At 43.0% G+C, this 112,493-nt stretch overlaps 4 protein-coding genes across 6 annotated transcripts; 3 read left to right on the forward strand and 1 right to left on the reverse strand.

Moving 5' to 3' along the window:
- Positions 1-707: 707 nt before the first annotated feature.
- tmem108 (transmembrane protein 108) lies at positions 708-28,499 on the forward strand (the record flags this gene model as incomplete). Its single annotated transcript, XM_079234228.1, has 5 exons — positions 708-877; positions 14,537-14,620; positions 23,920-25,200; positions 26,344-26,495; positions 28,383-28,499. Exons 2-5 carry the CDS (start codon positions 14,581-14,583, stop codon positions 28,497-28,499), a joined length of 1,590 nt encoding a protein of 529 aa, XP_079090354.1. The 5' UTR covers positions 708-877; positions 14,537-14,580.
- A 4,550-nt stretch (positions 28,500-33,049) lies between these two features.
- On the forward strand, positions 33,050-35,863 carry cdv3 (carnitine deficiency-associated gene expressed in ventricle 3). Of its 3 annotated transcripts, none has more exons than XM_079234357.1 (5): positions 33,050-33,254; positions 33,997-34,073; positions 34,491-34,627; positions 34,912-35,074; positions 35,166-35,863. In XM_079234357.1, exons 1-5 carry the CDS (start codon positions 33,069-33,071, stop codon positions 35,293-35,295), a joined length of 693 nt encoding a protein of 230 aa, XP_079090483.1. In that variant the 5' UTR covers positions 33,050-33,068; the 3' UTR covers positions 35,296-35,863. The 3 variants fall into 3 exon arrangements, with proteins under 3 accessions (XP_079090483.1, XP_079090484.1, XP_079090485.1); XM_079234358.1 differs by having other exon boundaries at positions 34,000-34,073; XM_079234359.1 differs by having other exon boundaries at positions 34,006-34,073.
- A 6,839-nt stretch (positions 35,864-42,702) lies between these two features.
- On the forward strand, positions 42,703-49,678 carry kif9 (kinesin family member 9; the record flags this gene model as incomplete). The annotated part of the gene is made up of 20 exons (XM_079234229.1): positions 42,703-42,792; positions 44,121-44,292; positions 44,477-44,583; positions 44,680-44,907; positions 45,158-45,241; positions 45,360-45,455; positions 45,707-45,854; positions 45,974-46,038; positions 46,117-46,194; positions 46,355-46,423; positions 46,716-46,820; positions 46,925-46,980; positions 47,107-47,194; positions 47,296-47,396; positions 47,598-47,676; positions 47,884-48,121; positions 48,618-48,782; positions 48,909-48,988; positions 49,200-49,310; positions 49,592-49,678. The coding sequence occupies 20 exons, from the start codon at positions 42,703-42,705 to the stop codon at positions 49,676-49,678; spliced, it is 2,247 nt and encodes a 748-aa protein (XP_079090355.1).
- Positions 49,679-50,925: 1,247 nt separating this feature from the next.
- scrib (scribble planar cell polarity protein) lies at positions 50,926-111,313 on the reverse strand. Its single transcript, XM_079234382.1, has 42 exons — positions 111,153-111,313; positions 88,397-88,514; positions 87,049-87,127; positions 86,368-86,457; positions 85,394-85,450; positions 85,001-85,064; positions 84,040-84,114; positions 83,688-83,832; positions 82,806-82,924; positions 82,451-82,650; positions 81,753-81,919; positions 81,355-81,482; positions 80,984-81,109; positions 80,599-80,784; positions 80,123-80,497; positions 78,221-78,283; positions 75,812-75,901; positions 75,648-75,725; positions 75,214-75,531; positions 73,558-73,638; positions 71,338-71,580; positions 70,788-70,898; positions 70,534-70,710; positions 70,327-70,443; positions 69,912-70,100; positions 69,660-69,779; positions 68,627-68,683; positions 66,861-66,941; positions 62,190-62,261; positions 61,993-62,046; positions 61,404-61,460; positions 60,772-60,894; positions 59,556-59,606; positions 58,131-58,290; positions 57,803-58,022; positions 57,635-57,724; positions 57,361-57,543; positions 55,350-55,489; positions 54,966-55,003; positions 54,403-54,477; positions 52,790-52,844; positions 50,926-51,876 (listed from the first exon to the last, which is right to left on the reverse strand). Exons 1-42 carry the CDS (start codon positions 111,309-111,311, stop codon positions 51,740-51,742), a joined length of 5,268 nt encoding a protein of 1,755 aa, XP_079090508.1. The 5' UTR covers positions 111,312-111,313; the 3' UTR covers positions 50,926-51,739.
- Between the last annotated feature and the right edge of the window lie 1,180 nt (positions 111,314-112,493).

The raw sequence follows: 112,493 nt of genomic DNA on the forward strand, positions 1-112,493 counted from the left end.
CTGAGAACAATACTTGTCACCGGCTGCTGTTTGCACCGTGATACTAATCCACATGATTCCCCGCTGTCACCTCCTCCACTGAACTGGCCTCAGTAGGGTCTCACTTCAAAATGTCAACGCTGTCGGGTCGTTATATCTCCTGTCATCTCCAGGTGAACGTCAGTCCCGGGGCCCGTCATTACAGACGCGGCTGCCATCGCTCCCTTTCCATCAAGTTTTACACTTCCAGCTCCAAACCCAACGCCGCCTCTCTAATCACTGCGCTCTCCTGTGGTGGCTTCAGAAGAAAGGTCACCCCTGTCCGGATGGAAGACCCCAGGCTCGATCACTCTGAAACTATATCTCCTCCGGAGTCTGCCGGCCTTGCACGCATTGTTGTGTGTGTGTGTGTGTGTGTGTGTGTGCACATGCAATTTAGTCCTGGTGTAATTGGCTTATTAGGCCTCTAGTCTATTTGGAGAATTGAGCAACTGGGCGGCTCATCCATGAGTAAATTCTCCACTTTCAGGCCAATTGTCCTTGTCATGTTTTTGCTGAGCGCATCTGCCTTCCTCCGTCAGCCTGAATCGCATGGAGAAGGCGTAATTGATGCGATGTGTGTGTGTGTGTGTGTGTCTGCATACAGCGAGCCAGACACACTCTCCGAACTAGCAGCTCTTGGAGTTAATCCGTCTCACTAATAGTGGGGGGTGGAGCAGAGGAGGAGGCGGAGGAGAGAGGAGAACAATACAACATCTCTCCCCCCGTCTCCAGACACGTGGTCATCGCCCGGCGGGAAATCTCTGGACCTTGGACGTTCTTTACGGATGTTGCTCCTCTCGGTCACTCGTCCCAGCTGGCTCTCAGCGGTCTCTGCTGCGCCGCTCAAGGAAACGAGGTACAATAGCCGCCCTCCCCTCCCAAAAAAAACATCCTTCTCCCGTGCTTTTCGTTCCTGCCATTGTCACCAGACAAGAGGTCGCGTCAAGGGGTACAGTGAGGAATGTGTGTGTGTGTGTGTGGAGTGAGGAACTTCCTGGACTGAGGTGTGTGGAAACATATGTATTTCCCCTTTAGCTTTGCAAGCTGTGTGTCCAGCACTGGGTTGCTGCGTCTACCTCATGGACATTCCTGAATGCACCAAAGGACCTTTCCCCTTGTCCTGCTCCTGTGTGATTCATACTCTTATAATAGTAAGATTATCAGATCGTATGTTTACAGGAAACGGGTGAATTCCACTGCCTACTGTCACATTTTTGCTCCCTGACATCTTGAAATATGTATATTGTTATGGAACAAAAGAATCTTCTTGGTTAGTTACTTCCTTTTGGGGTTTCCTTTGTTGCGTTTGAGTCTCAGAGGTATAAGACACTCAGCATATTATCTTTCCCAACATTTTTGGGTTGTTTCTCTTTGAAGCGCTGTTGTCCGACCAAGAGAGTTATGTTGTATTGTCACATAGTTTCTTTTAGAGACCCGAACTACACCGTATTATATTTGAGCGAGTTCATTCTTAATCTTGGGATCAATATGTTTGACAAAATAATCTCAAAACTCACTATTTGTTGTCTTGTGGTCCTCATCAGCAGTTAAAATATTACATTATTAGGTCAATTATCCAGTATTTCACAATTTAAAGCAACAATATGTTTTTAATCTCGTAGATTATCTCATGGCCCCTCTGATTTATCTGATGACCCCACAGGGGGTCCCGATCCTCTTCTATAGCATCAGTCTCTTACGCCTCACAGCATCTTTAATAATAATGATGACTTGAGTGCCATTAGACTTCCAACTGCTCTGACACAACAGCCCAGGGTTTGTTTTTCAACCCCTCAGCATGTTGAAATAAACCCAAAGTCCCGCCCTGTTAAATCTGTTATGCTGATTTGAAGGGATTAAGCTTGTTTGTGATATTATGCCTTCTTTGTTGGCGGCAACCCGGGGGCGTCTTATTTTTTGCGCGGAGTGAAAACCAAGAAGAGTAGGGCTGGGTCTCACGCAGAGTCGGTACACCCGCTTGGTTTGTCACCTTACGCCACTACATCTTTTAATCTCTCACCCTCGAGGCAAATACAATTGCTTTCATGTTCGTGCACGATACTTTGTTAGATGACGTGAATCATTTACACATGCAGCTTGACTTCACCCTTCTTACATATGCGAGTATCCATCCTCTCATCAGAGCTCGTCTGGGTGTGAGGGGCAGTTCACTTTCAACTTTATCGATGTGTGAGTCATCGTTTCTTCGGAGGCCGGCGCAGAAGACGACTGACTCCTCCCCTCAGAAACGGCTTCACTTTGGGGACTTCTAGGCAGAAGCACTTTGACAAATGCTCCTTTCGCAGTTTAAAGTTGCAGCAGTTGTGCCTCCACACTCACTGGTTCCGTGCGTGTGTTCTCGCTCTCTGTGACGAAGTATCGGCGGCGTTAATTAAAGATTCACCTGCTCTTGTACGAGAGGGTAAAGGTCAGGGAGGCCTCGTGTTAACTGTGAGGCACGCTGGGAGGCTGCAGGGCAGACTGTGGCTCACAGCACCCTTGGCGTTGCATTGCTGTGTCATGCTGTTTTTGCTGAAGTGCTGGCTTGTCTGTTCGTCTCAATTTGAAACCTCTGGAGAAGTGTCTGCCTTTATTGACGATCTGGAGCTAAAAATACCTGCTGCCTCACCAATCGGAGAAGAGAACAGGTTGAGCAGCGAGACGATTGGCCGGGATGTCCAATGAATGTTGCTAACGGTTCTCCAAATCTCGGAAAATATATAAAAAGGCATTAACATGCATCCGATGCATACATTAGAAGTGAAAGTTGCACCAAGCAAATACTAGCAACGTTATTTTACAAATTATTCTTGAATGAGGAATTCTTCATCTTGTCCTCCTGTTTTTTTGTGTCATTCTGTGGAGAAAATGTTTGACCATAATTTGGAAATAATTAGTTCAAAACGAGGCAAATGTGCAGAGTTTTATTCAGGAAAGTGGCTCTTCTTCTATGGTTATATAATTACACACAGATTTCCCGTCTGTTGCAGATTGAATATATTCCTTTTAATCCCCCGCTCGGATGTTAAATCTCACACATAAGTAATTCAACCTTTGAAAAATACAAACAACAAAGAAACGTGACTCATTTTTACAAAGCTTCTCCAGCTGAGTCACTCTGTTTTCGGCTACCACCGGCAGGTCGGCCGTCGCCTTGACTGGCAGAAAGTGAGGTGTGACAGGTGTTCAACCTGCTGCAGACAGGCTGTCAGGTGGAGGACACTCACGTCACCGGCTTTACAGGGACATCTGACGTAGCTGATTTGTCTGCAATGCCGACTGTTCCTCTGACTTTGTCGTCAACCGTCTGTAGTTCTGCTAATCTTTGTAATCAGAAGTCTTTCCAATGCTCACGCACAGCTTACATACGTCTAAACAATTTCTCAATCATAGAAATGTCACTTTTCAGTCACAATAGCAGCTTGCGGTTTTCTTTTGTGAGCAGATATTTGCATGATGACTGTTTTGTATGAAGTTGCAAAATCAAGACTTAAATTGTTTCTAAATTAAAACACTATATCTTGAGTTTTAAGTGTATTCGTGCAGGAGAAATTACAAGTACAATCAATTGTAATGTTCTGTCGTGTGTGTGCGTTTTTTGTATCCACTTGAATGCAGCCGAAAAAGATAAAAACGCAATACTGATTTATTATTTTCATATGAAGTTGTTATGGTGAACCTGTCAGCCATGGAGCTACATTAGCATCCATTTGCAGCTGTGTTTCCATCAACACAACAAAGAAATATCTGGCTGTTTAGCCGCTTGATGTTCCCCCTCATCTTATCGGCTGTTTGCTGCTGTGCAAAAAGCATTGAGTGGGATTTTAGATTTAGATTTTTTACTGAAAATATCTGCCAGCTGCTGCTGGTGAGAGCAGTAAGAATGAACCAAAACAATGAGCTAAAAGATGCTAAAACACTGCAGGGTTGGGTAATAATGCTCTGTGGGTTTGTCACCATGAGCAGCCTCTTTGACATTATAAATAGTAATTTGATCTAATGTTAACGTAAACATATTGATCAGTACAGATTTAAAGCGTTTAACTTGTATGCTGACAAGTGTCATCTCTGTGCTGTCTCTTAAAATGTGCACAGAGAGACGTAGAGCTTTAATAAAGGTTGAGATTTCTTGTTTTCTTGTTGGTTCCTATATATATATATATATATATATATATATATATATATATATATATATATATATATATATATATATATATGTCCCATAATTGATTGCCAGCTTCCAGACTGGCAGCTTTACAACGTCCCCTTTGGTTCAAGGGACTCAGCACAAGAAGACCGAGCGTGAAGTAAAGATGAGAGAAGAGGAAGAGGAGGATACGTATTTGGATGAAAGCTCGACATGACATTAAAGAAGTAGGGAGCAAAGAGAGATTGGAGATGAAGGCCCTGCAGCTCATGGCTTTTCTACAACATCAAGCCCCGTGTTAGAGCCGCTGAGATCACTTTAGAGAGCGGTAACAGCCTCCCCCGACTTCTGGGAGTTAAGACAGCATGTATGCAAAGTACGTCTATCATCCTCAGCCTGCCAAGGATCCATGCCTGGAAAACACACAGCAATGAAAGTTATCACTGAACAGACTCGCAGTGAACCGCTTGTCTCAGCCTCCGGGACGTTAAATCAGGAGCTGTAGTCAAAACCACATTAGTTGAGTTTAAATCAATTCTGAAAATAGTCCTTCTAAAAGGAAAAATAATGCTTTTGAAGTTGGAGGAAGAAGGAGCGTCTACAGAGGCGTATCCATCCAGCAGCGATAGAATCTTTGATGGACGAGGTCAAATACTTCATCAAAGGTCTCCCAAGCTATTTTCCTGGTGTAAATTTAGATCTCTGACAGCCATTACGGGGAGGATTATGTGCTTGTTATCCAATACTGTGGCCTCATTGAGCGGCGCTGGTCCGATAATCAATGTGGCCAAGCGGGAGAGGCACACTTTACATATCAATCTGTTGGTCGGCCTGACAGTTTGCAGCCGCACCGTCAGATGCAACGCTCTAGAAATCTGGCTGTGAGACAGAAGCCAAAGATGAGGCTTTGATCGAATGCTTTCCCCCGGGTGTTTTAGATATGAAAGAGAAAAAGGGCAAAGAAAGGGTTGTGTTCATTTTAGCAAACAGATTTCTTAGCTCCATATGCAGTCTAATTATTCACTTTTGCTCAAAGCTGCAAAAGTCTTGTAAAAGATCTTTTTTTTTTTACATTATTCATGCTGCCTTCTGACCTTCTCCCCTACTGTTCTCTTTTCAGTGAACAGAAAGCGACGCATTGTGCACACACATTACATCATTTTCGCTTCATTAGTGCAGATTCACAAAAGGGAAAGTAGGCAAATTAAATGTCCCCTTTTGAAAACAAATGCTGCTCAAAAATACTATGTTTTATCTAGATCTGTATTTATGTCATTTTGCATGCGTATCAGCTTCATCAGTCAGACAATCTCTGGTGTGATCATATATTTATATTCCTAATATGGGGACATGTAGATCTGCTCTAACGTGACCTTTGCAGAGCTGGGTTGTGTTAAAACGAGCGTTTCCTTGAGTGTCTGGATTGTGTTTCCACCGCTGCATCACAAAAAGCGAACGTCTCTGTGCGGCGGGTGTCATTATGCGTCCGCATATGAATGTAGGTGAATGTACCTGTCATCTTAAGCCCCTTTCACCTATTTTGCAGTGATGCTCCTTTTTGATTGCGTTACCGGTTGTGACAAGCGTGGCGGGTTCGTGACACGCTGTAGTCTCACGTTACTCTTCATCCCCCGGGCCGCTCGCAGTAGCAGTCAGTCACTCGCTCAGTCAGGGGGGGTCACACGAGGACGGAAAGAAGAATGAGGGAGAGAGAGAGAGAGAGAGAGGGAGACAGAGGGAAGGATATTTACGACTCAGACAGTGGCGAGGACTGAGCTGAATCCCAATGGCTGCTCCTTTACTACCCGAAGTGAAACGCGCTTGTGCAGAGTGTTTGCAGGTGATTCAGGTCTCCAGGTGTGTGAGTGTCACACAAAAAGACAAATATTATCTATCCACTTATAGGATAAATCCATCTAATCAGATTCAGCTTGTCCACATGTGATACATTGAGGTGCTTCGTGAGGAAGCATCTCTAATTTAGCTTTTTCTGGTTGTGCAGACTTACTCCCAATCTGTTTCTTCTATTTCTGTTTTAGTTGGTTTTGTACTCGCCACTCCTTTTCTTAAAATGTGTCAGAAAAGGCGTTTGTCTTTAATGGATTCCAACGTGAGTGATCATTGAAACACAGAGGACATCTCCGGATAAACTTTTCACTGTGTGCAGTTGACCTGTCAGGTCTGACTTCCACGCTAATCAAATGCATTCACTGACAGCGCGGCTTCAATCATCCAAGTGCTTGATATTCAGTCGGTGGTGTCGTCTTCCCGGTGATATAACAAAGTCTGTCACAGGTTCCTCCCCAGGGCTCTGTTACCTGTCTCGCTCTTTGTTCCCCTGCTGAATCTCTCAGACAGTCTGGCCTTGGTTTTAATGAATGCCTGGTTTGATACGGTGAGTCTGGCACCGACTCTCATTGTGTAAAAACACACCGGCGCTGGTCGACGTGACTCCCTAAAGATTTGAGACTCGAGTCTGATTTACGTTATAAAACTGAGGTTTAACTTGACAGATGGAGCTTGACTTATCCCAAAAAAGACAGGATTTGAGACTTGGGTCAACAAAACGAGGACTTGACTTGGACTTGACTCCTGTGAGAGTAGCACCCATCCTCCGGTTCCCCTTCAGGTAAACACTGTTAGCTCTGTTAGCACTTTTTTCATAGTTTGCACTATTAGCGCTGTTGGCATTGTTAGTTATGAGTCGACATGTTGAGAGGTAATTACAATGCTCCCTATCTCGGATATTTACCTTTAAAAAAAGACTTGAACTCGGGAAGGACGTAAGTCATCAAATAACAACTTGAGACCGCACTTGATTGCTGAGACTCATCTCCCGAAAGACTTGAATAAGGAGGTCAGTGTTGAGTGAATACATTGAGGACATGAGTCTTGACTTGAACCATTGTGGGACTTGTCACTTGACTCACGTGAGACTTGACTCTCTAAAGACTTGAAGCTCGAGTTACAAAGGTATTGACTTCAGACATTAATTAGACTTGAATGCTGTGAGGCCTGAGACTTAAGACCTGGACTCCAGTGGGACACGAGTCACAATAATGACTTGGATTGAACTAATGTAAGATTTACTTGAGACAATACTTCCTAAAGACTTGACTTGAGACTAGAGACTTGAGTCTTCGGTTGGAATTGACTCCTAGGCATTAGTTCAACCTTGACTACGTCAGCTTTGACTCAGACTTAAGTCAACTAAAAGATGACTCAAGACTTGTTCTGTACTTGATTTACTTGAGACTTGACTCATTGAGGACTTGCCTTGATATTCTGACTTGAGTTGAACTTAAGTCACAAAAAGTAAGAGATCAGATTTTGACTTGAGCATTATAAAACGTAGCTTGCTTGGCTTGATACTTGAAAGCAAAAGCCTACGTTTTATAAATTGGTAAGATCTTGACGTGCACTTTGCAATGACTTGACGTGGCCCTAAAGGACTTGAGAGCTCCAAAAGATGTAAAACAGCTGTGACGTACTCATGCTTTAAAACTCTCTTTGTGAAAATGGACTCCTTCAGATGGGCAGGAGATCGAGCCGGCGACCATTTATCTCTCTATCTGTGTCTCACGTGTGCTCCCACGCCCACAGACCGGGCTCTGGCCATGATTCCTCTGATGAATTGCTTCAGTAATTGATCGTGGCCGTGTGTGTGTGTGTGTGTGTGTGTGTGTGTGTGTGTGTGTGTGTGCGCGCTGAGAAATGAAGAGGCCGGTGATGCTTTTCTTCTCCTCCTCGTGCCCCCGAGCGCAGGAGCTCTTCCTGTTGTCCTCTGAACAAGTGAGAGACTGATTCATCCTGCGAGAGCCACAGCAGCTTTCCTCTTTGTTGGTGTGATGAGAGAGTGAAGCTGAGATTTCCTGCTTTTTTACTATGTTTGGTGGGGATTTTTTTATAAACAATCTCAACATTTTCGGGATAAAATCTTCCATGATAACGATGATACATTTATGAGATTTATTTTAATCTGTTTAAAAGAAGTCTAATTCTTGTTTTGAGTGTCACAAATCCCCCATCCGAATTTGATCAAATCAATCCGATAACATTTGGAAACTCGAGAAAAGCTGCACAATGGGATTATTTTATCTCCATTCAAGTAAGGATAGGGTTTAAACGTTCTAAAAAATCAACTCAACAGTCAATTTTATGTTTGACTGTTTCGTTACGTTGCTGTTGTTTATTATATGACTTTAAAAAATTATATTTATGGCCCTTTTGTCACTATTATAGTAAACAGAACTATAATAGTGGTAAGTACTCGGTCCTGGCGTCCTCAATAATTGTAAATTATAATCCATAATTTACCTTCTAGTTTCTTTAGGGTGCTGTTCTAAAGAAAATACTCTGCTAACTGTAAACCACTTTTGTATTTAATCCCGTGTCACTATATGAATGTAAGGTGATCACCTTAATGGACAGATGAAGTGAGATGTGATATGAAATATTTCAGTTATTTATTTCCCATAATGTTGCCTCCATAATGAATGTAAAAGGGGTGAAAAATACAAATTTGAAACAGAAAACTCAATCAATGGTAATGTGGTAACATTTTGGACGTATCATTCATAATGATGAGGATAGAGGGCTTCAAAGTAAGTTAAAGAAACCAAAAACAATCCCGCTGATATCTGTGACTACATGACGAACACACTCAGAACAGTGTTCCAGTCCTCTGCTGTTCTCCGTGGCTTCGACATTAATGACTATTGACAAGCGCATCATCTTTACTGCTGCACTGTCCTGCCTCCTCAGCACTGGCATATGAAATATGTTAACTTGTGGACGATAGCCAAGACATAGATGTGACCTGACAGCTTGCTCACTGAGCACATTAGATCTGTCAGTATAAGCATGATGCTGGCATCCTCAGACATGTGAACATAAACCTGGAGGTGTTTTTCTTTTTGAAGTTAACTGGTTCATAGACGGAGATTGGTTTGGAAAAGCTCTAAGTGCTTATTATTATTGGTTACTTGAACTCTGCTTTTTGGTAACATTTGTTCTGAATTTACTCTGACATCATGTTTGGGTTTTCTCTTGAGAAGAGGTTGTTGTTTTGACCGTCACAGAAACAGTTATCTCAACATGTTTCACACTGGTTGAAGGAATTTGCAGATTTAAAAGTTGACATTTCTGTCACGCTGGTCCCAGTATTATTCCCCTTTTCCTTGTCTCAAACTCACCTCAGTCACACCCAAAAAGCCTTGACCCTGACATCCCCAACAACTACAGATCCATCTCCAATCTTTTTTTTTTTCATTCCAATATTCCATTGTATAGACCCAGTGGCCTAATGGATAAGGCATCAGCCTCCGGAGCTGGGGATTGTGGGTTCAAGTCCCATCTGGGTTGGATTTGCCTCCTTTGCTGTGGCTGTAGTTCATTGGGATAAGTGGTCTGAAACTGCAAGGTTTGCATGTTGAAGTGTCCTTGAGCAAGACACTGAACCCCTAGTTGCTCCCTTTTTGCTTTTCAGCAGCCTCCCGCTAAGAAAGATTTGTTGCTATGACAAACAAATACAGTTTATCTTCCTTTTCTTTCTAAAATATTGGAACCCACCTGCACTACAACCAGTCATTTCTTAACAAAATGGAATAAAGTGAGTAGGTTTGTGTATGTAAAGAGTTTTTTTTAACATGTTTTGATGATTGGGATAATATCGTGAACCACAATTATTTGGGCCAGAATAATCGTGACGTTCCTACTCGCATCCTGTCGGCCTAAAAGACGGCTTTCAAAAGTTTGTATCTTGCTCTTTCATGCCTGTCGACATCTGTAATCAGCTTTGCGTTGACATTTACAAAAGATTGCAGCGGTGTCCCCGATTCACAGGAAAAAAAATACAGAAAAAATTCAAAATTTACGGGACGAGACAACGATAATAGAGAAATAAAGCACTTCAGTACACACTGTTCCCCTGAGGACCAATAGGTGCTCTGAAGTGGTCCTACCTGACTTTTGTCCACTTTCTACATCTTCAGTATTTCTTTTAATAAACGAATATTGAAGCAAATCTGCTGACGTACTTGCACAGAATAACAGTGTTTTCCTGCTTTTGTGCTACCAGATGGAGTACAGTAGTGGCTGACGGTGACAGGGAGGGTAGTGCGTAGCCTCCGGTGGTACTTCACAGTGAACGGCATGCTGGGAGTCTAATGCTCTTTTAATGGCAGGTGTGTTGCTGTACCTGGAGGGGAGTGATGCCGCTGATTGATAACTTGCACATCCTCCTCCGCCAGCCTTTATGACGCAGCACCTGCAACTCATCCCGCCAGGTTTAGCATCCAGGGCCACGACTGACAGCGCTCCACTGTGACTCAGCAATATGGCCGCCGTCAGGGATGGAGGGATTAGAGAGCTCCCTGGAAACCTATTCCTGCTTTGTGGTTCTTGCTGCTTGCATTTAATTTAGGCCTGTTGTTGGATGGAATCAATACTCGTAATCATTCAGTTGTTGTGTGTATCCTGCAGGACAATTAAGTTATCAAAGCCCCAGAGTCTCTCTTGAGTCATCGGCACTGCTTTTCAACCCTCCCACTGACGGAAAATGGTCTCATAACAGAATTGTTCACAGCTGTAATCAGTAATCAGCCTCCCTGTTGCACAATAAGCCACAGTCTCACATGATTGGTGCCAAGCAGTACGTTGTTTTGCAAGGTCACCAAGATGGCGTCAACACTGCCAGAGGTAGCGCCTGAATTACAGCCACAACCTTTTTGTAAAAAACACGTGGACAGAGACAGAAACGGAGCGATCTGGGAGTGTTCTTTAATTTCCACCAAAGGGTAAAACAAGCATTAACGGAAAAATGGGCACCATCTGTGTAAGCATGTCCCCTGGGTTGCTGTGGAAGGGCACGGCTGAGGGAAGTTTGCCTCACACAACTTGAAGAAAGTCTGGGATTGATGCAATTCATTCAGCATTGACGTAACCAGATTCTTCAATTACGTCTCAGCCACAGGTGTCACGCTTCACCTCTCTTTGTTCTCTACAGAGAGAAGCGGCACGACCAAGAGATAAACCGAAGCGTGAGAGCGCGGCGTCAGAGCTGCAGAAAGAAAAGCGTCAGTCAGAACAGTCGTGATTAGAGGTCCAGTTATCAGTTGACTGTGAGAACACAACACTGTAGTTCGCACCGTCGTTGCCGCCTCCCACACTTCCCTTCCCTCCTCCTCCTCTCGTTATGGAAAAGCTCTCAGGCTGCAGCCGCTGTGGGCAAGCAGCCAGCCTGCTGCCACGGCTCCTATACATAACCGCAGAATAGAGGGAAGTCCAAAATTAAAAGCATTGTTATCCCTGCGGCCGGTGGCCACGGAGAGTTGGAGTGATAGGCTTTATTTCATTGTGACGTCCCGGGTGACCTTGGCTCTGGCCTCTAGTCTGCGCCCCCTCCAGACACACTATTCAGACCAGGACCAGGTCCTGTCAGCAGGACTGGAAACACAAAGCCTGCACGGGGTCCCATAGAAAAGCGTGTTACTGGATTTCTCACTCTGCCTATGGGGAGGGAAAATTTTCGGTAATTCCAAAACCACTTCTCCCCCCACCACCCCGGTTCAGTTTGGGCCCCGAAAATGTCCTTGTGAATGAATTTGAATGTAATGTACTATTAGGGTTGCCATGGTGATGGCTGCCATCTGTGTGCATGTCAGTTGCCATGCAACTTTTCTTTCCCTCTCCAGTGGGAAGCTAGGCTGCTATCTATGTGCACAGTGCTACGCTCCAGATGTATGATGCCTTTCTACAGCGGATCTATTATGGTTGAAGCCAGTGTTGTTGAAGTTGTCTGCAATAAAAGGTTTCATTAATTTGATAATAATAAATATATATATATATATATATATATATATATATATATATATATATATATATATATATATATATATACAGTATATTTTTTTTTTTTCGAGGGGTGAAGTCAGAGTGGATTTCAAATTTCCCCCATTTTCTTTCCGTGTCACTCCTGGCGCTATTGTTGACTCGGAGAGGGTGTAGACATCCGCCTTTTCTGACCCACAGGAAGTTGCCTTCCTCTGTCACATGCTGTCCACAAAGTTCCTCACCTCCATGTCTCCAGGTTCAAGCCAAAAACAGCACTGTACAGAGGGCTGTAAATGTACCGGTTCAAATATGTGATCCTTGTAGTTTGAGTAATACACCACTGAGGTTGAAAGTTTATCAGAGCGTAAAATACAAGTATTAAGTGTAGCCAGGCTTAATTTTTCCAGATGACTCTGCATATTTTTTGTCTGAGCCCCTTTGTGTGTGGGCATGAATGAGGGGGCTGCGCTTTGTAACGGAGCAGCAACGTCTGAGTGAGCAGACTCCACCTCCATGCAGGGCCTCCATTCACCCAGTAGGAATACCTTGTGTAGCAAGGGACACGATCCCTCACCAGCTTCCCATCTGCGAACAAGTCCAGCGGTACTGGAAGTGAATCCAGGTTTCTGTGTTGGTGGGAGAGTGTTAAGCGTTGCGGCAACAAAGTGCCAGCAGCAGCCAGGGAATCTCTCATCCTCTCTGAGGTTGTAGGGCCGCGACCCTGACTGTCATCTCTTATTATCTTCTACCTGTGTTCGCAGCAGCAGGAGGCTTGTCTTTTGTCCGTGTAGCTTGTCCTCCTTTCTCAACAAAAACCTCGCTCTGCTCTGTAGTAACAAGTACAAATCAAACCCTCCGTGCCACTATCTCTAGTCTCCCCCGTTCGCCTTCGCTTGGCCTCACCTCTTGTGCCCTGCAAATTAAAGAGCGTGTCTATGAGGCGGAGCTGGCCTGGCAGCGCTGATGAGGTGTAATCACCGTGGAGAGGCTCAGCTGCTCTCATCGCACCCTGCCAGTGAGCTCATTAAGCCAGGAACATGATGCTAAAAAATATAAATGTAAACACAGGGAAGGAGTAAAGCTCCAACGGTACAGAGCTGCAGCATTAGTTAGACGCAATGATGCGTTTCGGGACGGTTGCAGCTAGTGTCATTTCCTCAGGAAAAACTCATCTTCTGCTCTTACTACTGTATTCTTGCAGCCTCGACTCTTTTGCAATCACCCGCACCATATCGAGTCTGAGCCCACGGCGTTATAGTCACAGCTGTGAGTTAAGCTCTGTCAAACACTTGGAACAAAATTGTGTGTGTTAGTCATCTAAACGTGTGCCCTGATAACAAATTTAGCTTCTTATCTTTCCCTGTTGTAACAGTATAACGAAGTCAGGAGGAGGGATAGAGAATTGTTTTTCTAAATTGTCCTTTGTAACAATGCTGTGACCGTTATTTGATGCCTTTGATTCTCCCTCGAGGCAAACACTACAGAAATCCTTTAAAATATCTGACAGACAGTAGATGGGTGGATGGGTAGATGGATGTAATATCAGTTATGTTCATTCAACACATTTTTCTAAATATTTCAAAACAGATTAAGCGTTGAAAGGTTGCTGCAATGGCAGCAGAAAGAACAGGATGACTCAGATGTAGTGTGTTGCCTCACAGCGGGGCTCCATTTATGAGAAATAAGGCCTTATGAAAGGATCAGCGCCCTACTACCCTCTGCTTTTGTTATCTGTCCTCCCTCATCTCACACGACTCACACACAGAAACACAGGTTGCCTGAAACCAGACCTCTCATTCTGGGGGGGCGCAAATCCAATTTCACATGTCACAGTCACAACAGATTATTCATGCAGGTAGGTTGAATGGTGTTTAGGTGTGTGTGTGTGTCTGCTTATGCGGACTATTGCAGGTGAGAGGTGTGGGCATGTGTGTTGCCCAAGAGCACTACCACAAAGGGAGGCGAACACACACACTCCTCTAGGGGTGAAAGGAGATGTGTGTGTGTGTGTGTGTGTGTGTGTCTTTCATTTAACAGAAGGCCACTAGTGAGTCATTCTCCTAAAGAGCACCCATGGGTTTTTGTCTGGCTGACATGCACGCAGTGGAAGTCTCAGAACAAGGCTTACTGGTCAATGTTTAATGCTCCATAATCGGTTTTGCTCACCAGCGCAGCCTGCAGGATGCCAACGCCGATTTGAAGCCCGAGCAGCGGAGGCTGACCGCCGCTGCACATAGTGTTTTATTGTGACATTTCAGTTGTGTGTAATTCATATGATCCGCTGTGAGAGGTGTTACTGTTTTCTGGCAGTCATTACAAGGATTAAAGTGTCAAGGTTAAGCCGCACAATCTTATCTGCAATGCCTTCGTTCCTTTTTTGTGTCTACCCTACTTAAACCTGGCCCGGCACAATCACAGCATGTCACACTGATTCTAGACAGTGGCTTAAATGTGATTTTGATATCTGAGCGCTGAGTTTCTTCTTACCTCTCTTTCTTTTTCTGCTCCCCCTCTCTCTCTCTCTGTCTTCACTAGAGAACCATGAGCACTGTGGAGGAGGAACCGGATCACATGATACCATGAAGACAAGCCTGCAGGTCCTGCGCTGCCAGCTGCTGAGTGAGTAAACCCAGGGGGGGCGGACGAGGACATCCAGGGTGATGCCTTTTCTAACCACAGGCCTCGCTACATTCTCAAAATATTCCTTTATTGCTGGAGACCTGATGAATGCCTTCAAGTAACCTGTAGAGTTCAGATGCTGTACATACAGTGTTGTATTCCCTTAGTTCTTGTTCTAGTTCTAGTCTGTGCTGCTTCAGATTCAGAGGACAGGATCACGTCTCTGTACACAGCTCTGGCAGGCTACCAGCGCAGAATGTCACATGAATATGGAGCATGGAGGGTCAGACTGGGACCCACCAGGCTGCCGGACGGTTAGCTAAACAGGCCGATGATGATATCTGGTATGCACCCCCGAGCTCCACCTCAGGCCAGTGGAGCCAAAGGCTGTCTGACAAATCTGCCTTAATCCCTCAGAAGTGATAAACTCGACTGGACTGCTGTGAGAGAAGTGCTTTAAGCTGTAAACAGAGGTGGAGCGAGGTCACATCGCAGCGGTCTGAGTCGAAATTGCGGGCTAGCTTCATATCGAGTTTGTATTAAGACCATATCTCTCTTTCTCTGCTCTCTTTTACTTTGGATTGAGTTCCGCCGGAGGCCTGACTGTCCCCGGGCACAGTACACTTCCGTCAGGGGTTGCCTCTTTTACAGTGTGCAGAGGCCCACCTGAGATTCTCTGCTTCTGTGCTATACGGAGACATTTCTCATTTATCTGTCTGTACCAGCCATCTGCAGGAGACAGATGTGCCTTGACATCCTCAGGCTGCATGCAAGAGAAGGGATGCTGCAGATAGAAGTGAACTGAGACAGGTGATGCCGCATCATGACAGGTGACAGAGCAGGAAGAGATTTCCTCGGTCTTGTTTTTTGTTTGTTAGTCTGCCTTGTCAGTGGTCCCTATGTCCCAATGTACTTTAAGCGAGCATGTTGTGATGACATTATACACCTAGAACAATGCAGAGAAGTTACTTGTCTGGCAGCTCAAAGCCTGACAAGTGAGGCAGTCGCTTGCGCATCATGTTTTTTAAGTTGGCGTGTTGAAGTGTAAATGACTACAGAAGGCTTGAGTAAACCTCCCAGTCTGACTTTGTCTTTTCTTGTATGATTGAAGTGTGTTGTTGCAACAGTTAATAGTCTTTTTTAAAGCCGCCAACAACAGAGTAAACAGTAAAGTACAGTGTAAAGGGTTGTATAACTGCAAGCCCGTAATTCAGTGTTCTCCTCAGATTCCAGACATCTTCCTGTTTAACGTTTCTCCTTCCTGTTGCCGCTGTCAGTCGCTATAGCTCAATCATTATCCCAGTAAACGGCACCAGGACTCTTTGTTGTTCTTGTTTTCACATTCTCCCTCTGTCTGATTCTCAGATAAACGTGTCTCTGTTCAAAGCCGCGGTAACCCGACAAACAATTTGCGGAGCATTCAAACAGGAAGCCATTATCCTGTTACGAAAGCTTTCCCCTCTTATCGCAGGGCTCACATCTGTAGGACCCTCCCCGCTCCGCCTCTTCACCCACTCCGCCCGTCCAGTCCTCCTCCACCAGGACGGTTCCAGAGGTCCACAGGACGTGCCCTATCTGTCCGTTTCCCCCCACGGGACAGACACCCAGAATGACAGGCGAACACACCCAGAAGCAAACCAAAGGAATGTGTCTGTTTGTCACCGTAAAGACAGCCTCCACATGAGGATGATCTCATGAAGTTAGAGGATGTATTATTGTCATCATACAATACAGGAATACACAATGCAATGTAGTTTAGTCGTGAAAGAACTGTCAGATGAAAAAACTTGCTATTCTATATTGAAAAAGCCACATTCATGAACGATGAGTGTACTCGTACAACATCATCAAACAGAGAGGAAAAGCTTTTGTTTCCTTTTATGGATCATGAGATCACCTGACTCATCCAGTTTGTTATAGCTCTGCAGTTTAACGTATTTCATTTTACCATTTGTTCATTTATTGACGGCCTTGACCGTCGATAACAACACATTTCATCAATAATAATGCGTGTGTAAGGATGACACAACCTTTATTTACTGTTTCAGTAACAGTGGCAGGAGGAAGAGGAGGAGGATTAGCAGTGCCGACACATATTTACGGGCTCAAGCCCTTGAACTGGAATGTACATTTACTGTACTTAAAGGACCAATGTGTAGAATTTAGCAAGATGTATTGGCAGCAATGGAATATGATATTCATCTTTTTATTTTCCTTAGTTGAGAAGGAGCTGTTCATATTGACATATAGGCAGCAGAAGTACGCCGAGTTGCACCGCCATGTTTCCACAGAAGCCCAGAATGGACAAACAGAACACCGGTTCCAGAGAGAACCGCTCATTTTTCCTGAAGTCCGCTGTAGTTCCCTGTAGTTCACTAGACACACTTGGTAAATGGTAAATGGAGCTACGGGAGCATCTCAGGGTTAAGTGTCTTGCCTAAGGACTCATCGTCACGGCTATAGGAGATCAAACCGCCGATCCTCTGATTGAAGAACGACCCTGCTTTACCACTGAGCCACAGTCGCCCCTTGGGGAAGGGTTGAGCGGCGGGGTATTCATTTAGATGTAATCTGCAACCGCACCACGAGAAGCCACTAAAGCCATTACACAATGCTCCTTTCAGTATAATATGGAGGTACTTTACTCAAGTACTTTCTACTTTTGCTCCAGTCAGGTGGCAACCTCTGGGTGTGAAAAGTTAAACCCATGCTGTAAACTCCTCAGGTTGCAAAAAGAAGTCTGATTGTATCAAAGTCTATGGAAAATGACGCTACTTCTCACTTAAATTATTACCTCGGAAAACATTGTGAACAAGAGTTTATGGTCTCAATTGTCCGTGTTTTCGTTTCTAATCTACTAGATTTATTTAGCCCAAAATGAAGGGTTTGGACCTTCAACAAAACCCCCCATTTAAGGCTCATGATCGCTTTGATTTGGGTTTGTCAGCCGTTATCCCGGAGCGTGAGATATGAAACTCTTTGGCGTGGTGTGTGTGCGGCGCTATGATGTGATAAAGGCTCATTGGTATTCTGATGAGCGCTGTAGATAAAGCCTCTCCTTTTGCCCCGAGGGATTTAGCGGGAATCCCATGGTGGTGTGTCCACTGGTTGTGATTAGCATAAACGAGGCTAAACGTGATCCATGGGGGGCCGGCTGGGCGGAGAGGAGGACATCCTTAATTATTGGTTATGTTCCAATGCCCTGTGGTTCTCCAACCAACAGTAATACATGCTATCCTATTGAGTAATGAGGTGGACATACAGTGATTCCCTTTAGTTCTCATTTACATTTCAGGCATTCATGACTATTCAAAGCAACTTACCAAGCAAGTGTAGGCAGAGGGTTTTTCCCAAGGGCACATTGAGATAGTTATTGATGCTGTTTATATTCATCATTCAAACAACCTCCCTCTAGTTCATAGATCAGGGAAATCCTAAATAGAACTTCACAGGTGCTGGAAAGCTGTTTTAGTACATTTTATAAAGAAAGTCTCCTTGACTGCATGCATTTTAATCCTCACACATACAGTTATTCTTTATTGTCGCTCACGCTGCCTGAGCATGGAGATGACGGAGCAGGAACAGTTCAGAAGTACCGCCTGGCGAACCGTCACCGGTCTTATTGATGGATGGTTTTGCAGCTCCTATTTTTGGCTTCCCACATAGCCTCCCATTCAAATAGTGCCACTGCCAGCTGACGACGTGACACGACCGGCCGGGCTCCAACACTTGCCTCATCCGCAGATTGTCACTGTACGCACATTCAAGACCACATCTTTCTTCATTGCATGTAGCATGAGGTGACCCCTGGAAAGAAAGATAAATACTCCAACCTTCCACAGTGAGTAGTGGCCCCGCCCCTCAGGATTGATGATGCATGCACGCTAGTGCATAAGCACTGCATACCACACAAGTGCTCCAGTATGATTGATTAGTGCACCTGAACAATATGGTTCTTTTAAGGCAAACAGAACTTCATCAGCAGAAGTAAATGTTGTGTGTGTGTTTTTTTTTTTTAGTTCACAGTGTAACTTTAGATGCAGTGACAGTCGCTTTGGCCCCTGTCCCCTGACATTGAATCTAACAATGAATGATTGGTGGGACAAAGCCTGCATTGGGTCAGTGCGCAGGATCCTGCTTTGCAACATGATTTATTGATGTCCCTGATAGCATCAATGGAGGACTTCAACGAATGTCACCAGCTTCCTATGCATTGAAAAGAGCCCCAATTCAGCAGGTTTTCCTGCATACATTGCCCCTCCCTCCATACAGCCCGAGCCCAGAAAACAGGCAGCATTAGTCACATCAATTGGAGCATAATCTCACAGTAATATCTCCTGGGAGTTGTTTGTCTTCGTATTATTAGCATGTGCTATTCTGAGGTGATCAGTCAGCTGGGTGATAGAGATAGTGAGGGCAACATGTTGGTGTGAGTGATAACAGTGTGAGCTGTGTGTCTCCTTCCGGTCCAGACAAGGACAAAGGCCTTTAATTCAATGCCACCATTGAGATTTAAAACCCCACTTTTGTTGTTGTGGTTGTTGTTGTTGTTTTGTGTCTTCTCTTGAGCAAAGATTGAGAGGTTTCTTGTCGTCCGCCTCCGCTTTTGCGTCATCACTGACAATGGACCGATTCCTTTTGTGGGTGTTTACTTGTGAGAAAAAAATCTCTCAGGCCACAAAACAACCAACTGAGTAATATAAATGTGCCTCTTATATGCTCCAATCTCTTATCCCTTATTTTCCTCTTGAGTGTCCTTTTTTGGACCTTGGTCTAATGTGTCTTATCCAACCTTTTCCCTTTTGCCCGTGTCTTATCACTAATGAAACACCCACACACATCTCTCCGCTACACCTCTGGCCTCCTCGCTGCACATTTTCCCACCCCGTCCGACCTCGCTATTCTGCCCCTTTGCCATCCAATTTTCTTATTATTTAAGTTGCTTCAACTCAATAATGGATGTTCATAAAGCTCAATTCGCTTCTCGGGCCTTTTCAATCATTTCTCTAGTTAATTCACCCGCGGCGCCTGCTTCCCCCTCCATGCATGTCTTTGTGGAGGACGCGGTCGGGCTCTCGGTCTGCGTTCCCCCTGCTTACGCTCTCGCTCCATCAGCCAGACACACAACCGTTGTGACAAATCACACCCATTCGCCTCAGTGTGCAACACGCTGTGCATGTGTAAGAACACACAGATGCTTATGTAATCGCTGCACAGAGCAGAAATTGTGCAATATTACATGGTCAAAAATAGATGGATTTCTTGTTTACAAACAATGAAGGTTGAAACACACTGCCACAGTGTAATGATAGATTGGATGGATATTATCCGTCAGCTGTTTTTGTACACGGTTTTGTGATTGTTGTCTCTCTGAAAAATTACGAGCGATAACAATGTGATGCTTTTTTCTTCCCAAGCCGTCAGTGAGCCACATCTATCAAACTGATCACCTCAGCATTGGTCTGACCAACGTTCATGCGATCCCTGCAGTAACAGTGAGAGTAGAACAGATTGTGTACAAATGCTATTTTTCTCTCTGAGCTAACAGGGACATTATGCATTTTCTATTTATTACTTTTTTTGCAGCCCTTCCATGAACTTTAAGGCACTTAAAGAACTCATGTAAATCCCCTCATAAGCTCAAAGTAATTAATCTTCCACCAACTCACTCATACCTCGCTGTGTTATGCCTTGTTATTATGACCCTCAATAATGAGAATATTATGAGAACAACAGCGTCTGATACAGAATCTCTTATCAGCACTAATGAATATGTGGGCAGTCAGACGTCTGAGTGCAAGCAGATTCTCCTCTTAAACATTTTAGATATGATCTTTAATAAAACATGATTTGGCAAAACTGCAATGGCCCAAAATAAATATTAATCTCCAGGGTGAACCCACACGTCTGAGTTCCTGATCAGACAAATCGGAAGAATATGTTCCTGTGTGTGTGTGTGTGTGTGTGTGTGTGTGTGTGTGTGTGTGTGTGTGTGTGTGTGTGTGTGTGTGTGTGTGTGTGTGTGTGCCTGAGCATTAAGTTTGCCCGTTTGTGATATGACTTTCTTTTTAAAGGGAGCCTGCCTGTTTTGTTTTATTCAGTGTAGCACAGTATCGGGTTGCCAGGTTGGGACTTGTTGGTACTTTTGGCGTACGTTTGGGTGCTGATTGAAGGTATGACTCAACATCCTCGCTCATACTCTTTTTTTTGCATTGAAAAGCATAATTATTACTCTACCTTGATTGCAGCTGTAAGTATTTACTATATTAATCGTATGATTTGGTCGTAATAATGCCTTTATTTATTATTTAGCTTTTGTCTTGTGTCTTTTTGTCTCTCTTCCTTTGTGTTTTCAGTCTTCCATTTACAATAATTGGTGAAATGCTCTTCTTCTTTTGAGCATCTCAAAGGTCCTTATCTTCTAAACGTGTGCTAAAGTAACCACTATTCACATTTCAGACGATCAACAATAGCCCGGATACTTAAGCTTTGATAGCTTGGGTTTGTCTGTGTTCCATTTCCCTGCCTAAAGGATCATCTTAGGAGAGACAAGCGGTCATAAATCAAGAATGGCCATGTGTGTTATCTCCTCAGATATGAGTCTGGAGTGGGCTCCGTGGATTAGAGACGTGACAGGCTTGGTTAATGGAAGATGGGGCCTGGACCCTCGATCCTGGTAGTCTGTGTTATTGAGTATGGAGGAATATGATTAATGATTCAAGAGGCTCAGTTTAAATAGTCAGTGCTTTGGGATTCTGCTGCTGTGGTGTATTTTAAATCCTCCGGTGAACAAAGAGGAAAGAGGATGAAGAAGCTTTCTCCGTCAAAGACATTTCAGATTACTGATATTGACATTCGCCTGGGCTGTTGTCTTTTTTAAAGTTCATCATTTTACGAAATATTCTGTTCATTCTACATGTTCAACAGATTTTCTCACCTATTCTCTTGACTCCTCCTCTGCCCATCTTGGTAATGGAAACTTGGTTTCCATAGTTACTAAGCACCCTTATAAACGTTGGCCACGACATCACAAAGAGAGCTTTCGGCTCTGTGCGTGTTTTCTATGACTTCTTGCATTTTGGGAGTTTCATGAATCTCAGAACAATGCGGTCTTAATTATTGTCCTTAATTCTCTCTCTAAACCCCTGTAATGCAGAGACCCCTGAATACCACCCAGACACGTCCATGAATTAAAAGATTTCCCTCATCTATTTCATGTTGGCACCTTTTCTTGTGCACACATCTTGGAGGCTTTTTCGTGTCACAAGCATACAAGCATTCAGGCACATGGTGTGTGTGCCTGTAAGAGCTCACATGTTTTGGTAGTCTTTGACAATAAAGGATACTGTATATATTGTGGAATTTATGCATTCTCTTGAATGGCTTTAAAAATAAATATCCAACATGCCAGTCTTGAATAACTTTGAATCTGTACATAGTGTTTAGGATTTTAGGGGATTTATTCGTAGGAATGGAATATAATATGCATTACTATGTTTTCATTAGTGGATAATCACCTGGAAATAAGAATTGTTGTTTTTTGCATAGAACGAGCCCTTCATATTATAGGGAGTGGGTCCTCTTTACGGAGTCCTCCATGTTTCTACAGGAGCCCACAAGGGACAAACCAGACACTGGCTCTGGAGAGGGCCTTTTGCATTCTTACGTTACCTGAAGGCCGCCTTAGTTCTCTGACATGTTTGGAAAAAGAGGGGTGAGATTTTCATTAGGTTGCAATCTACAACATCACCCTAGATACCACTAAATCCAACTTTCTGGTCTTTTATTCATTATGAGTAATGGAGTGGGTGCTTTTAAAGGATAAGACGGGCGATATTCTACATTTGTCTTGATTTCAACAAATCCCATGAAAAGAAGAAAAAACAAACAATTATTTAAATTCATTCTTCTGAGCCACAGAGCTCCATTGCTGCCCAAAAAAGATGAAAAACGCTTTAATGAGCCACGTGGCCGCTGTCCTGCAGCCATAAACACTCAAAAGGAAATCCGTTTGAGTAAAGTTTGCTAAAAAGTAAGTTTACATTACGTTAAGTTTACATCTTCAGTAGGAATGAATGCATGAGTTCCACCGAACAGTTTGGAAGTTGGAAAGTGTTTCGACAACCTAGTGGATGTTGGTTTTTGGACTTTTCATGGGATTTGTTGAACTTAAAAAAGGAACATAATATTGCAGCATTATCCCTCAAGCAATAAAGCAATAATGGTTCACACAAAATGCAAAATAATCGTGTAGTAAAAACATGTGTTATAACTTCATTCAGACAGCAGTTTAGAGAACGTCACCTTTGTGTTTCTGCATGTTCTGTTCTACAAAACACCCGCTGGGAGTGTTTTGCTAATATGTCACATTAGCAGCGTTTAATAGTGCCAATAAGGGAGCAAAGGGGAAATTAATAAGCCTTTCCACGTTCTTCCCTCTTTGACTTTCTTGCTGTCTGGATAACATAATAGGACCAATATTCCCCACAGGCACCGACTAATGGCTTGTCTCGGCAAAGCCTCCGTGTGGAATTGAGCTTGAGAAAGTGAATCTGTCAAGTTCTCTGGGATGGTTTTAGCATGTTAAGTGGGCTATTGTGACTGTCATGAATCTGTTCAATGTAAAGAAAATGTCAATACATCTTGTCTAGTATTGAGCATAAAGCAATTGACGATTTCACTGCCTCTAAATGCATTTTTTTCTTGATTATTTGTTTCAGAAAACGTACTAACTCAATCATTAAAGACATCTAATTCCACAGTGCTGAAAATGATCGAAACCATCTAGAAATCCATTAGAAATGTACTAAATGAACCTTTTCCCGTGTTATCTGGAGATTGGAATCAAATAATTGCTTGTTATATATTATGACCTTGGTGAAAAGTGAGCTCTCTAAGAATTTCTGCAGAGTAACATAGTCAGAAGATCCTTACATCTTAGACATGCATGGGTACACACGGTGAATAATGCAGCTGATAAAGAACTAGTGAGTGACAAACACCGCCGGTTATGTAGATAACAGGCAGAGGAGAATAATGAATGCGGGACACCTGAGTTTCAGTTTCAACTGCCGGCTGCGCTCTCGCCTCGCTGTGCGTGGATCCTTGAGGGAAATTATGTAAAGACAGACAGACATGCTGAAAAACTCACCCACAGGGAAACAAATCCAATAACTCATGAAGCTACAAGTATATTCTGCATCATCATCCTGTGCTAATCACCCTCTCTCTCTCTCTCTCTCTCTCTCTCTCTCTCTCTCTCTCTCTCTCTCTCTCTCTCTCTCTCTCTTTCTCTGCAGGTGTTCTAGCATTCCTAGCACTGCCAGTAGGACTGGTGTCATCAGCACAGGAGCTGTACCTCAGCCGGACATCCCAGGACTCCGTCTCCATGGCAGCCGCCCACAGCAGCCCCCTTTCTGCCCCCGAACCTCCCGCCCTGGACTTGCATCAGGAAAGCTCCAGTAGCGGGGAATGGCCACCCAAAGGAGACCCTCAACCCTCAAACATCATCCTCCCGACTGTCGCCCTCCACCCTCTGGCCCGGCCTCTCCAAGCCCAAACCTACAGCCTGGCTCATGACGACCCTCCCATCCACCACTCAAGCACTGTGAGCACTGAAAGTCATGAGAATCAGCCCCTGGAGCCGAGCTCTGATATTGTAAACCAAGGCCACTTGCACAAATTGGTCAGGGTAACTCAAGTCCATAACCCAGTTACTGTCAGCACGAACCAGGCCAGCAGCAGCGTCCTTAAATCTCCCAGCACACCGGCCCCAAATATAGACGTGGGATCTACTGCCAGAGAAGCTCCGGCTCTTCTGTCCATCTCTGAATCAGACAGAGGGGATACGCTTGCTTCTCACCATGTCGAGCCTCAGAAGTTGAGCGTGGAGGAGCCCACCGACCCCAGCCGGCAGCGCGTTCCAGGTCTCGAGCGCTCCTCCCTTTCCTCTCCGTCGATGACTGCCGACCCTGCAGCCGGCCTGAAACTCAGGGAGCGTGCTCAGGGCGCCTCAGAGCCGGCCGCGCACCACACCATCACCCTGAGGGAGCTGCATTCGGTGAACGAGCCCCCCACCGATGAACTGGTGACAGAGCCGAAGGAAGGGTCCGTGACTCCAGTCGTGAGCCCGACTGAGAAGCTAACGCCCACCGCGTCCACTCCAGCGCTGTCCACCGAGGCCGAACTCCCGTCACAGACTCCAACAACCATCCCAAACAACCACTCTGCACCCAACGAGACCACCGCTGAGGAGGGTGGCGGTCTCGTTCAAGGTAACGGCACGGACAATGCCCCTCAGGATCCTTGGTTGGGGAACGTGACTGCACACAGAGGGCTGCTCTTTAACAGCAGCTCAACCGAGGAGGGCCCCGCTCCGGGGAACAGCTCGGAGCCCGCCTCCACCGCCAGCGGGAACTTCCTGAACAGGCAGGTGCCCGCCACCACCGAGGACCCCTGGACGCCCGGCAACAGCTCAGGCCCCACCGTCGACTCCCCGCTGTCCCGCATGACCATCTGCTTGAGCAAAATGGACATAGTGTGGATCGTGCTGGCCATCAGTGTGCCGGTGTCCTCGTGCTGTAAGTAATGTCAGAGTAGCTTGGAAAACGGGGAAATTTAATAAAAAGTAAAAAGTGCCAAATTACTTGGCTGACCTTGACGTAAAACCTATTATACGATGGCTAGTATCATAAAAAAGAAATCTATTTTAAGGAATACTTCTACATTTTAAGAAGTTGCCTCATTTGCTTTATTGTGCAGAGTTGGATAATAAAATCATTTCTACTCTAACATTTGAAAATCTAAAATACACTTCTTCCTTTTACCTGCGATGCTATTTCTCAATCTAGATTGTTTTGGTGTGAACTGCTCAGAGATATCCCCCGTAGAGATGCTTGCCTTCTTTCCAGTCTAATGGGACTACATGGCACTCAGCTTGTGGTGCTCAAAGCGCCAAAAGAAATACATTTGAAAAAACTCACCAGCAATGTCTCTTTCCATAAATCATGACCCGGTTACTCAAGTTAATCCACGGGCTTTGTTGTGAGCAGTTTCATGTCAGAACTATTTCCACCATAGTTCTGACATGAAACGGCTCACAACAAGGTCTGTGAACACCCGAGGTCACGGAGAGTTAATTTGTAGTAAATGTTGTGATGTATTAATTTAATACCCTCTTGTTTTATTCACCTCTCAGGCTTTAAAGTGGCTTCAGGAAGTGAGCTCGCTCATTTTTTTTAGAATGCTTTTTGAAAGCCTCCAAACACCCTGCAGGACTAGATCCTGTTGCATTAAACTGGAGAGAGTGCATGCAATAGCATACTAACAAGACGGGGGAGTAATTTGAATCGAGCAGTAGAGTTCCACCACAGGAAGAGCATTTGCATTGTGGTCTGTTTCAGATGGAGGAATAAGGATTTCTTCCCCTTGGATAATAAATTACTTTCCTGTATGAGTCCTGAAAATGTCTTCCTGCGAGACGGGCAGCTGGGCTGTTTTAGATAGCTCAAAATTACTAGATGGCACACCCACCAGTAGCCATTTCAAGCAACATTTTAAGGCGGTATTTTTCTTTTCCAAACCTATTTCTTATAACAGCTTCGTGTTGTTGTGAAACATGGCAGGCTTTACCTCTGCAGCGAGTGTGGGCGCTTTCGGAGGCTATTTGAAGCAGCAGCTCTCAGTTTCTCATTTTCCTTTCCTCTCTTCTGCCCTCTCTCTAGCTGTGCTCTTGACTGTGTGCTGCATGAGGAGGAAGAAGAAGTCATCAAGTCAGGAGAACAACCTCAGCTACTGGAACAACGCCATCACCATGGACTACTTCAGCCGGCACGCCGTGGAGCTGCCCAGAGAGATACACACTCTGGAGAGCGAGGTACAATACTACTGGCACACTGATGCTCTATTAGTGTACAGCACTGCACACAGAGGTGGAGGCACGTTTACTTGATGTTTCTCTATCAGTCAGCAGAATGGTTTTAATGAGTACGGAAACAACAAGAGGATCCATGTTCAATCTCTTCTGTCAGCAAGCCTCAAGGCCTACTGAAGCATGACACTGTATCAGTGCAATTTACAGAGATGCATTTGAAACAAGCAAAAAGAGGAATTCCCTGCAGGGAATCTATTAAGATCACTTGTTAGTAGTTGGTTTTTCACACCTAGGGAACGAATTTCAAGGTATTAATTTATCAGTATACTAGTATGCTGTTATTAAGAATGCATACTGCTGCTGGATTAAAACACAATTTAATTTAAAGTACAGTTTTTAGACTAAACATCTTGTGACATGCTCGTAAAATTAGGACACTGAGGTTGTGTCCTCTGTAATATTTCTGGGAATTTGGAGGGTTTTATGACAGGAGGAGGGGTTGACATGATTTGACACATGGCATTGAGTTTTTAGGCACAAAAAAAAACTTCAGGGATTTAGTATTTTCAACATAATTACATACCAGGCAGTGCAGAAGAAATATAAAGGAGATGTTACATGAATATTCGGTTTTATGCTCAAAAAAGATTGCGAGCTGGTCAGAAATGTCTTAGGCGGGTGGAATCCTCTTCAGATGAGAATATATATTATAGTCCAGTTTGACAAGAATATTCTGCAGAGGGTGTTTTAGATACAGCCTTTAAATACAGGAGCAACATAGACAATTACATATTACATTTAATACATTCCAATTAAGATTATGTATGTGTTTGGCATGCTGTATATTGTTTTTTTGAGAATCATTCAAACCACAGAGAATATGGCGTCCTAAAGTGTCATGTTGGTTTGAAAACTCATATAAATCTTGTGAGATGCTGCTAATCGGCTGTTTTTGGAGTTGAGGACGTGAATATGCCGCCTCAGCTCTTTTCCATGAAGTGTTTTAATTATTGTGTTCATCCCCCGTTTATTTTTGCCATTTGGTTTACTAAGAAAAATAACAAGATAAGACTTTAGTTTTTAGTGCAATACGTCGCCATCTGGTGGAAGTGGTACTACACTTTTCCCATCGATCACTATATACGTATCATTTTGATTGACCATTGTTTTGCTCTGTTTGCATGTATTTTTTATATCACCGTCTCTCCAGTGACCATTTCACTGTGTCTCCTTTCTTTTACTCCGTTGCTCAATTTGCATTCCTTTGCTGCCTGCGGGCGCATCAGCAGAGGGAGGCTGAGGTTGGATCATGTGTGGGATGCCCCTGGTGACACCCAGGTGTTGTTCCCCTGCTTTACCTGTCTTTGTAGAGCAGCAGCCTCTTAGCTTCGCCTGCTGCTTTGGGTAGATGACAAGGGCTCCAGGAGATTATATAACCTAAAATGACAATGTTAGTTGTGATTAGATTAGCGATAAAAATGACCTCACACCTGCTGTAATACAAATAATTTAGTTTTTCACGCATCCCTCCTCCAGCAGTGCCTGATTACTGCTGACTCACCATCAACAACCATTTCTACATCCCTCCGTTTCACATTAAGTCCCTCTGTTGTCTTGTTTCTCTGACTCATCCCTCCTTTTTTCACGCCTGTTCATCTATAGCTTTGTCAGGTATCTTTGTTCGCTGTCTCCTTAAAAGCCCCGGCCTGCACCAAACCCATATTTTATTCTGTTCGCTTCCACACTAGATGGCCTGCTCATTGCCTGTAGAGTGAGTTAGATACAGTAGACTGCAGCGTGTGCCCTAATGGTGAGCCCTGAAGCGTGAATCCTGAGTCACAGCTATTGTTTAACTGATTTCTTTTTCTTTTTCTGCATGTGCATTTGCAGGATCAAGACTCCTGTCTCCCCCCGAACGGAGACTACAGCGGCAGCAGCGTGGTCCTGGTTAACCCGTTCTGCCAGGAGACGCTCTTCATCAACAGAGACAAAGCTTCTGCCATGTAGAGACAGGAAAAGAGAGACACTGTCGGATTCTCCTCTTCTACTCCCCCTGCTGTTGTTGTCTATTTTATAAATGTGCTAAATATTCAGAGACTTTGACTTTATACTGTATATGACAAACACAAAGAGGCAACCTGAAAGAGGAGAGGTGTGAACAGACACTATTCGAGGATGCACCTGCATATTTTTCTGATGTACATTTTCTACAAAAGGCTTAATTGTGATAAAAGGTTTTTATTGTCTTTATAAAATACAGATTATACGTGGTTTCGTTTCATTACAGTGAGCGCACTGTGGATGTTGCCACGTGAAATTTGCTTTCGAGAGAGAAACGTATTATGAAAACATTAAAGCTGTTCTTTGTCATTTTATTTTTCCTTTAAGATCAATCCTAAAATACTTATAGCCTGTTGAACTTGAATATAGCACCTACGTTATGGGGGGGGGGGAATGAAACTGTATGTGGGATCAGGGCCCATATCTATCAAACTGAGAAACACATTTAAGAATAATTTACAGAGCAATCTTAGGAGTAAAAAAGTCATTGTAGAAGCCAAGAATAAGACACATTTATTAAGCAACGTAGATCAATGTGTAGGAGCAACCTTTAAGATCAACTCTCAAGTGATCACATGATTAATCATAAAGCTGGAATACTGTACATCTGCCCCATTTTTCATTCTTTTCACTCTTTTTTATCCTTACATTTGACCGTACACTTTAATTGAAATGAACAACAGAATATATTTATGATATGTAAGTAATAATAAAAGTACCACATTTTATTTATAGTACGCATTTGTAGATGCATAAAAAAATGCTTTTTAATGCATGGAAAGTGATCGCAAGCAAATTCAAGCATTATTCGTGTTCTCTTAAATGTAAGAGCATTGTTATGATAAATAGCTTTTGTTCTTACGTTTGCAAGTTTACGTGAAGGATAAGTCAAACATTTTAACTTTAAGCAGTTTGATAAATATGGGCCCAGATTTCAATGGTTGATTTGGGCAGATTATTTGGGTGATTTGGCGTATGCATTCAGCAGCTTTGAGAGATGTTGGTCAAATGACTTCAGGTGGCTTTCCCCCACAAGTCACCAGCTTCTCTTAAGAGGGGCCACATAGATGTCTTAATTCCTTACGTTGAGAATACGTTATATATATTTATATATATACACAGTATGTGTGTGCTTGAAGGCCCTGTTTGTGCATGCAAGCTGCTGCCCCCCGTAACCAAGTATCACTGTTACTTTAAGTCAAACAAGACTTCGTATCACTTTCAGCTCAGTTTTATCTGTTTCTCTGTCAGTGTCTGTGTGTGTGTGTGCGTGTGTGTGTGTGTCTGTTTGTATCTTGTCTGTATCGTGGAGTGGCTACTGGTTTCAGCCCAGGTTAAGATCGAGTTTCTCAGCGCTGTAGGAAACCCTTAGACCAACCTTGCTACTGTAAATGTCTCCCTCCATAAACAACGTGTTTGTCCATCAACGCAAACTGGATTCGTTGAATGATTGTGAATTAGTTGCTGGACCACATATTATGTGTTAGAGGCTGTCAAAAATCTTGACCAATTGAAACACTGAGATAAATAATGTATGCTGAATATTTACTGTGAGCACATACAGAGGCAGTTTAATAAAATAAAAAAAGATTGAATATGTTTGTTTAATTATTGAACCTGTGGTCCTTCTATCATCAGTTTTTATGTTTGCATTGCTGCAGTTGTATTCAATAATCAATGCTGCCTGCCTCTAACGTCGCTGAAGATTTTGTGCGTTGTGAGATGTTGTTCTGAAATCACAGATTCAAACGGTGATGTTGCATTACACACCTAAACATATTGATATTTCTCGCATTGGATGCTCACAGCTGGGCTTCTTGTTTTGCACGCTCAAAAGTGGATATTTTACAAAACGTTCAGTGGCACGATGGAGCAGTGTTCAACATTATGTATTTTTTGTACTGTAGTATACACTGTACTTTTTACCGCTGAGCAATAAAACAAAGAAAAAACTCTGACTGATTTGTTTTTAATTCAATCAACGGACATGTCCTCATATGACCATGGCAGATGGAGTTTTAACACAAGTTTTTTGGTCTAATATTTGACTTCCTGCACTGCACGTGTTAGATAGACAACATACTTTCCGACCTACTACATAACAAAGCAGTGTAAACAGTCTTGCCGACCACAGCACATCCATTGTTGTGGCTGGAATTTCCTCTTTGTGCACCAGTGCTGCGTGTGATCAAGTGACCTCCAGCTCTGTGGATATGACGTCAGTTCAATAATCTGTTTACAAGCCTGCTTTACTGTTGGGGAGAGGCTTAATTCAAATTACCGATTTTTAGGTTTGTTCAAATCTGGCAAAACATGACAGTTTGACTTTTGTTTGTCTTGTGTATAAATGACAGGCCTCATTCTGTTTGGCAAGTTTGATCCAAATACATGCGGGAGTTTAAAGTTTCTTAAAAAACATTATTGAATGTTATTATCAGTCCATATACAGTATACAATGTGTAGGTGCTGTTTCAACTTCATCTATTTAGAATTCCCTTTTTTAGCCTCCTTTGTAAACTACGTCATGAATGCATCCTGTCACTAAATGGTCAGGCTGAGAATTCGGTCTTGAAATAAAAATTGAAAAGAAAAAGAAATGGCAGGCATATGAAATATTTGATATTCTTCTGAGATTCATTTGAAGGTTATATATATATATATATATATATATATATATATATATATATATATATATATATATATATATATATATATATATGGCAGCTCAATTCTGACAGGAACAAGAGATAACATGCTAGGAATGACAAATATAAAATACTCATTGTATTACAAGTCATGATTATCAAAAATAATTAGTGTCTTACAATTGTTTTTAAGAAAGTGAGAAGACTGTTGAGGCTTGTGATGGAGGCCATGTTGTCTGCAGCCACCATCACTTTGATTCAACTTTACACAAATTGAAATACCCAACATGATATAAAGAACTCATACAATATTTTATACAGCACTATGTTATGACATTTAGATGTAATTGGAGAATAAAGAACAATTGAAGGAAAATACAAATATTAATGAAATATCAATAATAAAAAACATTGTAAGTCAAGTATGACTTAAAGTCAAAATTATGAGATAGTTAACCAAAAGCCATATTTTAAGTAAAAGTTAGGGGCTGGTAAATCAAAGCTATAATCATATATTTTGTATATCTTTGATATTATTTATTTGATGTCGATTAGACATCCCTCTTGAATGGAATTAGCTTATAACTGTATTGCTCCTGAAAGTTCACACATTTAATTAATTACACTATTAATTAAATGTATTTTCTTATTTTCTTAAAATAAGATACTGTGCCTAGGTTGTCATGTACCCCAAGGTTATTATTTTTATATTATGCAACTCAACACTTTCAGCAGTTGCAGGTAGTTTTTGCTTTTTACAGAAATAAGACAATGTGATGCATTGCTGTATATCAAGGCACCACCTGTATTCCTTTACTTTAGAATACTTCTGAAGCAAGATTAACAAAAAACAACAATCTGAAGGGGGACATTTCGAAACCTCTTTAATGTTTGCTTTGTTTACTTTATAATATGGCACTTTTTTAGTTTTGCTCTCTAAATAAATCTTTTCTCCCCGCTGCGGTCAGGCTGCACAACCAGCTGAGCTCCCAGTAGACCACTTTGACAATCGAACACTTGATCTGAACTTGGTCACTTTAGCATTCACCTGGTGCAATATTACGTGCAATACGTTTACGTTTAAGTACTTTTTTATATATATATACTTTTCTATTCAGTCTGTATATTAATATTATACTGTTTTACTGCTTATTTATATTTATTTATATTACTTGATTTTATTTTATTATTCTTATTATTCTTTATTCTTTATTCACTTGTGAGCAGTGCTGCTGTAATCCTGTAATTTCCCCACTGAGGGACTAATAAATGATTATCTTATTTTATCTTAAAGTCTTCTATACTTAATACTTTTCTACATGTTTTATTACTTTTACTTGATTATTTTTTCTGAAGATTAAATGTATGTTTTACAATCATATATACTGATTATGATATACATTAGATGGAATTATTGCAACTACTAGATAGTAGATAAATAGCAATAAAATTACTTATGACTACGTTACTATATTTGAAAGTTTATAAAAAAGTCTCTTTCAACAATTAAAATGTAATTAAATATGTCTTGCATGTAACTTTTAGAAGATTTCGAAATATGGACTGATTTATATGAGAAAATGTTACAATTTTTCTTTTGACTCAAACTGCTTCCGGTGTGGGGCCGAGGTACTTCCGGGTCACGGTACAGATTTGTCAAATAGCCCGTGCATGGCATGGTTGTCAGGATTGCCTTCAATTGGGTGGACATTTTTTTTTTATCAGCCTGTAGCAGAAGTTAAACCGTCAGAGCGAGAAGCGAGCCCATCTCCTCCGTCCCTTTGAACAGCTGTCCCGCCTCTCGGAGAGCAGTTTTCCCACATTTGTCATTGCTCGGTTAGCTCACGAGTTTAACGTTGCTCTTTTGAAAATGGCGGATCTACCACCGGAGAAGAGCCTGGACGATTTCTTCGCCAAGCGGGATAAAAAGAAGAAGAAAGAGAAAGGAAAGGCCAAAGAGCCCGTCGTCGGGCCCACGACGGCTATAATCAAAAAGACCAAGAGGGAGAAAGAAAAACCCACAAAAAACGACAATCAAGACGCGCCTATTGAGAAGGTAACTGCTATCGTTGCTCTCCGGCAACTTTTTTTTTTTTCTCTCTCTCTGCCGTCTTTTCCAGATACCGGTGTCGTGTCAAATTTGGCATCTCGTCATAATCTGCTTCCTGCTTAATTTTAGCCCGCTTGCTCCAACCTCTCTAACGTTTCCCCTACCATTTAATCCAGGAAGATGAAACGCGTAGTGTAGCTTTATTCTGACGTGTAGGGAGGAAACGCCGGCTGCTAGCTAGCATATGGTTCCTACAGGCACACATTGTGGCGTCACACGACGGTTATCTCCGCGAGCTGCGCCTCGCGCGCTCCATTGTTACGACCCCATCTTCCGCTTTGTGTCTACATTATCTGTTACGTGTAAACGTTTGAGGCCCGGTTGTGAACTCGTGCAGATAAAGGCCTTGTGAGTGCATGACGAGGCTGTCATCCCTCTGAATCGTGGCTGTCCAACTAACGTGAGGCCGAGCCGCCATTTGTAGTTTTCAGTGGGCTTGCCGGTCTTTTTTTTTTTTTTTTTGCTTTAAACATTATTATGATCACGTAATAAAGCTTGGTTTTCTTTATTTAAGGTTAAAGAAGTAGTCACTCTGCTGGGTGACGTTGACCCCCAAACTGTTATGGCCCGTTTTTGACTATTTATTGTGTCGATGTGACTGAAAATGGAAGAGGCTTGGCTTTGTTGCAATGCTGTCAATGTAGATGTGTTTTTTTTCTGTTGAGATTTAATGCGCCCTTCTGTCCAGAAGGATGAGGAATGGAAAGAGTTCGAGCAGAAAGAAGTTGACTACAGCGGGCTCCGGCTCCAGGCTCTGCAGATAAGGTAAGGAATATGTATGTGGTTGTCATGATTTACACTTCATCCTTGTGCCATCCATTTATTTTAACTAGCTATACTATTGTTGGCAGCAACAATTATGAAATGGCCATTACTCCCCATTATCAAGCTATGATGAGGCTTCCTTACTATTTGGATTGAAGATTAACTGCCAGCAGGAAATTCTTTGAGAACATTTTTTTAAGCATAAAATGTGTAAACGCTATTTTCTTCCATCCTTAGTTAGTCCTTACTGCACATAATGGTTTACGTAATAGATTTAAGTGCGAAATACAAAACAATATGTGCCCTTAAATTGAATAATCAACTTGTTTTACAAGCCGATCTACATTTTAGAAAAATGCATCCTTAATAGCGAATCCTGGGTTCACCTTAGCTCAACTGCCATTTGGCTGTTTGCAGTGACGAGAAGGACGAGGACGAGTACGAGAAGGAGGAGGTCGGAGAGGATGGAGAGATCATTCTGATCAGCGGAGACAAGATGTCCGGTCCCTGGAACAAGTCTGGTGCTGCTCCGACTCCTGCTGCTGCACCTGTCGGTGAGTGAACCAACTTCAACGCTCGTGTGCTTTTAAAATATGCCCTCGTTGGCTTTTCCCACCCTAGTGATGTCATTAACACTGAGCTCATATATATTGAGCACTCTTGCTAATTATGGGTGACTGTATGGTCACTGTCTGGTGATGGGAGCCTATGACTTAGCTGGATTTGGCCTGTGTTCAAAGCCATAAACGTTTTTTTAATTGGTTTAATCATAAACAAAATATTCTGTACCTGGAAAATCTGTTCTTCTTTCAAACTAGTGTCATATTTTTAATTGCAGAGGAAGTAGAAGAGCCTGAGTCGAAGCCTTCTGGCGTATATCGCCCCCCGGGGGCTCGGCTGACCACCAACAGACGAGGCCCCACCCAGGGGCCCCCTGAGATCTTCAGTGACACACAGTTCCCCTCTCTAATGGCCACCTCCAAGCATGTGGAGACACGCAAGTAAGTAGCGTTCAGGGACAACAGCTGGTTTAAGATGGCGGCGTACGCCTTGTTGCCGCTTTGACTGAAGCGCTGCCCATCTGTGTTTCAGGGACAGAGAAATGGAGAAGACCTTTGAGGTGGTGAAACACAGGAACCGCAGAGAGGAGACCGGCACCGGTACCGCCTCTCTGCAGCACTTGCAGCTCGACAACCAGTACGCCATCCTGGGGGATAAGTAGAGCCGCTTCCCTCCGTCCCCTGGCCCCTTCAGCAAGGTCCGGCCCAGCCCCTCGAAGGAAGCTGATCTCCAGCTGTGTTGACTTGCAGTCCTGACGGAGCTCACCGTGCCACCATCACCACACTGGTTACTCTCACACACAGCCTCATATACATGCACCACACATACAGTGACACTCCCTTTTAAAAATCGAAAGTAACACACTTTACAGACATTGGTTGGCAAAACTGAAGGACTGCATCTGAAGGGGCTGTTGAAAGAGGGAATAATTGAAAAGGAATTGGCAAAAATACACCCAAACGTACAAAACTGCAGCAGCTACAGCAGACTTTGTGGATTGTACTCAGAGCAGCAGTTGTGTGGCGCAACTTTTCTCTGGACTTCAACTTGCTTTGATAAAGCCACAGAGGATAACTTTAGGCGAGATGATTTTACAAACTTCTGTGAGAATATCTATTTTTTTGCAAGATCGTTATGACCCAATCGCACATGGTATTTTGGGGTGTGTCTTTGAGTTGCTGTGGGGAGCTTCGGGAGATACCGCCACAGCAGCATAGCTGGTGGTGACAATGTGGACTGAGTTTTTTTTTTTTTTTTTTTTTTTTTTTTTTGCTGTGGTGGCGAATAGGGCGAACACCAGCCCACCCCCACCCCTATATACAAGCCAGCCATCAGGCTCTTTAATTTAGAAACTTGAAGCTTTGTTTATTTCCCTTCGTGATGATGACACTCTGCAAAGATCTATGGACAAGAAGCGATAGGTTGTGGTCCTCCATTTAGAATTTCTATATAAAGTGGCCTTACTGATAGAAACTGCTTTGTCATCTGAAGAGAACTTTGCGTGTTGTCTCACGGGCTGCTGCCTGCCTCTGGATCTCAACACTTTGTGACAAAAAGAAACCCCCATATACAAATGAAATAATCCCTCTGTTCAAGAATGTAGTGCTGTTGTAGTTTGCCTGGTGATTGCAACGACTAACTGTCTTTTATATCCACTGTTAGATTTTGCTGCCCCTACTTTGTTTTGGTCTTTTTAGACATCAGATAAATAGAAAGTAAAAGCTGGTTTCTAATCTGAAACCTTTTCTCTTTTCTTTTTGTAACAAATATTTTACTGTGGTTTGACACCAGATGTTACACTATCAAGAAAAATGACGGGAAACCACTTTAAAAGCATAGTTTTTTTGTCTTTTTCTTTGGGCCATACTGAGTTCACAAGTTATTTTATTATTTGTTAAGTGCTACATTTCAATCTCAGTTTTAAGACTTCTTTTTTTTATTTTTTTTATCAAGGCTTCCGTCATAAGTATACGTGCTGTGTCAGCCCTTGTAGAGCAGGTAGCTTGTGCATAACTTAATTTCTCAAGAGTTACAGCAACTACTGATCGGTAAAAACATACAGTCACCAAACCAACAGAGTACTACTACCCACTTCCAACACAGTGGTGCGCCCCGTTAAACATCAAAAGGGTTTTTACTACAAGTATAGTTATGTTTAAAAAGGTAAAGAACTGGATTTATGTTCTATGTTTCTGTCCTTTCCATAAAAGATGTCAGGGAGAGATGATCCCTGCTGGAACACTTTGGGTGGACGTAGATAATATTTGTGACTAAAAGAGAGCCGAACACAAAAAATAAAGTGATCCTTGTGATTTGAAGTCTTGTCTGAATCTTTAAATGTTGAAATTGGGGATTTACTGTAGACGGTCCTTTTTTTTTTTTTTTTTTTCAGAAAAGGTGGTGTCCATTTGTAAACTGAAGACCTGTGTTAACCTGCTATCCCTCCTCCCATAATCACTTAATTGGTGTCTCATTTTGACAAAGCGTGGAAAAATTATCAAAAGTTTCAGCTCTTTTTGGAAAAAGTAGACGTTTCAAATGACCTTATACCAAGCATATTAACAAATAAAAACCTTTTTTCTCACACAACGGACTTGCAATGTTTATTTTAAAGGAGACAGAAACTCCAACAAATCACTTAAATTGTCATTTCGATCTGATTTAAGACATGCTGCCGTCTGCTCGGCCCCGCTGCCGTCTGTCCTCAGTGGTTCCCCTGAAAAGACAACGACTCATTTAAAGTTCTGCAGCTTAAAATCACAAACGCTGATCGTGGCGAGTGAATAGTTTCTTACCTGGATCACGGCTGCGTCTGTTGGTTCAGGCGCGAAACCAACGTTGTTGTCAAGAAAGTGCCAATGACCGTAGGGATGTCCAGTGGGCTGAAGAAAACAAACATCTCAGGAAATTACCTCTAAAATATGAGCATGCTATATGATAAGGTGTCTCTAAGTTAGTTAGTTGTTTTTCTTGTAGATAAACGAAAGCATTTAGAGACTGCTTTTGAGAATATTTAATTCTGTTTCAGTGCGATGCCCCGCCATAAACCCGTGCCTTCATTTCCCCCGTTATCCAGAGTCGTGGTGCGTTTTGATCTTTGCCCAGGGAATGCTATGTGACCGACTCACACGATGAAATTCAAGTTTCCACGCATTTGTGGGCATTGTATTCATTTCTGTGGGGTATTAACCCTTTAAAATGAACATTAGGAGACACGTGAGACCTGCTTATGTTGTAATCATCACACCGAACAAAGTCTAAAGTTTATGTAGTGCTTTACAAAACAAAATTATGAAGTGTTTCACAAGGAGAATACACACATAAAAACAAGCATATTTAAGCGTACAGGGAATAAAAGGGAAAGTCAAAAAACAAACAAACATTGTTTTTAAGATGCTTTTTAAAAAAGATCAAGAGTGTTAATCTACACACAGTTTATTAAGTCCACCAGCTGCAGTAAAACTAATGTAGTTTCAGACGCCACCGTGATGTATATTCTACTTTCATGAAGGTTACAATCTTGATTATTGTTTTAGTCTAAAACCGTATCTCTTAATTTGTTGACGTTGCTCAAGTCCACAGCTTTAAAGTGAAATACATCACCTCACTTTTATTGGTTTTACCTTTTAACGGTGAACAAAATAATAAATGCAATGTTCCAAATACTTTAAAAGTCTCCATGTTTTTCTGCAGTGATGCCAACTGCCTATAATTCGCACCACTGCCGAACACTATTAGAATAATTCAGCAATTTTTATGCTCCTCCACTGACTACTGCTTCCTCGTGCACGTTCTCCTGCGGCCATGCTTTTCACCTACCTCCGGTGGCGTATTTGCAAGCGGCGCCGTGCCTCCTGTAGGCAACTGAAATTGAAATATACAGCACTTGAGTTAAAATATACAAAAACCCTAAACCAAAGACACAACATTGACTGTTTGCTTAATATCCTTTTGCCTTTTTTTCCGGTTTCTGCAAGGTCATTGACACAAGATGTCCAACTAAGCAGCAAAATGATCAGTAAACCAGTTTCATAGAGACGGCAGCAGTATGATGAATGCTCCATTATAAATGCAAAGGTTCCCTTCTATGTAAATCCAGGAGAAGCCACCATCTTAACACACTGCCTTACCGAGGCTGCGAGGATGAATCCCACCAAACACAGCAGTGTGACTCCTCTCATCTTGATCCTAATTCATCCTCCTTTCTGTCCAAACACCTGCTTTATAGCGGCCGTGTCAGTAGGTGGAGTCTATTACACAACGCGTGCTGATTTAGGTTAATATCAAAGTCCAACTGGGCATATTTGTTAGCAGATGTAAAAATCGCTTGATCACACAAAAACAACTGATTCATGTTTTTGTCTGAACTTTATAATATAGTGAACAATATCCATTCAGATTTCCCAGAGCCCAAGATGATGTCTCCAAATTCCTTCCTTTACTCTCACATGTCACAAAGAAAAGCAGGAAATCTTCACATTTGAGAAGCTTGAATTTAGACAATAATAAGCATTTTTGATTGAAGGAATTTGATTAAATTGGACGAATCTCTTTCGACCCCAAAGGTTTACTGACCGGCTATGACATGCTATTTGACATGCAACATTGAATGATAAATATATATTGGTGCTATTTATGCATTTAGTTTTCCTTGAGTCCTGAACAGTTTCCTACCTGGGCGTCCTCTCCCTCAGAAGGTGGTGGGAACCCATGAGAATTCTTAATTGCCTTCCAAGTACCTTCCCACTGACGGAGAAAATAATCAACAACACAGGGATGTAAGTATTATCTATTAATTCAGCAAAAATATTATTATGATGCTTCATTATGAGATGAAAAGTCTACATACTTCTGCACTTGTATTATCTGGACCATGTCTCTCTGGGACCTGAAATGGAAAAGCATTGCACTTTATTAAGAAGGTACCGTAAATATTGACCCTAATCCCATGACCCAACACTGCTTGTTTGCTTGTTTCCGCAAAAGGTCTGCAGAAAGTGCTAAAAGCGGTAGACACCCTTTGGGTTAGTGTCCTCTCTGTAGGTCACACACACACACACACACACACACACACACACACACACACACACACACACACACACACACACAACATTGTCATGCAGATGGAACCAGAAAACCATAATTTGTTGCAAAATTACAACGTTTGACATCTCAGGAATACATTACAGATCAAGACTTGAAAACTTTTAACAGCTGTAGCATTTTAGTCAATGTATGCAAAAAATAAACAGTTAATAGACCTGTTTCATCTTAAAAAAAAGAAAATGTATATCAGAATTGAAATGTGATGTCTGAGGCCTGCAAAGTAAAATTCAAGTAATATTAAAAGAATGTACGTTAGATAAAAAACAAGAATTACAAAATTGTAAAAATGTTGTAGTAAAAGGGCACGGTTGGATAACTCGAAAAATCTTCTTTGAAACTGGCAGATCCTGTAGATAACACAAGATAAGAAGCACTACTCATGTCAAGAGAGAATGCTGAAAAAAGTATTTCATCTCTTATGACATCAGATGTGTAGAGACATTAGTTGTAGTTTAATTCTGTTTCCTCTCTGCAGCGGCCCTCAACTAACCTTTTGTTTGAATTGGAGATCAACTTTCACCGAGACAAATCAAACTGACCCCGTCGCCAAGAACATGTGGCACTTTTGGAGAACAGGGACATCACTCCCTCCCACACAGAATACCCACCGTTGATGAGTTTGTGTTGTTAAAGGTCATATCGGCACTGCTCCACGGTGTGTGACCCCCTGGTGGCAACCGATCACGAATATTTGAAGGCTTCTTACGGTCACGGATAACCTAGAAAAGTCATGGAATTTTAAAATGGTTATTTACAGGCCTGGAAAAGTCCTTGAGAAAAATAAAATCCCAAAAGTTTTGGAAAAGTCATGGAAATGTGTTATATTCATGTGCTCATGTCGTTCATTTACGCTGAGTTTGAAATAATGAATATGCTTTTCAAAGAAAGATGCTCAAAATATAAGCAGGCATACATACAGGCATCTATATACATGTTTATTCTTTTAATCAAACTATTGTCTCTCATTCATTTGTGTCATGTAAGGTGTACTGTATGCTTTGGAATTCTCATTGTTAGTTTAAATACTACATTTTCTCACTTTTTCCATGTATACACAACAAGATTTCAGAAAATATTTGGGCATGGAATTTTGGTTTAAAGTCCTGGAAAAGTCATGGACATCCATTGGTCAGAATGTGTATGAACTCTGCATTTAGAATGATTCAGTTCAAGGACACGGCCGTGTTTACTTAGTCTGCATGTGCCAGATTGTCTGCAAAGGACATTGACATTGGATTTCAACAAACAAAGCAACTAAATAGAAATAGCACCAGTATGACACATGCCTCTCGACCTCTACTGATTAGTTTCAATCTTTAAAAAACTATACAAAATAAAATGTATTTCTGCACTGCCCACTGCTCCTAAATGTCTATGGATGGGTTAAATGCAGAGACCAAATGTCATGTATGTATGTAAAAAGTATGTAATATAACAAATAAAGTTTCTTCTTCTTGTTGTTTTACATCAGAGTAGTATCAATATACATATTGACATCTATACGAAAGCAAAGGAATGACGTTAGAATTATTTTACAGTGAAAACAATCTGAAGTAAAATATTCTAGAGTTTAAGTTTAGTAGTACCGGTATATCAAAGTATATGTTAAAGTTAGCGTTTTGTCCTTTTAAATATCTTTTGAGGTCAGATCATCTGAAGGAAATCACCAGTTTTGACTCACCAGAGTTGATGCTGTGAGAAATAATCCCAAAAAACAGAGCAGTGTGAGCCCTCCCATGTTGAATGTATCAGCCTCCTATCTGTGCATTCACCTGCTTTATAGAGTCCATGTCAGTAGGTGGAGTTTTGTGCTTCAGCCTAATTACAAAGTCCACCTTTTCTTTTTGAAATTTTATTTATCTATTCATTGATTTTTTTATTTCAAACGTCCAACAGTCCTTACAGGACCTTTCTTTAAAAACTGTATGGCTGCCAATCCAAAAATACCAAAAGACAAATTGTCATCCATAAACCTCATTGTCAGTCAAACTTTTCCTGCCCAGACTTTGTGCCAGATTAGTCATTGTGGAAACTGGCAGGCAAAAAAAACTCCTCAAGTTTTATTGAAACAAATCAAACTGCCCAAAGCAGGTGACACCATTACCAAGAATATGTAACACTCGCCACACTTTGACTTATCTCATGGAACATGGCGAAATGACTTTCTCCCACATACAGATGATGAGTTGGTTATTGTGTCAAGTGGTTTCCATACCACCCTGTGGCTACTGAAATCAGACATACCGGTTTGGATAGTAAGGACATGGACATTGGATTTCAAACACAGCAGCTACATAATCAATAAGTTAACCCGTTCCATAATAGAAAGTGAGTAAAAAACATAATTTATCAAATGAGAATTAATTCACAGAGTTATACAATCAACATAATTGGAAAGTTACATTCTCTTCCATATCTTTTGAGATGTTGCAAAAAAGCAGTGCGAGTCCTCTCATCTTGATCATAGATTAGCCTCCTATCTGCACACCTGATTTATAAACACAATATATTTATTATTTAAATCCAAATGAAAGTAATAAGTGCATTAACTTAATCAGACGCAAATGCATACATTAATCAATGAATTCATAAATTCCAGGTTCAGCTCTGTTGTCATACAATACAGTATTTTAAAGATCCATTTCAATTTACATTCAGTAGTTTACTAAATAAGACATTTATATGATATCATTAATAATTGATTTGTTGAAGAACAATATACTCATAACTATTGTTAATTATATATATTTTAATTTTACAACGCGCGCCGCCATTGCCACTTTGCCACGCTGCGTGCGCGCTCCCGATGGTTACCATGACGCTGAATGGCAACCACAGACGGCGGCCACGGAAGATGGTAAAAAACACACACAACAACCCTCTTCCTCGTAGTTTGTGTGGATTTAGTTCACACATTTAGAGAGTGACGCAGCTTGTGTCGTGTTTCTGGAGACAAGCTGGCATGAAGGCTCGCGAGGTCGGAGTGTTTGTCCGGATCCGACCGACGGCCAACTTCTCCCGACACGTCGTGGAGTGTCTTCCAGACGGACAGGTGAGACGCAATTAAGTCACAATGTCGGAAAATATGGCAGTCGGAAATACAAATAAATAAAATAATAATAAATGATACATAATCATTAATATTTAAATTAAATAAAATAAAAAATGCCAGTCGGAAATACAAGTCTAGTTGTAACTTTCAAGTTAATTTTAATAACGGCCATTGTTTTTGTTTTAAAGGCTTCAGATTCAACATGTTAATCTGTATTTCCGGAAGAAGAAAGTCCAAACCACTTTTAAAACTGTCTGAATCTGATTGAAAGGTAGTTTCCACCCAGGAAGCATGCACTAAATCCACGTTTACTGGATTAATGTGTGTCGTCATGCTTTGGTCAACTTCTACAAATCTAACCATATTAGCTTTGAACCCTTTTTCTTTCATGGCAAACAATTTAAAGTGGCATAACCATAGAGGCACAGGTGCAATTAATTAGATGATTGATTACCAGGTGTGTAGTTCCAGGGCAATGAAATGGACTACAGCCATCATTAATGGGATTAGGTTACTTACCTATTGCTTTGTTGATAAATCAGAAAATACATCTATTTTTTAATCTCAGTTTTTTATGTCGATATATCTTTCTTTTTATTTTGGGCTGATGCCGTTTTCAGCATCTCAGATTTAGTGGTTCTTTTAGTCTTTGAGAGTGAATATATTGTGGTATTAGACTGTTGTTTGGGCAAAACAAGCCACTAAAGACACCCCTTTGTTCTATGTCATAGACCAGACAATTAAGTAATCAACAGATTAATTCAAAATCACAATAACCTTGGTTATTTATATTGGTTTTATGTTTATTTATATACCGTTTTTTGGGTATACCTAGTTAAAACGAATGCCGTCTGTATCAGCTCTGCTATTAATCCTGCCTTCATGAGGACTATGATTTTCATTCGTTTACGCCACTTTGTGTTGGTTGTTCCTTTAATTTATCCCCTCTTGTATCAATATTTCATCAAGATAAGGATTTATAGATGAACAGTCATTGAATTATCTCAGTTTGTTGTCCAAGACGTTTTGACCTTCAACTTATTTATTAAAGTGTGTCAAAACGTGTGACATCATGTCCTTAATGGATAACTTTACTCCAAATATTGACATTTTTGCCAGATATTACTTATCTCCTAATATAATTGAGCATATTTCATAAATGAAGGTGGAGGTATATTAGCTGGTTCATCTAGCTGAATACAAATTTGATCACATTTCAGATACAATATTTTAGTCCTGGAACCTCCCAGCACAGTGGACATCATGTGACATGATAATCCTGGTGTTTTGTGCACTCAAAACGTAGTTTTGTGTGTTTTCCCCCTCAGACGGTGAACATCCATCCAAGGAAAGACTCCAAGAAGCCCTGGGACACCAGGAAGAGTCAGCCGAGCTATTGGTCATTCCGGCTGGAAGGCGTCCTGCAGGATGTATCCCAGGAGGAGTTGTATGGCCGAGTGTGCCGACGGGTGGTACTGGGAGCACTGGATGGCTATAATGGTAGATCCTTCAGAAACATAAAACTAACAGCGTGTAGTCAAGTATTAATACCAGATGTAAGCATATTCACATTCATGCCGTCTACAGGGCTGTAGGTTTGTGGTTTTGATATTGGTGAAAGTGTCTCGTCTAATTTTGGAGATTTTCGTGATTGTATAAGTGTTTTCTGTTGTGTGTTTTTCAGGTACTGTGATGTGTTTTGGGCAGACGGGGGCGGGAAAGACCTACACCATGACAGGATCCACAGACTCATACGATCAGCGTGGCATCATTCCTCGGGCCCTTCAGGAGGTAGCTCGCATCATGTGAAAATGTTTATCTCTGACGGCTCCATTTTAAGTAAATCTGTTTTTTCATTTTAAATAAAATCTCTAATATGACATTCAGGTGTTTCGGGAGGTGGAGAAAAGGACCGAGAACTCCTTCTCTGTGTACCTGTCCTACCTGGAGATCTACAACGAGACCCTGGTGGACCTGCTGTCATCGCAAGGCTCACCATGCCCATATCCTCGGGGCATGGTGGTGATGGAGGAGCCGGGAGGAGGCGTGTTCATCAGAGGTCTGTCTCTTCATCCTGTCCACACTGAAGAGGAGGCTCTCAACCTGCTGTTTGAGGTGCAGTCTGATGTTTACAGCTGTAAAAAACCTGTTGTATTTGAATAATTAATTTACCTAGAAACTGTATTGTGCCGTTTTTAATGTTTCATTGCCTAGTTTCTATTATGAAATAGAAGTTGTTGGGTTTAGTTTTTTGCATGCATAATCAGTTGTGGTTGACTAGGGTGGGAGCAGTGTAATTCTCATGATTTTAGAGATGAATGAAATGAAAATGTAACCATGGTAAAGCTGTTTTTTCTTTACTCAGGGTGAGTTGAATCACATTATTGGATCACATGCCTTAAACAAGAACTCCTCCAGGTCCCACTGCATCTTCACTGTGCATATAGAGGTATTACCTTGAGAGCTTACTGCTATGTTTGTTGGTTTTTACTGTGGCGTTGCTGCTCAAACATGCCTTTTCCTGTGTACAGTTTTTAAGTTGGAGAAAATGTCTTTCTTGATTGCAGTCTCGCTCTCGTAGTACTCTGTCGGATGCCAAGTACGTCACCTCCAAGCTGAATCTGGTGGATTTGGCCGGGTCCGAGAGGGTGGGAAAGACTGGGGTGAGTTTAAGAACGTCTGACTTCACAAATAGACATTCATGCTGAAAAGCCATTAAAAGGTACCTTTAACATAAGGTACGTAAGGTTATGTCCAGATGGGATGTTGACATCGTATTCTATTTTAAATGTATATTAATATAAGGTCTTGGCTTTTTTTTTTATCCTCCAGTCAAAGTGAAACATAAGCTATTCTCTATGATTTGTCATGTAACATTATCTTTTTTCTTCATTTCACCTTTCTGTTCTTTCAGTCAGAGGGTCAAATGTTAAAGGAAGCGATGTTTATCAACAAGTCACTGTCGTTCCTGGAGCAGGCCATCCTGGCCCTGGCAGACCGTCGCAGAGACCATGTTCCCTTCAGGCAGACTAAGCTCACTCATGCCCTTAAAGACTCGCTGGGTGAGGCTGCCACGGCTTTGGGGTTTTAACAATGCCAATAGCTTGTATTTGGACATTTAAGTGGTCCTTTTCTCTGTTGTAAAACTTGTATAATATACTGCAGTTGTCCATTTCTGTAGGCGGGAACTGCAACACTGTGCTCGTGGCCAACATCTATGGTGAGGCTGCACAGATGGAAGAAACGGTAAGTAGTGGAATTTGTTATAAATCAAAAAGCAGTCTCTTTCTCTCTGCTTTGGATGATAATCAATATTCTTTGCAGCTCTCTACTTTGCGTTTTGCCAGCAGAATGAAGTGCGTCCAGACAAACCCTGCTGTTAATGAACACAACGATCCAGCAGTGAGTTCTCTCACTTTTTTTACACATCACAAAAAAACACTCTGGGAGGTCCTACATGAGTAAAAATGTGTCTTACTTTTGTTTACAGTCTGCATTGTGTTCTGTTCTCTGAAAGTCTGCAGAAAACCGAGTGATTCATGAAATGTACTGTTGTGATTAGGCTCAGATCAAGAAACTTAAGAAGGATGTACAAATGCTGAAAGAGGAACTGTCAATCCAAAACACACTGGTGAGTAGAGCTAGCAGGAAAGTGTTATAAATATATTTCATTATACTATATAATGTGTAGTCTATTGCCATGGTATACTGTCAAAACTTTGAGCTGATCTAATGTACACTTTGTCACATCTTCTGTTATTCAGTGGTAAATTACTTGAAATACTATAATTTGGAATAAGTATGTAACTCGCATAGTATGTTTTAGTACAAGGCAGTGCTTTCTAATGTTTATTTTAACATAAGAAAAATACTTCAGCTGGTTTATAATTGAAGATAAATCTCCATTATTTGCCGTCTACCAGGCAAACCGACCGAGCAACATGTACGAGCCTTTGTCTGAGGCCCAGCTTGCTGAGATCCACAGCCAGGTTCAGAGCTACCTAGAGGGCAGCCTGGAGGAAATCACTGTGAGAAACTAACACATCGCTATAATACTTACTCTGATAAAATTTGGCTTAAAATTGTCCTTTTTAAAAGGGGTTAAATTTCTGTCCATGACATCTAATTGCAGATTGTAAGTATCAGGCAGGTCCTAGCGGCGTTCGCTCAGTTCAAGCTTGCTGTGCAGTGAGTAGCATCTACCTTTTGAAATATTCCTCCTCCTTATGCAGTGCTTTGTTTGAAAAATAAAATTGGAACCAGCTTTATTTGTCAATGGTAAACAATGAATTCTGTTTCTGTGTGTGCGAGTAGGAAACGGGGGCAGGAGGTGAAGGCTCAGCTTTGCCAGACCTATAACTTGGTGGAGAAAGACCAAAGTGCAAACAAAGCTGCCATCAAAGTCGGTCTCCATCTGATCACTGCATCTCGGGGGAAATTATAGTTGTACTTCTATGTGTCTGTTGTGCTGTTGATTCGATGTTGCTTTGTAAACTCTTTTAGGAGTGGGACAGCAGAGGCAGCACTGAGGCGTCCCCACGATCACAGAAGAACACCCAGCGCCCGAGTTCAACCAAAACCAAGAAGTCTAAGGACAAGCCGAGGTTGGTAAACAGTGAACATCCTATGAGTTAGACTCCATGGCAACTTTATGCTTTTTATTTAGAACTGTAGTTCCAAACAAAGACAAATTAATGATAATTCAAATTGACCAGATGAATGAACAAAGAAAAGCCAACCTAGGTCCAGTTATTAAAAGGCACTGCTTTAGTTCTCCTGATGACACACTCTATGCGATCGTCCAGCCAAAGCAAGAGAGCGGTAGAGGAGAGTCCAGTTTCAAGGAAGCGTTTGGAGAGCGCCTCCAAATCCAAGCTGAATTCTGTCCAGACGCCAGAGCGGGAAGAGGAGTCGCATGAACCGGACACAGAGAGCCAGGACACACAGGAGTCTCAACCGCCTGGCAATGAACCCTTCCATCTGGAGTATGTGTACGATATGAATATAGACTTATCTTTTAAATGGTGGGCTCGGATATCGCTGGTCGTCCTATAAATGGATTGTGCACGCTGTCATGTTAGAACCTAGACCCTAAAGAGTTTGCCGTCTCCTCCCAGCTCTACTCTACCCAAAGCTGAAGCCTTTGAGGATTTTAAAGTGGGACTCGGCAGCAAGATCAACCGCATCCTGAAGGAGAACAAGACCGTGCTCCTGGAGCGCCGCAGTCTTCTTCGACAGCTCAGTGAGGAGGTCAACGCTGTCAAGAGAGAGATCGACTGCACCGCGGCTTCGATACGGCAGCAGCAGGAGGAGACGCCAGGAGGCCAAGGTACTCGTGTTCATACCATTATGACTCATGAGGATATTCATGAAGTGGAAGATGCTTTGTGTTCTCAATGGAACCGTGTCTTTCCTAATACGAAGTATTTCATATTCCTAAAGAAGTGGAATACCATAATACATTGTTATGACATTATACGATGACTTTGTATTACTTTTAAATGGCATGCTATATACTATGACTTAACCATAATTCTTTGGTAGACTGACCTACTATACAGTATACTGACTATACAAAATACTGACTTTGTCCTAAAAAGGTTTTAATGTCAAGGAATAATTTGACTTTCTTGATCTCCTATACTAGTACTTTTTAAATGGCATACCCGAGCATACAAGACTTCTGCATGTTCCCTGTTGAATCAAATAAATGTTCAATTACATATTTGGAATTAAAATGTACGGTGAAGGTTTTTCTGCATAATGTGGCTGTTTCGTCGTCTGATAAATCTGGGATTAAAGAGGTGAATACATTTTTTATGAAGGTCAATATTTGGTGACTGAGGAGCAGCCAGATGCCACTTTATTGATGCAGCTGAGAGAGCTAAAGGGCCGGTACCGGCAGAGATATGAGGTGCTGCGTAACATCAAGGCAGAGGTCAACTACTGTCAACACCTTGTGGATCAGTGCCGAGTACGCCTGCTCTCTGGTCAGTCCTCCAGATATCTTATATATTCTTCTTCCCTGACACAGCTCAGAGCTTTCAAGGAATCATTTGTGCCTTTTTGTTTTTTAAAAGCTCAGAAAATATATATATTGCTCAATTATGTCCCAGAATTTGAGAACTGGTATAAGAAGTCTTTTCCGGTACCTGAGGAGGAGTTGGACATAACTATGGAGAAGACCCTTGAACAAGTGAGTCTGCCACACATTTAGAAAATAATGCTTCTGTATAGTTTTCTATAAAGCTTCACACAAATAATGGACGTAAAAGGTCCATGCCTCATTTATAAATCCCACTCAGCGGGGAAGCAATGGGGAGGAAATCATTTTAGTCCGATACGTGTTGTAAAAAAGCTGTGAATGAACTTTAGCAAGGAGTTACCTGCTTCCTTGCTGCTCTTAGGGGAAGGATAGTCGGCGGTCTTCAGCGCAGCTTCTGGAAGAAGATGAGCTTCTTCCTGAGAACTCCAGCGCAGAGTCATTCTACAACGCCCGCTACAGAATGCTGAAAAGGGTGGGTTCTCTTTATTCTGTTTAACATCTAATGGACGACTGCTTATTTCATCAGATAACATGAAGTGAATGGTGGTAAAGGTGTCCTTGACTCAAGAATAGAGATCTCCACTTAAAATATCATGTTTATTAGATGTGCTCAGAAGTTTATAGAAAATAATTTATTTAGCATCAACTCACCAATCACTTATGCTGTTGCCAGGAACATATTAGGGATGGATTAACAAGCCTTAAATTGCAAAAAAGGAAAACATAAACCTTTGAATTTTTCTGTCTCTGCAGAGGAATACTCGGGCGCTGTCCTTTACTCCAGTGCAGAGGAAGTCGTCCGGACAGAGAAGACTTCCTCAAATTCTTCCTGTTAGCTGAGCGAGTTCTGTCTACACACTGAAGTTGGTGAACGTGTTCACATAAATGTTTTTCCTACATTTAATCAGTTTATTATAGTTTGTGGAATAATCGAGCACAAATGACACTACCCAGTGAATCAGCTTCTTAAATGAAAAGTAAATTTTATTATTCCTGAACCACAAAATAGACTTCTTTGGTTGTACAAATTCACTAGTTACAGTCTTGTATGAGCTCTACCCCTTAACCCTAGGACCTGTGACCCTTTCCCTCCAACCTATTTGCAAGTAAATTCCCCAAAGAGAACTCAAGACGAAAGAATAAACACAAAAACTTGAAACACTGCATGAATAATGTAGTGAAACCCATCTGGGAAAAAAAGATTTGCCTACTGTAAGTTAAAAAAAAGGAGATATCAGCCATTGCAAATGTAATCAAACAAACTGAATTTCAGTCAGTGAGAACAACATGGAAAGCTATCATTAGAAGACCCGACATTAAATTAACACAAATGCTACTAACCTGTGATTCTGCAAAAATACCCATTGAATACATGAACTGACAGTATGTTAAGCAAAGAATTGAATGAGAACAATGTCTTGAGAGGGATTTCTAATTGGTTCTGCCTCTCCCAGCTCTCCCATTAACAAACCAATATACACGCAGAGAGCATCCCAATACTAAGCCTGTCCAAACCCAGATGCGTCAGCAGTCGACACTCGCTTGGTCTTGGTCAAGACCGGCTCCGTTTCAAATCCAAAGTTTGCTTTCCTTTCAGTATTTGTACATTATTCACACAATAATAAATGATTTTTCAGTGGCGTCAGATTTAAATTAACCATAGACAGAAAAATAAAACATCTGCTACCTTCACATCACTCTGGATTACCTCCAGATAATTCAACAACAGAATTGAATGATTCACATTAAGTACAAAATAATACCCTTCAAAGGGCAGGGTGAGTACCGTTAATTAAAAGATTTTACTAAAAATGTGTTTCCAAACTTTAATAGTGTGATCTGTTTCTGTATAACTGCTGCTGCCTCCAGTAAGTCGTATTCTCTACAAGGGGAATGTAACTCAGTCAATTACAGTATGACCCATTTCAGTGATGTGCAACAGCTATACTTTGTCAAAGCAATCTAATTTATAGATATGCTTCTCTTTAAAAACGTTTGAGTGAGCTATATATATATATATATATATATATATATATATATATATATATATATATATATATATATATATATATATATATATATATATATATATATAGTAGATTAAATTATGTGATATGATATATTCATTAGTTGAAAGCTTTAACGAAGTAAACCTCAGAGCTATCTTTGACATTAGTTTAAAGGTAAATTTGGGTTAGCATCAGTCATGCTGTGTGCCCAAAAAGGACTGGAGGGGTTAAAATAGAAGGCCTTCAATTTGAATAAAACACTAAAAACAATAAATTACTGAAGATATACGCAGTGCAAAAAAAGATATGTACTATTGTTTTTGTAAAGCTCTCCACATTGTGACTGAAGGTAGCAGGATGTTTCCTCCTCAATTAATATTTACACTCCTGTCCGCCCAAGTTTCAAGAAACCCCTGACATCTATATTCACTGAAAGCCTAAAAATATCATTCAAGAAGTTAGTATAGCTATGACCCATTTCTTTTCTCTTCCAGTATGTTTTTTTTTTTTTACAGCAAAATTATCGGAGGTGTGAAAAATAAACTAAAAACTTGAGCCACCTCCTCTTTTAAAATAGATCAGCTTCTACAACAACAACAAAAAAGAGGTCTTTAAGTAGCAATCCTAGCTAACCACACTAGCTCTTTCTTGCCACACCGTTCTCATCCACAGACTGTTTAGGCAAGACTGGCACGCAGGATATAAGTGAGTGTGTGGTGACTATCAGCGTCATAGTCTCTGCAGTGGTTATATATGGGAGAGTAAATCTCGCTCTACTGACACGTGTAGTGTTTAGTGACTCTGCACCTTCTGTGGATGCACCAGTGTTCCACAATTAATCTAAATGTGTATGTTCGCACTTTGTCTTCAGCATTTTCCTCTCGGTGAGGTGTTACGTGGGCACGGCGGTCTCCAGGCTGCGGCGGCCCTGCCTCAGTTTGCGCTTGTTGCTGTACAGGGCCATCTCCTCCAGAGCTGAGGTGGCAGGCAGTGGGGTGGGCACCTCGACCTCGGGGCTTGCAGCAGGCACTAAACGACAATAAAAACAACAAATTTGAGTCAAGCGGCCGCTGTTGATCTACTTTTTACATCAGTCACTCCACAAGAGTAGCTGTGGAGAGGAAGAAAGGTGAAGGGAAACTGGACGGATCCCTTCAACCTGCGAGAGAAGCCCCACATTCACAGCAGCAGCTGGAAACGAGCAAAAGATTTGAGCAGAAAAAGTGGAGTAATAATTGACTGCAGGTTTTAAACCAGCTACCCAAACTCGCAGTCGATGCCACTAAAGTGACGCATGTGCAGGAAGAAGTATCGATGTGGGTGGATGAAAGGAGAGAATTACATGTCGCAATGCAGCTCTGTTTAAAAAAAAAAGTTCAAGTTGCTGCAATTATTAACAGGTTTCCACGAACCTGGTTTCTACATGTCCCATTACCTGCGTGACCCGGTTTCTTGTGTGCACGTCAACATACTGACTCATACATGAAACGTAATCACTAGTTTCAGTTAACAATAAAAACAAACTCATGCACAGTCGGGATCACGGTTAGTGTGACATCACTACTTTAGACAGTAGATATTTCTCAACATTAGTTGCCGCTTCACACGTGGCGAGCAGGTGAAGCCCACCCAGGTAGCCACGCCCATCTTAACGCCTGAACCCACAGTTATGCCACACAACTAGCAGGTTAGAGAATAAATGCACAAACCAACACCCTTGTCACATGTTCCATAAATACTCAGGCCTATACAACCACACGCAGACCCAAAAACACATGCACACAGAATCCTACCAATAGGAGCTGCTTATCCCAGGTAGTCACCTGAATCAAAGGGGATAGAAAACATTGAGGTAATGAATGCATTACTTATTGTCCACACAGTTCTCTCACTTTTCCCTTTTCACAAAGTTTTCAGTACAATTTGAAGCTCCAGTTCTCACCTGGGTTGCTGGAGCCGTCGTCGATGAACTGCAGGTCATCGACTGCTTCTTGGGTCTGGAAGGGAAGAAGAGCCAGTGAATAAGTGAGTGGTGGGTGCATCGTAACCGCCGTCCCAGGGGAAGCCATCACCATGTCAGCAGTGGAGCTGGCAGTGAGGGAGTGTGCCAGCTGCTCACTGCCGGTTTAGCAGACAGCGCTGAAGCTCCCAATCTGTCAGAGACACAGAAGCCAGAGTACCTCGACCGGACTACTCCCCAGGAGAGATTAGCATGTTAAAGAAAAGGGAGGTTAAATTAGGTTGTCAGTTCCGGGGTTTGTAGTGTGTCCAGAGAGACAGCCAACAGAGCAAAAGTACGGCACCAACAAGAGTCACATTGGAAAACTAAGCAGCATGTTAAGTTGTCTTTGTGTTGATGCTCTAATTAAACAACTCGATCACGTTTTCCTCGTTATTAGCCGTTTATTCTACTTTGGAACTCGGTCAAGGAACAAATACGACCTGCAAGCCGAGGATCATGTGATTTGTGCAAGTTATTTTAATGTTATCTTACAGGGCACTCGAGCTGTAGGGTTGACAATGTAGTTTTATTGGTTGCAATTGACACATTTCAGAAAGGAAGTTTATATGTTTACATGAATATTTGTTTAAAGCTGCGAGTATTTATTTTCTCTCCCATGAATTCTTTTAATGTTTTTAAATGTGTGCATTGATTGTTTAGATCAGTGTGATGTTCTGCTGTCATGTGACCCACACTGTGCAGCTCTTAGTGGTCCGAGTCTCCTGTTCTACATAACTCATGTTTATAGAATTCAACACATAGCCGTTAAATACTACTTTTGTCAGTCCATATGCAGGAAACATTATGCAAACACTTACATACAGCAATATCACTTAAATTACGTCCACCAAAGAGAGAACACGCACAAACTGAAGACACTGCGCAACAACCAAATACACAAGATCCCACACTCAGGAGCGCAGACTGACACCAGATACTTGACCCCAAAATGATAAATAAAAGATCCCTTCCAGACTAGCTCACTCCCGCACCACTCCAAGAATCCCATGCTTCCCCTTCCATCTCTTCGTCCACAGAGAAGAGGACACAAAACCCCCCTCTGTGATAGAAGATGTGACTCCTCTCTCTGATATGCGACCCATGCGTGGAACAAGACAGCTGATGGAAGTGAATGTGAGAGTGGATGAGATGCAGAGTTTGTGGCCATTTCCCCCGGAAACAATTCTGATTAGTGGGATCAAAAACGTGTCTGCGTCTCTGCAGCTGGTGAGTGTTAATGTGATTGATTAGTTAGCCGAGATAGATGGGTGTGAAGGGTCACCGCTTTAGATGCTCTGACGCTTGTGAGTGGGAGACCAGGAAGGGAGGAGCGAGACCCGGGGCTGATATGGTGTCATTTGTGTCGAGTAAGTCTCTCTTCTTTGTGAAAGGGAGAGTTAGTGAGCCAATCGCTATAGTGCAGAGCAGGAGGTACTCGATCATGGAGCCAACACCTAGACCTCAGTCACACTGATGCCTCTCGATTACCAGAGAAACTAGAGGGGAAAGCCAGGGGGAGGGAGGAGGCCGGGAGCTCAGCATGCAGCCAATACCTGGATGTCGTATACGGGTTTGGAAGAAGGAATGGCAGCAAACTGTCGGTAGTCAAACTTCTTTGACGACAGGGACTAGAAGGATAGCAAAAGGGAATGAGCAGAGGTTGAGGGAGAGGGAGAAGAGGAAAACAATGACAGGAGGAGGGTGGGATGAAATATAAACAGGAGAGGAGAAGGAATAGGAGACAGGGATGAGGAAATAGAAAAGGGAGAGGTAGGAGGCAGAGAGGCTAATGGGTGATTCAAACAGCCAGCTGTGGCAATTGCTGGGAGAGATTTGTGTGTTTCCAGCTCTGATTGGCTAGAGTGACAATGAGCAAGATGGTGGATTAATGCCAATGTGCTTTGAAACAAATATACTTTATTCCCTTCTCCAGCTTGTAAACCAACAAGCTTATGTGTCGCCTTTCTCAAATAAAGCTTCAAGTATAATTGATGATTCACGCTCTCAAAGTCCGTTTCAAAGGATACAGAAAACACTGACGCGCACACAGGCCAGTCACAAAATCTGTCAAAATCAAAATGGAAATCAAGAAAGAGGGAAAAGGTTCAGCACTTACCAGCCGTCCTGGAGAGGTCACTCCTCGAGGACTGAGCTCTGTCAGGGGAAAACAGGAAATGAGAAGTGAGAAGAGAAGGGGGAAAAATGTAAGCTTTAGATTAAATGTGCTGTATGGGAGAAGAAAAAAATAAACAGTAAACAGCTAAATCAATAGATATTGTGGGAATATCTATTAGCCCACTTAAAAAAACAACAACTTTAAAAAGGTACTATATTACTTCAGAAACTGGTGGTGGTGGTTTTTCTGTCCAAAACGTGGTTATTAAGTACAAGATATTTGGTACCCTGTTGAAATAAGCTTATGAAGACAAAAGGTATGACTTAAAGAAGACGCTTGTCATCTGAACAGGCCTCAGTGGCTTTAAGGGCCGCGGCTTCTTACCTTCCATAGGCGTGGGAGAGGGTGTGGGGGCGGGCGACGGCGACTCCGTCAGCTGGTCCAGCGTGCCGCGCTTCTTTCCGTCACGAGACTTGGCGATGACCATCTGTGCTTTCAGTGCATCTTGCTCGAGAGACTTCATTCTAGAAGGGGAACAGCCATCATCAGATAAATGACAGTAAAAAAATAAGGAAAGAAAATACAGCGACAACGGCTGATAAGAGGCACACACACACACACACGTGTACACATACACACACCCCTACAGGTGGGTGTAGAGTCGATCGCTACTAATGTTGGGTGCTCCTTGTCCTGGTTTGCTGTCACAAACAACCAGTTTGATTTAATTTCACCAAAAGAAGGGAGGCATTCCAGGAAAAGGACTGCCTACTGCTCGTAGACTTATACCCTCAACTTACAAATAGCTTGCAAACTCACTGCGGGATGTGTGTTAGTACAAATAATAGTATGAAAATCCAGAGAACAGCAAGGCGCAAATGAAAAGAGTGCTGCAGAGAGGAAGAGACCAGAAGTAGAGAGAGGGGGAAGCAAAGACGTGCAGAAGCAAAGACGGCGTGAGAAAGGCAGGAAGCACGGTCACAGTGTTGCTGCGAGTGCTTGCTTGGACCTTTCTAAACTCTAGCAAAATACCCCCAACGCCAAAGCACCCCAGCACACCCCCACGATGCCGTGCGTCTGGCCCTGGTGGCTGAGGCCGAGGAGCAGACCTGAGCTGGGAGGCTGCTGCAGAGGAAGAGGAGGAGGTAGAGGAAGAGGTGGGGGGCTCGGGGGACTCGGCCTGAGACGCCCTCACTCTGGCCTGGTAGAGCCTCTTAGCCAGGTCCTGCTCATACTGCCTAACATCCTCCTCTAGGCCACAGGGCCTGGGCCCCGCGAGGCCAGGGAGAGGGGGACGCAGAGGAGGAGGGAAAGGGACGAGAGGTGCACCGGGATGGAGGAGGAGTATGAGGAGGAGAGGAAGGGAAGAAAGGCATACGGACAGAAAAGAGAAGAAAACCAAAGAATGGAAGGTAAAACACACATTTTGAAGAGCCACGAATCATACAAATATATACAAGACATGCGAAAAGTAGGAGGAGGCAGACTAAACACACACAGAAGGAACTGGACTTATGTTCACTCATTTACACACCAGGTGCGTGAGCTCTGCGCTTGGTATTTAGACTTAGACCAACAACAACATTACAAAGTCCAAAAAGGAAACGGTTCATTCAAAATCTTTTTATCCTCATCTTTCTTACTTTTGCTCCGATATCATTCATCATAGCAGTAAAGGTTTATTTCACATGAACGGTCACGTGACGCTCAAAGAAAACAAACGTTTCTGCTTCTGCTATTTCTAAATGAATGCACAGCAAAAATGTGATATATAATTTGTCTATAAACTGCAAGTGTAAACCCACACTATGGTGTAATAAAGCTGAAAATATTGATATTAGTAGGGAAGGATGCAAAGTGGGTCAAAGCATTGAAACGATAGGTGACATGACTAACGCTGCGAATGCTCCAGTTTGCTTTCGGACATTTCAGTTTGTATTTATTTAGAGATAATTAATTAGAGGTGTGGTCCAACACTTTCTCGAGACACCGTGCCAAGATTCGTTTGCTTTGCTTTGTTTATATTATCACAAAAATGTAATTGTTTGGCCGCAATCAGTAACTATTGATGTGCATTATTCACAATCTCTACCATTTCAAAAACAATATGAATCATCAACTAATTTACATATCAGCCAACAATGAAAATAATTGTTAAAAGGTTTTCATTCTAGTTATCAACAAGTCTCAAGATATCATCAGTCATCACAAATGTGACCTATCCCTTTGATGTAAATTAATTACTCCAACCACACTGCATGGTCACAGCGTTTTATGGATATTATTAATATCAATGAACCAGAAACACAAAGCAAGGACAAGTCAAGTAAAAGCTTTAATAAAGACCCCGTTAGCCGCGCTACCTGCTCAGTCAGAGCGTTACTGTTGTATTTACCGTGCTGCCCTCCACATGGCTCTCTTCTCAGCCTCCAGAGCTCGTTTCTCAGCGGGGGACATGTCCTTGTCGGGGGCCACAGCCAGCTCGGGGCTCTGCATACGGAGCCTCTCTTGATGTCTGCGCTCTGCTTTGGCTGTGCGGATGGGAGCCGCCGAGTCTCCGAGGTACGCCGGGATCAGACTGAGGAGACACACGAGTATCAGCGATGAATCCCAGTTGACAAACATAACAGCAACGAGGTGTTCAAAGACGTTGTGCACGATGTAATTACCCGGTCATGGAGTTGGGCCTCTGCTCCAGCCTGAAGCTGTCCTCCAAGGAATTCCTCTGAGACTCTCCCTTACCGTCAACAGAGGAAGGCCTACGTACAAAAAACATATATTAGCTGAAGAAACACAATAAAAATCATCTAACGCTTTAATGTTTCGCAACTTCTTACCCTGAGCTGCCGCAGTAGCTCGGCGGCGTGACGTTGTAGCTCGGCGGCGTGGCGCAGTGCTGCGACGGGGAGGTTGCTGGCTCCACGCTGTACTCCACTCCATCCAGCAACACTTTGCCAGTTGCCTTCATCTGTGCCACCTGCTTAGCCATGTCCTCTTCATCATCCTCCTCATCCTCATCCAGCAGGTACTCCCGCGCCCGCTGCTCAAACTTCCTCTCTGAGGCGAGATGAACACAAACACACACACACAGGGTTGTAAACGTCAATGGCAGCCCGGGAGGTTATTGACAAAGGGGAAGCTCAAGGAGAAACAAAAGAGACAAACCTTCTTCCTCCCTCATTTTCTTGAGGTCATCTTCTCCAACGAGAGACACACGAGGTTTGGGTTTCTCTGGCGTCTGCTGCTTCACGTCAATCTCAAAGTACTTCTGTCGGTCCCTGAAGGAGCGCTGCTCTGGGCTGGACTTACCACCAGGAGAAGGACTCTGTAGGGTTACAAGAATACTACATTATTAAGATTATCATCAATAGCACCTGAAGCACCCGCAATATTTACAAAAGAGCAGCAGCAGAACAGCTCAATAAAATATGCTGTTAAAGAAGTTGAATCGCTATTTGCGTTGTTGCAGAGCCATTTCCAGAGGAGCAGAGGATTTCACAAGAGATGCCAGAGGAGAAAAGTATCACAGACCAAGAAGAAGGCAACAAATTATCCACTTAAAAACAGAACCCAGCACCACCAGCTGATTTAATTAACTGGGAGTCATGGCTGTCTCCCAGTGTCCCGGGAGCAGAGACACCACCACCGATCAAGCCGAGCACACCCAGGCAGAGAACGGGGCTGCTGTAGACGTGGCGGAGGCGGTGGGTACCTGCAGGTCCCAGGAAGGCCTGGAGAGGCGAGGCACTGCTGCCAGGCTCATGTACTCCTGCCGGTCAGGTGAGAGGGGGCACCGCGGGGAGACACTGCGGGTCAGACCCCTACCAGGTCTCGTCTGACCCTCTATGTCATCATCAAACACCTCGTTGTTCAACTCAGGCTGAAAAGGCCACACAGGTCGTCACCAGACTGTCAGACCGAGATGACTCCGAACGCCACTAGTTAGCTTAGAGCAGCTGCAGATTCAATATATTCGCTTGTTAAATAACGTACAGGCCCAATTATAAGATGACCTCCATTTTTGGAAAAAGACTTTCTGAGGATATAAAACAACGTCAGACTAGTTTTCCTGAGATAGTTTAAGGAGAAGATGGTCCTCATCCGTGAAGCATTGTCTATCTTGATCTCTTCATCAAGCTGCATTACAGATGAGTCGGTCACTTTCAACTTTTCTTTCACTTTTTCCACAGAATTATTTTTCTCCAGCAAAACACATTAGACAAGCTGTCAGAAACTCCTGCAGGTCCGAAAAACTTTTGGAGCAGATGTAGCAACGTTAAGGGCACAGTCACACATGGGTGAAATTATTTGGTGAAGTTGTTGCTTCAACCAACAGCAAATAAGTGTGTGTGGTTAACTCCACATTCAGCACGAATATTGCCTCATACTCACATGTGTGATCGTGCCCTGCGGCTACAAATCTGATGTTGTGAACACACCCAACCCTCCATCTGGTTCTTGAATATAATACAACCTCCACCTTTATTTTATTTGTATGTCATGTTCTGTAAAATATCATTTATATTCTGTCCATTACAGTAAAACAGACAGCTGTGCTTTTAATATTTGTTGGTCAATTTGTTCACTCACCTCTGGAGAAGGTTGTGTTGGGTGGAAATTGTTCCTCACGCCATACAGGTCCTGTTGGGCACAGCAGGAAGTCAGTAAAGCAAAGTAAACTCTGACTGAAGGCAAATACGGAGATACAGAGCAGGCAGACGGATTAGCAGCAGGGATATAATATATTCATACATATAAAGGGGGATTGAATATTAGTACACGAGTCACACACGGATGGATGAATGGATGTAGACTCAACACCAGTTTGACAGATGATGGCATTGAAGTACAAGAACCAACGATGAACGCATTCCACACGTCACAGCACGTCACAGCCCCCCCCGACACGGCACAGGCTCCTTATAGGACGGCCTGCTCCAGTCAGGAGGGGGCGGGGGGGAGACCAACCAATCAGCACAGCATGCTTTTGTCGTTGTGACCCGGTGAGTCCGGGCAGCACGGCCTACCTGCGGCGGCTCCAGCACTGCCAGTGAGCGAGGCACGGCGGCAAACGCCTTGTATGCCTGCTTGGCATTCATGGGGAACTCGTCGGGCGAGGTGGGGGAGGGGGCGCGAGGCTGCAGGGGGGGAGGTTTTGGGAGGGCATGGAGGGTTGGGTGGGTTCATATGGTAGCCAAGGGGGAGAAGAGGAAGTGGGAAGGACGGACAGACAGAGACATGGAGGAAAGGGTAGACTATGAAGAAAACCAGCAAAGTTGAAGAAGACCGTGGAGGAGAAAAGGTGAAGAGCATGGCGGCTGGTTTCATGTGAGAGAGGAGGGGAGTATGACAAACAGTAGGACTTGGAAGGTTCAAAGCCTTGACAGACTTTTCTGTACGAGCACCTTTATGAAACAAGTAGGAAGACGTGAGATGAAATCATGGCTTCGAATTATTTACCGACCCGACTACGCTGCTTGCCGAAGGAAGAAATAAACGGAGCATTTCAGAAAAGTTGTAATTATGAGAATTGATCTGATTCAGGAGCTCAGCGCTGAGCTGGATGCTCCGTCTGCAGGCGGAGGAGATCTGGAGGTCACAGGCTGCAGCGCCTACACAGACAAGTCTTCCTTTACTTTGGTTCTAGCCTCTTTCAAACAAAAATCATTCCTGTGCCACAATTTAACTGCACCTCTGCTGCGCTGCTATGAGACGCAGTGTTTTTGGGGGGCCGTGCAGTCAGAGGCGGCGGCACAGAGCTGAGAGTGGATAGAAGACAGCACTATGTGGTGGTGAGGGGTCTTACAGAGGTCTGGGAGTCGAAGGGGGAGGGGCCATGCTGGAAGGGGTTAGGACTGTGGCCGTCCGGAGTGGCGGGGGAGGGACTCTGCCGCACGCGCCCAACTGGCTGGATGGCACCCGGTCGAGTCTGGAGAGAAAACAATGATATTTTCATGGGAGAGAAAATATAACTAGCTAGCACAGAAAAAGACACACCGAACTTGAGGATGAATGGCAACTCAAAATGAATGTGGCGAAAGACGGATATGAATCAGAGCATAATTTACCTTTCAGATTATTTATCTACAGGGTTTAGAAGTTGAATACCAGTTTGTACCAAAAACAACACCTAATTACCCAATCTAGTTTTCAACTGCATCGAACCACAGGTGTGAAAGCACCTGAAAACTCCTCCGAAGCCCATGTTAATATATATATATATATATATATATATATGTTCTATTTTTCCTTCTGGATTTTGAATTATCTGAAATTCTGACATTCAGACAATTTAAATACCAATAAATCTAAATAGATAATAGAAACAATTACTTAAACAAAGGAAACCCGTTACAAATATGTATTAAAAAGGTGAGCTTGATATATTGGTAATGACTCTAATCTACAATCAAATGTATTTCCTGATTTCCTACTCACTGATGAAGAAGTGTTGTCAGTGTTGGCAGTAGGAGTGGAGGTGTAATGAAGGTTTGCCTGCAAATAAAAAATATATAATAAGACAACGGCAATAGAGTTAAATGGTTGGATCAGCACCATCTACTTTCACTTTCAACCAGCAGTGCATACAGTCACTACATGTTGACTATTGGGAGGATGCCAGGCCAAATAAAGACACGATCAAACAATGCAACACCACCAAGGTTCACCTAAATTATAGAGTTTGTTCTACACTGGTAACTTTGCTCACGGGAAATATACATTTTATTTTTGTCCCGTGAGAGAGTCTGAAGCCACAGCTGGTCAGTAGCGACGTTAAGGACAATAAAAAGTCAAAAATCTATTTTTCCAATGAATGCACATCCAGCCTGCATGAAGCAAAGCATCAGTAGTCAGCTGGCCATGGAGAAGCAGTCACATGCTTTTCAGACTGGGAGAACTTTAGCAGACACGGTAGCTGAACTAGTTATGTTTTAATAACAGATGGAGCGCTCAGAACAGCGTGTGCTGAAAGAAAAGAAGAATATAAATCCAGGCCAGAGCAGAGAGGGTCAAGAGACCCACTTACGAAGCGAGTCTCCCTGCCTGCAGACAGGGAGCTGTTGGAAGAGTGGATGCTGGGCTACGGGTGGGAGGAAAGGTCAAAAGGGTCAACTGTAAAACACCTATTCTAGAGCAGTAGAAATGACTGATGGAAAAGGAGAAAATAAAGTAAAACCATGGGAGGCGGATGGCAGATGAGTGGTGGGCGTTAAGGCTGCTCACCGGTTGGATCGTGGGAGAGTAGGGCGCTTCTCTGATCGGGCTCTCGGTCCGGGTGAAATCAGAAGGAGGCGCCTGGAAAAACCAAGATCAAACACCAAAAAAACACTTAACAACCGCTCCTACTTTCACTATGTGCACTGACAAGACGATGTAGTAAAGAAAAAGAAAAACAAGCATCGACTGGTTAGTCCTGTAGAGAAGTGATCTTGCAGCTCTTGCTGATAAACTTGCGTCTTTGCAGGTCGCGATCCATCATGATTTACGACTTCCCTCGCAGCTGCTGGGTCAGACATTCCAGTCTGTCCTTAATATGTACCGACTATGTGCCAAAATACCTCACGAGGTGCCACAACTTCTGTGCTCACAGCAAAAAACATGCACCAGTTCAGCTGGTTGTTGAGATTAATACACACAACTTGGACACACACACTGCCTTCGAAGAAAAATGCTTTGCACGGACAGAACGCTTTTTTTTAAAACCACATCTATCCTCCTCTGCATGAAACGGCAAAGCTATCGCAAATAAAGCAAATGTAGGGATTCGAAAACCCACAGTGGCCAAAAATAGTAAAAACAATAAATAAAACAACCCAAGGACACATTTTTGGCCACAATTGCATTGATCATTTGATCTATTGTTGCTTTAAATGTCCTTTTTTTTTACCAAAGGTTACCAATGTTGGCAATGGGTTAAAAACAATGAATTGATTCACAATGCAGATACATTTTCTGTTGATCGTCCTGAGGCTATACGCACACTTGTAATATGCCAAACCCCCTAAAAAGTGTGTTTTAAGGTAACGGCCTGCACAAAGTCTTGATGCAAATGAAGGATCCATTTCGAGGGACACCAAGTGAGCCAAACAACACACCATGCCGTCTCCAAACCACACTCAGGCAGGCGGCTTGCCTTGTTGAACAACCAGGGCTGCAGCTGGCCCGTCTTCCCGTAGCCCACAGGAGGCCCCGACAGGATCTGTTGTCCGGGTGGACGACCCTTTCCTTTGCGATTGGCCACCAAGAACGGGTTCTCTTTGAAGCAGATGGGCTGAGAGTCCACCAGGTTTTCCTCTTCTTCTGGTGCTAATGAATTAATGGTTGTTGATGAGCCAGCACTGTCAGCAATGGAGGTCCCATTTGGGGAGAACTGGGAGCCGTGGAGGTAATCGTGGTCTGCATTCAGACTGGGGCAGGACTCGGGGTCCGTGTGGTCGAGGGGTTTTGTGGGGTGGACTAAGCCGAAGCCCAGAGGCTCTAAAGGGTCTCCGTACTGGGCCTGCAGGGGGGCCTCCATGGGAGCAGTCAGACTTTCAGAGGTAGAGAACTGGACAGGAGGCAAAGGAAACAGGCAGGACAGGCACAGTAAAGGGAAGGAATAAGGACAGACAGGAAAGGTTTCACTCAAACAAACTAAATGATCACTAGCGGAATTTAAAAGAATGATAGATGAACGTTTTAGAGAGAGAGAGAGAGAGAGAGACAGAGAAAGAGAGAGATCTGGGAACACTGTGACATCTCTAGAGCGGGAATAAATATGAAGTATTGACTTTCACCACAGTTTAAAATAGGCTTTAATTGTACGGGGAACCTGTGTGACGCAACACGCCAACTTTCCAGTAAAGTAGTTCAAAGCTGATACAAGACGCTGGTCTAAACTGTAATAAATCTAAAAATAGACCGGTAGTTTGTGTAATAATTTAATGGTTGCCTTTTGTTTTATCTTCCAAATATGCTTTGCTTTTTTTACAACCTGTCTGATTACATTCTGCACATTGGTTGGTGCGGATTGGCTCTCATAACTAGTCTGGTGGGATATTAAAACACTTGTGCATCACTACTGATTTAGGATATGTCAATATGTTTGGTCTAATAAACAGCCTTAAATTAACAGCAGGCGCTACAACAGCTTCAATGGCTCGCTCCAGCTGAGACCTCAGCAGTTAACTGGGTAGTACAATGTTGTAAGAATAGATCTGCTAAGGCAGACGTGTTTTATCTTCATGAACTAAACGAATGTCACTCAACTTATCCAACAAAGATAAAAAAAATCCTGATTCATCACAAATAAATAAAGTCTGACACAAGATGAGAAGAGTGATCCTCTGTGTGCTATGACGTGCTTCTATAAATAGACACTCGACACACACACGCCTCTCGCTGCTGAAAGGAGTTACTCACATCACTAAATCGTCCCTGAAGCGCTAAAGACACGTTTCTCAGTTACCCATCATTCAGGGCTTGTTAACTGCTGCTGAATGCCACAGGACACGTTACAGTCCAGGCTCTTGGCCTCGGCCTTAAATAACCATATTATCAGATCAGCGAGACATTCGGGCTCCAGCACGCCTTCAACTCCAACTGTACCGAACATAGAGGACGAGTGAAGTCACTGTGGGAGGGGAGACACTATGCTCCCCATGAAAAGAAACACGATACTCTAAGAGCGAACAATTAAGTGTTTCTATAAACCCAACACCAAAGAAAATGGCTCCTAAAATACCTCAACCTAGATAAATCTGGCATTTATTCAATGTGACCTTGACGTATGTGGTGATAATCTAAATGGCCCGGACTAAGAATACAACACGCATTGTGAGGCAGTAATGTGGCGGCCGACATGCTGACTGTTAGAATCCGTGGTGTGATGAGGGTCAGTGGGATGGAATGTGAACGGGTGCCCTTTTGGCTCCGACACAAACTGTGAGGGACAGCTGGGGTTGTGGTTTGGAGAGGGGAGGCGAGGCTGCTGGTCTGCCAGCGCGCCGACACTCTGAGCTGGCAAAGCTGGGAACCAGTAACTGAATCAGCTTTACTCCCCGTAGTGTAGAAGTGCTTCTCAGATGAACATTTATTTAGGAAAACAGATCGTATCGGATAAAACAATCATAATTTATATATACATTTTACAATTTTGTCTGTGCCCTGAAAATGTAAGTTTTGTTGAATGATTCGTTTTTAATTGTATGTCCGTCTCCATCTTGATGAAGGACGATGGACTGTAAACAGCGAGGACAAAAATAGAAATAAGTCCAGGACTCAATCATTCCCGTTAGAGATAGAACAATGTGTTCTATATTATAAGTATATTACAATGTTGTCAATAAACCAAACCAAAGTTCAGGAGACCGGTTCTGGATCTAAATAAGTATCAGTCTCATCTGTGACAATGTGATCCTGTAGAATCACTCAAGATATTTGTTTTTCCTTCTGGTATTTATTTTATTTTTTTGGGTTAATTTATGTACTGTAGTCTGCCTCCATAAAATAAACAATTTAGCACAATTGAACCACAATTTAAAAATCAACCCGTCTCAAAAGCTCAAATTCAGCTCTGCAGCACATCATGCCGACACCTACCTTATAAAAAGGTCAGAGTCAACTTGTCACTATCACTAAAACTGTGGTCACAACTCTCCTGTGAGACAGGAACACGTGTGCTGGAGCAGCAAATCCAGCTCTAACGCACCGAGCATTAACAGCTGCATACTGTATGAAATGTACTTGAAGTTACACTGAACAATCCAAACAACACAGAGATCCGCAAGTAGAGCAGGAAAACAGTCATGATACCGTTTTCATTAAAGTTATGTGACCCAAATGTTCACAAAGGAACAATAATTATTACTGTAGTATTTGGTTTCGTTCAAAGATGTGTATTTAGGAGCAAACTAATCCTTTTGGTGATCAGGTTTCAAAGAACTCTACAAAGTCTTAGACCGAGTTAAAATAAAGTGGAGAGAGAGAAGGAAGGAAATCGAAACAGAAGGAAAGAAGACAGAAAAAGAATGAATCTAAAAGTCAACTCTATATCTCTATACTCACTGTAGAATGGGAACAGGACAGCGCTGTATGTCCTCTCGAACGTACTCCTCAGAGGCCTCTGGGAGCTCCAACTGAAACACTTGTCGGTTCCTCTTAGACGACAGCCTCCCTCCCCGTCTGACACCCCACCCTCCCACCCACCCATGAGACTCCATCCAATTCAGAGCCAGATGCAGGTTTAAAATATCGCAGAGGATAGGCCGGTTGATAGCAGGCAGCTGTCCCCTTCCCCCTCCCTCCATCTCGCCACCGCTTTCACACACTCACACGCTTTTTTATCAACCAGAACCGCGGCTGCTGTTTGGCCATGCCTCATTTAAAGTCCACCTCCTTCTGCAGACGTTTTCCACAGACTCTTATTCCTCGGTTTTGATTTTCTGGGTTCCGATTCTCGGTCTTGTACTTTCTTTTTCCAAACATCTCGATCAGTCCTTGATCTTCATGTTATTTCTTCCATCCGGGTCGATCACGTCTGCTGTTGTTCTTTGATGAAGGACGCCATTACGTCAGTCTGAAGTGACATGCTGTATGGGTTTGGCCTTGTAGTCACGGTTAGTGATGTTGACTTGGGGGTTTTGCTCACGGAGGGAGGTTAACATTCCTGCTCCTGGAGGGGCAACTGGTGGGCTCGGGTCACTCAAGAGTTTCCCGTGACCCAAAACCAAGGGATTCCATGAAGAGGTCTATTCTGAGCTATGAAGGCCATTTCCAACATAGCCTTCACAGAAATGCAAGCAATTCCCCACCTGACGGGGTTGCACTCTTTTCCAAAACATGTTGCAAAGGATTCATCACAGTTTGTGTAATTTCTACGGCTGCTGAGACTCAAGGACATAAAGGGAGACTTACCCGGTTGAGTTTCTGCAGACTGGTGGTGGGCAGAGCCGCCAGGGTTTTATAGTCAAGTTTTAGAGGTCCAATTCCCATGTTCTGAACAGAAATAAACAGGGAGCAGAGGTGAGTGGTGGACGAGGATGAGATTTATAACACAACAAGCAAGAATATCGTCAAAGAGAATTAGTTTGACTAAACTGACTGGAGGAGATTATGGCATAGAATTGCAGAGAATCATCCTTGTGAAGTAAAGGTTCTACACTTTTCTATAATAAATGGGAACGGGATAAATTCCCCAACGCCCAAAATATGTGTTGTTATATTTAAGGAAAAGGTCTGGTATACTATATGGTATACATAGCCAAACCCTGGCGTAGCTTATTTCATTGTTGTCCAAAACTATTAAAAACATTAACTGTTGCACTGGGTGACATGTTCCTTCATAACAATAAACATGTGCACTGTCATTTATTTTGATTCCATCCCACATGCATCCTACTGTAGTAGTGCACCAAAAACAGTCACCATTTACTGCGGTATGAGTAACATTGGCTAATAACTACAAAAGTATGCTTTTTTTTTGGCCTTGTACATTTTGGTGATAATCACCATCACAGTCATGCAAACCCATCAGGAGTGGGAAGGGTGACACAGATGCAGGGGTCTGGGGTGGAGGGACTAGCGAGCAAAAATTCATTATAGCTATTGCAACAATTAAAAGGCTTAGCTATGACCATTATAAATTGATGAATTTATTTGGTTTCTCGCGTTTTCAGTGAGCTTGGCATTTGCCTCTTTCTGAAGCGACTTCATTTAACTACATCACAACTAACGTGTGCGTGACGTGCATGCTGCGTGTGTTGCTGTGACGTTGGGTGCCCCACAGAAAGTTGCCCCGGGGCAAAAAAATAATCGGATATATGATGTTCAGTGAGTGGATTACCTAGGCATAACATTCTCCAGCAAATTAAGTCTGAATTGAATGTAAAAAAAAAAAAAAACTATTTGAACAACGTGGTAAACTCCTGCGGCGGTTGCGCTGTGGTGTTTTTGCACAAACTTCCAGGAAGAACGTCTGCAGACCTGCCGACGAGGAGTGTCTCACCTCAGTCTCCTCTTCTAGCAGGCGAGTTGCCTCCTCACGCTCCAAACGCATACGCTCCTTCACCAAGAAAGGAAGGGGAGGAAGAGGAGGAAGAGAGCCCAGGAGGGAAGAGACCCAACCACACACAGCCACACAGTGATGCGATGAGAGGTGAAATGAGAGGATGAAGATGGAGGGTTTACAGAAGAGGAAAGCAGTGTTACAGGGAGTGAAGAGGAGAAAAACAACAGTGGAGAAGTGGTATAGAGATGGAATGATTGGATAGGGATGATATATAGATTTTTTTTTTTATTGCACCAAACACACCAAAAGCAAAGGACAGATGAGAGAGAAAACAGAAGAGAAAGAAAGGATAGAATCCGCACACATTAAAAAGTACTCTATTCATTAGCTATGGGAGCAGAAAAAAAAAAGCGTGCAAGGTGGGACATTGCAGGAATAGTTCTGTCAAACACAATACACACACAGGGTGCAGAGGAGAAGCTTCATTCACCCGATAACAGACAAACCTGCCTCTAAAAGCTCCACCCCACACTATTGTGCAGTTCTGCATTTTGTATGGAGCAAAAATGTCATTCTCTTGCTTTGCTGCATTGCCGCCTATCTGCTGATCTGACGGATACAATTTTACCTCTAGCCTTTCCCAAAGCGGTCATAGATTTTCAGTTTCACTCACCACTTTCTCCATCTCTTCTCGCTCCCACTGCGACGTCTCTCTCACCATCTCAGACTCCTGGGGAAGAGCGACAGTTAATATCTACACAATCCCAATTAACATCTGGTAAATCTTAGCCGAGGAGGGATTTTAAAACAATGCAATTTCTATGTAAATGTTATGTTATTTTCTGACTGTGTGCGCTCTGATAAAAGTTGTACGACGAAAAACTCTGAGCTGATCAAAGTGAGCAGAGGAACTAGCATTTGATAAACCAATAAGCCCCTACATTCCTTTAGTACGGGCACTCTCCCAAAAGCTAATCTGGACAGAATAAACTACTGTGTTGGCGATTCCTGGGTGCTGTGGTGAAAAGATGGGTATGTGCGGTGTGCAGGGTTGGAAGTGAGCCAAACTCCACTGTCGTTGAAAACTCCACCTGCCAACAGCAAACTGATGTGGAGGCACGGGTCGGTGACAGAATCGCTACAAACAGCTGATTCATGTGTTGACTCAGTGTTGTCTCAAAATTGCCAAATTGATTCCAGGTATGTGGATGAATGGGGTGTTTCCTGGTGTCCAAACAAACACTATTCACATCCCTTTACTCAGTGCCTTTGGGCTTTGTCCATGCATTTAGCAATTATTCACTGTTTAGGCCAGAGAGTGCAATGACCTGACCTTCAGGCTAGGTTAAGTAACATTTTGTTATATTAAGCTGCTAGATTGCCAGCTGCCAGTACTAACAATAGTCATGTTCATTGTTTATGTTCATTATAATCATTTTGGGAGAGTGGCTCTGGAAGGAGGCCTGACTGGACGGGCTGTCAGTGTTGCCGACTTGGCGACTTTCTCGTTGGATTTAGCGATTCACTAGGCTAGTGCTGCTCGCTACTTTCATTGGAAAATAATTGGCAAAACTGCGTCAGATTTTTCCAAAATCTAGCTTACTCTTGCCAGCTTTGACTGCTTTAAATGTTTACTTTGGTAATTAAGATTTACATGTGTGAAGATATATGATGAGTATAAAAACATTGCATAATCTGTATTGTACCTTTTGCATGATTTCCATCTCCTCTGGACTGAGGTCTCGGTCTATAGAAGAGATGCTTTCCATACTGTTCTTACGGACGATGCCTGATGCGAATGGGTTGGCAATGATGCCGGGAGACGCCTGGAAATGAACCCAAAAACAGTGTTGTTGAAAAATGACTTTCCAAAACAGAGCAGGCAACTTCTGAAAAAATTAAATAACATGAAAACTTCTGGCAACTTTGTCCAAAGAAACCTGTTCCCGGTGTCTCACCTCGACAGCGGCCATTTTTTGTGGGTCGAAGCCGTCACACATCAGCATCACCAGAGAGTCTCCGACAGCTCGAAGCACTCGCACTGCCTCCGTGTGCGTCATCCCCAGCAGGCTGTGGTTGTTCACCTCCAGGATACGCATTCCAACCTGCAGGCGGCTGTCTCTTGCTGCTGCGCCGCTCGAACTCACCTGTTTGAATATCAACCAAAGGAAGGGTAAGTTGATGGCTAATACTGCGTGTGATAACCCAACAACACAAATGTAATTCAGGCACATATATTACACTCTTTCTAGCCAACCAGTGGCCTGGTGCATTTAAAGCTAAAAGAAAGATACACTTCCTTCAAAAGTGGTGAAAAAGACGTAAGAAATATTGAATTGCAAAGTTGTGCTACATTATATATCATGTCAGAACCTTAGAGATGAAGATGCCCTCGTCTGTGGCGTCTAACGGGTTTCCTGCATGACCCTTGGCCCCTCCACGAATACTGATCCCAAGCTTCTCCCCTGGCTGTTTCTGGATCACAATTTCCTGCAATGATGTAAACACAGCTCATCAGCATTGGCCTCTGCTATGCTTATGTTATTATATATGTATATTCTTTTGAGTTGATGGCCTCACCTGCATCCCAGGCGGTGAGGGGTCCCTCCGCACTAACATACGGATCTCCTGCTTGTTGGCCAGCAGCGCTCGCACAGCTTCCTGGTGCGTGGCGTGACGCAGGTCGATGGCGTTCACTTCTAAAATGCGGTCCCCAACGCGCAGTCCGCTTTCACATGCCAGACCGTGAGGAATCACCTGATGAGGAGACGGGTGGAAAGTTATACACAACACAACATTTTTAGGAGACCAAAAAAAATTATTCCAAGTCATACCTTTGAGATGAACACTCCCGGCTCATTGATGCCGAACGGGTGACTGGCGTGATCACTGCCTCCCACGATGCTGAGGCCTAGAGGGCCACCTGACTTCAGCAGGGTTACTTCCTGTTAGGATTAGAGGTGGAAGATTCGTTGTAGCAAGAGATTTTGATTCAAGCCTAAATCTATCCAACAAAAGTGGAAAAAGTCAACCCTGGCTTACAGTCACATCTACATCTAAATGTCAAATACATACAAAACAACCTAGTGCATGCAAGTACTGCATCTATACAGGTTTTCGCCTATATTAGGTCAACAGCAATATCTTTGGAATATTAAAAACTGGAAATGCTACACTCTAAAGTACACCATTCTTTAAATTGGACCAAGCCTTCATACCATGCACCATCTTCTCTGGAACTGGACAGCATTAAAAATAAAGGCAGGGGCCAAATAAACAAACATTAAGACCGAAAGCCTCGGCGAGGCTTCTACAGCATGGCCTACTATGAATAAAAGCTATCAAACGCACTTAAGTACTAAAGTCGTGCCTAAGAGGTCTCACCTCGATGGGATACTCGTCCTCCATCCGACTCAGGCTGTTCCCGTGAAGGCCGTCCTCCTCCTGGTCTGGTGAATCTGAGGGCTCTGGGGGTGGAGGGGAGTGGGCTCGTGCCCGAGATTGACCTGGAGAGCCCCCGGGTGCATTCGGGTCTCGCTCCACCAGGAGGGAGATGGTGGGGGAGGTGCCGGTAAGGAGCGCTACTGCCTGGTCATGCCTGGCCTCTGCCATGTCTACACCATTGATCTGGATCAACAGTAAAACCAACCACGGAGGGTGTCAGCCCACCAAGACGCTCCCGATATCAACGGGCTACATTTGCCATCAACATTGAATAATAAATACATGCTAAAAATGGCATCCACTTTACATCTGACTCTACACCGGAGTACTCAAAATGATCTATTCAACATCTAAAACGTTCTGATATTTAATTCAATGAAAGCTTGTGAGTGTGTTATTTGAAGAAGAACCCAACACCTGTACAGAGCAACAGGAACAGGCAGAGAAAAGAGGGAGCGCAGGGAACAGCAGGCTGCTGCTGGCAATGTAAGCAGCAGAAACTATTTATGAATCAGTGTCTATTCATAATAATGTAAATGCATGTGTATTATATCATATTAACTCTGACAGCAAGAGAGGGAGAGACCTGCGCTGCTGGCAGAAGAGCCGTTCACTGCGATAGCATGCATGGGAAGTGCCTGATGAAGTTAGTTGTTCCAAATGTCTGATTAAGTTAGTTGTTCCAAAAGTTTTGTAGCTGTACCGTGCGATATGCATGATGTGTGTATGTGTGTGTGGCTGTGACTCGACTGTCAGTGTGGCTCTGTGTGCGACTTAAAGCCATCATGTGTGTAAACTGGGTCGACAAAAAAAAGAAGAACTAAATCTGAAACATAAGACTGGCTGGTCACCAGTCCTGGACAATCAGCTTCGATTTGTGGCCGATCAATCATCTCTACTTTTAACGTAATCTTTGAAATACTTTCCACTCCTCTTTGCCTTTGTCTACTTAAAACACAAGTGGAAGTGTGTAGTTTCTCAAAAACTCTTGATCGTAAGTCAAAAAAGGCAAGCAGGGATTTTCTTAGACAGCTTTGTCAGAGACGTATTGAATCACTAGCTTTGCTAACCTTGGTTTTTAGATTAGAGGGTAGCTTTCAGGTCAAACGTGACAAGCAGAGGTCAGCACTGACCCGACAGTACCCGCTCTTACCATCGGCTGAAATGCTGCAACGTACAGGCTGAGCCCGCTCCACCCCAACACCATACCCACCACCAAGCAGGCAAGGAGGTGCACTTAATACATTAGTGAGCATGCAGATGGAGAGAGTGTGAGAACAAGGCAAACAACAAAGTCCACAAAAGAAAAAGAAGTGAAAAGGATGGTCGTTCAAGAAATGGAGTAGGAGTACTTTCACATTCTGCACACTAGGAGAAGAACCTCAGGATGAATCAAAATGAGTCATCAATTATCAGCTTAAAGTAAAACTGTGTGATGTGTATGATAAAAACATGCAAGTGTAGATAGAGTCACTCATATGCTGACAGAAATAATAAGCACAGCCAAGCTTGGAGTGTGATCAGCACAGAAAACAGAAGCGCATGAAGAGGTCATGCAGGAAACCCTTAGCAGCCAAACATATAACCTAAATGCTGCACTATTTAACTTTAAAGCACCACATAGTCTGCATCCGAGGAGAGACTCTGGGTTAGAGTTAGTAGGAGGACTCAATTAGTATTTCGTCTCGGCTGCCAACTTGTGGTTTTGATGAGTTAATGTCCTGCATGTGGTAAGCATGGGACCTAACTCAAGAAACCCGAGTGATGAGAGCAGTGTTGTGGGCTCATTTATAATGGAAATATGATAGCCTGTAGTAATGATGACATGCATGAAGTGCTTCCTTTACATTGCATAAAATGGGAGAAAAAAAGACTCCAGATCTAGATTAATTACATTATGAGCCCAAAAATGATTACTGATATAACAAAACCAATCTGTTGAATGTCTACGCATAATAATTATAATCCGTTATCTTTTTTTCTCCCTGATCTACCAAACAGCTACCTCAAAACTGAGGTACATACCAAATTGTGAATGGTATGTATCGTTCCACCCCTAGTAATCAAGGTTAAAGGAGAAAAATGGTTCCCAATCCAACATGGATGTAAACATTGTAAAGGAAGCCTTCTTTAGTTCACACTGAATGATGTAGTACTCACAGAAATCACCCTGTCGCCTACAAGCAGCGTGCTGTCTCTGTGTGCGGCGCCCCCTTCTGCAATCCGAGAGATGTAGATTCCCTAAAAACAAACAAGAAACATTGTCAACAGTTCAAACTCTTTTGCACATTTGTGGATAAACGTTCCGTTTGTTTAAGAGCGACATATAAAAGAGTCGTTGCTATTACTCTGTATCTGCAACAGGTGGGGGAGGCTACCTAATTATTCCACAAATCTCTGCTGGCCTCTCATGTCTGTGTATCATATTAGACAGGGTCGTGTTAAAAAGAGTCTGGTGCAACAGGCTGCAATGCTGCGATGAATCAGTGTGCCAACTGTGAGCTGTCTAGAAGCTGAGTTACCGGTCGGTCACTGTGACATTCCACAGTGTGACTGTGAGCCAAAAACACAACTACCGATATAAAGTGTGCCAGAAGTAATTAATAAAGGGGATTCTGAGATATTAGCAGCCCACAATGGCACAAATTGTGATATATGGTTGTACAAACAAAGAAGCACACACACACGCACGCACACACACAACAACTGATTAACAGTGTCGTCTTTCATTATGACACATTAGGACGCTACAGCACAAGCGGCACAAATCATGACCCCCTGAGACATATTGTCCCTTTGCTGAGAGAGATTACACATTTTGTTTAACTAACAACAACATAGCTGAGCTCTTAATCTGCATTAAGCAAAACAAAATGTGCCAACGCATGCAGGAGCTACTGCACCAGATCAACCAACAACCAGGCGAGTCACTGCATCCAATGCAAAAAGCTTTTGATAGAGGCAAGACTTACAGTCAGACCAGCCTAAATCACACGTTCATGAGTCCTTTTTTCTTTGACGGCTTGTTGAGCTGCATAAGTTCCAATGCACAATTGCACTGGCCCAAATATACACCTCACCCTGTCCCGTTAGAGTGGACCTATCCGGTGTCAGGGCTGGCTATTCATATCTCCGTCTCCCTGGTGATGATGTAAACGCTGCGGCTAGAATAGACGATGTTAAACGACACATCTCTGTGACTGAGACGGTTACCGTAAGCTAGTGCTAACTTCCCGACTTATTAAACGTATTATAAGTGATTGTATCTTTAGACTATCTCTCAGTATTATCTTTCGCTTTTAATTGAAACCTATGACCTTAATCGACTACAGACTTCCCTTGGATGCAATTGTTAGAGTTGAGCTTTTATAATTATAGGACAGTAGTTGGGGGTTATAATTCATTAAGGTCTGCAACTAACCATTATTCACACTATCAATTAATAAATCAAACATTTGCATTAATATATTCAGTGTTTTATCACTAAAATGTAAAAAACAAATTAAAGTGAAAAATGCCTGATTTGACTGATAAAACCATTAGTTATCAAAATCCACTAATGGAAAACTAATTAAAAAAGGTTCCTAATGATATAGTGATTTAGATTTTCCTTTATTGTCCAGCCCTATCTGATACCACAATGTTTAAAAGGCATTTTACTGGGAAGACGACATCAACTATCGTGACTAATGGTCAACTTTCTACTCATGACTTGGATTTATCATTAAACAAAGATACATTCATCTTAACAGTCCTTACAAAACCTTTGTCTACGTTTAGTGTGCGTGGAGTTACGGGTGTGATCTCGGGTCTCACCGTGTCTGGTGTGCGGTAGGCCGTGGAGCCTTTGCCCCCGGCGATGCTGAATCCCAGCCCCTTGTCGTTTCGGATCAGGCAGGTGGAGAAGCGCTGGTGAGGCTCGCTGGGAGTCGCCTCCATGTTGAAGGCGATGCCGCTGCTCCGTCTCTCCCGCGGGAAGTAGTCGTCCTCGGGCCTCAGCGGCGTGGTCGTGATGGCGTTCTCCGGCTCCACCATTCGCTCCCGCAGCACCGACATGGAAACTGTAGCACCGGAGCTGCGAAGAGCTTCAACCGCTGTGTGATGTTCTGCTTCGTTGAGGTCCACTCCATTCACCTTCAGGCAAACAGACGCAGAAAGTGACTGACTTGTAATGCTGTAAAGTTAAACATCTCTGACTATAAAACAGAGGAAGATGCTGCTAAACATAAAGTAAATAGAAACTGCTTTACCTCTAGGAGTTTGTCTCCCACTTTAACACCTGCTCTGGCTGCAGGACCTTCTTCAGATACTCTGGAGATGAAGATTCCCTGAACACACAAATAAAAATAATTTAGCATAACATACAGCTTCTGTTTTTTTTTCAACGCATCAAGTCTCCAGGTACACATCATACCTCATCATCCCCCTTGTACGGTGTGGATCCTTTCCCTCCAGCAATGCTGATTCCCAGGCCACCAGTTTGTCGCACGATGGTCAGGGAGTGCTGGAAGTTGAGGAGGGGGGGAGTCAGCACAACTACTAGTGAAGCCCTCTAGACACCACTCAGCTCCGGGCAGATTCAGGGAGGCGAGCCCACAATGTGGTTACTTTTTTGAAGAATAATTTAAGTTTATAAACATGATTTTTTTTTCTACATCTTAAACCTAAATTAGGGGTGACCTCCCTCCTTCTGCCAGAATGTGGTGTCCATCTTATCACAGCAGCATCCTGTCGGCATGCCAACAGATGGATGGAGAGACACTTTGACTTGTCCGGAGCCTACTGTCAGTTTCAAGTGGAAGTTGGATGATTTGTGCCTTTAATTTAGCTTTAAAAAACATTTTAAGCGGGTAGTTTATTTTTATTTAGCATATTGAAAACAGCATGGTAAAAATAATTAGTTATCTACCAGTAACCACTTAACTGACAGTTGACTTCAGACAAAGTGAACAAACACACCGTTTAAAGCCCTCTTTAATTGCACTCACAGAGCTGGGCTCTTACTAAAAACATACAATGTGTCTTGTGTATGTACGGGATGAGGGACTTCAAAAAAGAGTGAGGGAAACACCAAGTACAGTGCAACAGAATGTGTATATTCTGTGTACTTGCAAGCCATGCAAAAAGGGGGAGGAATGCAGACAAAGGAGGGACAGGTGGAAGGAAACGGGGAGATGTAAAGAGTAACGGAGGAAAAGAGTGTGCCGTGTCCTGGATGTAGTGTAGATGCCCCAACATTTGTTGTCATGAGATGACATTGTTCAGTTCTTAAGCAAACAAATCAGACATGAATACAAACGTCTTTGAGATCACAAATACTTAAGCGGCAGATTAAATCTTCATGTGATACTCAGTGACACTTAAATGTTTCAGAGCAGATTTTCTTCACCAAGACTAAACAGCATATAGAGTATTCATACACAGCACAATCAAACAAAAGCATGCTGAAAAAATTATTGCTTGCACATGACTTCATTTTTGCATTTCTAATCATTAAGATATTTCCCCCTTTTCAATCTATACATGTTTACAGTATTAAACTGAGAAGTAAACTTTCATCCATCTTCTTCAGTCTGGAGCTCGTCCTCTGGTTGGCAGTCGAGTTACCTACTATGTACCAAACAAAAGCACCTGGAGGAAGCTTGTGAAGCAGCCCATTCATTCCAGGGCAACACAGCGTGGACAGGGGAGGAAAAGGAGCGAAGCAGCAGAAGCAAAGGAAAGGTAGAGGAGCAGAGAGGCAGCGGAGCAGAACCTGATGCCGGACTGGGATTCATACTAATGGGTCTGAAGTCCAAGTTTGAGCTATTTAGGGTTGAGGATGACAGCTTTGGGCATCCAGTGGACTAATAATTACTTGGGAAAGTCCAGGTTTTGGACAAATGACTAATTTCGCAATATTTCGGGAGTTTTGATTTAGCCAGTGGATATCCATATAATAAAGAATATCCAGGCCAGGACTTCCTCTTTCGTCAGCCGGTCATCGTTTGAAACTTACTCAGCACTGTTTATTTGTGGGCTGATCAAACAAAACTGAAAGATTAAACATATTAATCCTGTGTAACTAACAGCCTTTCCTGGAAGACATACGAGACTCAACATGCAGGGCTTTAAGCGTAATCCTCTCCTGTATCAACAAGAGATAAATGGAGTTACTAGTCGTTATTAAAAAAAAGAATCAGGAGAAAGTCAAAGGTTTACTGTAACTCCTTGTCGTCAAGGTATACGGTGGATCACATAAAATGGATGAAGTTGGCAGAGCGATAAAAGCAGCAGCTGCCATGGTGAGGCTGTAGGATGAAGAGCTGCATTGCTGGCTCTAAACAAAGTTGCTGATCGTACATGTATGTACATTTTGAATAAGTCCCGTGACTGAGAACTCTCACAGGGATACACTAGACTTCCAGCAAATACTGTCCTAATGGATACTATTATTAAAAGGTGACTGGTTAATCATCAGTCAAGTGTTATTATGCCAGATTAGAATCTAAAATATTTAGACACACGGAGGCAACTGAACCATTTGTCAGTGGCTAGAGAGCTGGTCTTATTTCCCAAGATGCACGCAAACACAGCTCATTAGTGAAACCTCGTTGCAAGTTTACTCCCACAATCAATGCAATAAATAGAACATGGCTACTTCATTCCTGCATTCAGGTTCTGCCACACTGGCCGTCTCAAAGATGAGTTGTGGTTAGGGGGTCCCTAGTGATTGGCTTGGATTAACCATGGATTTCTGTGGGAACTTTCTCCCCATCTGAATGCATGTGAATGAGTGGGTGAGTCAGGGACACAGATTTGACGGGAAAGAGTATGTACAGACCTCTTCCTCCTCAATTCGAGCAGGTTCAATCAGCAGATTATTGACTTGATCAAATTTCACCCCCTGTTAGGACAGGAACCAGCGAGAGGCATGCGGATTAGTCAGGCCAAAATAAAAATATGCTCACACAAACACAAACACACACACACACACACACACACACACACACACAAACACACACACACACACACACACACTGGAATATAAAATCCTTTCTCACACTTTCCATTAACTTCACCAAACACCCAACACTCAACCGTCTGCTTGCAGGGACTTTCTGGTCCACTGGGATGGACCACCTTGAAGCACAAGTCATCCCACACTCACTCCCCAGCCACCAGAAGCAAATACAGGCAGAGATGGAAAGACAAGACCAAGGAGCCGAGCTACAATGCAAAACACACATTGTAGAGAGAACGGGCGAGAGAATGCAAAAGCTCCCATACCAAAGTAAGCCCAGCCTCCACACCACAGAAAGCAAATTCCTCCAGGAGCAAGCTTTAATTTAGGCAACAAGCCTACTTTTGTCAAAAGTAAATATCTACAACATGACTTTCCAAAAGTAATTCACAGATTGTTCAACAATATAGGTTTAAGAAAATCAGAGCAATCATGAATATAATTTTGATTTTGAAGAAAAAGGGAGAATCTTACTTACAATAATTTAAACATCCCATAAAAAAAAAAAAAGACTATAACCATGACATGACACAAACAAGGATCGTTGGATCTCACATTCCAGCTCTGCCAATAAATGTTCTGGTTGGTCTGAGATCAGCCACACAAACAGACTCGCATTCACAAACGCACACAAAACAGATTTGGTGAGATGATGCCTTTTGATCACAGTGTTAAAAACAATCTCTCGAATCAGCATGATAAATCAAAATTGATTAATTAAATCTCCCCGAATATTAAAGATCAATAAGGATCATAAACGGCACAGGAGCAGACTTCACTCATCACCCATCCATACTTACAAGCAGACACGCACAATGCTACCAGAAGAGTGTGGAAATGTCATTACTCAATTAAATCAGGAGATGGCTGATAACTTGGTGAGAAGTTTAGTACTGAACTGGGCCAAGTGTGCAAGAAAAGCCTGCAGCTGTTTGTGTGGAAGCAACGTTATTGTTTGAAATCAGAGAATTCATACCTGGTATGTTAGTTGTACATAAATAAAAGGCCGATAAACTATCCCGTGTGGAATCACAAAGGTTTAGAGTAAATTTCACCAATTTGTCTCCAAGTATGAGATCATGTTTGTACATTTTTGTTGTTTGTATGTCAAAGAAATCTTAATGAAAAGTATATGGAAAGTATTATCAGCAATGACCTCTGAGTGTTTGTAGGCGTTTGGTGAAGGGCATCTCGTCTTTGCATGGGACAGAGCAAAGACAAAGCAAAGTTCTGAGACTGTTGTTAACTTCTGAGAAAAACACTGCCCTTGAATTAGAGCGCAAGGGTGCAAGTCTTCATTTCCACAATGACCCTGCATGCAATGCCACATCCTTAATATATGCTGGCAGCCCACTCCAAACTGAACGCATCTTGCAAGGTGGCAAAAGCACTCTATGCATACAGGATTAAGTGTCTGCATAGATGCAATGAGCAAGCAAAAAATATATTCAATTTAAATATATTCTTACAACATGAACGGAAAATGTAAGCATAAAATAAGTTACTTAACTGATTTGGTGTGTGGTGTACCTATAATACAACGTTTCTGCATACTGCATGTCCTGTACCACTAGATTCCTACATGTGTTCAAATGTAGGTGGGAAATAATGTTTTTCTACTTATATAATATAATATAATATAATATAATATGCAACAGTTTCTACCCAGTTTTCTCTACATTCCTAAATTGCCCCCCTCCAGTGCTGGGCGCTCTCCTTTACCTTTACTTGACTGGAGTTGACCTGGAGCCGGCTGTCTTCGAGCTCCTCTATTCTATGATGGTTTTGAGGGTTGCATAAAATCTGATCTTCCTCTTCCTCTTCCTCTTCCTCCTCATCCTGCTCGGCCTCAGCAGCCTGTGTCGGAGAGTTCATGGCGTCGGGATTGAAGCCCTGCAGCAGCGCAGCCACAGCCTCGGGTTTGGGCAGCTTGTTGATCTTGAAGTGCTTCTTGTAGTGTGGCGTGTCTTTTCTGATCAGACGCTGCTTCTCCGCGGGAATGACCAGCCTCTCTTCCTCGTCACTCCTATCACCATCCTCATCGTCGTCCTCATCCAAACCACGGATCATGGGCTCCTCTGCAAAGTGCACAGAGGGCTGGAGAAAAGAGGGGTTTGAGATGTAATCAGTCAATCACATTTTTCGGGAAATGACATACAACCTAACAGTGTTATGGATAAGCTGTTTTGAACATTCACCTCAATGTATTCCACCTCCATCTCATCCAGCTCTTCTTCCTCCTGAGGGTAGTGGCCGTCTACAAGATCCTCCCGCTGCGAGGTCGCAGTCACATTTTTTCTTTCCTCATGGGAAGTGGCCGACAGGGTGCTGTTGGACACCTGGGAGTTATGGCTCTGATTGGAGAGGTCACTGAGCCGCTTCTCCTAAAAACAAAAGCATCACTTAGATTAATTCACGATCAAGTACATAACGATGCATTAACTTAGATATAAACTGCCTCTTGTCTACTTCCTACAATAGCGGGTGATTTATGTTACAAGCCAGATGGATTACGACATAAATACATCTCTAAATGTTAACTGACATGATGATGATAATCATCATTCAGTATGATGGATGTACCTGTTGATCAGGGGACTCTTCTTCTCCATCAGGTCTGGATGTGTACGCTTCATTCCTCCTCTCCTCAATCACCTTCTTCATCACCTTCAGCTCACTAGGGTGTGGTGTGGCTCTGCGCTGAAGACCCTGAAACAAAGAAAAACGGATTAAAAGCATGAATGAGATAACAAATATGCATTAGTATAGAGCAGTTAGATATACGTTTGTCCGTCATAACCTAATGAGTAGAGTAAATGGTTTGACTGTGACAAAGAGATTGACCAAAACAAATGCAACAGAGGTGTACAGTATCAATGCTGATAAATAGGAGGGCAAAACTAAAAACGACTTGAAGAGGACATTAGGAGCCACTGTATTGTTGTGTTCCTCACTCTGCGCTCCGCAGCAGCCTCATCATCTTCGTCCTCAGCCTTGGTCTCTTCCTGGAACTGAATGACTGACACTCGGTTCAGGTTGCTGTCCGTCCAACTGTCATCCACACTGTTCTGCAGCAAGTTCTCTGTGGATCATGAAGGAAAAGGACAGAAATATGTCAGACTGAGTTTATGTTCTTGAAGCTGCCCATTTATCAGTAAAGTCTCACAATCCAAATGTGGTTTTACAAGCTACAACTAGTCAGCTGACTGACTAAAGCCTATATATAAAAATATTGTAACACGCTATGACTTATTACAATATACAACAAAGTCAACGATATTACTGTTGGGATTCAAACTATGATGAAAAAAAACAATAACAATCCAAATAAAATTAGCAAAGTGCTACTCACCAAGGCTTGGTGAAGGCTGCTGGGGCAGTAAATAGCAGGTCAGCACCTTCTCTCCTGTGAGCTCATCATCCTCTGTCTGGAACTTGAGCATTGGCTGCGACTGGTTCTCTGCAAGCCACATGGCCTTCAGGTTGAGGTTTGTCAGGGCAAAAGGCAGGTTTTGTAATCTGGACAAAAGTAGGGATCAGGGATGAGCCACAACCTTTCCTTTTCAGTGAGTAAAACAAAATAGCATCCACCTGATATGTCTAGGATCTTAAATAGTTGAATTGGCAACCTAAAAAAAAATAGTTAAAAGAAACTCCATAATTGGATGCATTCAAAGGGACATTGGTGCTGTTAAAAGAACTCGCAGAGAAAACTAATTACAGGGATAACCTTCATGATTCTGCCCCTTGCTCCCTCTATAACTTTCCGAAAATGCCGAATTACTTTTCCGATGATGCATTTGCTTAAAGTTTTTCCGATGCATAATTCCCATGATTTAGCACCAAAGCCTTGAAAATACATCTACACAAGGTTATATTGTTTGCTCCTGTTCACATTAAAAAAGGGACAAATTGGAGGCGCAATGTCTCTGCCGGATACTGGTAATGCTAAAAGTACATTTTGGCAAAAGCATTCCAATTAAATCTTTGACCTTAGCACCGGAGGCTTCTGTGAATTATATACAGTTCAAGGTGTTAAGTGAGGTTTACCTGTTTCCGGCCACGTCTAGCACATGCAGCTCAGTGGCATCTGCAAGCTCAGCAGGCAGTTTGCCAAGGTGATTGTCTCTCAGGGAGAGAACGTTGAGGCTGGTACAGCCGCCCAGCTCTTTGGGCACGCCGCCCAAGCGGTTGCGGTCTACATTCAGGTTGGTCAGCTTCTTCAGCTTGCCCAGCGAGCGAGGAAGCGACTTTGAGGGAGTGAGATAGAAGTCATTAATACTCGGTGGAATGTATAATAATAAAGCTTAATAGCTGTTAATTGGACTTAAACGGTATTAGAGGGTGTGCATGACTCCCAACTGGGTCAGTGTGAGGCTGTTGTAAGAGGTTCATAGCTCCCTACCTGTAAAAGGTTCTCCGTCAAGACGAGTTCTGTGAGGTTTTCACACTCGCCTATTGAATCGGTCAGGTCGGTCAGTCTATTCTGGTCCACCTTCAAGATGGACAGCTGTTTCAGACAGCCTGGACAACAAACACAAAGCCAGTTAACAAAACACAGATTCAGTTAACAAAACAAAATGCTATTTTACTGTTGCAATAAGACACTACTAGATGCGACATGTTAGGATCTTTTTTTAATATGAACACATGCTCCGGAATAAATGTATTTAAAAAAAAGATAAACTGAGCCGTTGTTATTGCCTGTGTCTTTCTTCACTGGCTTTATTCTTCCAGTAGAGGGCAGTGCTGCTCTTATTTAAAAGAGGACGGTCTGCAGTGGGCCTGACGCAGGCTTTACTTCATCTTGTGTCGTCCTATTAGAGGGCAAACTTTCTCAAATCGTTGGGGTTCTTTCACATCAACTAATGTTGGCCTTATTCTGTCTTGCTGTTTAAAAAAACACCAGACAATATTCTATAACAGTACAAAGACATGTTCATGGGAGCTGAGGTTATGAACGACAACATCGTATATTTCTGGTGGATTACTTTGTAATGTGAACACCATATTTATTTTACCTTTAACTCTCAATCATTGGGACTAATAGTTTCTGCCGTGATAACTTTCCAGTGTTGTAAAATTCTTCCTGTGAGAACTACAAACCATTGTGTACTGTTTTGCCGTCTGATAAGGCCCCGGATGCAGTAATCTGTTACTCAAACAGTCCTGGATCATACTTCACGTCTCACTGGTACCTTACACAACATGCCCCCAATCAACACTATTTTCGGTCTGAAACCCAGCTGAGAGAATCTTTCTCTCTTTCCCCCTTGTGGTATTTCACCTATGCTGTCTGGAATGACCTCCAGCAGGTTTTGTGTGAGCAGCAGGTCGGTGAGAGCCAGGAGGCCGTTAAGCTCTGAGGGAAGCTCCTCCAGACGATTCTCAGACACATCCAGACACACCAGTCTCCGGAGGTTTCCCAGCTCCTACAAACACACGATAAATACCACTTGCAGTGAGTCACGGAGGCACAATACAACTATTACCTTCACAGCACAAACAAGGAGAAGAAATCCGCTGAGTGGGAGTTAATTATGCATATGTGTAATAATAAAACGATTAAAAGAGAAAAAAAGTGCATAGTTCCTGTAAAAGGTCATCTTTAAAAAATATATATATTTAACTGTACTTACTGGTGGTAATGAGGACAACTGGTTACGGTCCAGCCATAGCTCCCTCAGGTTGGGGAGAGCACCGAGGGTGTCCGGCTAAGAGATGGGATGAAGCAGAGAGAAGGGAGAACATTGGGACAGTTGGTTATTTTTGTCATGAACGGCACACTCTAATCAACACATGCAGCAGTGAGTGACTCTGTTCCATTTGGAAACACTAAGATGGGTTCAGGCCACACAAACACAAATCATGTGCCCTAAAAACACATGCACATTGTAGATGAATTGGATGAATAAAAAAGGGGTCTGTCATTCACATTAACATTTTTAAGTGTCATGTGATAAAACTTAGATTTAAGTTTGACTGTCATCTTTTTATCTGCTTAAGAAGGTCAGCAACTTTAAGAAACTTGATCTTTAAATACAGTACCTTTCTTTGGGACCTTACATTAATTGAAGCTCCAAAATCATTTCAGTGAACCATTCAGTATCTGTTTGCAATCCTGGGCTCACTGAGCTTAAGTCTCCCAAAATTGCATATATCTGATGTCTAAGTGATAAATTAGATTAAGTGAAGAAGTGGTTTATGGCAGGCAAAGTTTCATCATGACGTCAAGTATTTGCTCAGCCTCCGCCCTTGACAGGTCATGAGGAATTGTTTACCGTCCTATGACACATGGTGGGCGTTCCCAGGCTTAAAGCGGCGCTTGCTGTGAGGTTTAGTGCATGCAGGGCCTCAGGTCGAACAGACCGGCTCTGCTGCGTTTGGGGAAGTAAACATGTGGTTTGGATAATAACTACTCTGAGGAGCAGATTTGTGAAACATGTCCCTGTGTGTGTGTACGTGCGTGCATGAGTGTGTGTGTTGCACTAGCAGTGCAAATATAGATTATCTTAAAAAAGGCCCAACTGACACTTTTTAAAGTCCTGAACAGTAGAAGGAACCATCTTCTGTGTCATATCATGTGAATTGTTGAATTACCAAAACTTCCAGTTCATTGCTGCCCAGGTCCAGCTGTTCCAATTTCACCAGGAAGGAGAGCGACCTGAATACAAACACAAAAAAGCACATGCAGCAAGTCACACATTATGTGCCCTGAAAGAACAAAGAGCATTGCAAACTATTACAACATGCAACTAATTCGCATTTAGCCTAGAATGTTTTTAAACCTACTTCGCTACAGGTGACATATAGTTCACGGCGTGTTCTTACACACTACAATAAATATTTAGCAAAAGTACAAAACCTCATGCATTGTGAGATTATTGTCATCCTATATTGTCAATAGGCACTTATTGTGCTTGATGGAGATGGTGGTGAATTCGAGAAGAGGCCGAGGCCTGCACATGTACGCTCGTGGGAGATGACACTCACGTTGGCAGAGACTTCAGCAGGTTCTCCCTGAGCTCCAACGTCACCAGGTTGGCCAGGCTGTAAAAAAAGAAGAATGGCAGTGAAAAGGAAGCAAGTAAAAGACAAAGGGGTGCAAGAGTTGGCAGGTGGCGAGAGGAGAGGGTAGGGGAGTAAGCGAGGGGAGAGGAGAGGCAGGTTGGTTAGTCAGATGGCAGGTCTGTTCGACCGGGCTGCCTGGCATGGTGAGGGGCTCCTCCATCTGTCTGAGCACAGCAGTGGCCAAGAGCCCAGACGGCGGCTGCCTCACAGCCCACTGGGCAACAGAATTACACTCCTAGAAAACCTACTCAGACCCTAACGTATCGAGGATCTAACCGAGTACAGGGCCCTCAGACCCTAACGTATCGAGGATCTAACCGAGTACAGGGCCCTCAGACCCTAATGTATCGAGGATCTAACCGAGTACAGGGCCCTCAGACCCTAATGTATCGAGGATCTAACCGAGTACAGGGCTTTGAGACCCTAATGTATCGAGGATCTAACCGAGTACAGAGTCAAGGCCTTTTAGTCTGGCAACATGGACCAGTGTGATGGCTTGTGTAAAGCGCTTTTACAGCTTTCACAGAAATTGTAATATGTACAGTTTCTAACGCAGGAGTGTTCACATTTAGGGCTGCAACTAAGGCTTTTTGTTATTGTCATATAATCTATTGCTTTATTTGTTCTATTAGTCAACTAGTCGCTTCGTCAATAGAACATCAGAAAACAGTGTTAGAGGCCTTACCAGGTAACGCTTTAAAATGGTTTGTTATTGTTAACTACTTGAGAGCAGAGTTGCAAAATAAATGTGATAAACACTGTTTTTTGTAAATAGTGAATACATTTTTTTTTTTAAGTCCTGGACCATGATTTCATACAAAAATGTTAAATGTTCAAATCACAAGAAAAACACATTTGATGCTATTCAATGATCTACTACGTGCATATGTACATACTTTCCAATGTCGTTGGGCAACGTCTGCAATGACACGTCGTTGAGTGCCAAGTGAGCCAACGCTCGGAGTTGAGTGAAACCATCCGGCAATCTGAAGCAGCAAGACAGGAGGAGAAATAGTGGAGACCGACTCTTAGTGTTTTAAATGTACGGCACATGGGATCACTTAACTAGCGCACAAGACCTATTGGCCCTTTACATATTCCCATCTGTAAAAGTATTCAGCATCAAAGCGTTATCCTGTCGTTCCATTGCTTTTCCATTGGAGGAAGTTAAAAGGGGAAATAGCAAGTTAGACATCACTGATTGGGGATGTGGCAATATGTAACAAGAGAGCAGTGCAGCAGTGACTTCATGTAGGAATATAATAGAGATCAACTAGTACCCTGGTTAGATTAACCTGACACTGTTTCATACAGAGCCTTGTTTGGTCGGGAAGAACAGTGTCACACAAAAGTGTGATCTCCTCCAGACATTTGTTCACATACTGTGAATAACTGTTTCTTAGCAACTGAGTGATTTCAAGAATTGCGGGTACAATGCAGAACGTGCAGTCAAACACCCAAACATGTTCCACTGCATATTTAAAACAGGGAAGCAGAGTAATTAGAGCACATAGATGACACTGTTTTTCTCTCACAGTGATGGTGAATAGAGTGATCGGCTGTTCCCACTCTCTTACCTGGACAGTGGGTTTCCACTGAAGTCTGCGATCTCCAAGGCCTTGCAAAACTTAATGCTCTCGGGGATTTCGGGGATTTCTGCAGGAGAAAAGAGGATGTGTTGGAGGGAGACAGGCATCAGCACCGTGGACACACAGATTTAGAGCGGAGAGGGGGAGGGGGGGTATCATTTTAAATTCCTTGTAATCACAACCAGATGCCCAAGAGCAGGAAAGTGAAAACGAGGAAAGAAGACTGAGATAGAAAGAGATGGAAGTTGTACTAGGGAGGATATGGTGAAAGCTCACTATGACATCTTCCTTTTACTCCCATCATATAACATTTGCAGAATAATCACACATTTATAGCTATTTGCTTTCATCCAAGTCAGAATCAAGCTCATTAGACCCCAGTCTCTGCAGACTGGATTTGGGGCACCTGATGTAGCTGCATGCTGCTAAAACTGCTTGAATCATAAAAGCAAAGATTGTATTTTTTATGATCTATTTGATGGTGTAAGATTTAACTGAGCTCAAGTTAGTGCTTCCCAGACACTGCACGGTACTAGACTGTACAAAGATGCACATATAAAAACAGACAAGAAGACATCTGAATTCCTGGCCAGGTACCCCAGGTGAGGCGCTTTTTCCACTGGATCCTGCAGGTGCAGGTTAAGAAATCCCCACTGAGCCAAGCAGCCTATGACGCTTATCTGGCTCAGGGTCTTTCTGCAGCAGGAACAGACAGGCAGACAGATGGGAAAGGCCCTTACAGGCCGATGCACACTGCTCCCACAGCACTTGATGCAGTGCGTAGCAGAGCAGATGTCTCTCATCTGCCATATATGCCCTTCCTGCCACTGAGTATCAGTGTATCTGTGTGCAGCATGCAAGGACACAGAGAGGGCGTGGTGGTTGTGTGTGTGTGTGTTACAGCTGGAGAGTTGAAATTAAATAGCAGCCCCAATTGGAATGAGTTTCACCTTAAGTCTCTGTGAAATGTTTGATGTATTACTTCTGGCTGCATCATGGTGGTGAATGTCTTTTTTTCCTTGTTTTCTAGGACTTTAAAAAAAAAAAAAGGGCATGGAGACTCATGTATAACTGTCTGTTGTGGCTGTGGGTAAACTGGATAATCTGGCAAAAAGGGCCAGCTAATTTTGATATAATGGCTGCTGCTAGTGTGTTTTGTCCATGCTCCTGTGGCTTAACACCACACGTCAGACATGATGTCTACACTTGATGTTTTGTGTTTTTGGGGGTGGCCTAAACAAGACCGTAAGCTTATTTTAAAGCATGTCATTAAAGTGATTGTGTCTTAATGTTGTAGAGCAACTGACAATGTGAACTTGTGATTGTATTGGCGTACCATTTCTGGAGATGTCCAGCTCCACCAGCTGCATGAAGTTGGCCACCTCAGGAGGGAGTCTCTGGATCTCATTGTCACTCAGGCCAAGCTTCCGTAGGTTCAGTAGTCTGAAGAAAGGCTGTGGAGACACGAGACACCATGTCAATCAAAACAGACTAGAAAAAAGTTTCTCATTACGTCCGACAAGGGGGCATTAAGCAACAATATTTAACAATCAAATGTTGTCGGTAATGCTAACAAATCTATAAAACCATATACAAATCTAAAAAAACATATACAGAAGTGTTAAAGGCACTGCAAATACTAATGATTACTTTGAAGTTCAAGTTCTCCGAGCCCTAAATTCAATATTTAAACTACTTTTTTTGCAGACCAAGAGCCCAAAACAAGTCTTAATTTACTACACTGTAAGACGAGACAAAAGCAGCAGATCCTTAGGTTTGAGAAACTTAAGCTTTCATGATAAAACAATTATCTAAAATACTTGCTGTCTATTTTATTCAGTCAACTTAGCAATGAATCAACTGATAATTGATTGGCATACAGCAGTGTATTAGTAAACGTTTTAAGTGGCGAGAGTGAAGCTTAAACCTGATATATGAAGATAATTGATATTAGTGTTTTACATGTTGCATAAACTTCTGTCTGCCCAATAAGAACTGAAAACACATAACATCCTGTATATTCAGATGAGAGCCGGTTCCAGGACCAGTTTTTAAAGAAACATTCCATTATCATATTCCCAAAAACTCCTCCTCACCATGACAACGCCAACCAAACAAAGTGGCTCTCGAAAGGAGAGCCGAGGAGAGCGCTGTGGCCGTGCCAAGTGCTTTCACAAGAGCCTGGTTGTTGGACAGGACAGCGCTCAGAAACATTCCTCTGCCAGCCGCGCTGTGTGTGCCTGTGTGTGTATGTGTGTGTGTGTCATCTGCCGTTAAGATGGACAGACAAGACAGGCTGGCGGGGGAACAGCAAGAGTAACTATGCAGTGATTAACCCCTCAATCAGTCCCTGGTTCTGTGCCCACAGAGGACCCACTGTCTGCCCTGTCAAAAGCCAGTCGACTCCTCAGCTCAGACGGCGCGATGGAGGAAGACTCTTGAGAAAGTATGCCGACTTGGGCTTTCTGGGGTAGGAATTTGTATGAACTCATTATGCAGGGATACTTTCTGAACATAGGGTGCACAGACGTCTGCAAGCTTGGAGCCTGAACCTTAATTCAAATTAAACCTCTGGCTTTTAGCAAGGCCCTCTGTTGAAAACAACCCTTGTGTGTCAATTACCGGACACTGATATAATAAATTGAAAAATCCAGACAATTTCCAACCTCCTCCTTCGTAATTGGGATTTCACTTTTGAGAATGTAGCACTCTTACACACTTCAAACTGTTGCATATACATGTTGTGAATCAGACAACGCAAAACCTTCTTTAATGGGCAACGTCAGGCTTCTGCTTGACTAAAGAGTGAAAACACACAAGGAGATACACACACTCAATACAACATGATGGGAGACTGCTGACAAAGAGAAGAATGCTTCAGTTCAGCTCCACTCTGTTCCTTGATGACAGACATATCCTGCTCTTAACTAGTGGTGTGTATTGTGTTTGAATGAGGAGTGAGGTGGCTACAGCAGCAGGATAATTTGTCCCAATAATGAGTTTGCAGGAAGTGCAAGACAGAGCTTGCCAGTGCCTTCCCAATAATCAAAATTTCCCAGAACTTCACTGGTAGTTCATACCAGAAGCCCCACCTGAAGGAGAGAGAAATGCGGGAGGGAAAGGACGAAGCCAAGGAGAGACAAAGAGGGTGTTGGCTCACTCTGTAGCAGGTGACAGGTATCAGGTGACAGGAACAGGAAACAGGAGCTGAGGACAACCATGTGACCGGGGCCAAGCCCAGATGGGAACTGGCCTTCAGAGGGGAGGCAGCCGTGCTGGCAGAGCAGGTGACACTCTGAGACTGAAAGCCTCTCGGGAAATGGGTGTGTTGAAAAGCACACCTGAAAGCTCAGGTACTTCAAAAACATTACGTTAGTGTACAAATACTGATTAAACTTATGTATTTAACTTCCCACAGTGAGGCAGAACTCTCGTCCCAAAGTATGAGAAGACATATTGCTGCTAACAGACAATCACCACTTCTTTCACTCGGGCTAAAGAGATCCCCTTTTAAAGGCTTTTGCTTCAGTGCATTCCTGTCCTCTCCTGATACCGTCCAGAGCTCGATCAGCGATGAGGGAAAGCTAGAATGTAATGCTATCGTGCCTGAGAACAAGTAATTATGGACACTCACAAAGATGGCCATTCACTCCCGAGGGGCTGTTCGCAGACAGAATCCAGGAAACAACTGTCATGCTGTATCCAATTCTCAAACCAGCTTTACGTCATAATACCAAGATTTGACATGTTTGTCTTTTAAGTTTACTTAGGAGAAACTGTAAGATGCTGAATAACTTCAAATACTGACATAAGTAACATGTAAAATGTGTTCTTTGATGCGTAACATTACTTTCAGAATAGTTCAGAACTGCTATAACCGTCCTCTCCGTTTCCCCACTGTTATAACAATGGACGACCAACAGTGTTTTACGGGTCAGCGGGTCAATTGGAATAACAAGCGGGAGCAGTGGGATTTAGTGTACCGCCATCGTCTAATCATTGTATTAGTGAGCGACAACTGTCTGCTCAGTGACTCCGTTTTTACAGGGCTGTGCTTATGTGTGTGTGTGTGTGTGTAACCATTTATAGAGTGAGGCGGCACATTGGTTACAAGTGTGCTACATTTCCTTTACAACTGGGATGTTTTAATGAGGGCCTTTGGAGATGTGTTTGCTTAAGGAAAGGAGTGAAGCTGTGAACGTGAGGAAATAGTATAGTGGAACAGAAAGGAGTGAGAGGGGAGGTAGATAAATGATAGCCATGTCAGCAGAGGGCAGTGTGGGGTATTACACAGCGTACCAGTCACCACAGCCCATTTGCAAATACCCATCAGAATAGTATTTACAAATTTTATCTACTCAGGTTTTAAAATCAACATTAGCCATACGGTAGCTGTTGATAAGTCCAGAAGGACGTCTTTGCCTCTTCTTAAGAAAAGCTTTAGTCACTAAAAGATTCCATTGTGTGTGTTGAATATAAAGCTAGAGTCACACTTGTGTCCATGTTCCCTTTTGACAGGCTTTGATTTCCAGAGAAAAAAAAGAAGTGTGCAAACAACATTAATGGTTGTTAAGGCATCTATGAGAACGGCCACAGCTGCACATATTCTTTTGGACCATGATAAGGTTTCACACAAGGGAGGATCTGGTCTGTGTAACATCCACAATGTGAGCAACTCAAGCTAGTGTGAAATGAGTTCTGTGGTGTGGGTACTTATTTGAGACAACCCCCATTATTATACAGTGACTGAAGCCTCGTCGCCCATGAGCGACCAGTGACAGAGAGCAGCGTCTGTGACGAAAGACACAGCAAGACTCCGCAAAAGACATGCTGCACTTCAGTGAGCGTGTGTGCAGCATCATGAAATGCTCTGCTTTGTCTTAGCTGCATGCTTCGCTTACAATCCGCTCAGACAGCGTTAATGTGCCTCAGGATGTGTAATTGTATGTGTGTGTGGCATGCGTGCTTGTGCATTTTGCAGATGTCCTCTAGTCACAGGAGAGAGGATCCCGTGCTGTTGGACTATAAGTCAGCACACACACACCACTGTTTACAGAGTCTACGTTTACTTTAGTTTAGGCTGCCAGAAACTCCGGGTACAGTAGAAGGACTCAGCAGCATGTGTGCGTGTCAAGGGGAAAGAGCAGTATGTGAATGTGCATATTTGTGTGTTCATGTGTATCAGCAGCGGTGGGTGTTTGTTTGAGAGTGTTTATGAGTGTGTTTATGTGCTCGAGAAGAGACTGAAAATTCAAAGTGGGACGTTTGTAGACCTCACATCATTCCAGAGAAACTAAATAAAATGGGACTACAGATATCTAAGAAGCAAAGTGTGTATGTTCGTGACACTTGTGAGTAAACTGTATGTTCTCTGTACGAGCAACGTCTCACTGATGTTCACAGAGGGTGCAGTGTTCCAGTCAAGTGACTCCATTTAGCTTACGGTTTCCCTCCAATCATGGAGGCTCCTCCTGCCACACACCCACCCACCCACTGCCTTAATGCGTTCATCTTAAAAAGGGGCGATTGTGGCTCAGTGGTTATCAATTTCCCGCACAATGCACTAAACTGCACACAACTCAGTGGTTAGCATGCCCGTCTTTCAATCAGAGAATCGGTGGTTCGAGCCCCGGCTCCGCTAGTCTATGTCGATGTGTCCTTGGGCAAGACACTTAACCCCTAATTGCTTCCCGTTGCTGTGTCTACGGTGTATAGAGCAAAAATGTAAGTTGCTTTGGATAAAAGCGTCAGCTAAATGAAATGTAATCTAAGGTCAGGTTCATTGTTTAAAAAACTACTGGAAATAAAAAATAAATGAAAAAATTATGTAAAAAGAAGAAGTCAATCTAACACCACTAATTAACCCAACACCCTAATTTTTTCTTCTTCTGCTTTACTCTCAGACACCTCTTTTCCTCTGTAAGTGGAAGCCCTATTCACACATTCCCGAGCCTCTTAATCTTGTGCCAAATCTGCCCCGTCTGCCTAGTCTGCATGTCCCCACTCTTGCCAATATCAATTCCCCGCACAATGCACACAAACTACACACACTGTGTGCACACTACTGGGGTGAAGGGCTCAAAGAGAGGGGAGGGGAGAGCACATGCTTTTGTGCTGGCCTGGACTCTTTCAGTGTCCAGGGAAATAAAAAAGCAGAGAGGATTTGGTTGACTGAGTAACTTGGTCGGTCACTCGAATGGCGAGCCTCATTACTGGTTTCTATAGATAGCTGCAGTTATTGTTGTGGCATAAACTCGGTACATGAGTGAGCACAGACAGTTCTGTGTTAAGAATCAGTCTTCCTCCTCCTCCTCCTCAACTTAATATCTTCAGTTCAGTCATGTGAAGCTAAAAGCAAAAGCACCAGCAAGATTACAAGGCCAGTAATTTCAAGGCCAATGGGGTAACATGTGCTGATGTTGCTCTGCTGATTGGCCAACGCGTCCCCCTCCCCCTGTGGACCACAGTTTGAAACCCAAAGTTCCCAAAACTTCTACACATGAATGAGACCCAAACTGGTCCTCTTCCCCTCCCTCCTTCCTTCCCACATCTCTGGGTTCCCTCCATTTTCCCTGGCAGAGGGACAAAGGCCATGCAGCCAGCCCCACACAGGGCTGTCAGTCACAGGCCGGCTCTCGCCCCCCTAACCCCCCGCAGCCCAGTTAGGGGATTCCTCCATTGTCCGAAAGGGCACCGCGGAGAAGAGAAAGGGCTAGAAATGGAAGGATGAGGACTTGAAAGAGGAATGTTGCAAAGGATAACAAAAAGCAGGAATGACTAAGAAGGATAGAGAAAGGGAGTAGGGAGAGCAGTGCAGAGAAGAAAAGGAAGATTGTGTGCGAAGTCGAGAGAAGAGAGCTGAGAGAAAGGGAGTGACGGAGGATTATTAATGAAGAAAAGAGGGTAAACAATGGATTCCCACAGTGCTCTGGACACTCTGCCCGACTAATGGGGACAGAGACCTCAGCCACTGACCAATACATTATCTCAACGGACTACAGACTCACTGCCCTTCGCTAATAAATGAATATGGGCTTTTAATAATACAAAGCGAAACGCGGAACAATCATTAATTTGGTTTAGTCTGGTCCACTGTGGCCCATAAACAGTGTGGATTACAATGCTCACATTGGCCTCATCATACAACCTACACACATTAAGCCGACAATGCAACCATCCCACTTCCTCATGCCCTGACCCACCGTCTCCCACACACCCTCCCACTGTTGCTTGCAGCTCAGTTGTATTTGTCAGAGAGATAACCACAGCATCCACAAACACAACACTACACTGCTGAATTGCACCCATGTTTTCCAATAGTGTCAATCAAACATGCTCGCACACGAAACCACAAGGCCCAGTAGTAGGCGTGTAGGTGTCTTTGTGTGGCATTGTAATTGTGTCCGTGTGCCATTGTTAAAAAAAACTATATGTGTGTGAGTGTTTGTGTTTCATTTAAGTGGCACTTTCCGCCGTGACTTCCCAACAGGCCACACAGAGAGAAAGGCGTGGTAAAGCCGGCCTGAGTGACAGCAACACTAACTCCCATCACCTACACCTGTCCTGGTGACTTTGATCTTTGCAGGAAGCAAACACAGCCGAGACTCAAGCCTAGCGATGTTTGAGCCTACCATTACACATTCACAGTCCTGAACTACAGGCGGCCAAATTCAGCGCTCACAAGAAAGGAATTGAGTGAGGGGGATAAATATGTAGATAACCGTAAAAACAACACATTTTGTTTAGAGCTCTGCATTCATCAGGGCAGCCAACATTGGCATGATGTGAACTCTGAATGGTGGTGGAGATTTCCTGGATGACTAAATCAACTATCAGGGGTTTTGTCTGAGACTTGTGGGCCTCCTCACAGACAAAGCTGGGAAAACACCGATCCAAAAAGGAAACGCCGCCATTTAATATTTTAAAGCCACTTAATGAACCCTAATGTTGTGCATCATCAAGTAAGGGCCTAGCCTTATCCTCTACTAATACACTTGTAGCCCCTGGGGCAACAAGTAGTTATGATCATGCTGGCATAAATAGTGCTCTCTCTTGTTCTGTCTGCCCTCTGGACATCCTGGGCTTTGCTGTGCTGCCATGTTTCTTAAATGAGGATGAGTCAGGACAGAGTCAGTAAGAAATGGATGGCTAATGTTTATGTATGTGTTTATGATTGTGTGTACATGAGGGAACTCTGGGAAGAGGGCTGATGAAGAAACCCATAACTGTTGAAGAAAAGGGGGAGCCCTCTACTCAGGGCAAACAATGACCTCCAAAATGCCTAAAACACAGTCCAGTCAATGTTTCCAATAATGAGTGCCAATAAACTCCTTACAAAGTAAACACGGTTAATAAACAACCACAGTGACCCTCCCCCTCCTCCTGGTAATGCTGATGAGTTTTGTTTAGTTAGACACAATACTATTATGTTTCAGTGGATCCTTCCTGAATACAACTCAATGTGCAGACTGAAATGTTCCACTTAAAGATTCCTATTTGATAGCTGTACACCATGTCAACGCACAACAAAAAAATTACAATAAATAGAAAGCCTAATGGATTCCTATGTCAAATAGGATAGTGTGATATAAGCTTACTATTTATTTAACAGTGTGTGTTGTATGGTATATACAGCTGTCAAAGCAGTGTATACCATGTCAACACACACACCGTTAAATAAATAGTAAGCTTATATCACACTTGTGCCTGTTGATGAAGACTCCAGCGGGCTGAAGACAGAGAACAGGTGGACATGGTATTGAGTGGCTGAGAGGCTCTCTCACACTCTCTCTCACACACACACAAATTTGAAAAAAATCCATATCTTCATGGTTTATTTGAAAAATGGGCAAAAGTAAAGTTTTATAAATTTTTCAAAAAGGACAGTTTTTGTTAAGTGCAACCAACTATACTTACTTCCGAAAGACAAATGCAACACAATGGTAAATTCTGTGGCACTCTTTGTAATCCTTCCTGTAACTAAGAATGGTCATTGCTTGGTAAAGCGATTTTCAGTCAGCATTTTAAAAATAGACGGGTAATCCCTCCAGTGTTGCCTACTGGTGGGCTAATCACTGCTTTGGTTACTAAAACCGTCACGGTGATAGAAAAGCCAGCGCCACCATTCTGGAGACACCATGTCCACAATGATCAACACCAACACGAGAAAGAGAGTCAGCACCGAGTCCCAGCACAGATTTGCAATCCAAAACCAAATTCAAAGCAGCAGCCAGGCTGAAAGCCTTGAACTTGATCTTTTCAAAGCGCCAACACCTGCCTCCGTTTCAGGTTTCATAAAGCCCATCATCTCCCACCTGACTAACCCAATCAGAACACTTAAGCTAGAAAATCAATAAATTGTTTCAGACAGGACACACCATCACAACACAAAAAAACTAACTTAGGAAATCTGCTGGAGGAAATGAGCAGCCGTGTTAGGACGTTTCTGTCGTGTTGCACCAAATCAAAAGGCCCCCAAGGACGATGCAGCATAATTTACACCAACACTGCCTGGAAATTCAACTGATGACTGATACTGCAAGTGTTTACAAATTCACTGTGCAGGACCTGAACACAAAGTGATAGCCCTAAGGTCCGTTAGCAACACTTGTTTGCTCATACAATAGTGAACAAGGAAGCTCACACTACCTCAATTCAGACTTTACTGTTCAGTTGAATTAATGGCCCGTGATTCTCCAGCTATGCTCTCACACAGCAGGAATGACAGAGTCCACAGCGAGATCAGTAACTGTAGAGGAGGCCCCTCACCTCCACCCCCTCTCCCGGTCTTCATCACATGCTCTCTCATTCTCTTACTGTGTGTTCCCACAAACATAACACAAAACCAGAAGCCCCATTGTTTATAGTCCACGGAGGACGTTTGGCTCTTTCCTGGATGGGCTGGATCCGGTATGTGCTGCCAGCTCTCCGTTTGTCCCGCAGTGTGCTGCAGGGGACCAACATGACAACCAGGGCCTCTGGCACGGCATGCCTCAGGCGTGTAAAAGTAATTTTCTGGTTAGTTAGGATACTGTCAACACTTAATGTGATCGCACACATTAGCAACAGCGAGAGCGGCACTTTGGCTCTGTAGCTGCTCTCTGAATAGAGAGGAGCATTGAAAGGACTCTGAGGAAGATACGCATGTAGCGCCTTAATATGTTTTACTAGAGAGACATTGTCAAGTATTACACCTTGAATGACTGAAAGTGCTTGTGTGTGTGTGTGTGTGTGTGTGTGTGTGTGTGTGTGTGTGTGTGTGTGTGTGTGTGTGTGTGTGTGTGTGTGTGTGTGTGTGTGTGTGTGTGTGTGTGTGTTGCGAGTGCACAAGCAGCCGCTGTACAATTGATGCATTGTGTGTGTCCAGGTTGTGGCCTCCCTCACAGGATCATGTGGCTCAATGTCTATCGTTTTCCCAGTAACCGTCTCAGCATTTTTCCTCTCACAGCAGGCTTGAAACTGGTCTCTGTGTTTATATTTCGCACTCAGGAATGTTTGAAGCTGACGTGGAAATAGACCGCCATGGACATACCATAGAGCCGTACAATGTTAACATTTGGTTGACCTCGGCAGGCAAATTGACAGTTTAATTTAGAAATTGAGAGATTTTTGGCAAGATAGTTTTCAAACAATCTAGATTTAAATGTTGCCAATTTCTGCCACAATGTACAACAATCATTATTCCCAGAGAATGTATGACAGAATTCCTTAAAGTCCCTGATGACAGACTGAGTGAGATCAGTTACTTCAGAATATGGTCCACAGTTACTCCTCGATCAAGCAATTGTAAAATGAACCTCCTCCAGACATAACCGTTTTAAAGGAACAATGAGGAGGATTTGATGGCTTCTAGCTGAATAACCCCCTTTCCAAGACAATGGGTAGCGTGAGCCAGCGAGCGCAAAACCTTGGTTCACCTTTCTCCTTACCATAATAACACTACTTTAGGAGCAACGGCTCAAGTCAGACGGCAGCTGGAGGTAACACGGTTTGGGAATCTGCGACTCAAAGAGAACTACGGTGACCTATAGGAAAGAGAGGTAAAGAGCCAGTGTTGGGTCTGTCTGCTCTGAGCTACTGTAGAAACATGGTGGTACAACATGGCGGACACCGTGAAGTGGACCCGCTTGCTATGTAGATATAAAGGACTCATTCTAAGCTAACAAAAATACATGGATTCTTAGTTTTAGGTGATTATACACTCATGAAAACATAGTTTCCCTTTCTGCTAATAGATCACCTGAAATTCTACACGCTGGTCCTTTAACAGATAACAGTCCCTCAAATAATGTCTTGACTCAAACATGAGGCTGGAATGAAAGTAAATCTATCTGGCAGCATCATGGCTGCATAGACATGAGCTGAACAAATCTGAATTACATAAAGATTCATACAGTATGCAAGCAAATTGCAACAACACAAATAATTCAGTTAACCTACTTCATGTACAGCATGCATCTTGTTTTAAAAGCATGGAGTGATTGCACAATATCATATATTTATAATTGCAAGCTTTTAAATGTGTAGCTATGCGACTTACAGCTCATCAGAAAAGCATATACGCCAACAACAAGATCAAAACGTGATCCAAAAAAGCAGCACAAAGTCACCTCTGCTATATGTAGTTCACTGATATAGCATTCCAGCCCCTGTGGATGAATAATGGTCCACTAAAGGTGTTTGCTCTGAAGCATCTGCTTTGCAGCTGTAACTTTTTCAAAGCCCAAGGTCAAAATGTGGCTGAAACAAGCAGGTCTTCTCGGGCAGAGGACGAGGCTTCGGTGTCGCAAGAAGAGTTGGAACAGCAACCTCCAGGGCCTCTGTGCACACATGGAGGAGCAGTGATCTGCAGTGACAGGAAAGCCTCGGCCCATCTGGTGTCTCTCCCTGACAACACAGGGCACGCACCCCCGTATCAGGCAAGCCACTGGAGATCCATCACCTTGGAGACCAGAGTTTGTTCAATGAAGAAGCCAGGGGAACAAAGAAGCAGAAACCTCCCTAGTGACACTCGGCTGGAAACTGAGCAACACTTAATTCAGACACTTTATCTGCTTGAAGATGAAATACAAGTGCACATCTGCACTGTATCATCACAAACAGGGGAACCATTACTGTGATGTAATCTGGCTTTACGGTCTGTGATAATAACAATTTATTTATTAAGCCAGAGGAACACTTAAGCACAAACACTTATCCACGATACAAGGCAGAAGGCAAGGAAGCCGTTACTTAGGAATACAAAGAAACCACCATTAATGTGTCATGGAGACAGCATAATTACAGAGTTGTCTGCACACCCTTGCTGCATGACTCCAGAGAGGATCAACGCCAGGAACAACCAAAACACTAGTCCTGAGCCCACAGGCAAGCACATGCTGATCCCCAATGGCTGTCTGAAACACTGCTCTTCTAAATGCCTGACGTCATGAACTTGGTTTGCGATAGCAGATCTAAAAATACACTACAGGGGAACCTGCACATGAAGAAAAAAGAGAAGAGAATTCACACAGTACTTTAGAGCACAGATAGCACATGTTGTACCTTTGCCAGCATGCCATGTGCCATGTCTAACAAAGGATGAAGTGACAGGGTCCAACCAAACACGCATGCACGCTCCAGCTGTACTTGTCCTTGACCTTACTTGACATGTTCCTGTCATCAAAAGAGCCGATAGATTGCCGAGCGGCAGCGAATGTACAAGCACTGACCAACCGGTGACATTACAAACTCTGCAGACTAGACGGTAAGAGGAGGTAAAGTGCTCCAGTGAAGAAGAAGTTCAGCAGTGACGGTAAAGTTATTTAAACACAAACGCACACTGTGATCGTGGATTTAGCAGGGTAACAACGATAACTAAAAAGGGAGAGTTGTGCACTAAAATACAACCCAATATTTAAACTTTTGTATAATTTATTTAATTGAAGCTTTACAACTGCAATATGTTGTGTGTGCATGTGTGTGTGTGTGTGTGTGTGTGTGTGTGTGTGTGTGTGTGTGTGTGTGTGTGTGTGTGTGTGTGTGTGTGTGTGTGTGTGTGTGTGTGTGTGTGTGTGTCTCACTCGAGTTGAAACATTTTCGACTTGAGGGTGAAAATTTGCACAACACAGTTCCGCAAGAGCATCGTGTATGCAATTGGTTACTGTAAACAACGGTCCTGTCGGGGTCAAAACAGTGCATATCGTCATCACATACTGATTTAACTGAGCAGGACATTTTATAGTTGAAAAAACTACTTTTAGGACAGATATCCTAAAAAGACATCACTGTCTCTTAAGTACCTCAAACATATCCTTGGCATTTCTGTAGTGCAAGCTTTTGAAACGTGAATAAATACAGTTGTTTGAAAGTGTTTTCGCAGCACTATAAAATAGATATTAGAGAGGGATTTATGTGACCTGTTAACCTTCCTAACACTAGCTCTAAGCAGCGTATGATGCATGAATGAAAAAATGTCCCTTATCAAATAACCACTATAGATGAGAATAACAAAGAAAGGAAAAAAACATTTTGGAATTTCTTTGTCCACTTTTATCAAAACTCCTACATTTTCCATTTCGGACAAGTTTGGCAAGTAAAATGTTTCAGCTAGCGAAATATCACCTTGTTTCTTTCTCCCAAGCCCTGTTGTTGTAAGTTAGATATTCCGAGTCCTCATGAATGCGCTCATTGGGCTGCCGGTGTAGTCCTCACGCAGTGCCTCCTTTTTCTTTTTTAAATAAAAAAGATGTTGGTGATATTCTTATTTCTTAAAATACATTTAGTCTTTTCTAACAATTTTGCATGTTTATATCGTCACAGTTAGTGTTTAATGACGTCGTTGTCGTCTCCTCCTAGTCATGGGAAGAAATGTCTTTGACGAGCCTGTTTAGATAATCTTCAGAAACAAAATTAACACTGTTCTACATTCTTTCAGCTGTGCTCCTTCTCGGTATTCCCCTTAGTGTTTTAGGTCCCTGAGGTTCAAGGTCCATCTTAATTAAAACACTGTTGAATGAGCAGAGTAATATTCAACCAGGGGAGGCTTAAATTAAGCTTGATTACCTTGAGAATTCAACCGAAGCAAAGATGTGCGTATCATGCATGCTTCGGTGTTTGTCTAAGTATAGTGTCTTTGTGTGGGCTTTACCAACAGGAATGTGACATGAGTAAGTTCAAGTGTGTGTGTTTGTGTGAGAGAGTGTGTGTGTGCAAGATAGTGAGCGAAGGGAGTGAGTGTAGCTTCCAGAGGGCAGGGCAAGCTCCTGGAGATTCCAGGCATGCCTGAATTTCCTCGGATGTCACGTGCTGTAGAGCAAACACAGCTATGCTGAGTTAATTACACTGAGCACGCCACGCCTTCGTACTTTTCCCCAAAATGTTCCATAGTAGAGCCAAACCATTATGAAGATAAAGCTACGGTGAAGTTGCTAACAATGCCACTCATGAAATTTAGTTGATCAAAACCAGATTAAATCTTTCTTAAATTAAAGATGAAAAATAACAGAGAAGTTCAACGGGTTGAACTCAGAATTTATACGAGCTGTTTTTTGTATCTCCTGGAGCCTAAATATGGTTATGTGATGTTTGACTGAACTGTTACACAACTGTGAGGGAAGAAATATTATTAGAAAGCTGCCTGGTGGGAAAGAGAATGAACACAAAGAGGCGCATTGTGATTTGATGCAATTCCTCGAGTTAAAATAACTGACCTTTCCCTATAAACAATGCTCCATCTATCAACACTTGCTGAATCACTCATCAGATTCAGCAGTTATGTTTGTGACCATGTTGTCAACGGACTTAAAAAGACCTCAACGCAAGAAAAAGCAAAAGGAAACCGTTAAGTGCTGAGGCCAAAAAAAATTCACAAGATTTAAAAAAGAAAAACGATAAGTAGCAAACCGGGGCATTCTTGCTGCACTGGAGATGAAAAGATGTGCTTGGGGGCCTACCGACAGACTAATGCGCACATGCATGCAGCCGTGTCCTTTTCTACAGACCCGTTAATGCTTTGTTTGTTATTCTTCTCGGGCATGAGCGTGACACATGTACGCGTGTGTGTGGGTGCTGCTTTGTTGTCGCCAAAGAATCCCTCTGTGCTTTCCATCGACCGCTCTCATCTATTCTCTCAGTCGTACACACGGACACTCACCCATCAGCACCTTTAGAAGCCTGAAACTGGCCATGTGGCACGACACACCCACACCTGTGTAACTTTGTCCCTCACATTTGAAAAACATGCTCTTTTTTTCCATACAGGTGGCCCAGACCCCTTTACTTTATTTTCAGTAACAGCAACAATACATTGGCTTGGAGACTTCCTCATACAGAATCCACAAGGAATCACAATGTTTTCTCTGTACTTTTATGCAGCTGTGTTGCTTGAGGGGAATAGTTCCAGATTTCATATATATGTCAGTTCTGTCAGGGCTACAGGAATGTGGTGGAAATTACTATTATTTATCTCTTTGTAATCTTTGGACCTGGATGGCTTTATTTAAAATTGACAGAAAACTGCTTTCACTTTTGCACTACATATATAAAGATGACATACTATATAAATAACAAGATGTTCATATCAAATCGGTATGTCACAATTGTGTATTTTAATATACACGATGCTCTGCCAAAATCCAAGCACAGGTTAGACAAGACAAACCCGCATAGAACTGACAGGCACAGAAGAGAGAGGAAAATGAAACATTGAAAAACGTTTACTACCAAAGATTACACAATTCCCCCTTCCCTAAAAGTCGGCCCACGTACAATAATAAAAAATGTCCATTCTTTCGGGAATTTTCGCAATTTATTCCATGTGAAACATTGTTATCACATGAATGCTTTTCTCCAGAGCTACTTGTTACAGAGAGGAACACATGATGTACTTTCACAGTGGAGGTGTGAGGTGAAGAAATATGATATGAATAAAACTTGAGCACCAGTGGATTTATCTGTGGGCACTGTTAGCTAGCACACAGACTGTAAAACACTGATCAGTGAAAATTACAGCTGAAGATACACCAGCAACAGGACACCACAATCAAATACACATGTTTCTATAACCTTTAGTGATTCTGGCTAATGGTAGGTCGAATCAATAGTGTGATCAATAAAGAGGAGAAGTAGACAACAAAGCAATTTAGATAAGTTGAAAATGATTATTCAGTCAATGATAACTTTAATGACGGGAAACTTGAATGACTGAGCTCTTCAATAGGGCCCTGTTATAGCATAGTACACGTATTTGTATTTTATCAGTCAGCAGGTTAATATTGTATGTGCTGGCACTGAAACGCAAATGTGTTTTAGAAGAGTGTGTGTGAGTGTGTGTTTGTGGAAAAGGCATGGTTGGCTTCACTTACAGAGGGCCCGCTGTTTCAAGAAATCCTTCAACACAACCACAATAAAGCTCCAAGCATCATTGATTATTACACATTTGAGATATCTACCCAGATAAGTTCGAGGTCAAGATAGACGCCTGAGACGTTTCTCATCAAAACGCACACAGGGCTGTGTCGGCTGATATACTGTTAATTTGCAGCATTGTTACACCACAATTGCAGCAATACAAAACATAGTTTAGAGACAATCATCAATCCAAACTGTCTGGGGAGGGGGAAAATAATCCCCAAATGGAACCAAGTGTTTTCACTCCGGAGGCCCGTAGATGACAGGCAGTGAGATAGCGGGAGACAAGTGAAGCGTACTCAAGTGGTGTAGACACTGCCATCATAGTAGTAAACACTGCTGCAGCCACAAGTGTATTACTGTGTGACTTTATCATGACTCTCGAGCTCTTGGGCTTAACATTCCTATATGGGTCGGTGCCACATCTTGTAAAATTAGAGAAACAAGGTGCTTTACATTAGTTATCGTAAACTCTATCAGTCGGGAGACACCGAGCGTCTTAGTGTGTGTATGGGAGAGGCCGGGCGAGGAGCAAAACAGAAACGCTGCTTGTACTAGGAGGGAGTGTGCGGCACTGGGGTAAACAACAATAAAACATAAGCCGAGTTCTTCTCAAACCTCCCGTTTTCCAGCCTGGACTCAAAGTCCTCGCTATGAAGCAAGATCCAGAGTGGAGATGGTCTCACAAAAACAGGACATTCCACGGTTCACTTGATTATTCCCACTTCCTGCTCGCAGGAAAAAAAAGAATCAACAAAAAAAAAACACACCATCAACAAATCAGACTGGCCTGAATCAAAGTGCCTGAGTTGTCCCTCGGACAAAACAAAACAGAGCTGTTTGTGCTTCCTGAAGCAGCAACGTCATTCTGAACTCGCCACCTGTTTCAAAACACATGCAACAGTAGAGCAGCCCTGTTGTGGTAGCTGTTGTGTCGATGAGGTGGTTGCTAATTGGTGAGATGCCCACTCCTATTGCTGAATACGTGGCTTCTTTGTCTAAATATAGTAAGCATCTTGGATGGAGATGAGAGCTGAAGGTGTGGGATGGTGACCCATTCAAAGCCACAGGTACGGAAAGTACACAGAGGCTGAGGATGTAAGGACTATCAGGTTTCACAGTCAGAGATAGAGGGCTTCAATGGCCGTGTGTGGCCAGCAGATAAAGGGCAGCATTTGTTTGTGGTTGGTTTTAATGCCATCCCGGGTGACCTTTTCCACCACAGGCAGGGACATCAGCACCCTGACAGGTTAGCCTCAAAAGCGACCGGAAGCGTAGTTCCTGAGCTTCTGCTAATCAAACGGTTCAGAAAGAGCATCCTATTCTAAAGAAATCCAATCCAAACTTTAGTGACGTCATTCTGTGGCCCAAACATAACCTGCTGAAAATGTGTGAATGCAACATACAGACAGTTTACTCAAGCAGATAAAACACCCGGCACAAGAGGACCTCAAACTGTCATGCTAACAGGATGGGAAATAACCAACCTGGTACTCTGCACTTACGTTTGTCTGTGTTTACCGAGCCTTATTGACAGGTAGCGAGTATTACTGTTGTTTTAGTTCAAAGATGTAGGCGTGCCGTTCCCTGCTCCTAGATGAAGGCCGGCCTGCTTCCTCAACCTCCTTTTTAAACACTGGCTGCTGAGAGGATCAAATCAACACATAACACAATGGGGCAAAAAAAAAGGAAAACTGAAATGGGGACAGCGTTGCTAAAAATAAAAAAATAAAAAGGCGTCACCTTGCACATCTTGTCTTTGTGTACTTAATGCCTGTAGCCAACAAAGCTCCTTTCCTATCACAGTGCTCCAGCAGGACAGGCAGCGCAGCCACAGACTCTCCCCAATCGCAAACAGCTGCCACAACCACCAAAGCCATCAATTATTCACCGGGGCATTGCCTTCTTGTTTACCTTTGCAGCTGGCAACCAAGGCCACAGTGCATGGGAGGGCGGTGCGTAACAGCCGCGCAAGTTTACCAGCGTTCGGTCCAAATCACGCTGCCGAAAGAAAACTAGGGAATCATGGGGCGCTTCATGTGACCGGGAAATGCTCCTGTGCGGAAAGTCAACGGGGTTGAACCAACAACAATAAAATAGCACGTGGGGTGGAGATTTAAAGCAAGAACATTATTCTATAGTCATTGCGAACTATTCAATCATTCTCCAAAGATCCCCCACCCCATCGATTTACTGAGATTAAGTAGTTAAGTTAAAAATGCCTGCAGATTCACAAAAGTACCCACGCCATTCAACCTGCCCGTTTTGTCCAATAAACATTCCAAAATCCCCATTCAATTAACAATGATGTCAAAATGACATTTCAGCTGCTGGAATCAAGAGTGTTTGACTTGAAAACAAATCATTGACCAACAAACTTGTTGGTGATTTATTGTAGATTAGATGCATGAAGCAAAGACTGAATTCTGGAGGGTAGGCCGTCACCACTGTCAATGTAAATCCTCCGCTCTGTATATATATAGTATTGTATACTTGGACATGCTGTACCTAATTATCCATATCACGTGTAGCCATAGCAGCGATGTGTTTTGCATTGGAGGGTTGACATAACCCAACCACTTAACATGCTGCTATTTCCCAGAAAGAACACATGACTTCTCAAAAGGGAAAGAGAGGCAAGGCGGGAAGATGTGTGTGTGTGTGTGTCTGTGCGCCAGTCAGACAGAACAAAGTCGATGATCCATCTACATGCAGAAGTCTCCTGGGGACCGGCTGTTTGCTCTGTGACCACTTCTCTGGCTGCTTCTCTCCCACCTGACGCCGCATGTCAGCCTGCCTCTGGTGTTCATGGTTGGATGAGTTGCCCTAACAGCACCTAGAGCCCCAGAGGACCGGGATCAGTGGAGCTCAGCTCAGCTCCCTGATCACTTCCTCCAGTGGAGCCCCCCCTGCTCCGGTTAATCCAACTCCGGAATGAAATACACCCCCCACTACTACTACCACCACCACTACATACTCACTCTCTCACACACTCACCTCCCAGTACCCCCCCTGTCCCACCAGATTGGGGGGAAGGGGAGCAGGCAGGATGTGAGACCAGCTGGTCATCAGCTCAGACAAAGAAACATGCTGAATGTGCTTTTGCATCAAAAAGAATCTCTCACATTGCTGTTTCTTCATGGCCCCACTAGCTCTGGGTCACTTTTCAGTCACTGTGATACAGCCTGAGTCTTGTGAAGGGGGAGGGGTGTGAGGCTGATTACAAAAGTTTAAAGAAAAACTCCACTGTTTTTCTCATTGACGTAGTCCTCTACAATCAGGGTGGGGGAAGAGTCATTTTCAGGCACAAACTTAGGAGATCTTACGGCCAAAATACATGAAAACAAAAAACATTGGAAACAAATCCTACTTCAAATGTACACTTGAGCAATAGTATCTCCGGCTTCAACATGCTTTACCAAAGCAGGAAAGAGGAGGAAGAAGTAAGAAAAGAGCTGCGTCAGAGGAACGATGTGGTTTTAGCGCAGAGAGGCCAGTGGCAGGTGTGATTTATCTTTGGTCCTCGTCTGGTTCAGCTAGTCGCTAGGGAGAGAACCAGGGTTCTCCTGTAAAGTTAACTGGAAACTCAAGGAGGAGAAACCGACTGCAGAACTCACAAGTGCACTGTAAGGACACAGTGAAAAGTCCTAGATTTTGTATTTTCAAGACAGGATGCATTTCTCTCACACCTTTATAAGGATTAGTAGATGGCTGGAAACCCATTCATTTTCATTATACTGAGCCATTTAATCTTCCTTGAGATAATAATAAAGACTATTAAAATAAAGACATAAAAAATACAACACTTGACTATTTCAGCTTGGGTAAACAATGGCAGACCAATTTCCATTCAGCAGCAGCTGAGAGAAGGGGCTTAATTTGGGTTTCTCTTGACCCGAGGCTGAACATACACAAGGGACTCAAAAGAAAAGCCCTTCGATTTTTATCAGTGCGTTTATGTGCTCGAAAAGAGACCCAAATGGCAGACAAGTCGATCCCAGAGGAAGCGTACACTGAGACGCACTGGCGTGTACAAAGGGGGGGTCACAACTGAGATGCTGAGGGGCATTTTCATGGCCGGGTGAATCCCTAATCTGCCCTTTAGCCACAGAACTGTTAGCACACACACAGAGAGGGCACTCCGTGACAGCTGAGGATTAAAAAGATTGCATAGTCACCTTTCCTATTTATCACAAACATATACTTCAAAAACAACAAAATATATGCATATCTCAAATTCTTATTTCAGACAAAACCTGACATCCTAGTAGTGTAACTTTATTTTGTTTTTAAACTGGTCATTCAAAGATTTAGTCACTCACACTTTCTGGTTGTGTCAAGTGTTGAAGCAGGAAATTAGTACTGTAACATATCAGGTGTACCTGGAAGGTCCTATGAGGTAATAGCACCGGGAGCAACATGCATAAAACCTGTTTCGCAAAGTCTGATGGGGACACACCCATCAGGGATTTGTTCCCTATTTCAACAATGGAAAAACTAAATAAGAACAAGTAAATATACTCAGTGTACATCACCATTTGTCAGAGACATTTTTGGGCTGCTGCATCTGCAGCCCAGCTGGTTGCTTTTCTGCAGGTGTAACTGAGCTACAACAAATCTTAAAAGAGATCATCTGAGTCATGATATGCATGCAGACTTAATGTACGCCTGGTCAAGGGCAGTGCACACAGGACACACACAGGAGCCATGACATTGGATACGAGGGTGAGGGGCAATCAGACTTGTGAATGGACTTCTTTGTAACCTGTCATGGGACTTGAGACAGTTCCCTCTTCTTCAACATGATCTTTGAGGCAGGGTGAGTTTGTCAAAGCAGCAAAGAGAAGTTCAGATTGCCTCGGTGCAAACTACCCTACTGAAGTGAAAACACAGAACAAGTTTACGGAAATACCTATTTCATTGTGGGGAATGCACTTCTAACCTGACTATCACAAGCAATTCATCAATCATTGACAGAAAGACCTGATCAACCAGCTCACTCTCCCTTTTTGCTCTAATGGTCCAATAATAAACATGGCTGCTTTATAGTAAAACTACATTAAAACTCAAAAACTAAATGCCCCAATAGCAAAAACCAAAGACACAATGCAGATTATCTGAGATTAGTTTTTCTGTAATCAGAACACAGAGCTGCAATAAAGCATTAAGGGCTAAGGATGTATGGACATGAGGGGAATTCCTGACCAGCTGCACGACTTACAAAGGTTTCTCGAAACTCATTCCATACAGATAAGTCATACTTAATGCTACTATTCCTTGTAGTATAATCACTGCCTGGATAACATCCCACCCTAAAATCAAACGAAAATTGGAAAACGGTCAGCCTAAATTTCTTCAATTATTTTTTTTACAAACCTAAAATGGTCTTTATGTGGCAAATTAAGACATCTTACCACAGAGAGTATAATCTAAGATTGGCGGGCAGTGTGGTGGGGGTGAGTCACGGCAAACTTAAGAAACCATCAGGGCGTCTAAATCTCCATCTGTTCACTATGTTAAACCCCAAGCAATACGAGCTAAAACTAGCCACCCACAGCGGCAACCGACACTAAATACCACCACGCAACACTATTGCTTTATTGATCATTATCAATTTAAAACATCTTATTGACTGTGTGTCATTGTGTAAAATGTTACTACAAACTGAGATATTTACCCGACTGAAACCAACTCTACTTGACTGGCCTGTGTGACTGTGTCCCAGGTCAGTTTTTAGCCCCCTCCCCTTTGAAAGACATGAGTTGGTGAAGGTGTCACCTCTGAGTCGATTATTCTCCATCTATGGCATACAATGTGATGGTGTAGCCTATAAGCATGCCACAATGTGTCCAAACTGGGCTTACTCCTGGATATATGGGATGAACTGCTGAGCAAAAATGACTCGGGATGTTAGACTGACATCTAAAAATAGACCGACAAGTCAGTCCACAGACTCATCTCTGACTTGAATATACAGTGACAGGGAAAGTGCACACAACTGCATAAAGATGTTCAGACCATCACTCATTTATGAGCTCATTGTGGTCGTGCCATTCATCATACCGTCAGTGACCCTGTAGAGGCCTGACCTCTCATGCTGCTCCCCCGCTGACTCTGAGGACCAGGGAGGGCCAGTATGCTTTGTGTCTGCACGCTACGCATTCACCAGGACCACACGAGACATTCACGCATTTATGTCTCCCGGGTGGAGCCAGCACCACACAGCGACTGTGTCGGTTAGCTGTCTGCGCCAGAATATTTGGGTATATCCGTCACTCGGCCTTTCAGGGGCCGTGCACCAGGTACACTGTGGATATCTGACAGGTATGAACTAAGTGGAGGGAGATCAGTGTCTGCAAGGAAGCCTCATCAGGCAAAGTAGGCTTCAGTTTTTGTGCTAAGGATTGGCCATAACAACATTAAAGACGGGTTACATGTTGAGCGGAAAGAAACAGTGACGCCCAGAGCCAAGTTTGTGTATGAGGCCATATTTGCATGAGGCCATATTTGATCAAACTACCTCAGATGTAAAATAATTACCCATGTGTAAAAACTAACACGTCAAAACAAAGGGATTGTTCAAAAACACAAATGCATCCATTAGAGGCTAGAAGAAGAAATTACGTCGTTTCTGAATTACAGAAGAAAACAGGCAGCCCTGTCAACACTTTAGCCTCCGTCGCCCTTGTCTTGTTAACGGCCTTCATTAGTAAACATGCCACTTGGCCCTTTCACAACTAAGTTAAAGCCATGAAATGTGAGAGACTGACAATGTCTACTGACCAGTCTATTCATACAAACTCTGCTGCATCACAACCACAGTCAGTCCCTTGTTCTGATTATGGACAATGCCCTGAACTGAATAAAACCAGGAGAAAGTCGACCAAGCGAGTGCTTTGTTCCACATCTCTGGAGAACTATAGAGGAAACAGACCAACAACCATTCCGCTCCCCTTAAAATAAACTCTTTGGCCATGCAAAGAGGACTTTTCTCATATTTCACATAGTGGGTGGGTGGGGACAGCGTTGCAATTCATTCCACGCATGCCTTGCCACAATGAATCCAATCCAACTGGCCAGTGATGGCTTTACTAAAGGCAACATGTTGTGGGCCAGCTGTTTTGGTAGTCCCTCTGAACATGCAGCATAACCACCCTGCAGGCAGAGAACCCTCGGACTAAAACATCCCATCATCCTGGTCTATTTACATTCAGACAAGTTAATTAAGGCATGGATTTACACCAACATCCAAAGATGATATGTATTACCTAGTTGTGACATCATGACTTCAATTTGGAGCTGATTTTTGTCGTTTTTAGACATTGCTGAAATATAGTTATCTACTTGTGCAAAACCAATGTAGTCCATGTCTGTAATCATTGTATAATGCTGTTACAGTACTGCAGGGCATGACCAAACCAATTCCCAAGGAAGCACGTACCCATTCTGAAAAGGGAGCACCTGAGCAGGTGATATCATGCGAGCTATTTAACCTGAAGTGACCTTTGCTTTTCAAATAGGTGAATTAAGCACAATTATGCACAATTATGTTAAGTGTGTGGTGCTGTAGGCATAAATAAACGTGGGTAAAAGCAGGACACCAGCCAAGTTGGAGCCAACTGTATAGCAACTTGTCAGGGGCATCATACACCTTGCTTTTTGACACAGAGGAGGCATTCTCTGGCGTGTAAACTCTTGCATACCTTTGGTAGCTCTTTGAGTTGGTTGGCATCGAGGAGAAGCTCTTCCAGACTGCGGCTGTAGCGGAAGACCTCATCGGGGACTGTCTGCAAGTTGCAATGTCGCTTGTCCACCGACTCGACGTGGCGGTTGCAGCGCCACAGGGGGATACACTTCAGCATGTCCGGCCGCCGTGGGGGATTTGGTTGCCGGTGCTACTGAAAACCCCGCATTGGAGGGTGAAGGTCGGCGGGAGAGATGATATTTTGGTGGGCTCACTCAATGTAAAAAAAACAAACACTCTGTGTTCCCACGACGATCGTGAACGGGAGGCCAAAAATCCACTTAAGAGACACAAAAAATAATCCCTTCGACCTGTTCGCGATATTCCCAGTTTCAGTTCAGCGGTGTTCAGAGGTCGTCAGCTTCGTCCTGGCGTCATCCACCCCGGAATTACAATTAACATAAAACAATAAAAGAGAACTCCCGCCTGGCTTGAAGTGTTTCCTCACTTCTTCACAGAGACGGTTAGCTTGTTTTGCTCACCGCCACATCCCTGTACGAGACCGAGGCTCTGCCGTGGCTAAATGAATAAAACAAACAAGCAGCCAACGGTCCAGCTCTGCGTTAACGGTGCTTCAATTAGCCAAGTCATGAGTGGCGACCGCTAAAACAACCACTTGACTTGGGTTACAGGTGAAGAACGACCGCAAGGCAGCTCACGTAAACCCACGTAGCGAGTCAGCAGAGATTAACCCGAGTATGGCTGCGCAAGGATGTGCTCGTCCTCACCGGCTGTGTTGTTAGCAGGCTAGTTACTACTAGCTAACACCGCCTTTGTGCCTAACTGCTCTTAGCTAACTAACGTTAGTCCAACGGACGTTACGTAAAACGCGTTCTTAACCGGCTAAACGTGTGTAGTAGAAACATCCCAACAGACCCAATAAACTGGCCAGTGACGGTTGTTTTAATGCGACGGAGGTTAAAAAAAAATGCCAGCAGCGATAGCAGGAGCTTCAGCAACAGCCGCGCATCCCTCCCCTTGGTGAGCCGAGGCAGGCCGGGTTGTCGTGTGGGGGGCTGGGCTAAGTTTGATGTGGAGCAGCAGCACAGACCACACGGTAGCGTTACTGGCGCCTCTGAAGCGGTGGAGCGGCATTCTAGCGCCATCTAGCGGCGGTGGAGAGCAATAGATAGATAGGTAGATCGATAGAGACCAAGTGGGAATGTATTCTTGAAATAGTGAATCTAGTGAATATCATAAATATAATTTAATTCTGGATATCGTTTAAAAAAAAAAAGTATAAACAAAAGAGACAAACTGTGTGGACCAACCAGTGGTTGTGGATTTAAAATTTAAAAAC

The sequence above is a fragment of the Taurulus bubalis genome (assembly GCF_910589615.1).
Source record: "Taurulus bubalis genome assembly, chromosome: 18".
Taxonomy (NCBI): domain Eukaryota; kingdom Metazoa; phylum Chordata; class Actinopteri; order Perciformes; family Cottidae; genus Taurulus; species Taurulus bubalis.

Excerpts from the sequence above, each read along its gene's own strand:
- scrib (XM_079234382.1), bottom strand. The coding sequence starts at position 111,311 with ATGCTGAAGTGTATCCCCCTGTGGCGCTGCAACCGCCACGTCGAGTCG. Across the intron at positions 66,942-68,626 it reads GAGAAGAGATGGAGAAAGTG|AACATGGGAATTGGACCTCT; the intron begins GTGAGTGAAACT and ends ATTTCTGTTCAG. Across the intron at positions 61,461-61,992 it reads CAGGCAGGGAGACTCGCTTC|GCAAACCTTCATTACACCTC; the intron begins GTAAGTGGGTCT and ends TTTTATTTGCAG.
- cdv3 (XM_079234357.1), top strand. The coding sequence starts at position 33,069 with ATGGCGGATCTACCACCGGAGAAGAGCCTGGACGATTTCTTCGCCAAG. Across the intron at positions 34,628-34,911 it reads TCCTGCTGCTGCACCTGTCG|AGGAAGTAGAAGAGCCTGAG; the intron begins GTGAGTGAACCA and ends TTTTAATTGCAG. Across the intron at positions 35,075-35,165 it reads AAGCATGTGGAGACACGCAA|GGACAGAGAAATGGAGAAGA; the intron begins GTAAGTAGCGTT and ends TCTGTGTTTCAG.